This window comes from Trichosurus vulpecula, chromosome 1, assembly GCF_011100635.1.
Source record: "Trichosurus vulpecula isolate mTriVul1 chromosome 1, mTriVul1.pri, whole genome shotgun sequence".
In the NCBI taxonomy this organism is placed as follows: Eukaryota; Metazoa; Chordata; class Mammalia; order Diprotodontia; family Phalangeridae; genus Trichosurus; species Trichosurus vulpecula.
The window spans coordinates 282,424,386-282,568,564 of record NC_050573.1 but is presented as its reverse complement, the minus strand read 5'-3'; the positions used below and the strand labels follow the sequence as shown (position 1 = coordinate 282,568,564).

At 39.5% G+C, this 144,179-nt stretch overlaps 3 protein-coding genes across 3 annotated transcripts; all 3 read right to left on the bottom strand.

Annotated features, from left to right (window-relative positions):
* Positions 1 to 27,398: 27,398 nt before the first annotated feature.
* VXN (vexin) lies at positions 27,399 to 61,773 on the bottom strand. The gene is made up of 6 exons (XM_036750943.1): positions 61,556 to 61,773; positions 53,939 to 53,994; positions 41,698 to 41,860; positions 39,003 to 39,064; positions 35,196 to 35,296; positions 27,399 to 31,954 (listed from the first exon to the last, which is right to left on the bottom strand). The coding sequence occupies exons 1-6, from the start codon at positions 61,620 to 61,622 to the stop codon at positions 31,768 to 31,770; spliced, it is 636 nt and encodes a 211-aa protein (XP_036606838.1). The 5' UTR covers positions 61,623 to 61,773; the 3' UTR covers positions 27,399 to 31,767.
* Positions 61,774 to 94,346: 32,573 nt separating this feature from the next.
* On the bottom strand, positions 94,347 to 132,073 carry ADHFE1 (alcohol dehydrogenase iron containing 1). The gene is made up of 14 exons (XM_036763431.1): positions 131,943 to 132,073; positions 127,301 to 127,338; positions 123,412 to 123,458; positions 121,093 to 121,146; positions 120,752 to 120,906; positions 119,980 to 120,176; positions 118,603 to 118,680; positions 117,705 to 117,810; positions 116,638 to 116,790; positions 112,532 to 112,630; positions 110,697 to 110,775; positions 110,431 to 110,527; positions 102,403 to 102,560; positions 94,347 to 97,806 (listed from the first exon to the last, which is right to left on the bottom strand). The coding sequence occupies exons 1-14, from the start codon at positions 131,999 to 132,001 to the stop codon at positions 97,723 to 97,725; spliced, it is 1,404 nt and encodes a 467-aa protein (XP_036619326.1). The 5' UTR covers positions 132,002 to 132,073; the 3' UTR covers positions 94,347 to 97,722.
* A 4,673-nt stretch (positions 132,074 to 136,746) lies between these two features.
* RRS1 (ribosome biogenesis regulator 1 homolog) lies at positions 136,747 to 138,287 on the bottom strand. Its single transcript, XM_036750836.1, has one exon. The coding sequence runs from the start codon at positions 138,221 to 138,223 to the stop codon at positions 137,165 to 137,167; it is 1,059 nt and encodes a 352-aa protein (XP_036606731.1). The 5' UTR covers positions 138,224 to 138,287; the 3' UTR covers positions 136,747 to 137,164.
* Between the last annotated feature and the right edge of the window lie 5,892 nt (positions 138,288 to 144,179).

The following is a 144,179-nucleotide window of genomic DNA, read 5'->3' as shown; positions in this document are numbered from 1 at the left end:
GTCCCTGAACCAGTTCCTTTTTAACAGGCAGGTGTGGGGGAAGGGGAAAAATGTATAACTCTCTCCAGCTGTACTACAGTCTCACCAATGTGCACTCATCAATTCTTCGTCAAGAGGGGAAAGAACAAGTTTTGCTCCTCAATACGTAATTCCAATTATCTGCTCATTGGGTCTTGAAAGACAGAGCAGAAAATCTGACACCTGAGTTGGGTGCTCAGCTTGACCCTAAGTGCCCTAAACCCCGCAAGGTGGTTAGAAGCAAGAAAGACTACTTGTTCTGGTTTCTGGCTTGTCTTTCGGAATTCCTCCAAAAACACAAGCTCAGAAATCTAAGTTCAAAAATATTACCAGTGATGCCTGCTTGGGTCTCTTGTTTCTATAGCAGTACTTACAACTGGTGCCATATCAACAAAAACAAAAATTAAATAATGAAAATAATATATAGTATATAGAATCACAAACTCTGTACTTTTTAACCTACTGAAATGAAAATTTATACATGTATTAACTTGAAGAAAATAATAATAATATTTGTTTTGTGATCCTTTATTATCTCATTTCCATCTCTATATTTATGAGATCTCTGTTATTATTTTATTTAATTTTAGTCATTGTCTATGTTCTGATTCTACTTCCTTTGCTCTGCATAATATAATAGAATAATTAATTTAGAACTAGAATTCACCTAATTCAATTCCTTCATTTTAAAGATGAGGAAACTGGAGTTCAGAAAAGCTAAGCAATTTTGGCATTTTCTGGGAGCTATGACTTGGAGGTTTAGTGGAGATTCAGACTAAAAGAATCTCCAACTACAAATCCAGTGCTATCTGAGCATAATCCCTCTTGCCAGTGCAGGATTCATGTGCATCTTTCCCTAATTCTTTGTGTTCTTCATAGAGCCTAATACTGTCCTTTTAGAAATTAGAGCAACATTCAGAGGAAGAAGACTGGTTACTATTGAGAATATTAAAAACAATACATACTGCAGGCTGCGAAGGCAATTCCAAAGGAGGTATTCTGAAAAGATTTTGAGCATAACTACTCTGAAAACAACAGTCTTTTGGATGTAAACATTTTGGGATGGATGTTAAATGAGAAGAGGCTTGTTTTCATTAGTCTAGCCATTAGATGATGAATCCTTTGGCTATGGCAACCAATGAAACAATGGAAAATACAAAATGACCCTCAGTCCTATGAGGCACCCATCTGATTCTTCAGTGACAGTGGTAAAGTGCTGGAAAAAGAAGCTGAGGATATTAAGAGCCACAATTTTTAGACCATCTATAAACATTAAGTGTTGGTACTCTGAATGAGACACCATTGTCCAATGATCAATTAGTCAACTTACTACTAGAAAAACAGAATCACATCAATATTGACATATTTGCTATAAAGGAAACCAGATCAAAGGATATAAACAGGCAGTTTTCAGATGAAGAAATTAAAGCTATCTGTAGTCAGATGAAAAAATGCTCTAAATCACTATTGATTAGAGAAAATCAAATTAAAACATCTCTGAGGTACCACATCACACCAATCAAACTGGCTAACATGACAAAAATGGAAAATGATAAATGTTGGAGAAGATGTAGGAAAACTGGAACACTCTACTGTTGGTAGAGTTGTGAACTGATCCAACCAATTTGGAACTATGCCCAAAGGTCTATAAAACTGTGCATATCCTTTGATCCAGCAATAGCACTACTAGGTCTATATCCCAAAGAGACCATAAAAAAGGGAAAAAGTCCCACATGTACAAAAATGTTTTTAGTACTCTTTCTGTGGTGGCAAAGAATTGGAATTTGAAAGGATGCCCGTCAATTGTGGAATGTCTGAACAAGTTGTGGTGTATGAAAGTAATGGAATACTGTTGTTCCATAAGAAATGATGAGCAGGTGAACTTCAGAAATACCTGGAAAAGGATCTTTACTTTTTTTTCTTTTGTATTTTGATAAACACTGAAGAAGCTGGAGCTGTTAAACTTTATCTCGGGAAAAACTCAGAACTGGTTTGTTTGGTGTTGTGGAAACTTACTACTTTCAATACACAAATTAGTAATCGACTGTTTTGCATACTTGTTTTCAGTTTTCATTTTGACAAACAAGCACTGTAATTAAAGTTATTAGAATAAAATCTCTGAACTATGAAAAAAAAAAGAAATACCTGGAAAGACTTATACAAACTGATGCTGAGTGGAGTGAACAGAGCCAGGAGAACATTGTACATAGTAACAACAAAATTGTGGGATGACCAACTTTAATAGACTTAGCTCTTCTCAGCAATGCAATGATCTAAGACAATTCTAAAAGACTCATGATAGAAAATACTATCTATATCCAGAGAAAGAACCATGGAGTCCGAATACAAATCGAAGCATACTCTTTTCTCTCTCTCTTTTTTTCTCTTTCTCATTGGTTTTATCTTTTGTTCTGATTCATCTTTCACAACATGACTAATGTGGAAATATGTTTAATATGATTGTACATGTACAGCCTATATCAGATTGCATGCCATCTTGGGGAGGGGTGAAGGGAGGAAGGGGGAAAATTTTAGAACTCAAAATCTTAAAAAAGTGAATGTTGAAAACTAAAAATAAATAAATAAAAATTTTAAAAATAAAGGAAACAAGAAAAGAAAAGGAAGTTGCAGCTAATTGGAAAGATGGTTCTTAAGCTTCCCTTAGAGAGGTAAATAAAGTAGCTGGTGGAGTTGATTTCTGTCAAGCACCCAAAACCAACCAGAAATTACATTTCGTGGATTCCTGGTTTTCTTATCTTTCAGTTCTCAGGATAAACTTGTAAAAAGAGCACAGAGAAGATAGTTACAATTTATAGAGGTTCTACAAGGAACTCAGTAAAACCCTCCAAATTAAATCAGCATATACTTTAATACTTTGTGAAAAGTACACAACGGCTGCAACGATGTAAGTGGAAAGACCAAAAACAGCAAAGCGACTTAAATGGAGTGCTACAAAAGTATAATGACCAAGTTTGGCCCCAAAGAAGAGATAGGAGAAAACACTTCCCTACTACCTCTTTGCAGAGGCAGGGGAATGTGGGTGGTGGATGCTACATATAATGTCACATTATTTTGATATGCTGGTTAGTTTTGTTGACTTTTTTCTTTCCCTTTTAAAATTCTTTATTACAAGGGATGACTCTTTGGGAAGGGGTAAGAGAAGGATACAGCAGAAAATGTAGGTGATATAAAAACAAAATATATTAAAACAATTTATTTTTTGTAAAAGAAAAGAAAAATATTATTTCAACGCATAGGTTAGTGCATGGGTATCTTTTCGTCTTGGTCATGATGAAAAATGTCATCTGCCTCCAGAGAAAGAACTGATGGCATACTTTTCCTTCCTTCCTTCCTTCCTTCCTTCCTTCCTTCCTTCCTTCCTTCCTTCCTTCCTTCCTTCCTTCCTTCCTTCCTTTCTTCTTTCCTTCCTTTCTTCTTTCCTTCCTTCCTTTTCTTTCTCTTTCTTTCTTTCTTTCTTTCTTTCTTTCTTTCTTTCTTTCTTTCTTTCTTTATTTCTTTCTTCCTTCCTTCCTTCCTTCTTTTCTTCCTTCCTTTCTTCCTTCCTTCCTTCCTTTCTTCCTTCCACAAAATGACTAATATGGAGAGGTATTACATGATTGCACATGTATAACCTATATCAGATTGCTTTACCATTTCAAGGGAGGGGAAAGAAGAGGAAGAGAGGGTTAGAATTTGGAACTCAAAACTTAAAAAAAAAGTTAAAAACCATTTTTACAAGTAATTGGGAAAAAATAAAATGCTATTTTAAAAAAGTTGTTTTGGAAAACATGGCTCAGGATTGAGAAATGAAAGAGGCCTAAGGCAAATAGACTTCACAGAAGCTTTACATCAATTCATCATACATCTTTTCTTCAAGAAAAAAGTTGGAAGGTACTAGACATGGCAAGTACTGAAAATCACAAAAAGTAAAACTATTTTCATAGACAGAAATGACTGAATCATTGTTTTGCACTCAATGTTAACTAGCTAGAGCAAAGATTAAAAATTAATATCAAATTAGAAGAATGAGACTGAGAAGATATGCAATCAAAATAGCTCTGATTTGTTCCATTTAAGCAAATAATAGATGTAGAAAATTGGATATAGGAACAAACATGGTTACAGACTATCACTATTTCCTAAGTTCAACCGATATAAATTAACCATCACAACAGGCAAGTCAAAAAGCCTAGAAACCATTTCAGGCAGCAAAAAATTTGATTTCCTTGTCAAATAGAGTGATAATGGCAACAAAGGGCAACACTGGGCTAGAATACAAACTCATCTGTAAAATCTTAAAGTGGAGCATGGTGGTAAGTAGAGTTGTATCACCTCAGAAAACAACAAGAAATAATGGAAGGAAAATAACATAGAATCATATTATTAATTCCTGGACTCCAGGGTCACATCTGGAACACAATTCATTTATTCAACAAACATTTATTAAATACTTATTATGCATCAAACACTAGGGACGTAATTTTTAAAAATTGTCCTTTTCCTCAATGACTTTACATTCTAACTGAAACAAGAGATTTCAGCCATTTTCCAATCTACACTAGGAGAGTCCTGAAAGACACACTTCAAGAAGTAAGCAGTGGTAGGTGTTTACTGTTGGGACTATGAGTTCTGATGTGATTATGCCCTTCTGTTAGATGAAAGAATTAGAAGGACTTAAGTATCATTATATTATAATTCCCCTTGGGTGTCAGAAATTATATTTCTTTCCTTATTATTTATGATGTTTCATGTCTTAATAAAATACTTCTAATAGAATTTATTCAACTGTAGTGTGGTCTACTAACAAAATAACAAATCAGATAGGGTCTTGGGCCATGAGTTATTACTCCAAATATCCATGCTGAAACTGAGAATAGGTTAAGGGATACTATAAAAGTGTATTTATTTTTTTAGTTATACTCAAGACCTCATAGTCATAAAATCATCAGTGGTGGATTAATCACAATGATGCCTTTCTTTAGAGTTTTTTTTTTAACTCATAACAACTATTTTAACAAGCAGTGGAATCCTTAAGATGAACTAGATGCTATCTCTCAGCTACTCTGCTACTCTCTGGCTTTTAGGTGTTGTTCCTTCATGTTCCTTCCATTCCTGAATTGGCAGTGGACAATTTTTAGGTGCCTCATTTTACTAGTACCAATATATTGCATCTCTGTGCTTTAGAAACCCATTTGTCTTTTCTATTGTGTTTAGCACTATATATAAATTTGCACCACGTTGACTTCTGAAGATGGTATGCAAGGGTATGCTAGTAAATGTTTAACAATCACTCTCTAAAAAAGTATGTATGACACACTTTTAAGTTTAATCTGCATTCATATTAACATTTTCTATATCACTTTTAAAAGTCTAGATAATCAAAACACAATAACTAAATCCCTGATTTATAACTTGGACTCTGCACTGGATCTCCTCCATCAGAGGGGTGAAAGAAAACCTTTAGCAAGCATCCACCTCTGTTTCTCATGACTCGTGTGATGTTTATTGTCTGCACTGAGTAGCTTCTGTTTTTGCGTCTCTGTTCTCATGGCAAGAAAGAGCATCAATAAAATGTTGAAAAATACACTGGAAAAAGAAGAAATCTGGAAGATTGAACAAACAGGGAAATTTTGTTACTACCTTATTAACTTTAAGAGATACTTCCTAATTTCTTAAACAATATTTTTTCTTGTTAATACTTTGAAATGTTTGTTTGTTGATAATTAAATAACAATAAAAAAGAAAAACAAGTAAGCTAATGCAATCTTTTAGTTTAATTCAGGGAAAGGTTTTAAAAAATAAAAACATTACATGTTTTTAAAAATCTTACTGTTAATTCATTTAAAGTACAGAGAGGCAAAGAGCTAAAATACTGAAGACAAATTTCATCTGCTTCACAAATTTGCTTTTGACTGATCTGGCTACTAGGAACTCTGAAAGATTCAGGTTCCCAGAGATGGTAAATATTTACCATTTTGTTTCCTTACCAGCAATTTGTTCTACATTTTCTATCTCCTCTCAGGATCTGTTCCTGTAATACTCTAGATTGATGCCATATTTTTCTCATAACCTCTCTGTGCACTAGGTAGTGAAAGTATCCTTCTTTACAGATGAGGAAACTGAAGCTCAGAGTGGTGAGGTAATGATTGAGATCACATGACTAGCAATTGGCACACCTGAAACTTAAGTTCCTAGCTCAGAGCTCTTTCTACTTTGTTATATTGTTTCTTCTGGAAGACAGGAAACCAATGGTGATGCGTGTGAGGTATTTTAGGAATTTTTGTGCCAAGAACTGCATCTGGTAAATAATAATAGTAACGACAACAGAATCTGGAAAACAACATAGAAGGGTAAAAAGGAAGTTCAGGAAGGGAGATAGAAATAAAAAGGATAATTTTATTACTACCTTGTTACAATTAATAGATTTTTTAATTTTTTTACAGAAAACCAAATAATTGAAGATTATACATTTGGGTACAATCTGTTTAAATTTTTTTTGTATATTTGGATGTTTGTGTTTAATGATGGTTATTAAGTTTATAATGATTAAATTTATTTTAAAATGTTTTAAAGGCAAACAAGAACAAGATGATAGAAAACAAGAAAAAATCATTTTAATGAAATGCAAAATAAAGCCACGCAATCACAAAAGGAAAAAGAAGAGAAAGAAGACCTTTATGGTTTGTGTAGCTTGAATCCTTCCTTGTTTCTCTTTGTCACTCTCATGAACACACCAGATTGACACACTGCCAACCATCATGAATCATTTTTCACTTTGGCAGATTGGCCTTTGTAAATCTCTTCAGCCTTTCCAGTTACCAACTTGAATTTGCAGCAGCAACATCTCAATCTTCCCCCCTAAGAATACGTGTATTTTTGTTCTTGGATCATTTGAGGGCTTATGGCATTACATGAGAGAGTTACAGTCAATCTTGCTTGGGGGTAGGACTGAAGGGAAGTGCTAGTTCACTATATGAAATTCAATTCCAAGCCTCAAGACTTTGACTTGGATGCTCCCTTCTTATCTGTAGTTGGAAATAAGCTCTGACTTGTATTTAGATCTCCTCTTAGATATTTACAAGTGAAGATGATTCAAGCACCCTGGGAAAAGAGTATGAGCTCCTGGAATTTGAAACAGTGTTCTGTGTTCAGCAGTAGATGTTAGGTAAACGTTGATGGTTGAGTAGTCACTCAGATGGTAAAGGATGGTATCTTTCCTGCATAGCAATATACTAAGGTGGGGGTGGGGAACCTGAGGCCACATGTGGCCTTGACATAGTTTCAATTCAGTCAAAGGGCCACGGGTTCCCCACCCCTGTAAAGGGCCGAATAAAACCAATAAAGAGGGAAGGGAGAGATGTCTGATAAAGTAGCTAAGGGCTTGGATGATAGCGTTAGCTGAATCTAATAAGATGAAGCCTCGTAGGGATAAATAAGAAGTCTTAGACTTAAATTTAAATATCAGGTACACCAGTACAAGTTGAGAAGCCCTGAGAGATAGGGCTAGGCAATAGTTCTTTTGAAAAACACTTGGAGTTTTGGTAAATTGAAGCTTAATATGTCAACGTTGTGATATGGTTAGCCTTAGGCTGTGGTAGGAGAGGTGTTGAAAAGAAGCAAGAAATTGGGGGGAGAATCTTTGCAGTGAGTTTCTCTGATAAAAGCCTCACTTCTAAGAATAAGAGCCATTTCCAAATTGATGAATGCTCAAGAGATATATGAATAGACAGTTTTCAGAGGAAGAAATCCAAGCTATCAATAGTCATATAAAAATGCTCTAAATAATGAATAATTAGATAACTACAAATCAAAACCATTCTGAGATACTACTTTATATTTATTGCATTGGCAAAATTGACCAAAAAAAAAAAGGAAAATGACAAATGCTAGAGGAGCTGTGGCAAAACAGGTATATTAATGCATTGTTGATAGAGTTGTGAACTGGTTCAGCCATTCTGGAAAGCAATCTGGAACTGCCTCCATACCTAACAAACTGTACGTCCCCTTTAACTCAGCAATGCCACTACTGGATCTATACCCCAAAGATATCAAAGAAAGAGGAAAAGGACCCATATGTATAGAAATATTTATAGCAGCTCTTTTCATGGTGGCAAAGAATTGGAAACTGTGGAAGTGCCCATCAATTGGAGAATTCCCGAACGAGTTATGGTATATGAATGAGATGGCATACTATTGTGCTGTAAGAAATGAAGATGATGGTTTCAGAAAAATCAGGGAAGATTTGTATGAACTGATGCAAAGTGAAGTGAGCAGAACCAGGAAAACAATTCGTACCACAACAACGATATTATAAAGACAAACAAAGACTTAGGAGCTCTCGTTGACACAAGGAGCAACAAAAGTACCAGAGGACTCATAAATGAAACATGCTACCCATCTCCTAATGGAACACCTTTGGACTCAGAGTGCAGATTGATGCATATTGTTTTTGGACATGGACAATGTAGGAATTTGCTTTGCTTGACTGTAGTTGTTTATAACACATTTTCTTTTTCTTGTTTTTTCAATGGGTGGGGAGAGAGAGAATTTGGAGCTGAAAAATAAAATAAAATTGAGAATGAGAGAGAGACAGAGAGAGAAACACACACACACACACACACACACACACACACACACACACACACAGATTGTCCAGAAAGAGGAAGGTTCTTCTGTACCTGATTATACTACATCTGGAGTACAGTGTTCAGACCACATTTTAGGATGTATGTTGATAAGCTGGAGCATGCGTAGAGAAAAGCTACTTAGGATGGTGAAGGATCTTGAGATCGCTGCCTATGAAGATCTGTTGAAGGCAGTCATTATGTTTAACCTGGAGAAGAAGAGACTTTTGGGGACCGTGATCACTGTCTTCAAGTATAAGAAGGCCTATGGAGTATAAAATGAGCTGGAAAAGGTAATGGCAAACCACTCCAGATTCTTTGCCAAGAAAACCCTGAATGGGGTCACAGAGTCAGATATGACTGAAACAACTCAACAACAGCAACAAAATGGAGTGGAAGAGAAATTAAACTCATTCTGCTTGGCCTGAGGGCCAAACTAGAGATAATGGTGGAAATTGCAGGCAGATTTAGATGGTATATAAATCTAGCATAGATGCTAGTGGCAACTGCTGCTGGGACTCACAAGGACGTAGGCCTCCCACCCCTCCCTGCTCTGTACCTAGTCATGAAATTTTGCACCAGATTCTTATTAGGGACATAGCCTCCCCATTTCTCACATTAATTGGCCCTTCTTACTCCAAAGATAACTCTACTTTTGTCTCTAGTCAAGGGATTCCCCAAAAGAGGGGAAAGGTAAAAGAAGGCTCCCAAATACAAACAAGAATCAGTTGTGGGATGAATCCTTTATTCCCATACAGAAAAGGGAAAACCAAGCACAAAAGAAGCATAGCATGCAATACAGAATGATTAGAACAAAATTTGTTAGCTTATTTCTACTGATACAATCCATTGGGAGTCTAATATTCAAATCTCATTCTGACATGAAATAGTTTTTGCAAGATTGTTAATCAGTCTTTTCATATTTTACCTCTACTGAGAACAGTTGGATCAAACACCAATTTCATTCTTCTCTTTCATGGTCTCCGCTCCAGTTCTAACTCTTCTTTGGGTACCATCTCATTCCTGAGCTACATAGGCATTCCTTTCTGAGTTGATCAAGATCCCCTTAACATCTTCAGATCCTTTTTTCTTTGTTTTCACATTATTCTCCAAATTTTTGTTTCTATATTTTTTAAGGGAAAACTTTATCCTCTCTGATCACTCTTCTATTAACTAGTTCTGTAATATGGTCATCGAATGCATTGATGTCTGAGCAATGATCATCGTAGAGCTTGAAGGCATTTTTAGTGGCCATCTAGTATAAATTCTATAGGATTAAATTTTGATTATTTTGAGCAGAAATCAAAATATTCTACTTTAGAGACCTTCAGAGAAGAAACTTTATGGCTCTGCCCCACTCTCCGTTTATTTGTAATTACTTTGCATATACTTATGATGTACAAATATAAGTATATATTTTTAGCCTGATAGAATATAAGCTCCTTGAGGACAGGATTGTTTTAAATTTTGTTATTGTGGTCCCAGTGCTCAGCATGGGGCAGGAACATTACAGATGGTTAATAAATGCTTGTTGATTAATTATACAACCAACTTAGATAAACTATTATCATCAAGTTCTTTCTTATGTCTAACCTAAGACTCTTTTAAAAGAATTATATTAAAATTTTATTTTAGTTTTAGATCTGTATTCTCTCCCTCTTCCCTCTTCCCTCACCTCCCCTCTCCACTGAGAAAGCAAAAAAAAGATCACCTATCACAAATATGTATAATTAAGCAAAATGGATTCCCAAATTGGCCACATCCAAAAAATATGTCTCAATCTGCACCATGACTTCAGAACCTTACTATAAGAAAGTGGATAGTATGTTTCATCAAGAGTTTTCTGGAACTGTGATTCTGATGTAAATTTCTTAATACTATGAAGTCTCTCATGGTACAGTTTGAAGAAGTTTCTTCTTTCGAAAGCTTAGCAAAAGGATAGTTACCACTTGGAGATTTGATGGAGATAATGAAATTTACTTCCCTAAACCATGCAATTTAACAGATTGATGACTATAGGAAACAGTTTCTGAGCAAGCAACCCAAGTAAAAGTTATTCTAGAACTTATCTTCACAGGGAGACTTTTCCAGCAAAGTCAGTTTAATAAGGAGAAGGTCACCACATTGCTGCATAGTCCCTGTGGTGGATTTATGAGAAGACATGGATACGAGTCACATGAGATGGGCTGGCATGGACAGATTGTGATCTACCTCACTGAAGGAAGTAGCCACATGGATGAGATCACAAACCATTGGAGTATGACAAGAATGGGAAAAGTTTATGGAAATTCCCCCTTTAGATTTCTGTTTAAATGGGACCTGTCATTTACTTAGCTCAAAGGATATCAGTAGTCCTAATGGACTATAATAAAATAGTTTACATTTATGTGGTGATTTTATGGTTTACAAAGTGCTTTCCTCAGCACAACCCTGTGAGGTAGGTAAAATAAACATTGTTGTCATTCAGTCATTTTTCAGTCCTATCTGACTCTTCATGACCCCATTTGGGGTTTTCTTGGCAAAGATCCTGGCGTGGTTTGCCATTTCCTTCTCCAGCTCGTTTTACAGATGAGGAAACTGAGGCAAACAGATTTTAGTGACTTGCCCAGGGTCGCACAGCTAGTAAGTGTCTGAGGTCAGATTTGAACTCAGAAAGATGAGTCATCCTGATTCCAAGACCAGTGCTCTTATCCACTGTGCCACCTGGATGCCCTTATCATTTTACACATGAGAAAAATAAGACTTTACCTAAGATTACACAGTAATCTGGTAATTATAAGCACCAGGACTAGATCTTTGGTCTTCTCACTTGAAGTCTAGGGCACTATTTATTACATCATGAAAAAGTGCTATGTACCTAAGATAAGTATTACCAAATCTCCCAAGGAACACCAGAGCAACCTAGTTGGTGCATCTTTGGTGAACGGTGGAAGAGAGGGTGCAATAGTCTATACACATATAGGGGATTCTAGGCAATTCATTCATATTTTAAGAATACCTTTATCAGTCTTGGGAAAGCTTAAATTTTTCCTGTATTTTGTCAAGTAAAAAAGAAAATATAACTACTCAATGTGGAAATTTTGTCAACTTTAAAATAAGTCAAAATATTTTGTTCCATTTATCATAGAAGTTCTTTGTTCCCCTCTCTTTGCCTTTAAAAAAATTTAAATAACAAACTGTCTCACCTATTAAGTCCTGGTGTTAAAAAAAATCTAAAAATCTTCCCTTCAATTTTTTTTGCTTCTACTAAACACCTTGGTTGCACATGTTGCTGATGCTTGACAAGATGTTTCTTTGCCATCTCCTGACTTTTGGCAAAAATATCTTTACTTCTCTTGCCCTCTGTTTCTTCATCTATAAAAAGAGGGCAGATTAGAGGATTGCCAAGGTCCCTTCCAGCTCTCCCATTCTAGTACTGTGGAGCTAAGCTAAAAGTCTCCGGGGCCGTAGAGTAAATCTCTGAGCTCTGCTGCTAGTAGTTGTTGTGGGAAGATGAGGGGAGGAATTGTTATTGCCTGCCCATACAGGCACCAAGTGTGTGAATTATGTCATTTGGTTTTTCCCGTCATGGATTGACCTTGAGGCAGACATGCACCTGGCCCTCTTGTTGACAGGTTTTTCAGGATATTTGTTTCTTCCATAATCAAAGGGCAAAGAACCAAACAAAAAAAAATTACCAACAACCTATCGCAGAAGAAAGGAAGCCCTGGCAGTCCTGTCCCTTCTCACGCCTGATAAAAGACAATAGATAGGATAGGATCCTTTGTATTGGAGGGAAAATAGTACTTGAATATAACACCCTGGTTTCTCTTTCTGACACTTTATCCAATTTTGCATTTTTCAGTCATGTCCAACTCTTTGTGATCTCCTTTTTGGGAGGGTTTTCTTGGCAAAGATGCTGGAGTGGTTTGCTATTTTCTTCTCCAGCTTATTTTACAGATAAAGAAACTGAGATAAACAGGGATAAGTAACCTGCCCAGGATCACTCAATAGTAAGTGTCCGAGACTGGATTTCAACTCAGGAAAGTGAGCATTCCTGACTTGAGGCCTGGCACTTTATCCACTGTACCACCTAGCTGCCCATTATCAGATTGGATTACATTTAATCTGGTATATGTTGTCTTCAGAATCATTATCATCATCACAAAAATCTAAGTGCTTATTGATGATGCTGTTTTCAGAATGAACAAGTTTTCTGTTTGACAGCTGCTATACCCTGTGATAGTCACATCTTTTCCTTAACCCTGTGACTCCAACAAAATGGGGATGTCTGAAGAAAGCACTGATCTTAACTAAGTCTCCCTTAAAGTTAGCTCCTTTTCCTAAAGGGGAGTATGCTCAGAAGAGACTTGACCCTATGGGTCACCTCTTGGACTCTGTTTCCCAGAATCTCAGAATTTGAGAGTTGAAAAGGACCTCAGTGTCCATCTGCAATTCATCTCAGTGTCCATCTGGTGTCCATCTCAGTGTCTACATGGGAAAGGAAACCCACTATGACCTACCCAGGAAGTAGTTATCCTGCATGTGCTTGAAGACCTCCAAGAAAAGAAAACCTATCATCTCTTCAGACAAACTGTTTTACTTCTAGACAGCTCAATTATTAGAAAAAATTTTTTTCTGACATCCCAGCTTAAACTGACCTCTTTGCAACTTCCAGCTAATCTGTCAGCTCTGCCCTCTGGTACCAAACAGAACAAGTTCAGTCCTTCCTCCAAATGATAGCCCTTCAAATACTTGAAGACAGTTATCATGTCCTCAGTTAGTCTTCTCTTTGCCTGGCTAAAACTAATCCATTTCCTCCAAGTGATCCTCAGATGATATGGACTCAGGGGTCTTCCCCATCCTGGACATTCTGTAGCCTATCAATGTCCTGCTTAAACTGTGGCTCTGAGAACTGAGCACAATGCTTCAAGTGAGTCTGCTCATTTCCAGTGTAAAAGTCATTCTCCTTTTCAGAGAAAACAAACAAAATAAGAATTGTCTTCCCTCTTTTGTTGGTTTTTGTCATCACTATTCCATCCTCCCAAACAAAAAAGGGTCCTATCCCTTTTCTAATTGCCCCCTTTTTCTAAGTATTAGTAAAAACAGCAAAAACAGCAATCCCCAAACTCTTTTGATTGTCTTTAATTTCCCCCACCAGTCTCAGCTCATTCATTCTGAGTTTTAGTATTTTTCCAGGTCCTAGTCATACATAGTCATATTGTTACCTGTCCTTGTTTCCATCTTCTGTATATTTCTTTTAAAAATCTAAATGAACTGTTGTGTACTTAATGCAAATACTTTGGTCTTTTTGGACAAATCCCATATTTTCTCCTCATTGGAGCTGTTTCCCTTAGTCCCTTCAGAATTCCTTTCTTAAGCATTTCCCTTCCTTCCAGGGCTGGCCATCCCTGAATCATGATAGGATTTGGGACGCTACCAATCTTTTCTCTGAACTCTTTGAAATTTGTGCATGTCAGATATGTGCCCAGATTTTCTTTCTTTCTTAATTGCAAATTCTAGGAAGGAGGGAGCATTTTCCACCAAGATTCCCATCATTGCCTTTTCAGCAACCAGTTCTTCTCTGTGAGTGAAAAGCAGATCAAGAATAAAATTTCCTTTTGTTGGTGCTTCCAGCTTCCATCTTTAAAAAAACTCCACTTGACCTTGCTATTCCTCCAGGCTATCTATCACCTTCAGGGGTAGGGAACCTGAAGCTTTGAGGCCACATATGACTTTCTGGGTCCTTGGGTGCAGCCTTTTGACTAAGTCCAAGTTTTACAGAACAAATCCTTTTATTAAGGGGATTTGTTCTGTGAAGTTTGGATTCAGTCAAAGGACTGCACTTGAGGAATTAGAGGGCCACATGTGGCCTCAGAGCCACAGGTTCCCCACTCCTGCTATATCCTTCCTTTATATCTATCTATCTATCTATCTATTGCTAAGCTTCTAGAAAGAATCCTCTATCAACTGTCTCTACTTTTTTTCAATACCCACTAATTTCTCAATGTCTTCCAACCTAGCTACCATTATTTTACAGAAATGCCTTCTAAATAATGATCATTGAACTTTTAATTGCTAAATACAATTACCTTTTCTCAGCCTTCATGTTCCTGTACCTCTCTGCAGTTTTGACACGATTGAACACCTTCTTCTAAATGCTTCTATCGCTTTCTTGGCTTCGTTGTTGTCTTCTGGATCCTCGACGTTTCTCAGATTTGTTCACTTCTCTCTTTTACATGGCCCACTTAGTTCATGTTCTTATCACCTCTCACCTATACTACTGCAGTGGTTTCTAAATGAGTCTCCGTGACTCAAGTTTCTCTGGATGTAGATAGCATTTTCCATCATGAGTCTTTTGGAATTGACTTAGATCATTGCATTGCTGAGAAGAGCTAAGTCTACCAAGGTTGGTCATTGCGCAATGCTGCTGTTCCTGTGTATGATGTTCTCCTGGTTCTGCTCAGTTCACTCAGCATCAGTTAATGCAAGTCTTTCCAGATTTTTCTGAAATCTGCCAGCTCCTCATTTCTTATGAAACAATAGTATTCCATTACATTCGTATACTATAACTTGTTCAGCCATTCCCCAATTTCCAATTCTTTGCCACCACAAAAAGAGGCACCTGACTTCTTAAATGATCTCCCATTCACTGAAATCTCCTAAATAGCTTGTTTCTTCCTGGGCACTCCTCTCTGCCAGGCAGCTCTTTTTAGAAGTATTTCTTTGAAATCTTTTCTAACTGACCTGAGTCCGGTTAGATGTTAGACATTTTTCGGCAGGGAGAGCTAAGTCTGTGTCCCCTTCCATCCACCAACCAAAGGCTCCTCTTCTTAATACTAATACTTTACCAGTATTGTTATATGGTTGTCAGTCATGGAACAATACTTCAGTCTTCAAAGAATTGAAAATGAATTATCAGAGGGTACTCCAATGACTATCTATTTCTTCCAGGCTCAAAGAGAAAACCCTCTGTTTTACATTCAAAGTCATTTCCATCCTGGCCCCCTCTTACCTTTCCAGTCTTCTTATATCTTCTTTTCCCCTCTCACCTCCTCCACTCCACTCTGTGATTCAGTGACATTGGTCTCCTTGCTGTTCCTTACACAAGACACTCCATCTGCAGACTCTGGGCATTTTCACTGGCTGTTCCCCATGCTGTTTCCCATTCCCATGTTCCTGGGCTCCTTCAAGTCTCAGCTAATATCCTATTTTCTCTATTTTTTTAAAAAGACTTTCCTGATGCCCCTTAATGCTAGTGCCTTCCCTCTACTGATTATCTCTGATTTATCCTGTGTATGTATTTATCTTCTGTCCATCCTTTGCATATATCTTGTTTGTACACAGCTGTTTCCACATTGTCTCCCTCATTACACTGTGAGTTCCATGAAAGCAGGGATTCTCTTTTGTCTTTCTTTGTATCCCTATGCTTAGCACAGTGCCTGGCAAATAGTAGGTGCTTAATAAATGCCTACTGACTGACTAGAGAGGCACATGGTGTGTGTGAATAATCTGCAACATATTACAGATGAAGAAGTATGAGGAATCAGAATAAAGGATGTCATGAAGAAATATGTGAGCAAAAAAGACGGGCTGGTCGTATGGTGACAGCAGTAAGATAACCAGGGGATTCCCTCATATACTCCACTGGTAACCAAAATGGTTGTTTTTTCTTAACTTTTTTAAATTTAAATTTTTTTTAAAATTTTTGACTCAAACAATACAAAAACATATCATAAACTTAAATATTGGAACTTAAATACAAAAGCATGCCATGTGTATAGCAGAACATAAGAGAGGATTTGAAATTTGGAACAATGAATTTTCATTTCAAGAAAGCCTGTATGATAAATACTACACATTGTGTTGAGAACTGTCCATCTTTTCTTTGCTTCCTTGTAAGTTTTCTTTTGTTCTCTGCTGTGTACTTTTTTACTTTGTTCTCTTTTTTCCCTCCCTGCCCCCCCAAGGCTACAATTAAGTGTGGATATATTTCTCTATAGCTATAGATACACACACACACACACACACACACACACACACACACACGCATGCACACACACAGACATATACTTTCCCAAACAAATTCTACTCCTGTTCTCTGTTTTTATGTTTGTGCATATCTCTTGTTTCCTATCCCTCCTGTCTCTTCTACTTTACTTCTACCTGCTACCTTGCCTTTCTATTACTTGCCTACCGCACTCCAAGGATCTCTCCCTTATCCTCAAATTCCCATAAATCAAAATACCCTACTATAGCCCCCTATAATCTATTCCTTCATCCTCCTCTCTAGAGGTCCCTCCCCTATCCTCCCATTCCCATAAATCTAAAGGCCTTTCTATATCCCCCTTTTACCTATTCCTTCACCCTCCCCTCTAAAGATCCCTCCTTTGTCCTTCCCCCCCTCTCTATTTCCCTCCCGTTTTATTTCTTCTCAGTTTAGAAGACTTTTATACTCTTCTAAATATGTATATATATGTGCATATATATACATATATATCTATATCTATCTATCTATCTATCTAGTTCCCTCTTAAACCCATTCTTGATGAAAGTAGGTTATGAGAACTACCAGTCCTCCCCACCACCCCCCCATCTAATTCCTCTGTATCCTTTCTTCCTCTTGCATCTCATTTGTATAAAATGATTATTCTTTTTATCTGTTCCTAAATGGCTTTTAAATTCGTGTCATACTTATGTTTACCTCAATCTTTCTTATGAGCTTGCCAAGTATTAATAAGAATCTTAGACATATGTTTTTGCATTTTATATATATAAAAAGCAAAAGGTCTGTCCTTACTGAATCCCTTGTAATCAGTATTTGATATGTACCTTGTTTCTCTTGGCTCTTGTATGTCAAATCTTCTATTAAGTTCAGGTTTGTTTGCTTTTTTTTTTTAAACAAAGTCTTGAAAGTCTGACAGTTGATCAAATGTCCATTCATTGAGGATTACGCTTAACTTTGCAGGGTATGATATTTTCAGCCGGAGCCCCAGTTCTTTTGCTCTTTGATATATAGTGTTCCAAGACCTGCAGTCCTTTAATGCCTCCACTGCTGAGTCTTGTGTGATTCTAATTGTGGCACCATCATATTTAAATTATTTTATTCTTGTTGCTTTTAATATCTTATCCTTGAGCTGGGGGTTTCAGAATTTGACCGTAATATTCCTATGAGTTTTCCTCATAGGATCTCTTTTAAGTGGTGATCAATGGACTTTTTGGAATTTCTCCTTTTCCCCCTTGATCTAATGCTTCAGGACAATTTAATTATTTCTTGTATTATTGTATCAAGATTCTTTTTTGGATCATAGTTTTCAGTTAGTGTCCTATTATTTTTATGTTTTCTCTTCTTGATCTATTCTCCAGATCTATTGTTCTTCTTATGTTTCACTTTCTCTTCTACTTTTTCATTATTCTTATTTTGTTTAATTATTTCTTGATCTCTTATAATTTTGCTGGCTTTGCCTTGCCCAATTCTAATTTTTCAATGTGTCATTTTCCTCCTTGAGATTCTGGATCTCCTTTGCTAATTGGTTGACTTTCCTTTCATGACCTTCTTGTTTTTCTTGGATTGTTTTTTTTTTAGTTTTTCCTCCATCTCTGTGGTTTGATTTTTAAAGTGTTTTTTAAGATCTTCTATGAATTCTTTTTGTGCAGGTGACCATTTGACATTCCTCTTTGGGGCAGAAAGGGGTTTCTTTACTACAATATCCTCCTTTGAAGAGGTGACCCCAATGTTAAGAGAAATTGAAAAAGGCCCCCAATATGTTGTGAGTAAATCCACTGCGGTGAACTTATGGAAACCTGTTTGCCTCAGTTTCTTCATCTGTAAGATGGGGATAATAATAGCACCTACCTTGCAGGGTCATTGTGAGGAGAAAATAAGATAGTAATTGTAAGGTGCCTAGCACAGTGCTGGTACATAGTAAGCACTATATAAATGTTACTATTATTGCTGGTGTCATTGAACATTACACAGGTTAGTCAGGCATGAATGAACTGTGACAGGTGCTGTTGAAAGAGAACACATGCACCAATGAACTCACAGATCCACTTCATGCTTTGGTTCCTTAGGCCCAGAGTCACAGGGATTTCTAAGTTCAGAGACAGATGTAGGATTTATCACAGCTCTCTCATATTCAGGCTCCAAAATGGCTCTGTTATACAAGTCTGTATAAAGGGAGAACAGAGCACTGACCTACACTTTTCCCTGCCCCCGACTGTTCCTGGACTTACCCTGGGCATCAAAAGATCTGACAATGGCTATGTTTATGAAGGGTCCTAATTACTTCTGCAGCAAGTTCTAAACAGATGGCCTCAAAATTGGCCTAGGAATAAAAGGTCTTGGAATCAGCTTCAACCTCTACTTTACCCTTCATTCCTCAGTATCATGGTCCAAGTCCCAAGTTACATTGTAACTCCCTCTGTTTTCTCAGAGAAAGATAGCCATCAATCTGGCCAGAGGAGCTAAGGGAGTTTGCCAAACCTTCTGCAAGATAGGTAAGAAAAAGAAAGATTAATTTGTGTTGTTTATTGGAATGGAAAACTATCCCAGAAAAGCAGAAGACTTTGGAAAAGGGAGGGAAAAAAGCTTTTCACCCACAATGTACTGTGACCAGAGAATTAAGAATCACTCCAAGAGTAAAAGTATCCAGAGCCTCCCAAACCTTTTTCTAAAGGAGGCATCCCAAGCTGCATAGACTTCTGAAGGAAACAGATAATTTGGCTTTGTACTTATTGCCACAAGATACTTTCTTGTGATGTGATGACCAATTCGCTGTCTAGAAACCAGCTACCCTGCCCCTGGTGCTCCAAACCAAGCCGCATTCCACACAAGTTATGTATTGTAACATCTTCTGTAAAAAGCAAATAATGACCAAACCACTCTGGCATTGCAGGATTGGGATCAAAAGGAGGAGAAAGAGAAAGAGAGAAGAGAGAGCCGACACGGGAGGGGGGGGTGGGAGAGGAGAGGAGAGGAGAGGTGAGAGAGGAGATGAGAGGAGAGGAAAGGAGAGGAGAGGAGAGGAGAGGAGAGGAGAGGAAAAGAGAGGAGAGGAGAGGAGAGGAGAGGAGAGGAGAGGAGAGGAGAGGAGAGGAGAGGAGAGGAGAGGAGAGGAGAGGAGAGGAGAGGTGAGGTGAGGAGAGGAGAGGAGAGGAGAGGAGAGGAGAGGAGAGGAGAGGTGAGGGGAGGAGAGGAGAGGAGAGGAGAGGAGAGGAGAGGAGAGGAGAGGAGAGGTGAGGAGAGGAGAGGTGAGAGAGGAGAGGAGAGGAGAGGAGAGGTGAGGTGAGGTGAGGAAAGGAGAGGAGAGGAGAGGAGAGGAGAGGAGAGGAGAGGAGAGGAGAGGAGAGGAGAGGAGAGGTGAGGTGAGGTGAGGTGAGGTGAGGAGAGGAGAGGAGAGGTGAGGTGAGAGAGGAGAGGAGAGGGGAGGGGAGGAGAGGAGAGGAGAGGAGAGGAGAGGAGAGGAGAGGTGAGACAGGAGAGGAGAGGAGAGGAGAGGTGAGGTGAGAGAGGAGAGGAGAGGAGAGGAGAGGAGAGGAGAGGAGAGGTGAGGTGAGGTGAGGTGAGGTGAGGTGAGGTGAGGTGAGGTGAGGTGAGGAGAGGTGAGGTGAGAGAGGAGATGAGATGAGAGGAGAGGAGAGGAGAGGAGAGGAGAGGAGAGGAGAGGAGAGGAGAGGAGAGGAGAGGTGAGGTGAGGTGAGGTGAGGTGAGGTGAGGAGAGGAGAGGTGAGGTGAGAGAGGAGAGGAGAGGTGAGGTGAGGTGAGGTGAGGTGAGGTGAGGTGAGGTGAGGAGAGGTGAGGTGAGAGAGGAGATGAGAGGAGAGGAGAGGAGAGGAGAGGAGAGGAGAGGAGAGGTGAGGTGAGGTGAGGTGAGGTGAGGTGAGGTGAGGAGAGGAGAGGTGAGGTGAGAGAGGAGAGGAGAGGAGAGGAGAGGTGAGGTGAGGTGAGGTGAGGTGAGGTGAGGTGAGGTGAGGTGAGGAGAGGTGAGGTGAGAGAGGAGATGAGAGGAGAGGAGAGGAGAGGAGAGGAGAGGAAAAAAGAGGAGAGGAGAGGAGAGGAGAGGAGAGGAGAGGAGATGAGGAGAAGGAGAGAGAGAAACCCCTTCCTTCCTAGCGCTGTTTAATTTTGCCTCAAATAAAGAGAACTTTTCTAAAATTTTTGCTTAGAGGTGCCTGAATGATACTTTATCCTGGATCTCTTCTTCATTAGATCTCAAAAAAGGAAATAGGGAGAGAAGAAAATAGAAAATAGGCAAGAATATTGGGATCCTGGGGAGAGAAAACATCTATTAAAAATGTAGCTCAGGGTGGGATATGAACCCAAGGTGGATGATTTCCAGACAGTATAACCTAAAGGGTTTGCCAGAGCCTGGCACTGTCTATGACTCTCTGAATCTCTCTCTCTCTCTCTCTCTCTCTCTCTCTCTCTCTCTCTCTCTCTCTCTCTCTCTCTCTATATCTCTCTCTCTTTCTCCTCCTTCTGATCCCCCCCCCCCCCTTGCTACTCTTCTCTCTTCCTACTCTCCACTCCTCCAAGCTTTTTGGAAACAGGATAAATATTTGGGAAGTGTATCTCCCCCCTCTGGGTCCCACCCTACTTATATCCCTGTCACTTTCCATTCCCTTTTCATTTTGTTTTCCTTATCCTTAGCAAGGAAGTAAAGAAAAGAAAGAAAGAAAGAAAGAAAGAAAGAAAGAAAGAAGAAAGAAAGGAAGGAAAGAAGAGAGAGAGAGAGAGAGAGAGGAGGAGAGAGAGAGAGAGAGAGAGAGGAGAGAGAGGAGAGAGAGAGAGAAGGAAAGGAGGAAAGAAAGAGAAAGAGAGAGAAAGAAAAAAAAACAAAAAAGAAAGAAAGAAAGAAAACAGATGGGGAGAATGAAAAGAGATCCATTCTGGAAGCATAAACAATACCTTGGAGTTTTCCAGCTGCAGCTAGGCAAAGACACTGAAGGGAAGGGGCTGGCCTGAGCCTTTAGAGTCAAGAAGACAAATGACTTTTGTTTTGTTTTGGTTTGATTTTCTTTGTGCAGTGACTTGTGGGACAGAATCCTGAGGTCTGAAAATGCTTCCTTGGGGTAGCCGATCTGTTTTATAATGATTTGTAAATATAGGAAGAGTAACAAGAATGGAGGCAGGGTTGATCTTCTCCTCCCCCTACTTCAGTCACCAGCTTCCTGGGCAGCTTTGCAACCTGTTTTTTGCCCCCAGTCAACTACATTTCCCTGAGGCTTTAAAAGTTGAAATACACATCCCCAGTCATTTGGGGGGTGGGGAGGGGTGTGAATGTGTTTCTAGGACAGCTGCTCTTGTGGTGAGGTCAGTGTTCCCTGAGTTATTACCTTGCTTTCCTTGGCCTGCATGAGAGGCAAGGATGCCTTGCAGGAGTGTGTTTGTGAAATGTCAGATGTCTGCTTAGTTACACCCAGAAAGGCAAGTTTTCTCCAAGATTCAGTTCATTTAGGAGCGCTTCCACTCTGTAGTGAGCTTGTTTGCCCTCAAAACCTTTTTTTCCCCCTTCTACCTGCCTTGTTTAACCAGGAAAGAGTGTGTTTTCCCATTCTCTGCATCCCCTGCCTGGCACATGGTAAGTGTTTACTAAATGCTATTGAGCCACGGATTGTCAAGGCCAGGGAAGGGGGGAGGCTACAGCTGACATGAGAAGGGTTCTGTTCCCTTCTCTCTCACAGCTTTCAGGGCAGGAGAGTGGCTGGGGCTGAGGGGAGGAGGGACAGAAGGGAAATGTCACTGTGGGGTTGAGTTGCCCACCTCTGCCTGTCACACAGCTGAGCAGTGAGGGCCTGGGCCTCTGGGAAGAAATGGCTCAAGGAGGCCAAGAGAAAGTGTGCAGCCTGGGGTTGTGTGAGGCCAGTGTGGTCCTGCATGCCAACAAGCTCAGTAGGTTTCATCTGACAGCTAATTCTGCTGGTAGGGAGCTGCCCGGCTGGCAGCCAACCACAGCAACTGGCCCAGAGCAGGCGGGCTTCAGGAGAGGTTAGCGACTTTTGAATTCCCCACTCAATGGAAGGGAGGGGCCGCCTCCCTGCCACTCACTTCCTGGGCTGGCCTGGGGCAGCAAGGCAGCGTGCAGGGCGTCCAGCCAACTGAGTCTGTAACTTCTCTTGGACAGGGGTCCTACATTCCCACAGAGGGCGGGGAAGTTAGTCAGTAGTGTTGGAAACCTGAGTAGCTCTGGTCTCCTGGCTTCTCATTCCTTCCTCCCTGTCTCTCTTGTCTCCTCTTCCTCTTATCACCTTCTCCTCCAAACCAGGGGAGCTATTTTCAGCCTCTGCCCAGGTCTCCAGCCCATGCTCCCTTTCCTGCCTTCATCCTTTCCTGGGTTATTCCTCTCCCAAGACCCTTACCCAGAAGGAGGGTTTCTTTCAAATCCTGTGATTACTCTAATCACCTGTAGAGGATTTGGCATCAGGACTAGGATTTTTGTAGCTTTTTTTTCATTTCTCTTCTTACACACTCAGGTCCAGCCAGTCTGGCCTAGTAGCTGTTCTGGGAACCCAAGCATTCCATCTCCTATCCCAGTACTCTCACACATGGGAGCTGCTCCCCCAAGTCTGGAACCTACTCCCTCCTCAATCAATCAACAAGTATTTTTTAAAGTACAAAAATGAAACAGTCCCTACCTTCAAAGAGCTTATGGTCTGTTGGGAGAGATATGTACATACTATTAGAATACTTTGTTTCCTTCAAGGCTTGGCTCAGGTGTTACTTCCTTTTTAAAATTTTCCTGACTCCCTTAGTTATTAATTCTCTCTCTCCCTCATTAAATTATCCAATGTTTACTTATTCTTGTGTATACTGAATGGTTTCAGTAGAATGTAAACTTCTTGCAGGCAGAGGCTGCTTATTTCTTAGTCGGTACTCCTCTGGTAAAATGCTTTTCTCATTGCAGGTATTTAATAAACATTTGTTTAATTTAATTAAATTGACTTGAGTCTCCTGTCTTCTCTGTTTTGAGCAGGTCTGGCACTATATAGGTGGTGTAGTTTTCTGCCTGCATGATATGATTAGAAGGGTCTAGAAAGCTCCTCTGGTCTTTTCCATTAGTCTGACACATTCCAGAAATTCCCACCAGTAGAGTAACTTCCTTGGGTTAAGACACCCTAAGGACCATGTTAAAAACGAAAGATTGGCTTACAAGGGGTATAGATCAAATCTACTGAGACCTATTCAGTAATTATTATAACTTAGTTTATCAGATTAACTAGTCCAGATAAAATGAAAGATAGTCAACGGAGCCACAAGCATTTATTTAGTGCCAAGTAATGTACTTAAGTGCTGGGGATACAAATAAAAAGCAAAAACAGTTCCAAGGGAGACTATATATGCATGCATGCATACATACATACATACATACACATATATACATATACATATGTGTGTGTGTGTGTGTATATATATATATATATATATATATATATGCATACACACTTTAGAGGGGAAATCAGAAGTAGTTGGGAGGGCCAGATAACAACAAGGCAATCCTTACTAGCGAGAACAATTTAACTCTCAATAGAGAAATAGGATCTTAGTAGTGGGCTCAAAAGAAAACATAAGCTTTCAGCAGAGAGTCAGGGAATTGCCTTCTGTTATCTGGTGTAATACAGATAAGCTCCGGGGAGAGATGGTACCCATCTTGGAAGCCATATGGACATTTGGAGAAAAGATGAAGTCAAATTTTACCAAAAGCTTGAGTCTAATTGAGTCTTACCTATCTAATGAATTTACTTCAAACAAATTGGAGTGGAAGTCACAGGTTCGTAGAACTAGAAAGGACCTTCAGCATCTTCTAAACCAGTCCTTTCACTGAGGCCAGGAGCGGTGAGGCGATATGCCCAAGTCTGCACAATTCATTAGTGGCAGAGCTAGAGTAGGACCCCATGGTTTTGAATTCTTTTGTGTTGAAGTCCAATTGCTCTTGTAATGTGAAGCAAAAACCTCATTGCCCACATATCCTAGAGACTCCATGTATATTCAAGATTTTTGTAGCATTTTAATTAGAATGTCTCTGTAGGTGACATGTGATACTTTTCTTCTAAAAACAAAGCCATCTAATACACTTGCTTTTTTTATGGTCACCCCCGGATTTGACATTCTAACTACTTCTTCTGTGCATTTGCACTGGTACTCCCCACCTCCTCCCTTATGCCCATAATATACTTCAGGGCTGTCCAATCTCAGGTTTTTATTGAAACAATAGACAATATATTTTGATTTGCCATTTTAGTGAGAGCTCTGAGGTAGCTTGGCTTCCTTTACTAAAGCATTTGTGTAAATTTCTATGCTTGTAGGCAGACTGCATAAATCGCACTTCGGGTCACAGGCGGCCCGAGGGCTGCATTTTGAACAGCCCTGATATACTTCATTTTCAGGAGAACCCAAACTAGCAATGGGTCACTGGGCCTCTACTCCAGAGTGTTGATGTTGGGAGGGGCCATTTCCTCCTCCTGGTGGCAAGTGGCTTGGGACAGATCAAAGACCACTGTGAGGAGAAAGCCTCCCTATATAAGCCCCATGGCGGAAGGATGCATACTTTACTTGGTCCCAGACTACTAGCCTTGTTCTTGATGGGAACCTTCCCTAATGACTGTACTGTCTCTACTGCACTTGCCCAGGGTGGGTCTGTCCTGGGGATTCATGTCACATAGGATGCCTGCAATCAGCAGTCCTGTCTATATATGCTGGCTTCAGGGCATCTTGGGGTCTTGGCCTCCCCAGCCCCACTTCCCAAGTAAATTTCTACCAGATGCTGCAAAGCCCAGTTATGACTTTTGTCCTCATCTCCACCTTTCAGGATTTTTCTTTCCTTTCAAGGCTCAGTTCAGGTGCCACCTCCTCTGTGAAACTTTCATCACTCAATCTGAAAATCATCTTTCTATTCAAAATTTCTCCAAAGCACGTTGAGTGTGTTAGAAAGTGAGTGAAAGTTCTGTCTTTACTTTGCCTACCATACACACTGCCTAGAGGAAAGGAAGGAGGCAGAGCTGTAGAGGAGGAAGGAAGAAATGGAGGGAGGAGCAGGGGGGCTCATAGGACATATAGAGCCAACAGCATATGGAGGCACTGAGTCACACAGCTTGGAGTGTGAGCAAAGGTGATGATAATTATGAATCTTTTCCTCTATTGGAGGCAGCTTTTGGCTATTGGTGTTCCTGTTCATCCTTTTCTCTATCCCCTTTCCAAAGAGCACCCATTGAGGGGTTCTCTTTCCTGTGGGAGATGGGAATGTTGAGTATCATGGCCTGGTAACTCCCCTGGGAAAATTGAGGGTCACTCAACTGGGGAATAGTTGCCTTCAATAGTCCTTGGACTAAATGAGATTCTTCCTCACTGAGTAATTTGGTATGTTTGCTGAGTACCTGGTTTATCATTAAAAGCTATATAGTACATGACACAGTGCACATCAGCTTCCTTCATCTTCAGTCAACAGCATATTGTTTATTTTTCTTAGACTGCCTACTTTTGGCCTTGGTCCCTTAAGGACCATTTGTCCTCTTTGTATTAATACTTGATTCAATACCTTGTATATAATAGGTGCTTGATGAAAAGCACTGGATGCAGAAATGGAGGACCTGAGTTTGAATCCCAGCTTTGCCACTTGTTCCCTGTGTTACCTTGGAAAGTCAGTTAGCCTCCCTGGACCTGTTTCTTCATCTGTAAAATTAGGGAATTTGGACTCAACCTCAAAAGATCCTTTCCAGATCAAATCTATTATCCTGTGATGTTATATTTATAGAATGAATGAATCTGGACTTATTACAAATCCAAAGTGCCAAGAGAGACAGACAGACAGACAGAGACAGAGACAGAGAGAGATTCTCAGCACTAATGACTGGTCCTCACAATGAGTTCTTTCCTTCAACCTATTTGTAAAGCAGTGATGCATTCACTGGAAAGTCCCTGTAAGTTGAAATTGTTATAATTTTAGATTGAATTTATCTGAGTTCAATATTCAAGTAGAATATTGAACAAAATTGTAGTTCTTCAGAGAAGCCTTAGTTCTTGTCTGTGTTCATTCTTTTCCTGTCTTTCCTCCCATGCCCCAAAGTTGAAAACATAGACATCTTGTCACATTATTTATTCTAAACTTGTCCTTTCATCTGAAACAGCTTTTCCTACCCCCTGCCCATCTGCAAATTCTACAGGGGATTTGTGGGCTGGGAAAGAAATGAATATTTGCTTCAAAGAGCCCTCATGTAAGAACTGAGGTATTTTATTGGACTTGGTCCTAACAAAGGCTATTTTCTTTCCCTACAAGTCCTGGAAATTCTGATTCCTTTGGCATGAGAAAACACCAGCTTCTGTCATTCTGAATGGAGACACCACCCAGACCAACCAACCTGGAAGCTGGCCTTGTCTTCAGTGAGTGGCTGGGGCATTATTCACACAGGAAGTTTCAGATGGGACTGAGTGGGAAATGGGAATGAGAGCTGGCATCACTCATCCCCAGTTACAGAGACTAGCCAGGCAACTGAATGGTCAATGTGTTCTGAGACTTTTCCTACTCACTGAGAGGTTTAGAGATGTAGCACAAATCTGAAAAAAAAAAGAGGAAGGCTGTTGTGTTATGCCAGGACTGAAGCACTTCCTGGGCAGGGTTGGTAATATTAAAACCAGACAATGGAAAGAATGTTTTGAATCCTTTGATTCATTCTAACTTAGGGGAAGGTGCAGTGGCAGCACCAGATTCACATTTGTTTTACTTCTGGGGAATGATTGAAAAGAAACTTGTTATTCGTCCAAAAAGAATCACACACTCCCCAGCATTTCCTATTGCTTTTATTCATGTCACATACAAAGCATACCTACTACTTTTATTTGAATGAGGCAAAATATGTACCACATGAGAACAGCACTCTATTGGCATTATAGAAATAAATATTCAATAAGTTACATTTTGCATAATTCTCCATGTACAAGTACTGAAATTTGTTATAAATTAAATAAATTAAAACAAAAATAGATAACATCTCAAGCTGTTGATTGGTAGATTGGGTCCAGTTCCCTAGTCTCATTCCAACCTTTCAGCACCCAAATCCTAGATAGCTTAAATGTGCCATTATTTAGAACCCAAAGTAGACCTTCATCACAGCACTTAAGGCCCAAGCTTAAGAATTATGTTTGGGGAATATGGGCAGGTTATCAACAAGTTGAATTTGGTGGGTTAGACTGTAAGATATGGAGGTATGGTTCTGTTTACTCCTCATGCCTTGATGGGTTGGGTTGGGTCACTCTACTCTTAAACTTGTGATTCATCGGGGAATTTAGGGATAAAGTAATATTTAAGACTGGGAACAGTGAATGTCCATGTACTAGCTATTTCCTTATAGTAATGCGGGCCTTAAGAAATGAACCCAAGTCCCATGTTGTAACCAGGGCATGGAAATGAGTAGAATGTAAGCTCTTCAGGCCTTCATGCGTTCTGAACTTTCTAGTGCAGGGCACACAGTGGCAAGCCATGAACCTTAGAGTACTTGGTAAATATTGGGGGGAATAAAAGAAAATGATGATGTCCATAAGATTGTCAAGGAGAAAAGGAAAATCTAATTCTACACATATAATCAGTTGCCTCATGTGCACAAACTTTGTCCCAACTCCTGCGAGACCGATTCTTTTAAAAGTTCATAGATGTAGAGCTGGGAGGGACCTTAGAGGACATTTAGTTCCCCTGCGCCCCCACTTTATAGATGAGAAAACTGAGGCCCACAGATGTTAAGTGACTTTTTCATGGTTACACAGGTAATTTAAGAGGTTGAACTGGGGATTCAGGTCCTCTGACTCCAAGTTCAGTGCTCTTTTCATCGAACCATATTTAAAGGGTTTGTCCCTTTCTTGCCCATTCAGTTATGAAAACTCCCCTCAAAGCAGCTGCTAAAGGAAAAAGGGGGAGCATTTGCTGGAAATAATTTAATGTCCCCCCAGGTTTACATCTCTAATTTCCCTACCACCAAATTTTACAGTGTTTAATTAGTTCATTTGTACAAACATTTTCTAAGAGGTAGGTCAGAGTTGGTGGCCCTATAGGTGAAGGAAGTATGAAGGTTGAGTCACACTGAATGAGCAGTGTTCTTGGGGTACAGGGCTAACTAGGCCATGCTATTTCCTATGTGAGTACAGCATGATTCTCCAAAGATCCTTCCAGCTGTAAATCAGAAGAATTTCATGACAGGGAGGGCCTAAATGGTAATGGCTATCTTATCAGAATAAGCTGCCTGGGTAGTTTTTTTTTTCCCTTTGGTAGTCATGCTTTAAGGACATTAGACTGGGATTTTTTTAAAATAGCTTGGTATTATGGGATGTGGGAATGGTCAAAGCCATTTGTTTTTTTATATAATAAGACACATTCCGATTAATGGCCCAAACAAGACTATGAGGCTTCAGGTGTAAACCAAAGCAGCGGCAGTAGAGAAAGTTGTGTAAAAGAAAGAAAATACTAATAGTCATACTCTAAATCTGATCAAAAAGGGGATGACAAGAAAAGCAGAGGTCATCTTAATCTCAAAGCATAATGCTTTTTTTTAAAGATCGTTCTTTCAAATTTCACTGACAAAGATCTTCTAGTGAGTTATTGTTACTCTCTCTTGCCACATATAAAAAGCTGGTTTTCTTCATCATATGGCAGAAGTTCATTCAAGTGATTTATTTTCTTTGGTTAAAGGTTAGTTTTGAAGACTGAAGAAATATATGAGCATGTAAATACATATGTAAGCGTGTTTTAAACAAACCCAGGCCAGAAAGCATTTTTTAAAAAACTATTTCAGGATTTTTTTTGCAGGTGGGGGTGGTGTGTGGTTGAAACAAGTCTTCCTGGCATCTGGGAATGGGGTATTATATTTGTAATTACATTCATCTGTAGTTAAGCAGGTTCTCACCTAGTCATATCAATGCAAACTAAGAGGTATTGCCCCAAAGGAGAAAGAAGAGAGACTGGGGCCTAAGACAAAAACGGTTGGGCATTCTCCTAAAAATTTGGGCGAGACAGTTTAGAGCTGGTGTTCTTAAGTTTTTTTGTGCCATGGACCCTTTTGGCAGTCTGGTGAAGCTTATGGATTCCTTCTCAGTAGTGTTTTGAATACATACCATAAAATACATAGGATTATGAAGGAAATGGTGATATTGAAAGATAGTTATGGAAGTACTAAAAAAGAAAAACAAATTCAGGGACTTCAGCTTAAGAATCCCTATTTAGGGTGATCATTATAGACATACCAGTTTTAGTTGTTTAGACTAGAAATCTTTGATGGATTCTTCTTGATCCTTGTCTTCCTCCAAGTTCTTACTTGTTTGCAAAAGGGAAATCGTGATAGAGTAATTTAAGCCGAAGAAGTTTTAAGTATTTGCAAAAATGATCTCATTTGGGGCAGCTAGGTGGCTCAGTGACTAGAGCACCCACCTGCCCTGGAGTCTGGAGGACTTGAGTTCAAATCCAGGCTCAGACACTTGACACACTTACTAGCTGTGTGACCTTGGACAAGTCACTTAACCCCAATTGCCCTGCCTTCCCCCCTCCAAAAAAAAAAGATCTCATTTACTCTTACAGCTTACTCTGAAATATTGAGGGAGCAGGCATTATTTCCTAAAATTTCTGGGAGGGGAAAAGAGGCACACACACAAAGTCAACGATAGGACCAAGGTCATATATACAATTAGGTTATAGAGCATGTGCAAAGACAAGTTCTTCATTCCTTAGCACATTGTCGTGGAAAGAAGATTGGGGATTGGGTCTGAGTTCTGCTAGACAACTAAATTGCTGTTTGATCATAGGCAAGTGTCTTAGTTTTCCCATCTGTAAAAGACGGATAATAAGACTTACCCTAACTGCCTAACAGGAATTAGGAGAGGATGAAATGGAATAATGGCTGTGAAAACAGTTTGAAAAGTTAAAAGCACTATACGAATATAAGGTATTTTTTCCACTAAACTATGATGCTTTTGAATATATTGACTCTTAGCACTTAATTCCTAGTCATTTCTCCAGAATGTTTTGCACATAAAAGAACTAAGAATTCACACGTGCCTGGTGGCCAAAGTCCTGACAGAAACATCTTGATGACAGACTGAAGCTGATTTGGAGTTAGTAAAAGAATGTCTTTCGGTGCTTTATCATACCAGATATGAATACTCATTAAAAAGAAATGAATAAGCAAGTGAATGTGGCACAAGGCACAGAAAGGACCATTGTGCTTCCTGGTGACTCAACATCCATTCCTTACAATGACATCAGAGTCAGGAGCAGTGTAGCAGATTACTGTGGGAAGTTGAAGACTCTCACAGGCTTTAGAGATCTAATCCTGGAGTTCTTTACCTATTTTATCATTATTTGTCTTGTGTCAAGGACCCCTTTGGCAGCTGGTGAAACCTATGGATACCTTCCCACAATATTGTTTTTAAATATATGAAGTAAGTTTTTATTGTTGTTGAGTTGTTTTTCAGTTGTCTGACTCTTTGTGACCCCATTTGGGGTTTTCTTGGCAAAGATAATAGAGTGGTTTGCTATTTCCTTCTCCAGCTTATTTTACAGATAAGGAAACTGAGGCAAACTGAAGGTTGAGACTTGCCCACAGCTGGCACTCTATCCACTGTGCCATCTAGCAGCCCATAAAGTAAAATACATAGAATGATAAAGGAAACCAATTATATTGAAATATAGGTATCAAAATATATGTATTTGTTTTAAAAAGGTCAAAGACCCTAGGCTAAGAACTCTTGATGTAATCCAGCCCCCTTATCATATAGATGAAAAACCACAGAAGAGGAGACCTCCTATGAAGGTCTTTAAAAATAGGAAAGAGAAGTTTGTGTCAGACAAAGTCGTGCTGGAAAACAGGTGTATGGGATGCACATCAACTCAAGATCCCTTTCAGGCCTGTGACTGACTGCTAAGAGATGGTTATATCTTGTCTTGGGGGGACATCCTTTTCCTCCATCTCAAGGGAGGCAGATTTGTGAAAAGGGAGGAGTAATGCTATGTTCTGGATTACCCACTAGGAGAGGAGGGTGTGATCAACACCTTGTATTATTGTGTTATTAAAGGACCTTACTTAGCTATTTGGAGCTGGAAAGAGCCATTGCCACTGCAAAAGCAGTCTGAAATTTGGAGAACTCAGCAGCTCCAGGAGGAAAGGTCACCTTTCAGTCAGCCTCAAAGGCGCAATTTGTGGCTCCCAAATATTCCGATTTCTTCTTGTGCTTCATCCACATTTTGCGGAGGATGTTGGGGGTGCCGCAGCTAGTTCTGCCTGTCAGCGGTACAGAGGCTTCTGCTCCCTGGGGAAAGGCTGGATCATCTTCAGGCATCTTCCTAGCCAGTCTTCTAGGTCTAAAGAGAGGGGTGGAAGAAGAAACACAAATAATTTCTACTCTCCCTCGCTGCAATGATATTGAATCTCTTTCCTTTTGCATCTGGGGTGTCCCTTTCCTGGGGAGGAGGAAAAGAAACTCTTCTGCCCCTGCCCTCATATTCCGTTTTCCTCAGGCTGATGCCAGAAGAAAGTGAGGTGGCTAGATTATTCCCATGGAGCAGGCTCTTTTCTACGTCAAAAACCTTCAGTCCTTCCTATTGTCAGTCTTAGCCTGGCATTTAGAACCCTCTACAATCTGACTGCAACCTGTGTTTCCAGCCTTTATTATAAGCTGGAGGTGAGGGGTGGGCGGGGGGGGGGAGGGGAAGGTCTAATTTTTTTTTCTTTTCAGTGTCTAGTGTCATGGCACTAATTGAAATGTATGTGTATTAGAACCAGGGGTCTAGACTGTTTTCAAATGCAGTGATTTTCATTTGTCTGCTTGTCTCCTAGTAGGAACCAACTATGACTATTGGCATGCAAAGTAATATGCAGCTCAGCGTGCGTTGGGGGAAAGTCTTTTAATATAAGACTGGGAACCCAGCAGCTGTGATTCTTTTGGCTTCACCCCTAGGTGTTGGCTAGAGTCTGTTTTTAAGTCTTTCTGACAAATTTTTCCAGTAGGCCAAATAGTCTTGGTTCACACTGATCTTGCCAGTTTTTTTTTTTTTAACTCTTATATAGCATTTATTTTCTGACTCAGTCATTTTGGCATTTAATTGTATCAGTCTTAGATTCATGGTTGCAGCTGTGTTTCCCTTGTTTCTTTGACTAGATTGAAAATGCCCTGCAGGTAGGCCCTCTTTCATAGATGTAATTCAGTTTGACAGACATTGACTGCCTGATAGTGTGAGGCACTGTACTAGGCACTGGGAATAGAGAGTTAACAATGGATCAGTCCCAGCTTCCAAGTTTAATTTCTACTGCTAGATACTATATGTATATTATATTATACACTATATCATATATAATATAATATTACATACTATTTTAAATTTATTTATATATGTATTTATACAATTTCTATATTAATACTATATTATAATATATATTATATTATATGCTATATTACAGATATGCTTATTTGTAGAGGGAGCAAATGCTAACAACTACTGTGAAAGGGAAGGACTAATTAAGGAGGTGGCCCTGGTGTAGAGTCTTGATGGAAGATGAGGCTTATGGGAGGTGGAGATGAGAAGGGAGTACATGGGAGATGGCCCATATGCATGCACGGACAATGGAGACGGAATGTTGCTCAAAGGTGAGAGATGGTGGTTCAATTTGGCTAGAATGTAGAGTGTATAAAAGGGAGTGATGTGGACTTTCTACCCCTCTGGATATTTATCATAATACTACTGAACTTGACCTAAACGAACTTGATTGGAATTGAAGACTTTTGTTTAGCATCTTCTACCCTTGGTAAGATAGTGAAAGGGAGAGGGAACACAATTCATCCACCCTGGTAGCCCATACCTGGTGGCCTTCAGCTTTCTGGTTGTTCTCCCTGACTTGTCTCTTCCCCAATTAGTTCTATCCTCCACTTATCTAGGGTAGTTAGATAATGCAGTGGATAGAGTGCCAGGCCTGGAGTCAGGAAGACCTGAGTTCCAATCCAGTCTCTGATACTTATTAGCCATGTGACCCTGGGCAAGTCACTTACCCCTTTTTGCCTCAGTTCCCCATCTGAAAAATGAACTGGAGAAGGATTGGCAGACCATTCCAGTATCTTTGTCATGAAGACCTCAAATCGGGTCACAGAGAGTCTGACATGACTGAAAAACAGCTTAACAAGAACAACTGCTCATCTATCAAAGTGATCTTCCTAAAGTGCAGGGCTGACCAGGTTACCCTCCCCACCCCCCGCCCCCCGCTACTGAATAAACTTCTGTGTCTCTCTATCACTCTTTATTTTTCATATATATATATGTATATATATATGTATATATATGTATATGGATATATATAAATTATATATAAATACACATCATATATAAATAAATAGATAATACCTAATATAATATATAATAAAAATAAAATCTCCTGTCTGACTTTTACAGCCTTCTGTGCCCTCTATTACTTTTCCAGTCTTCTTACATCTTATTGCCCTCCATCTACTCTGTGGTCCAGGGACGCTGGCCTCCTTGCTGTTCCTCGTACCAGGCATCGGTCTCCCGACTCTGAAATGCTCTTCTTCCTGATCTCTGCCTCTTGGCTTCCCTGGCTTCCTGCAAGTCTCAGCTAAAATCTCATCTTCAAAAAGCCTTTCCCAGCCTCCCTTAATACTAGTGCCTTCCCTCTTTTGAGTATCTCCCATTTATCCTGTCTATATCTTGTTTGTACATAGTTGTTTGTGTGTTATCTCTCCTGTTAGATTGTAAGCTCCTTGAGGGCAAGGGTTGTTTGGGACTTTGTATTTAGCACAGGGCTTGACGCATAGTAGGCACCTAATAAATGCTTGTCAGCTTGATGAGTCATATCTCTAGTTGTTTTTAGAATTGTTGCCTACTACCTATCTCTCTGCATACCCCTGAAAGGTGAATCATTGTAGTTCACTGGCACTTGATTGGGGAGGAACAAACATTACAAACACAAGAGCAAGAACAACAGTGAAAGAGTTCTCCCCTGCCTTTGTTCTAGGTTATTGTTCCCTTACAGAACCTGGAGATAGGGTAGGGCAAGGAAAAAAAATTTGTATTTTATGGATGAATATTTACACATTGTGTTTTCTTTACCTATTACAAGGAATCCTTGGCTTAATTCAGGACATAGCTTGTATTTATTTACATAGTTATTTGTATGTTGTCTCCCTTTTTAGAATGTGAGTTCCTTGAAGGCAGAGACTGTTTTTGATTTTTTTTTTATCCCCAGCCCTTAGTTCAGGGCCTGCCACATGCTTAATACATGCTTGTTGACTGACTTAAAAAAATCAATAAAAAATAAAACCATATTCATATATATCCATCAGCATAAAGTCTGAACTCTAAAATAAGCCCAAGTTAATGGAGTTTTTCCATCAAAAAGTACATCAGACCAATCCTGGAGAAATAACTAATGAGGCAGCTCTAGGGAGTGGAAGTTTACTACCCTCATTTGGTGGTGATTCATGATGGGCAAGGTTTTTGAGTAGCCGGATGACCTCTGACCTAGACCACCTGCTAGTCCTCCATCTCCTTCCAGAGAGGCATTTGCCAGGAAGCTTCAAAAACTCAAAGAACTTACTCCTTTGTCAGAGGACGATCACTTTCTTCTGTTGCTGCTACTTCATTGGCAGGAGGCTGTTTCACCGTGATCCTGGGCACTGATAGTGAGGTCTGGGATATCTGTGCCATGCAGAAAGATGAAAGAAAAGTGTCAGGATATGGCTACATACCCGTGTTTCTAGTGGCTTTGGTTGAACTTACTTAAAAGGAGATTTTGTAAATTGAATAAAAAAAGTGTAGAGGAAAAGCCACAAAGGGACAAGTGATCATTCAATGAAATTGTTAGCATATAACAAAAGAGGAGTTTTGGCACTTGGAGTCATCTGTGACTGTTCCTTCTCCTTCATCCCTATTATTTGAATTTATCATCAGATCCTATTGATTCTTCATTTGAAAAGACTGTGAAGTTAGAACCTTTATCACCATCCTACACCAATTACTAGGTCAACGCCTTTGCTACCTCTTGTCTGGACTGGCCTAACAGCTTCTCTGACTCCCGTTTTTGGAGTAATGGCGACTCATATTTATATGTATCTAAGGATTTGCAAAGCTCTTGCTTCTGAAAACCCTGTGATAGAAGGAGTACAAGTACTATGATCTCCATTTTTGTTGCTACTGTTGGCAGAGATACTGAAGTGCTTTGCCATTTCCTTCTCCAGCTCATTTTACAAGTGAGGAAACTGAGGCAAATGGGGTGAAGTGACTTGCCCAGGGTCACACAGCTAGTAAGCTTCTAAGACCAGATTTGATCTCAGAAAGATGAGCCTTCCTGACTCCACTCCCTGCACTCTATCCACTGTGCCCCCTTAGCTATCGTCTCCATTTTACTGGTGACAAAACAAAGGCAGAAGGAGATTAACTGACTTGTCTGGGGCCACATAGCAAGGTATCAAGCAGAAATTCAAATTCAGACCTTCTGATTCCAGAACCAGTGCTTTTCCCACTAACGACAACAGCAGCAAGCATTTATATAGCATTTACTATGCGCCAGGCACTGTGGTTAGAGCTGTAAAAATGTTTTCTCATTTGATTCTCACAACAGCCTTGGGAGGTAGATCCTTATATTATTCTCATTTTATAGTTGAGAAAACTGAGAGGCAAATAGAGATAGTCACTTGCCCAAGGACACAGCACTGGTGGAGGGGAGGGATGGGGAGAAAATTTGGAACTGAAAATGTTATGGAAATGAATGGTGAAAACTAAAAACAAATGAATAAACAAATAAAAACAAACAAACAATATTAGAAGCTGGATTTGAACTAATGCCTTCTGATTCTAGGCCCAATACTCTATTCACTGTATCATCATGCTGCCATGGTGGTCACATAGTTTACAGGGATAGAGCATATGTTGGGGTTTGCAGTCATCCCACATCTCCCTTTCTGAGGCCACCATCTTTGACTTCTGTTCTCTGTCTTCTACAACTTTGCAGTTATTGCTATCACCACTAGCTGACCCTCCTTCCATCCAACCCCCATTATGCCTCTGCTGCTGCTATTACCCTTCTGAGGACAATGTCTCGGCCAGAGGTTGAGTGCTACAATCCTTAAGCCTCCCTAATTATTGTGTTTACTGTCCTACTTTCCCTTCACTTTCAAAGTGAGAGCCCAGGACCAACTCTGCGCAAAGGAAGCAGGAAGAAGGTTGAGAAAAGTCCCTCTACTGAGAATCCGCTACTGATACATTGTATGACTGGCTCAGTCACTTCCTTTCTCTGGGCCTCAGCTTCCTTATTTATCAAATGTGAAAATTAGATGAGATAACCTCCATGTTCACTTCTAGCTCTAACATTTCTGAGAGTCTTTGTAGCTTATGTCGAGGTTTTTCAAGATGTCTTCACACTTCTGAACTCCTGCCATCTTAAATTGCAAGCCTGACTCTGATCAATCAGTCAATATTTATTAAGTGCCTACTATGTTTCAGGCACTATGCAAAGTGTTGGGATTACAAAAAAGGCAAAAAACAAAAAAAAAATTTAAAAAAAAGACAAAAGAGGCAAAAGATAGGCCCTGCCCTCAAGGAGCTTACAATTTAATGGGGGAGACAATATGCAAACAAATACATACAAAGCAAGCTATATATAGGATAAATAGGAAATAATTAAAAGAAGACATTAAGAGCTGTTAGGAAATGTTACCTATAGAAGGTCAGATTTTAGTTGGGACCTAAAGGAAGTCAGGGAAATCAGTAGTCAAGCAGAGAAGAGAGTGTTCTAGGCGGAAGAGAGCCAGAGAAAATGCTGGACACCTAGAGAAAGAATGTCTTATTCATGGAACATACAGGAGGCCACTGTCACTGGATCAAAGAATATGTGTTGGGGAGTAAGGTGTAAGAAGATTGGAAAGGTAGAAGAGAGCTAGGTTATGGAGGGCTTTGAATGGCGAGTGGAGAATCCAAGGCAGTCTGGCTGCATAAGAGATACTAATGTCTAAAAGATGAAAGAAGGGATGTGGTATTCATTAAGATGTACAAAAATATCTATAGCAGCTCTTTTTATGGTTGGCAAGATCTGGAAATTGAGGGGATGCCCATCAATTGGGGAAAGGCTAAACAAGTTGTGGTATATGAATGTAATGGAATACTTTTGTGCTATAAGAAATGATGAATGGGCAGACTTCAGAAAAACCTGGCAGCAGCTAAGTGGAGCAATGAGTAGAGAACGGGCCTTAGAGTCAGGAGGACCTGAGTTCAAATCTAGCCTCAGACACTTGATACACTTACTAGCTGCGTGACCTTGGGCAAATCACTTAACCCAAATTCCCTGCCTTCCCCCCTCCAAAAAGCAAAAAAAAAAAGGAAAACCTGGAAAGGCTTATATGAAGTGATGCTGAGTAAAGTGAGCAGAACCAGGAGAACATTGTTCACAGTGACAACCACTTTATATGATGACTGACTTTGATAGACTTAGCCCTTCTCAGCAATACAAAAACCTAAAACAATCCCAAAGGACTCATGATGGAAAATGCCATCCACATTCAGAGAAAGAACTATGGAGTCTGAATACAAATCGAAGCATACTATTTTCTTTTTTTTCTTTTCTGTTTTTTTTTTCTCATAATTCCTCCCATTTGTTCTAACTCTTCTATACAACATGACTAATGTGAAAATATGTTTAATAGGAATATATATGTAGAGTCTATATCAGATTGCATGCCTTCTTGGGAAGGGGAGAGGGGAAAGAGGGGGAGAAAATTTAAAACTTATGGAAATGAATGTTGAAAACTAAAAATAAATAAACTAACTTAAAAAAAAGAATTCATTAAGATGCCAAGATGTCCTTGGCAGAAAATAAAAAAAGGAATACTTATTCTAAATGGTTAGGCTGAGTGGTATTTTGTTTTCTGATGAAAATCTTATTACTCCTTCAAATGTAACTGGTAATGAACCAGCTATTCTTGAAATGATTTAGTGAATGACTTATAGTAGGCATTGGATAATGCTTGTTGACTGAGTGATTGATTTGGCAAACTGAAGGACTGCCCCTCTTCCTCACTCCAGGCCACCTAGCGTAAGCTAGAGACAAAAACATCCTCTGTGGCTATTCGTGACCAACTTGGCACCGTTCCCTACTGCATTAGACCGGTTGCGTTAGAACTGAATTGTCTCAAAAGAGCTGTTAGTGGTATGTAACTATCCCTTGCCAAAAGAGACTACATAATAAGGTAAAAACCAACATGACTTTAAAAGCAGAGGAGTTTTCAATAGTGAGATGTCTTTCTGTCATTCTCAAATCTAAAACAAAGGATACCCAGTGTCCCCTGCTCATGGCACATACTGGGACAGGCGTAGCACAGCAGACATAGGTAGCTTAATTTATCTTACTTACCAGAGATTTTCCATATGCTCGATTCCCGCACAAAATTAATGGTTTGGGTTCAGAAATTCCCACTGCAGAGCAGAACAGAAATAGCATTATCATTTAGTGGTACCATGTGTCCTGCCTCCCTCTACTTCTTGTATGATTCTCACAGCCAATACTCAAGTACTGGCTGCAAAGATAGCTCGAGGATTTTGTAAAGTGTAAAGACTTTGTAAATTGTAGACAGTTGAGGACTTTGTGCCAGGTGCCGAAATCAGAAGGCAGGGTGAGGATCTCCAGAAAGGCAAGTGGAAACTTTTTTTGGATGTCAGGTAAGATAATAACCTTCTCTCTTAGCACTTTTTAATGGAGAAAGGAAAAAAAAGAATCACCCCCAAACCCCTGTAATTTAAACCTAGGGGTCTAGCATCATGGGAATTTTCCTGATTTGCTCTAGAGAAGTGGAAATTGCCTAACTCTGTCAGAGAGATCAGTCTTCCTAACTAACCTTGGAAGTGTATCACAGTGTCAGAGAAATAAAAGGACCTCAGAGACTGCCAATAATAATAATAATAGCCACGTACTTTCATATACCACTTTTAAGTTTTGCAAAGTGCTTTCCTCATAATTACCCCATGAAGAAGGTAGACTAATTGAATCCATGATCAAAGCATGTCAATAACATCCTGACAAGTAATCATGCAGCCGATTCCTGATGATATCTATCAATGAGGCACTTCGCTACAAGAGACCGATGGATCAGTGATCACAGGGTCTCTGTGTATTCTTTCTTTGAATAAGAAGGATGCTTTCTTGTGTCAGAGTTATTCCTTTGGAGAAGGAATAGAAGAATCTTGTATGCATATTAGGTGAATCCTCATCTTATAGGTGTCTCCTACTTCCTGACTTATCAAGCCTGTCAAGATCAAAGAGCATCCTATAAAAAAAAAAAGGATCCAGGCTCTTTCAAAAACAGGTGTATCTACTGAGAGAATCTTGGTAATTTTGAGGCATGATTACATCCTAGAACAGTGATTCTCAAAGTGTGGCCCAGAGATTGAGAACCTTTTAGGGGATCCATAAAGTCAAAATTATTTTTTATAATAATAAGACATTTTAATTTCTAACATACTAAAAATTTATAGATATAACCTACATAAACAAAAGCTATTTTGGGAGGGGTCCTCAATAATCTTTAAGAATGTAGAGGGATCCTGAGACCAAAAAGTTTGAGAACCACTGTATTAGCATAATCCAGTGTGATTTCCAATTCTCAATACCACCTCTGCCAACTATTGTCTCTTGGAATATGGTGGTAGAACCAGTCAATGAAAAGAGAGATATGACAATTTAAGAGAGTGGTAGTGATAGTTATGGATATCTCCTGATTCTTTTTTACTCAGCTTGAAACATAGATCAGACCAGAGTGGGGATAGAATTTTAAAATGCATTTTAATTGAATGGTTTGATAAAGTTAATATTTGATGATGAGTGCTTATTAAGCTCCTTGAGGTAAGGACTGCTTTCCTTTTTTAAAATCTTCATATTTTCATAGCCTGGAGCAGCTAGGCGGTGAAGTGGATTGTGCCAGACATGAAGTCAGGAAGATTCATCTTCCTGCGTTCCAATATGGCCTCAAACATTTAGTAGCTGTGTGACCCTGGGCAAGTCACATAACCCAGTTTGATTTGGTTTCCTCATCTGGAAAACGAGTTGGAGAAGGAAATGGTAAACCACTCTAGTATCTTTGCCAAAAAAGCCCCAAATGGAGTCACAAAGAGTTGGATATGATTGAAAAATGCCTTAACAACAACTAACTCCCGGAGTCTGATAGTGTCTTGCCCGTTCGTTATAGGGACCTAATAAAAATCTGTTGAATGTGGTATCCCTTTTGCATAAAACTCCTAGTGCTTCCCACATATTATCCTGCTTATTCTCATAATATCTTAGTAAAGTAGGTCACAGGATTACAGGGTTTAGAGGGCCCCTAAAGGTTAATTCATACCTCTTCTTCTAGATTAGGAAACTGAGGCCCAAAGACAAAATGTTACGTAGTCTATAAATAGCAGAGCCAGGATTCAAATCTAGGTGTCTGTCTAGAAATCTAGTGCTCTTTCCATTACACTCCATACCAGATGGCTTAGCTGGGCAGATGAAATGTTACTGAATGAAGTCAGTTGCCATTTTTAGGAATGCAAAAAAGTCTTTACTGATTCAAGAAGGACAGTAGACCCCTTTCCTTTAATGCTGGATAAAACGGAAAATTCAGGAGCCTTCTCCTTTGGTTCAGCAAAAAAGTATGCTTAGATCTGAGTGCCTGTAAAACTCCATCTAATTTATATCTGGATCAACCTGGACCTTCTTCATGATGGGAGAACTGAATACTTGGACTCGTTTTTAGATGAGTCATCTTTTGGAAGGAAACAGGAAAGAATATGTTGGCTTGGAAAATCCTCTTCATGCAAGCGTATCCTCTTTCTCTCTTCTCCCGTCTCCACATATGGCTAGGCTGGCATCTTCTGTCAGACCGAGGATCTTGGGGAGTTAGATACCTCCATCGCTCAAAATCAGACAGAGAAGTGGACTTCCCTACACTGTGCCAGTACTTGAACTGTATATGATGGGCAGATGCTCAGAACTTAACACCTAGATAGGCTTCATCGAGTTTGAAGATAGTTCCACCCAGTTACAGATTCCCAGAAGGATAACAGGGCTTACTTACCATGTCTGGCTGTGGTTTTGGCCAGGGGCTGTGCTTGTTGCCCATTCTGGAGGCGGCCAAACCTCCTTTCTTCGCTATCTCTGCAAAAGACCTGAAGTCGATCATTCCTGTGGGGCAGAAGCTCCAGAGGCCCATGGATGTGATAATCAGTCACTGCTACCACCTACAGGGGAGAAAAAGAACTGACTTCTTCATACTTTACACTCTAAGGAATTATGGTCATCTCTTTGTGTACCTCCAGCACCCTAGGGAAGCCTTTATGCCCAAGGTCAAAGTTTTTTTTTTTAATTGCTAAGAAGTTTTGTCTTTTTCCTGAATCTGGTTAAAGCTTTTTGTTATTGTTCAGTTGTATACAACTCTTTGTGACTCTGTGGACCATACTGTCCATGTCAATGGGGTTTTCTTGGCAAGATATTGGAGCAGTTTGCCATTTCCTCCTCCAGTGGATTAAGGCAAACAGGTTAAGTGACTTGCCCAAGATCACATAGCCAGTAAGTGTCTGAAGCTAGATTTGAACTCAAGTATTCCTGACTCCAGGCCCAGTTTTCTATCTACTGAACCATCTACTGCCTCCTCTGGTTAAAGCTAGAGAGTTAAAAATGCCTAGAAGTTCAATACTGTTTTTAACAATTGGGGGAAACTTTCCTTTGCCTTAATGTTGACTAAAAATATGCAAAGGATCTCAGAGTAGGAGGAAACCTCAATGATCTTCTAGTCAAATTTCACAAATGTGAAGTCTGGATTCAGTCAAAGGGCTGCACTTGAGGACCCAGAGGGCCACATGTGGCCTTGAGGCTACAGGTTCCCCACCCTAACCCTTATATACAGATACCTTTAAATACATCCCCGACAAATGGTCATCCAGACCCTGCCCGAGGATGTCTAGTGACAGGGAACTCACCATCTCCTTTTTATTCCCCTCTTGGACAATTTTTTTTTTTCATTTATTACATTAGGGCCTGCCTTTCTGAAAATTCTGCTCATTAGTCTCAGTTTTGAACTCTGAGGATAAGAAACCCTTCTTATACACTGCAACCTTTTAAATATTAAACTATTTTAATGCAACTCTCAGTCCCTTCTGAAATCTCTTCTCTACCTTAAATATCCCCAGATACTTTGAATAATCCTCATACAGCATGAATTTGAGTCTATAAGGGTTCTTCTTAATGTTTTCTTATTTCATTTCTGGGGTTTTTTTTTTTCTGAAAAGAAGAAAAACTTCTACTCTGGAAATCACAGGAAAAAAAATTCAGTAACAGGGAAGTGATACCCAAGATAAGTAAGGAGATGATAAGAGAATATCTGGGTGACCTTAATGGATTTAAGTCACATGGTCCAGATGACTTACACCTTCCATTCTTGAGATGACTGGCAGATGTAATTGCTGAATAACTGCTAGTAGCATATGAAAGATCTTGGAAAACAAGAGAGATACCACAGAATTTGTTGTTGTTGTTCAGCCATGGCCAACTCTTCATGATCCCACTTGGGATTTTCTTGGCAAAGATACTGGAGTGATTTGCCATTTCCTTCTCCAGCTCATTTTACAGATGAGGAACTGAGGCAAACAGGGTTAAGTGACTTGACCAGCTAGTAAGTGTCTGAGGTCAGATTTGAACACAGGAAGATGAGACTTCTTGATTCCAAACCCAGCATTCTGTCTACTGGGCCACTGAAAAATTGGAGAAGGGCAATCGTCATCCTGATTTTCAAGGGGTAAAAGAAAAGAGTTTGCAAACTATAGGCCAGTAAGCTTGATTTCAGTTCCTAGGAAAATTCTTGAAAGGATCATTAAAGAGGTGGTTGGAGTACAACTAGAAAAGAAAACCCGGGCAATTACAAAGAGGCTACATGGAATCATTAAGAGGTCATGCCAGACTAACCTCCTTGCATTTTTGGGGGAGGATTACTAAACTAGTAGATGAGGGGAATGCTGTGGGTATAGTTTACCTAGATTTTAACAAAACTTTGATAAAATATCTTGTACTAGTCTTGCAAAGAAGACGAAGAGATAGGGATTAGGCAAATGATACCATCAGATGGATTCAAAACTGGTTGAATGTTTGGAGTCAAAGAGTAGTTATTAATGCTTCAGTGTCTGTGTGGCAGGAGGTTTTGAGTGGAGTACCTCAAGGAGCCATGCCCTGTTCCATTTAACATTTTCTCTCACACGGAGAGTATGCTCATCAAATCTGCAAGTGCACAAAGCTGAAGGGATCGCTAATTGTGGGTGACAGAGACAGAATTCAAAAGGGTCTTGAAAGGCTAGGGTATTGGGCTGAATCTAGTACAATGGAATTCAATAGGGATAAATGGAAATTCTTATACTTTGGTATAAAAAAATATCAACTCCACAATTAGAACATAAGGGAGGTATGAATAGGCAGAAGTTGTTCTGAAAAAGATCTGGGGATTTTAGTGGATTGCAAGCTCAATAGGAGTTGTCAGTGTAATGTGGGAGCTAGAAAAGCTAGCTCAGCCCAAAGGGTATAGCTTCCAATAATAGTTCAGAGAGGTACATTTTAAGCAGGACATTGATAGAATGCTGGATAGTGTCCAGAGGAAGGTGAAGGGCCTTGATAAACTATGATATATGAAGATCAGTTGGAGAAACTGGGCATGTTTAGCGTGGTGAAAGAGGAGACTCAGGGGGGACCTGATATCTGTGTTCACATATTTGAAGGGCTGTCTTGTGGAGGAAGGGGGAAACTTGTTCTCTTTGGCGCAACGAGTCAGAAGTTGTTGCTGTTGTTTGTCCTTCATTCTCAAAGAGAACCATGATATCAGGGAGGTGATGCCATGACACGCAAGTGAATTGGATTTAAGTCAGGGCAGGCTGGGCAAAGGCACCAGCCTTACTTTCTCTTCCAGAGCTATCTGGGTCCAGTGGCAAGATATAGATCAGGATGACTGGAGATGGCCCTGGATGCAATGGGAGAGACCTTGGTCTTTTTTAAGCTAAAGTCTTTAACAAGTTTCAGTTTGACTGAGGTAACGCCTATTCAATGATTAAGGCTAGGTAAGAAATGAAGCAGAGAATGGCCTCTTTACCAAGTCAAAAAAGAAAAAAAAAATCAATCTGGGAGGGGAAGACCCTCAGAGTCTTTTGTTATTTACTAGCTCTTGTGACGATAACAAATTATCTGAGCTCTGACAAGAATGCATACACTCCTGGAGAATGCAAAAGCTCTGTCTTAGCCCTATCGGCCTCCTAGCCTTAGAAGTCTGAGTTGTGAGACAAAAGCATCTACCACAGTAGTTATGTCTTCTGGAAGACAAACTATCTTCAAGTAAAACCTAAAATTAGTCTTGTTAAGATGTGAGTCTCCTAAACACTGATTGTTCTGTCTTGGCTATGTGTAATGATTCTCAAGGGGTGTTTGGTACCTGCAAGCCTGTTTCCATTGCTGGAATTCCAGAGCCACTGTTAGAGCCTCCCAGCCCAGGATGCCATAGTCATGCTCTGTCAATGGGGATTACCTAGTAGGAACAATGGTTGGGAGTTTCAGGGAGGCCAAATTAGGCTTGATTTTTGGGAAAACTTACTAACAATTAGAGATGTCCAAAAGCGGAATGGTTTGCTTTAAGAGGTGATGGAGCTCTCTTCCTTGGAGGTCTTCAAGCAAACGTTGGACAACAGCTTATTGGGGATGTTATGGTGGAGCTTCATTTCAAGTATGGGTTAGACTAAATGGTCATTGAGGTCCCTTTCAAAAACTCTCTAGTTCTGTGATTCTTCTAGTAGATGTGTTCCAGAAAGTTAATACCCCTCCTAATATGTGGTGCCCAGAATGGAGCATCATACTCTAAATGGAATTTGATCAGAACAAATCAGTGTAGGACCATCGCCCCATCATGAATCATTTGTTCATTTGGAAATAATATTTATATATTTGTTTCTCCTTTCCATATTCTGGATTGAAATGTTTACTTCACAGTATTTAAAGCTATGGAAAGGAGGTTCTAATAAGTCATTTTGACTATTATAAATTTCCAAATTAACTACAGGAAGGTGCTATCTGCATCCAGAGAAAGAACTGATAAATAGAAGTATGTATAGACTGATTTTACCTATATATGTATGTATATACATGCACACACACACACATACATTTTTGTGCCTGATAGTAGCCATCATTAGGGTGGGGAGAGGGGAGAAAAAAGGAAAAAAAGAAAAAAAAAAAAAGAAATTTACATGCTAACTTTATTATATATTTAAAAGGAATAGCAAATTGTACATAATAGACTCACAGTTTCATGTGCAATCAATTTTATTAAACTATATTAGTGAAATGCTTGTTTTATTTCATAAATTAAAAATAAACAAAATTTTTAAAAAAGAAAAAAAAGGAAGAAGGCTCCAAAGTCCCCTTGTGGCCACAACTGCCTTCCTTACTCCTATGAATTATTTTAGGAAATTATTCAAACATGAATCTGCTTACTACGGAAGTGAGTAAGACAAAGTTTAACTGGGTCTCATGGCGGGAAACTGAGCCTCAGTCCAGGCCTTAGCATGTTAGAGCATGGTTTATGGCTAGCCTCTCCTGGAGACAGTCGCACAGCAGGTACTTTTTATTTTCCATATCTCATCTGTGTTTGTTGCATCTGAAAGCAGTTCCAAATCTTCTAAGAGCCAGATTCTTGCCCCACCCTTAGAGTAAAAGGGAACAGAATCTATTTCTGCGTTTGTGATCTCTTTGGTGAATTTTACCATCAATATGTCATTGTTTAGGGTGTTGATTTATAGCTAGTTTGGTTTTATCTAGGTCAGGAAATGAACCATGTCGTGGCTCAGTTTAGGTTTCTGACTCGATTCCAGCCATTTAGAGCCTTTGGGTCTCACTATTTGCATTAGAAGAAAGTCGTTTTTCTTTCCTGGATGTAATAGAAAGTCCAATGTTCACAGAATTCTGCAGTGAACCAGGGAAATGTCAGACCTTAATCCAGGTTGAGTGGCACCACTAATCCACTCTCTGAGATAAATTGCTCATTTTGTGGCTGCAAGCCTCTACAGTGGGTGGTCCTGCACACAGCACTCCCAGCTCAGAGCCCTGCATAGCTCCTTTCTCTCAACTCTTTCCCATTAGTCAAGTTTAAGGGACTTGCCTCAGGTCACACAGCCAGTAAGGGCCTGAGGCAGGACTCAGACTTAAGTTTTTCTGACTTCCCAGTCCTGGGATCTGGGTGCTACGTCACCAGCCGCTTGAAGACTGTGCCCATGTTTGTGAAGTAATGGAGTTAGGGCTGGCACGCGGAATTTCTGGATTTTTGATCTTTTCAAATATCCTTTGGCCTCCCCAGCATCCCTTTTGATGCATTTCTCAAGTGATACTGGAGCCAAATCTAATCCTTTCACATCAGAAAAAAATAAAAGATTTTTTTTTTCAGCTATATTGGGTTAGGTCAAGTAGGAAGAGACTGGTCGCTATCTTCCTTAGGTCATTTCCATGAACGTGAAGTACTCAGCCCTGCCGTGGCATGCTTGAGGTTGGCCAGGCCAGGGAGTAAGCCTGGTTGCTCTCCAGGTTATCTGCTATTTTGCCTCCCTGTGAAATAAAACCTGTGTATCTAGGGATGCTAAAAGAAAGGCAGATATTTAGAAAGAATAAAGGTTTCCTGTCTGTATTTCAGGAAGAGAAGGGAGGAAAAACATCACTCTATCCCTCCCTTTCCTTTTTTTCCCCTGACCCAAACACCTTAACCTAGCCATGGTGCTGTGGTTCTCAAAGCGGTACAATATCTTGGGGCTATTCCATGGGGCCCCCACAGTAGAGTACATTAAACCCACACCAGGAAATGGACTGCTGAAAGGTTTGATTGTGTGGCTCTTTGCTCCTGAAAGGCTGGTTTATTTTCTAGTTTCAACAGTACAGCTTGTTCCTGCTGCTTGTTCCTTCAGGCTTCAAACCTGACAACGGCCACCCTGATCTTTCTTAGCAATAGGGGTAGGAAGGAGGCAAGGAGCTAGGGACCCTAACTAAAAGAAGTCTAGGAGATGGTGGCTCACTTCTTTAATATGAATATTTCTTGAGTTAACAAATGGTCTCCTTCCAGAACAAGAGAATAGAAGCTAAAGACTTTGACAAATACCTAAACACTAGTGTATAATGCAATCAGACAGATTGTATTTTTATGGGATGGGTCCTTTGGTTCCTTGGTTTCCATTTGGTTGTCAGTCCAGGAGGTCGGTGAAAAAACAACAGGCAGACTTGGAAATCGAGTGTGCGAAGTATAAAACGTGGGGTTCTTGTGAAGTAAGATCAGAACAAAGTGTGGCTGGCAATTGCAGGCCTCAGAATGAGTCCTGAGTGGGAGAGTTATGAAAGAAGGGATGGAAAAAATGCGGAAAGAGAATTCTGAGCAAGGAAAAAAATCTGGCAGGAAAGCCCATCATATAAAAGAGAAGCATCTGGCTACGATGCAGCCTGAAGGTTTTACAGTAGATGTAAGAGTGGGTTTCTCAATAGAAGGGTTGGTCAATATGGAAGATTAGTGACAGTGGTTTTGGAATATTTCAGGGAGTCTTTAAAGTAGGGATAGAGTGTCCTGAAGGCTGGAGAGTGGATTAAATTAGTGTTTGCCATTCTAGGGACTTCAAGATCCAGCCTTACAACAACTCAATTGAATTCAACAAGCATTCTTTAAGCTCCTACTATGTATAAGTCACTGCGTTGAGGATACAGATAAAATGAAAAGTCCCCACCCAAAAGGAATTTACATTTTCCCCAAGTGATGTGTATGTCTGTGAATTCTTGTGCACACAAGGTATCATTAAATTACTTCTTACTTTGAGACTTAATTAGGGATTAATTAGAGATGAGAGAAATGATTATTTCTCACTCATATTAATCATCAATTATTAAAATTGGGGACACCCCAGTATTTTCCCCCAATACCTTCCCCACCCCATCTCCTTGCTCAATCTCTCTAGGACAGGGCTGATAGAAGATAGGATTAATACTCTCCCCATTCTGGGTATTGCTACTCTACCCAACTAGCTCAGACTTAGGTGGGGGATATAGATTTTTTTGTCTAGATTGCCCAAGGCTGGGGTGATCTAAGCACAGGGATAGTCTCTGGCCAAGACTGACATGACGTCACTCTCAGCCCCTCATTGGAGTGAGCTCATGTATCTTTGTAAAGTCCACCTCTCAATAATTGTTAACCAATCAGAGCTGATAGACACCCTCAGGATACTCTTCTTCTAAGTTAATAAAATGATTACCTATTATTATTATTATATTACCCATAATTAATTAAATTACCCAGAAATTATGTCTCTTGAACTTTTTAAATGCCACAGATGGATTGGTGATTTCACTGAAAGGGGTATTCCCTGTATGGTGCAGACCACAGCCTAACTACACTTTCTTAGACTGAGGCTATTCCATGTCCTATAAATCTACCATGGGGGTCCACCCAATGATCACAGGGCCTTTATATCTTGGCATTGCAGAGATATCAATGGAAGTCATGACCAGCCATATCTTCTTCCAGTCATAAATTTCTCTGGGGCTATCATTTACATTGGTTTTCCTATGCAACTATTCCTTGGTAAAAATCATAGCCTTCTCACACCCACCAGGCACCTCTGCAATGTCCTCTGAGTGAACCATGGCTTTATTGCTAAAGGCATTCAGGCTATCCCATGCTTTGCAACCTTACAGGATCATCAGAAGAATATTGACGTTTAAAAATGAAGAGTCTTGGGGCAGTTAGGAGGTGCAGTGAGTAGAGCACTGGTCCTGGAGTCAGGAGGACCTGAGTTCAAATCTGGCCTCAGACAAGTTGACACACTAACTAGTTATATGACCCTGGGCAAGTCACTTAACCCCAATTGCCCTGCCATCCCCCTCCAAAAAAAAAAATGAAGAGTCTTTGTTTCAGAGAGTAGATTGGGGTTTTTAAAAGCACTGTATAATTTCCCCACAGTGATCTAATGAACTATCCTCCTATTTAATTACAAGCCCAGTCTATAGTCTATAAATAGTATTTGACCAAGACAGGTATACTCATGGGTTCTATGGGTTGTCCACACAACTTGTATCACCAAGGCATTCTGCAACCATTTGTTTAGATCATAGATCTCATTTAGGAAGCTCTGAAGTGTTCTGGAACTTGAAACAATCAGCTTAATGTCATCTTCAAGTGAGAACAACTAAAGGATTTCACCAGTTATGGGGAATTTCTCTTCCATTTGGATTCAATGCTGCATGTCCTCCATGACCATGGCAAGCACTTTTGGCAAGCCTACATGTTTTATGCCTCATTTGATGTCAATAGTCCTAAGGTCACAAGACAATTTTGGCTCTATTGTTATACCATTCAAGGAATCTTATATTGTGTTAATATGTTCATGAGAGACATCTTTTTAGAGGAGAGCCTTTAAGGTATCATTTTGCCCTTTTGAATGAGGGAATGTGTGTTTGTACAGTCAACAAACAATTGTATCTTATAGCCTCTGCACTTTTCAGCCAGTCCTTCAATTGTAAAGGTGTGGTTTGCTACAGAATATTATTGGAGAAAGCCTGCCTATTCCCTTTTCATTCAGTCAAGAGGCATTTATTAAGTCTTGCTATGTTCCAGGCACTATTCTAAGCACTGGGGATACAAAGAAAGGCAAAAATATGGTCCCCACATTAATGTATCTAGAAATTGTATTACTTCTGTTTTTACACTATCTGAAATTCCATTATCTAATCACAATTTATTGTCATTATATTTTAAACCAGTATTTCACTTGGCTATCGTAACTTTCCTTCTGGCAAGAAGATCAAGTTTTTGCTGGTGAGATAGCATTTAGGGGCTTTCAGTCTCCCTGTTGTGGTGATTGATTTATATGAGTTGAATTTCCTTAGGAAATGGTGATAATCAGTGTTGACACCTACTCTCTTACTTACTTCCTGTTTTCCATCATCAACAGCTAAAATAATAACTTGTTGGGATGGAGTTGTCTTAGTCATAAGCCATATCTTCCCATTTTTACTCTTTATTTTAATTTGGTATTAGTTTTGATCTTTCATCCAATGAAATGATAATCTGACTATACTTAGTCGGCTGACTTAGGATGGACTCCCACACCAGTGAGCAGTTATTTCCCATTCATTAGAATATAATTAATTTCATTTTTTGTATCTTATTCAGTGCTAACTACTTCCAGATTTCTCAGTTTTCTTTTTGAAGAATGTATTCATGATAGCAATCGATCAATAAACATTTATTAAATTCTTACTACTTTGGACACTGTAATTAGAACTTGGTATACAAATAAGAAGCAAAAACAGTCTTTGTTCTCAAGAAACCTTAATCTACTCAAAATTTTTTAGTTCTGAACTATGTATTTTAAGTAATTTTCTATCTTTGCTGTTGCATTGAAGTTCCTAAGTATTAAAATATATATTGATTTAATTTGCAGGATCTTATCAGGCCATTCCTAAAACTTTTATCTCTTCATCCTTCATGGTATATATCCAGCTGCCATTATCTTCATGATAGTCTTTTTACAAATCTTTTTCTTGAAAACTGCAATATTAGATAACCAAATATCCCATGGCATGACATTTCTTGTTGTCTTTCATGTACAACAAACCCAACCCTATTAACTCCTTTATTTGCTTCTCCAAGGAGAATAAGCCGTCCTTCCATTTAGATGCAATTTCCATTTTTCTACTAGTTTCATTTCTAGGATGTCAAGATTGGTATGATTTAGTTTCTCCACTAGTATGGCCACTCTTTAGTTACTGGGCAAGATCAATGGCTAAGTTAGTATTTGCATGTGTTTTAAAACTTATGTGATTATTAGTATTCTCTGTCCCGTTTTCCACCACAGAGCCATTCTCACTGTGCAAATGATCCCAGAGTGAGGGCCATGTTGTATTTCTTATTTTCTTTTTTTTAATTAATAATTTATTTATTTAATATTTTAAGTTTTCAACATTGAGTTCCACAAGATTTTGAGTTACAAATTTTCTCCCTGTTTCTACCCTCCCCCACTCCAAGATGGCATATATTTGGATTGCCCCGTTCCCCAGTCAGCCCTCTCTTCTGTCACCCCACCTCCCCCCCATGTTGTATTTCTATTTGTTGCCTGTCTTGCCATACTAGCTCATTGATGACAAGACTCTCTGTATTTAGCTAGACTTGTTCTCATTAATTAGACGTAGTCTGTAGTTTGCCATACTTGGTATGGTAAGACCTGTCAGAGCTTGTACTTTACTGGTGTAGCTTCAAGAACCAAGGGTCACTTCCATGTCACACTGAGTCATTGAAGTAGGATGTGTGGTAGCATGAGGTAGCTAAATATAATAAACAAACATCTATTCTATAGACTGAGCAAGTAATATGCCTTGCACATGCGTTCTTATTTTTTAAACATATGTAGATATAGTTGCGATGAATAAAATATAACTAACTTAATTTGACAGCATTTCTAATTTAATGAGTTGCTTGTGCTTAATTAGGGGAAGCTAATAATATCCATTGCTACTGTTATGTAGGATGCTGAAAAATGTTTTTGTGTTAAAAAGGGGTCCTCATACTCAAAAATATTGAGTGTTACTGGGCCAAAGGACTTCTCAGGTTCTTTTCAACCACCTGATTTAGAGATCAAAACTAAAATGCAAGGACTATGGAAAACCTTGTATCTGAGCAAGGCCAACAACATGTTTTCTAAATGTAGAAATGACCTCTAACTTATGTGATCTCTAACAGTTCTGATGATAACAGCTTTTAATTATGAAGCACTTTCTGTCAATGACATTATACGATAGGTACCCAAAGTATTAATATCCCCCATCTCATAAGTGAAGAAACTGAAGGCCAGAGAAGAAAGTGACTTGCCCAGGTATATATATATATATACACACACATATATACATACACATACATACATATATACATACATATATATGTATATACATACATACATATATATATATACATATATATATATATATATATATATATATATATATATATATATATATATATATATATATATATATATATATAGCTAGTAAGTATTAGCGGTCAGGCTGAACTCAGATCTTCTGACTCTATTTCCAGGGTACTGTCCAGTTTGCTTTCTATAAGTATCTGAATTTAGAAAATGAAGTTAGAGATAGAGAATACCACCCACAGAGGCCAAAAGTCCATGTCTAAGGGAAAACTGAAGGAAGATAGGATATCAGAATATAAATGCTTTTCTTTGTCAATAGTCAGTTAATAAGCATTTGTTAAGTACCTACCATGTGCCAGGCACTGCACTAAAAACTAGGGATAAAAATAAGACACAAGACAGCTCTTGCTTTCAAGGAGCTCACAGTCTAATAGGGTAGGCAACATGAAACCAGCTGTGTACAAACAATACATACAGGAAATAGTGAGTTTTAATTATACAGTTGTCCCAAAAGTCTTAGTGCAGTTTAAAAATTATTAAAGCTTAAAACTGCACTAAGACTTTTGGGACACCCTGTAAATTCTTGTTTGAAAAGCAAATATTTTAAGGAAGGAAAAATTGTAAATCTTAGTCACATTAAAAGTATTTTCATATTCTAAACCTTTTTTAGTTATTTAGACGGTGTTATGATTTAGTGCTTTACATTTTATAAAAAGCGATTTATTATTAACTTAATACTAAATATCAACACACTTAAATTTGCTTTATAACAACTTAAATTTAATTAAGTTACTATTGATACATAAAATATCATAACTTTTCAGTCATTCCCTCTTAGTCTCTCTAGTATTTTACATTTTAAAATCTCTTTACAATCATCCTTCTAGTCTTTGTAAGGCAAATTGGCATAATTTTGTAGACAGAGGCATAGAAACAGAGAAGGGAATAGTTTGCTTAAGGTAACAATAATATTGGTGATTCCTAATTCCCAACTTTCTTTCTGAAGTCATGAATTACCTTTGGATAGTTCAAATCCAGAGTAATGGAAGACTTTTAAAGGTCTTCTGTGACATTTCCTCAGACAGTAAATCCTCAGAAAATTCAACCTTTTCCCTCACCATTAGTGATTTTTATCACTTCCCTTGTGACTTCCTGAATGCCAGGAATATAATTTTTTTAAAGTATGGCCTTTAGTTTTTCAAGAAACTTCAGGAAAATTTGATTCTTTGCTGTGCAACCAAGAACTCTTTGGTAAATTAAAACCCAATCTCATCCCCAAGATGCACTTTTTAAAAATATGGAGAGAAATCAAGTATGAGAGAATAAAAGATGAAGTTTTCTTACGCTTTTGGTCAAAAGATGTTGTGATATTTTGACTTTTCTTCTGGCTGGACTGGACACTGAAAAGTGAATGAAAGAAAACTCATTAGAGAATATAGAATTATACATCTTGAATAGCTTTTTCTTTGGAATCTCTATTGAATTCCTGGTGTTGGAACTGTGGAGAGGGAAAGAAAGATCTGGGAAATGAAGGCAGGGAAAGGCAGTGTGATATGTTAGTTCATTGTTGGCAGTGGTGTAGACCATGACTACAGAACAAGTTGTAGTGGTAGGCAAAAATGCATTTAATTGATGTCATGACTAGGTAACATGGTGTAGTTAGGCCAGGACAGAGTACAGGACTGGTTTTTAGAAGATGAAAATGGAGAGAAATTGCAACAGGATAAAAATCAGCAACAACCACCACCACAGTCTTGACCTGGGCACTTTGGAGTAACACCAACTAAAATGGTCTGAGGAGAAAATTCAATGTTGCTGATTCTGGGAATTTCTTGAACTCTTTCTGTCAAAATATTTAGTCATGGTGAACAGAGCTGTGCCCCTTCTATGTCTAGGTTTCCTTGTACCTGCAAGGCCATTCAGGCATAGTTTTGACAAAAAAACGCAAATATGTTAGGAAAACTAACATAGTTGTTCACTTTGGGATGATAGGATCACAGATTGGTGCAATGGGGGTATTGATCATACGGATCAGCTTAGTTCTCCGTATCCCACTTGATGAAAGTCCCTTTCTGTGAGATGTCCCTTAACACTTTCCTGCCTATGTTATCTGCACTTTATATCCTGTCATTCACTAAATGGTCTGGGGGAGGAGGGAGGGAGTTCATAAATTAGGGGTCCCCTTATGAAGACCTTCATTATATTTAGAACTGGATGTTATATTTAGAACATATTTAGAACTTAGAAGTCATCGAATCCAAGCACCTCATTTGATAGAATGGGAAACCCAGAGAGTTTAAGCAACTTAACTAATCTACCTAGAGCAGAACTGAAATATAAACCTAGATCATCTGAGTCAGATCCAGAAATCGTTCCCAGTGCCCCGTTCCGCTCACCGTTAGGCTAATGAGGATACTGGGATCTGCTAAAATTATGCCAGTGTCTCTTAATAATAGTTAGCATTTGGATAGCACTTTAAGCTTTACAAATCAAAAACTCATTTCATCCTCACAACCCCAGTGAGGTGAGTGACATATCTCTCCATTTTATAGATGAGGAACTTGAGACTCAGAGAGGTTAGATCTAGTGTCTGAGGGAAGATTGAAACTCAGATCTTAAAAAAAATAAATTAAAAAAAAGAAACTCAGATCTTTCTGATTCCAAGTCATGTATTCTATCCACTTAGTTACCTAGGGGCCTCTTTTTTCTTTTCCAGAGGAAGAAGCAAAGAACAGGGAGAAGTGATAATGGTCAAGGAGATGTAACAATGCCCTAGTTTCCTTTGGAAGCTCAGATTCAACCCATCCCTATTAATTTTTTTTTATTTTAAGTTTTTAGTTTTGAAATTCCCTAAGGGAATTACTTCAAATGTTGTCCAGCTTGCCTTGAAATAAATCTGATCATGTCTCATCTCAGGAAATAAACATTTTGACTTTTGTTTCTTGGAAGAACCACAGCTTTCTTTTTTTTGTTTGCTTTGAGTTTGAGGCTACAGGCTTCCCCTCCTTAAGATCCTGTAGGGGAGCATATTGTACAGACTAACCCTTTCCTGACCGAGGCAGGAATTCAAAGCACTTAAAAGCAACATGTTTTTTTCAGCCACCTTTTCTGGGAGTGAAGAAGGGGTTTAAGATTGGTTTTTGAAGAAGAGGAGGTTAAGTGACTTGCTGGGGGTGTCAGAGCCACTAGACCTCTGGAGCCCTCTGGGTCCCTAATGAGCATCCATAGGTAGGTCAGAATTTAGAGGTGTAACATTGAATTTGGCTGCCTTGTTCTGCTCCTGGAGAGGGGAGGGTTGGGTGGGCTGGTTGCTGGGCCTAATCATCCAGCTGATAATCAGCTTCAGGTTTGCAAAGGGAATGGTAACTATATTTTCTGAACTCCAAATTGGGACACGTAGTCACCTTTGCCTTATTGCCAAAGTCAATTTTGTATAAGTGCACACAGAACATGTTGGGCTCCAGGTCTTTACAACTGAAGACAATGAGGTCCCTCATCATCACCAGGGCCATCCAGCCTGGGCTGAAAAGCTGTGCCATTTACACAGGAGACTTTAGAGAGCAGCTAATCCCAAACCCTTCCTCATCTACACTTTACAATAGAGGGGAAGGAACTGAGGCTCAGAGAGATCATAGTGAATCAGATATTTGACTTGAGAATTAGGAAGTTTTGTCGTTGTTCAGTCACTTCAGTTAGGTCTGACTCTTTGTGACCCCATTTGGGGTTTTCTTGGCAAAGATGCTGGAGTGGTTTGCCATTTACTTCTCCAGCTCATTTTACAGATGAGGAAACTGAGGCAAACAGAGATAAGTGACTTGTCCAGGGTCATACAGTTAGTGTCCAAGGCCAGATTTGAACTCAGGGAGATGAGTCTTTGTGACTCTAGTCATTGTATCTACTGTGCCACCTAGCTGCTCAGTGAGAATTAAGAAGACCTGAATTCAAATACTCCCTCAGTCACTCAACTAGCTGGATGAGCCTGGAGAAGTCACTTACCTTTCCTGGTCTTAGTTTTGTCACCTGGAAAATGAGGGAGGTTGGATTCAGCACTCTGAGGCCTCTCTAATGCTAAATCTATGACCTTATACTACTATGAAGTGAATTACCCAAAGTCATACAGGCAGAAAAGAATCCAGATTTGAATTCAGGTCTTCAGACTGAAATCTAATACCCTTTTTACTACATTTTACTGTAGACATGCATAATAAGGACTGATATGAAAGTGTTTTTGTGGAGGAATTGAGATGTTTCTTCAGTCTGTGATTCTCCACCTTTTGTGATTTTTTAAAAAATTATGCTGAAATAACTAATTCAGTTACTATTTATTTTATTTTAACAATATTTTATTTTCCCCCAATTATATGTAAAACAATTTTTTTTGAAGTTTTGACTTCTAGATTCTATCCCTCCTTCCCTCCCCTCTCCCCTTCCTGAGACCATAAGCAATATGATATAGGTCATATCTGTGCAATCATGCAAAATATTCCCATATTAGTCATTTTGTGCAAGAAGATTTGAACAATAAAAAAAGAAAGGAAGGGAGAAAGAAAGAAAGACAGAAAGAAAGAAAGAAAGATAGAAAGAGAAAAAATATATAGAGAAAAATAGTGTGCTTCAGTCTGTATTCAGACATCAATTTTTTCTCTGGAGGCTGATAGCATTTTTCATGATGAGTCCTTTGGGATTTTCTTGGATCATTGTATTGCTGAGAATAGCTATTAGTTACTATTCACTGAAACATGAGAACTTCTGGGATATGGGAAAATAGAATAGAATATTTGTGGTTTTTTAAATAGAATATTTAAAATGGAGACTGTCCAGGAGAATCTAGGGCACATAGCTTCTGTAACCCTAAGGCAAGAGAAATGTGTTACCCTTTATACAAACAGAGCCATGTAGCCTCCACCTGCCATCAGTAAAGCAAACAGCATATTCAACTCTATTCCTGACGCAGAACAGCGGTGTTACCTGAGTTGGGGACTCCAGGGGTAGCATTTCTTCCCTGTAATGGGTGTAATCCATCTCTGTAGTTCCCCATTGGTAAATAGGCTTCCTTCCCTCAGGCCCATTGGGATTCAAATGGAAGTACTAGACAATGCCTTTAAACTCAAATCACTGACTTTCACTGATTGGCCGACAGTAGGCCCCAGCCCAGGCCTCACTTACTCATTGTTTGGGTTTTGATGCTACAGTGAGTGTAAATAGTAATTGTTTCTGTTCCAGCCTGATTCTCTGTGTGTCTTCCCCTCTTTGATTCTTTATGAAAGCAAACCAGGTCAAATTTTGTTTCAATTCTTACCTAGCCTTTCCTTACTGAATGGGTGTTGCCTCAGCCAAACTGAGATTTGGAAAAGACCTTAGCTTAAAAAGGCCAAAGTTGGGACGGCTAGGTGGTGCAGTGAGTAGAGCACTGGCCCTGGAGTCAGGAGGACCTGAGTTCAAATCTGGCCTCAGACAATTGACACTTACTAGCTGTGTGACCTTGGGCAAGTCACTTAACCCCAATTGTCTTCCCCTCTCCAAAAAAGAAAAAAATAGAGCCATTAAAAAGGCTAAGGTCCTCCCCTGTATCCAGGCCATTGCCAGTCCTCTTGATGTTTGTCTGGACTCTGGTGACTCTGGAGTAGAGACTGAGGCTGACAACTTTGCACAGCCCGGCCTCACTTAAGTCCAATTTACTTGCAAGTCAAGACATCATCCCATGATGTCATGGGATGAATGAAGGATGAACGACAATCCTTCCCCCCTTCTCATAGTTTCAGAAACAGGACATTCTCACTCCTGCTTCTGGGACTTCTCTCCTATTAGAATGACATTTCCTTGGGTTGTGGGATCATAGACTTGGAGCTGTAAGGGACATTAGAGGTCTTTTAGTCCATCTGCAGCTCAGAACTCTCCAGAACACAAGTCTAACCTCTTCACTTTATAGATTAGGAAATCTACTTTGTAGATTTATACTGTAATCTAGCCTGTAATTATTGGTGTGATGGATAGAGTGCTGGATTTGGAAACAGGAAGACCTGAGTTCAAGTCCTGCTTTAAACACTTGTTGGGTCTGTGTCTTTGGGCAAGACATTTAACCTCTCTAGACCTCCAACTCCTCATCTGTAAAATGAGGATAATTATGACACCTATTTTACAGGGTTGTTGTGAGGATGATGTGAAATAACATGTGTGAAGTGCTTAGAAGACCTGAAAGCATTATTTATGTTCGGTCCTTTCAGTCGGGTCTGATTCTTCATGACCCCATTTGCCATTTTCTTGAAAAATATCCTGGAGTGGTTTGCCATTTCCTTCTCCAGTGCATTTCACAGATGAGGAAACTGAGACAAATGGGTTTAAGTGACTCGCCCAGGGTCACAAAGGTAGTAAGTGTCTGAGGTCAGATTTGAACTCAGAAAGTTGAGTTTTCTTGATTCCAGGCCTAGAGCTCTCTCTACTGTGCCACCTACCTGCCCCTAAAACACTATATAAATGCCAGCTATTATTATTGTATAGTATGTATTTCATAGGTATTAGCTGTGTTGGTCCAGCTAGATAGTTAACTCCTTAAGGGCAGGGACAATTAATTATTTATGTATCTGTATGTCCCACAGTGCTGAGCACATAGTAGGTCCACAATACAATAAATACTTGTTGAATGATTGCTAAGCCAATTTCAAATGGAATACTTGAGAAGGGGCTTTACCAAGGAGGCAAAAACTGCTTTGCTAAAAACTGCTGAAATTCCTTCCTAGGAACTGTTGTAATTAAATTTACAGTTATAAGTCCCCTTCTGCAGGGATAATACAGAAAATCTGCCTCTTGCTGAAAGCTTAAGATACCTTTAATTCAGATGAAGGCAAGATAAGGTAGGCCTAACAGAGTAAGTCAGAGAAGTGTGCATAGGACCATTTTAAATACAACTTGATGTTGGATTTAAGTGTCCAATTTTTTTCTTTTCTAGAGAATGTCCTTGCCCTGCAGTGAATTGCCTTAGAATAAAAATGACTGACATTTACGTAGATGTTTACCAAGTGCAAAGCACTTTCTCCACAGAAACCTGCGAGGCTGACCTCCAAGTTGTGTGTTAAGGGTGTCAAAGCACCTTTATATGCTTTATTTCATAGTCTCATGGGGCATATTTTTAAGATCATAGATTTAAGCTGGAAGGAACTCCAGAGGTCATATAGTCTGACTTCCTCATTTTACAGATGAGGAAGGTTGTGACCTTCCCAAGGTCACTCAGCTAAGAAGGAATATAGCTGAATTCAGACCCACAAGCTCTGCCCCCAGACCCAGAGCTCTTTCCACTGTATGGCTGTGGATCATTCCACATATTACACTCTTGTAGATGAATATATTGGGACTCAGACAAAATAAATGACAGTCTCACAGTTAGTAAGTTTCAGAACCATGACTCAGGACCAGTTTGAACAGGATGAACTCTGGAGTTCTTTGCATTATATCACCTTCAATAGAGGTTCTTAACCTGGGTTAAGGTGAATTAAAAACTATTTTTACAACTGTATTTCAATATAAGTGGTTGCCTTTGTAATCTTATGCATTTTATGCATTTAAAAACATGATTCTGAGGCTTAAGCGGCCTATAGATTTCACCATACTGACAAAGAGGTCCTTGACTCAAAAAAATGGTTAAGAACTCCTGATCTAGAGTCATATATTCAAGAAATAGAAAGAGAATGATGTGTAATATCTATCAGGATCACTCATTCTCAGTTTTAAAATATTCATTTCCTTTAAATGTGAAAGGATCTTTTTAGATGAAGAGACTAGAATTCACTCAAGTGAGATTCAACCCCACTCAAGAATTGCAAAACAAGTCTTCAAGTCGAAAATGCAAATGGCATTTGACTCTGGATGTCAGGGCTAGTCATCCTCCTTCTGGGTGATCTCACCCTCCCAAGAATGGAATCCTAGCTCTGTTTTTCCCCTTTTCCTGGATTTAGCAATATGCGCGTGTCCCAAATACTTAGTGTGATTTTTAAGCCATTAAAACTTAATTGTTGCGTAAAGTTACATTCCCTGGCACTACCTACATTTTCAGGCTTTTCCCTCACAAGCAATGGTAATGTCACCTGTTTACAAGAGAGGAAGAAAGAATTGTCTGGGTGGGAAGTCACACCAGCAAACAGAGAGCTCGCTCCATTTAAGCCACAGTGCCTTAGAACTAACAATGAAACCCGGAGCTACGCATGAGTGACTGGCTTGCACTCCAATACGGGTAGGGTTAGGGAGAGAACGGAGGATGGAGGGAGAAGAAAAGGGGCTATTCCTTAAAGGAGGTAAAGGAATTGTCCAGTAATGAGACGATTTCTCTAAGTCAGCTGAGCAGCCGCACAAATCCTTCCTCCAGACGTCGAACACAAGCAGAGTGCCCTGACTTAGCCCGTAAAGATCCAGCCACTTTACAATCTGGCCACTGCCGTCCTCCCTCCCTGGCTGTTTGGGGGTGGGCGACTCTCATACTGGCTCTCAGTATGAGCAGTACACAGGTCAGCAGATTACTTGACCTCTTCTTTTGAAATATAGCCCATTGACTGGGGCATTTCCCCCTATGTTTCCCCTGGATATTGTTGTGAAATTGTATTTCTGAACCAGCTGCTTCTTGTTTCATTAACTCCTTAGCTAATTGGGGAAAAAAAATAGAAGATTCAATAGCTCTGTCCTGGGGATTTCATTTTATCTCTGTCTCCTAAAACAATGAATACCTTGGGGTTGCAGCGACTGAAAGAACGCTGAACAGTCCTTAGTGGTATTCTAAGGATTTAGAAAGGAATCTGTAACCTAAATGTATCCTCCAGGAAAAAAAAAAGAACACCCCAAAACTCAACAATCACACATCACTGACCTGAGAATGAAGCAATAATCTAGCATCTTATTTTCCTCATCATTCCACTGTATTTAAGAGAAGACAGGAATGTAGAAGGCTCTCTCGACAAGCTTAGCTTTTTTACTCACCTTTGGATGAAATCACAGTGGTGAAAACTTCTAAATTTTCATCGCTGCAGCTGTAAATCTGATGCATTTTCTTCCAGCCGTCTCTCCCTGTCCTTTATCTGGCGACTGCTCTGAACTTCCTTCCAGTCAAGAGGTTTCCCTAATCCAATCTGCCTCTGTGATCATTGTCCAGGTCCACAAAAGACAGGCTGATGCTGTGATCTCATCTCATTCCAGATTCTTCATCGCAACATTTTCTACTCCCATCTGTCTTTTTATGAATTCTATTATTGCAAACATTTGCCTGAGCAGGGGAGGCTTCAGCCTCCTCCCAGGCTCAGATGGAACATTTTTATTGTACGATATGTCTGCCGCAGTGAATTTGTGAGACTTTCATAAAGTGAGTGGGGATAAAGTGAAATAGCCTAGCCTGTTGTATGTGTGTGGCAGGAGGGTGGGGGGTGGGGTAGAAGGTGAGGGATGCTTAGCTATGGAATTCCACCACATAGGTACCATAAATGTCCAGTACCAGCAATTGTCCCTTATTTTCTCAAGCTTAAGATTTTGCAAAGGTTTACCACGAAGGTTCCTTTGTTAGCAGGACTGAAAATTCAATAATTTTTCATGTTAACTCGACTTTTGTTAAAGTTTCTCTGTTAAACACAAGAATCATTTCTGTAAAATATCTTTTCATGCCTGTGCATTATAACACTTCCATTTTCAGCAAGCTGGGCTTTTTTGGCATCCACATGAAACCTCAAAGACTATACTAGGGATACAATCCATTCTAGGGGGAAGTTATAGGATAACTTGTTATATAATTAAACATAGCACCTAGCACAGTGCTACAGTACACAGTAAGCACTTAATAAATGCTTTTTGACTAACCGATTTATTGACTGCATTTACATACTTCACCTGTACATATGCTTTACGTCAGGACTAGGGAATCTGAGGTAGCATGGTAAGTTACATAATAATAATGATAACAACCACTGGCATTTGTATATTGCTTTAAGGTTTGCAAAGCCTTTCACAAATGTATCTCATTCGATGGTTACAACAATCCTGTGAAATTGATGCTGTTAATCCCCATTTTACAGCAGAGGAAACTGAAAGAATCGTGTGACTTGCCAACAGGATTACAACTCAGGTCTTTCTGATTCCAAATCCAGTATCCTATAGACAGTGTGTGTGTTAGAGATCACACTCCCAGGGCACTTTTCCCCACAAGCCACTATAATGTGAGATAGTCTAGTTAAGCTCATTATTAGCAGACGCCCCTTTCCAGGACACTACCTGGGGAATGGCCTCTAACTCAGCATGTGAGTCAACAGTCGGTTGGGAGTAGGTGATGGTTGTTCAGGAAGAACCCTCCCCACTGATCCTTTCTATAATCCTTTCCGTGGGCCTTCTAGTTAGGGATCCTTCCTTTCTCCAATACTTCACTTTCATAGCTTTGTTCCTGGAAGAATTACAGAACATAGATAGAATTGCACGACTTGGAAGTAGGGTTGGGTTGGAATCTGATCTGGTGGAGGGTGGATTTCCAACACTGTATGAATCATAGGTCCATCTAAGTGCTTGTCTGTGCCTGGGAAAGATTATATCTTAAGCCACAATCAGCTAATACTTTAATTATCAATTAATTCCTTTTTGAGGGGCATTAGTTGACTGTTATCTGAGAGCACAAAGAGAGTACCTAGAACCTGGGGACAAAAAGGTGTTACCTGGGATCGTTGTTGAGTTGTCTTCCTGACTCCAGGCTTGGCATTCTATCCACTGTGCTACCTAGCTTCCTGTGGGTAGCTGAGCCTTTGGGGCAGTTTAAAAGAGGGATTAAAGGATTGGGAGGTGGGGAAGACAGGAGAGATGAGAAGGCACTGACCTGCATGGAAGGCCCTGGCAATATGAATTAAATCTTATGATCCTGGAATGAGTTCCATAGGTTGCTTACCCACAGCCTATACAATGAATGAATGTTGTGGTTCTTGTTTGTCCTTCGTTCTCAAAGAGGACCATGACATCAAGGAGATGATGACATGACTTGCAAGTGAATTTGATTTGAATGGGAAAGCTATGTAAAGTCACCAGTCTCACTTTCTCCTCCAGAGCCATCTGGGTCCAGTGGCCAGATATAGATTAGGATGACTGGAGATGGCCCAGGATACACTGGGAAACCCTGGCTTTTTTAAGCTCTAAGGTCTTTCAGAGTCCTTACTTTGAACTAGGCAACACCCATTCAGTGAATAGGCCTCTCTAAGAAGTGAGTCAAGGGATGGCCTCTTTAATTGAAAAAATGAATTAATGAATGAATAAAGCATTTATTAAACGCTTGCTATGTGCAAGGCATTGTGGATAACAATAGAAAAACAAGACAGTCCGTGTTCTCAAGGAGCTCCATTCTAATGGGGGGAGACAAAACGTATGAAAGTTTCAGCTGTAATTCACACAAAAATGTTCCAGGTTTCTTTGGGTACAAGGGCAAAGCAGCTGGTAATGGTTCTTTATTAACCTCACTTCCACATACAATCATGCTTCATTTTCAAAGATGCCATTGCTGCAGCCTTGAATTAATCATTCCACTGTTTTTAAGATTGAGCCCAATAATCACACCTTACATTGATATATGATGCTTTCATTTTCATAGACACAGTGGGTAGTTGAAAGAAATTTTAACTATGTTGGGGGTAAGAGGAAATCAAAGAAGGAATGGTTGGTGCTTGGAGTGGAGGGAAGTTGGTAATAGAAGAAGGTGAGGAGAAGAACTCATTGCTTCATTTGCTTCTGCTTTGTCTACCAGGGAGAATGGTCTTTGGACTTTCTAGGATAGAAGGAAAGAAAGAGAGCTGAAATTGAATATAAATGAGAAGATAGATAATAAGATAGAAACTAGCTGCCCTTGTAAGAGGAATGGCCTTTGTTTTCTTTGAGTGACTCAGCTTACCTCATTGAACCTCTGGATGCTGTGGCTTGCTCTTCCGGGGCAGGAAGCCCAGAGAGCATGTCAGGAAGCAGAAAACTTCCTGTGATGAGTCATGGGGCTGGCTGAGGGGAGGTGTTAACGTCTACCCTAGGGGGAGGGGCCAAGTCAAAGAACCAATCGGCCCTGGTCATTCAGGCGGTGCTTGATGATGTCAAAAACCCTATAAGAGGGGAGAGGACCCCTTGAAGCTCTCTCTTTCCTTTTCCGGTTGGTATGGGAAGCAGCGGCAAGTAAGTGTGACTCTGGGCCAGCCCTTGCTCTCGGGCCGAGCCCAGATGTTGGTGACTATGAATTGTATTGGGTCTGTCTGTTGATATTTGTAATTTGTTTGTATTTTGGTTTTGAGGTTCGAGATGCTGGTTTGTTTTTCCCCCGAACTAAATGAATGTTTTGAACCTCAGGGTGCTGGTTTTTTCCCCTGAAGTAAGTCAATGAATCTGTATTTGGTATATCTCTTGATGCTTGTCTGTATGCTCCCCTGAACTAACTGAATGCTAACTGAATGCTGGCATTTTCCCCTGAACTAAATGATTGTTGTCTGTATGCGAAGTGAATGCTGGATTAAAGTAAGCTGATCAACCCCTTCACCGTGCTTTCCTTGTTTAAGCAGATAAAAAGAACCTGTGCTTTTCCAGCATCCCGGCAGCGTCCTGGGTGCATCTTACGCCCCCACAGAAGCTGCTAGCTGGGTTGTTAAAACAGCCCTCAATGTATTTAAGTTATTAAGATTAGATGAATTGTAGATATGTTACAGTACTGAAAAATGGCAGATGTCATTGCTTGAACTGCTTTTGGTGATCTTTGAAAAATCTTAGAATAGGAAGGTTCTGCAGGAATAGAGAAAAGCCAATCGTGTCTTAATTTTCTATACGAGGACCAGAATGGTGATATCTATTCTTGGGCAAATCTTGTTCTTTGCTACTATAAAAATGCTGCTATAAATATTATATCTAGGGCCTGCCCTTTCTTTCATTTAAAAAAAATCATTGATCTCCTTGGAGTATAAACCTAATAATGGAATCTCTGGGTCAAATCAAAGAGACATTTCTTAGCAGAATTCCAAATTGCTGTCCAGAACTGATAGACCAATTCATAGCTCTGTTGGCAGTGTGTGACCCCTTCAACACTAACTATTCCCATCTTCTGTCATATTTTTCAAATTGTTGCTTGTGAGGTGCAACTTTATCACTATTTTGATGGACATTTCTTTTATTATTAGTGATTTGGAGCATTCTTTCTTATACTTATCAATTGTTTGAAATTCTTCTGAGAACTGTCTGTTCATATTCTGTGACCACTTCCTTATTGTCCTTGTATAAAAGCTACAAACAGTATTTACTGAAAGTCTGAACAGATCAGGTCAGGCTAACTCTTTTTTTTTCTTCTTTTCACTTACAGCATTGAACTATGATGGTGACCCTGTAATTGAAGAGAATAGGTATAAGAGGTATTGTGGAGGCAGAATTGCCAAGTGATTACATCTTGGAAATAACTATGTGGAATTATTGCGATCTTGAAAATAAGATTGCAGATCAGGGCTAGATTTATTGTTCTGTTGATTTCTAGACTTAAGAAATTGATGGAAAGTTAATGCAAATTAAGCTTTGAAGTATGTCCTGTATACATCCCTCCCCACCAAGAACTGGTTGTTAAACCTTTATCAGCACACCCTTGAACATAGCAGACTGGAACAAACCCTGTTTCCTGTCCTCCACTGACCACTCCCTAGTTTCCACCCTCCTCAATCTGACACTCCTCCCCCCACAACATCCCACTCAAGATCCACCTACCCTTTCCACTGTGTTCCCTGGAATGAATGGTCCATAGGTAACAAACTTGCTTTCATCTTAAAAATCTTTCCCTGCTTACTCCTTTCACCTTATTACTCCTTCCAAGTGATGATATGGCAGCTGGGGCCACCCTTTCCAGCATTGGTTGCACTTTCATTCATACCTATTCTCCCTCTTATCTGCCTTGTGTGGGGTGGGGGTGGGGAGGTGGGGGGGGAGAGTTGGAATACTCCTTGCTCCCCACTGCCACTTCCAGACTCTCACCTTACCACCATCACCTCTCCTTGTTTGAAGTTCATTAAATCTATATCTGTCACTCAATCAAGATTTTGTTGGCTGTTATCCCTCCTTCCTCAATGCCTGGCTCACAGTCTTTTTCTCTTCCTCAACTGCTGCCCTCCTGCCAGGTGACTACAACATACGTATTGATGCTCCCTCAAACCTACTAACTTCCCAGGTTCTCAGTTTCCTCATTTCTCATAACCTACTCCTCCATTCCACCACAGCTACACACAGAGGTGGTCATGCCCTTGATCTTGCCCTGACCCACAAGTGTTTTACTTCCATGTTCATGGAAATTTCTTTATCTGCTCATAATCTTATATCATTCCATCTTTCCCTCTACCTTATGACCCCTAACTCTTCTTCAGCCTTGCCATTACCTCCAATCCTCCTACCCCTCAGTTCTTTACTGGGCCAAAAACCTTTCACTGCCTACACTTCTCTCCCATCCTTAATCTGATCCCTCAGTGAGCCAGTTCGACTCTAGACTATCCTCTTCTCTTGAGTTCCTTGTCCTTTTAGCTTATCACTGATCTCTCCCTGCCAAGTCCCAACCTTGTATTACTCCCACTATCTGTTGCTTTAACTCCTATTCACCTACTGCTGAAGGAAGCTAGAGAAAATTAAAATGCCTCACTGACTGGGTAGAAATATGTTACTTAATCTCAATGTGGCTCCCAAGTGGCAAGGCCATCCTTTCACAAAATCCTTTTAATCGATTCCCTAGCCCACTGACCATAGTGGCTTTTCTAAGCCTTTACATCCTCCCTCAAACTTCCTATGGTTCTTTCTCCTTCAACCCTGTCTCATACTTCACTGAAAAAAATCAAAGCCTTATACAGGTTTCTTTTCCCACCCTTTTCTTCTCACACAATTCAGATGCCTTCTGCAGTTATCGGGAGATACTGTCTTTCCTATAGAGGTGACACTTCTGTTTTTTAATGCAAACCCTTTTACACGCACAAATTATTCCATTTTCTTCCCACTTTCTCCAGGAAATCGCCCCCTCTGTCATCCCTACTCTCTCAGGAATTTTCAGTCTCTCCTAGTACACTGGCTTCTTCCCTACTGTCTACAGTCATCCCTATCCTCAGAACCTCCAACTTGATTCTACCTTTCCTGCTAGCTGTACTCCTATATCTCTTTCCCTTCATGGTTGACTGTAACAACAATGCTGCTTGCCGCTACTGTGGCTGTGTAAGGCCAATAGCACTGGCACACAGGAGGGCTCCTAGCACAGGTTCTTTGATCTGCTTTTCTAAGGAAAGCAACTTTAAGGGGTTTAAAATCTTACTTTAATTAAACATACATACATCATTCACTTAGTTCAGGGGAAAAAGTCCCACCCTGCTTGGCATTACATTGACCTCCTGGAAAAAGTGTTTTACAATCAGCGCCTCTGCTTCCTTTCCTCTCACTCTCTGGATTCTGGTTTCCCTCCTACCCTTCCAGTCTTCTGATCACTGACTCCCCTCTACTTATTCTGTGATCTAGTACCGCCAGCCTCTTTGCTGGTCTTCACACATGCCACTCCATCTCTTGACTCTTGACATTTTCATTGTCTCCCATGTCTGGAATGTTTTCCCTCCTCATTTCTACTTTCTGGCATCCCTCAAGTCTCAGCTGCAAGAAGCCTTTCCTGGTCCCCCTTAATGCTTTTTCTGTCAGAGAAGGGACTGTTTTTTGCCTTTCTTTGTATCCCCAGTGCTTATCACAGTGTTGGGCACATAGTAGGTGCTTAACAAATACTTATCGATTTGACTTAAAAGATAGTAATGCCTTTAACAGAAATAGAGAAGTTTGGAATAGGGGTGTAGAGGAAAAGATGGTGACTCCTGTTTTGGATGTGTTGAGTTTGAGATGCCAATAGGACATCCAAATAGAGATATCCATCCAAACCCCTTGAGGAAAGGGCCGGTTTCATTTTTGTGTTTGTATCTCCACCTCCTGACAAGTGCCTGGCTCATAGCAGGTGCTTAATAAATGATTGTTGAATGAATGAATTGAAGTTTTAGAGAGTCAGATTTTTTACTTAAAAAAAAGACTTATTAGCAATTAAAGGTGTACAAAAGTGGAATGGGATGAGAGGAGAGGCAGTAAGTTATTATTCTCTCAATGTAGATTTTCAAGCAAAGACTGGAAGACTGTTCATTGCTATCTGATTTTTCCTGAACCCGTTTGTGGTTTTCTTGGTAGCGATATTGGAATAGTTTGCCATTTCCTTCCCCAGCTCATTTTACAGATGAGGAAACTGAGGCAAACAGGGTTAACTTGACTTGCCCAGGGCCGCACAGCTAGTAAATGTCTGAGGCTAGGTTTGAACTCATTAGTATGAGACTTCCAGATTCCAAGCCCAGTGTTCTATCAATTGTGCCACCTAGATGCCCTGACTGTTCATTAGGAACATCATAAATGAGATTCTTGGTCTGGCACAGAAGTGGATGAGATTGTCTAACTCTGCAGTCGCTTCCAACTCTGAGATTCTGTAATCTCATTTCATGCTCCCAATAACCCTGTGAAATAAGTAGGGAAGTGATGTGCTGATAAATGTTTAATAACCAGCTCTTCTTAAAAAGCTAGAGTCGGGGGGAGTGCACAGCTAGGTGGCACAGTGGATAGAGCATTGGTCCTGGAGTCAGGAGTACATGAGTTCATATCCAACCTCAGGCACTTACTAGCTGTGTGACCTTGGAGAGACAAATTAAGGGGCTGACAAGATTTGCTTTGTTGACCCAAAGCATCAAGGAACTTCACTTCATAGGATACTAACAATAATAATAAAAACTGGTATTTATATAGTGCCTATGTGCCAGGCACCGTGTTAAATGTTTTACAAATATTATCTCATTTGATTCTCACAACAACCCAGGGAGGTAGGCACTATTATTGTCCCCTTTTTACAGTCAAGGAAACTGAGGCAAACAGTTTAAATGAATTGTCCCAGATCACATAGCTAATAAATATCAGAGCTTGAATTTGAACTCAGGTCTTTCTGACTGTAGGCTGACATACACATTTATACATATATAGATATCATGTAATATCCACTGTGCAAACTATGTGCTGGGATACTGTCATCTCGCCTGGCAATACTCATGACAAGCATGAGCAAAGAGATATGCATGAAGATAACTTCAGCTTATGTGCTGAGTCATAGAGGATTAAGAGGTAAAGAAATCCTATGAAGACCTGCCAAGATCCTTTAAACCAAGTCAATCACTGATATTTGGTGCCTTGAGTCAGAGGTGGGCATAGGAGAGGAGAGTGAAAATATACTGCAAAATATAGTTAACTTAAAAAATAAAAGTAATCAAAGGCTTATACTTTGAAGCCTCCAAATTATGTATTATGTTAAATATGAAATATATAGGGTCGTAGAATTGAAAAGGCCACTTAGTCTAATCTATATTTTGAGGGGCAAAAAATCTCTTCTATGCATGCTCAATAAAGTGCTATCCACCTTCTCCTTAGAAGCCTTTAAAGAAAGGAAAACTACTATTTCCTGAGGTAGATCAGTCTGTTTTTGGACGGCACTAATTGTCAGGAAGTTGTTCTTTGCACCAAGCTACCTCCTTGCAGCTTTTGCTTGTTCTTCTTAGTTCTTCTTTCCCTTTTGTTCCAAACAGAGTAAGTCCAGTCTCTCTAGTACATGATAGCACTTTAAACACCTGAAGGCTTCTCTTCTTACCATTTTGTCCATAAGGATAGTAGAATGGGAACTGAGCAATGAGTCCTGAGAGCATGTGGACATTTGGTGAGCTTGCTTCTGGACACATTCCAAAGTGGAGAACAGCGTCCCCTATTAATCATAGCTCCAATTATGCATGGTGGGGAGCAGGCTCATGAAACAAACATCCATGTGTTCCCAGAATTGGACCCTTATATGCCAGTCCACTGTCTCTCTAGTACAACTTTGTCAAATCACAAATACTTTTTTCAGGAAAAGGGTTGGAAAGCCCTGAATATATGAAGCATGTAATATCATACACATGACTAGTTATTGACAAGACAGTCATTTTAGAATTATCTATGAGCAGTCACCACCATTGACTAATTAGAGCAAAGGTCCAAATCAATATCAGATTTTAGAAGAAATGATGAAAACTTGGAAGAAAACAGTTTATAATTAAACACTTCCAATTTGACTTATGTAAAAAGGTATTGGTTCTGGAAAATGGAAAATGTATGAAGAAAAATATATTGCAGATTTTTACCATTTTCTACAAAGTTTTACTAGATGTAAAGTAAACAACACATTAAAGAGAACGAAGGAGTCCAGAAAATGCATTAGCCTAGCAACATTCGATCGCCTTGTCAAGAAGAGAGACATGGGAGCCAAGAAGAGCACAGGTTTAAAATATTCACATTAGCAAAACATTACAGAGGAAGATGATGGAAGATTCTGGCCTCATAAAACAGTGAAAAGCTGTGTTGGATAAAAAACAAATTGCAGAAATCTTTGCATAAAACCTAAAGAAGACAGATCAGCTTAAGAGCATTTATAGAGGAATCTAGAACAACAAATAAATGCAAAAAGTGGAATAGATCTGTTACCATTTTTTTTGCAAACTGTTTTCATGATTTATGACAACAGCACTACTACATTTAGATTTCTTAAATACCTTGGTCTCTGATGTGCTATGTGTGGAAGTAGAAATAGCACTTAAGAAGTAGCTGATAAGTTGAATTTCATTTTACTTTTTAATGTCTTTTTGTTATTATGAACTTGACATACATCAACAAATGTAAACATTTCCTTGTACAAAGAAGAACTGAAAAAGATTATACAGAATGCCATAGATCTCTAATACATACAGTTCACTTAAAAATGTATATATTACATTTAAAATGGTGACTCCAGCACTGTCCTCCCTCTCTCTGTCCTCTTCTGAATTTCTTTCTGCTCCCTCTGTATATTTTTTGAATGCTTGATTAATACTTCCTTCTCCTTCTACTGCTCTTTCTTCTCCTTCTCCTTTGCCTGCTCCTCCTCCTCCTCCTTTCATGATCACTTATTCCCTCAACATTCAGTATCTTCTGGTTCTTGTTTATCTGACTGTCTTTTCTATTAAAAAAAAAAACCACAACAGTGCCAAATACTTTTGATGATTACTGCTTTGTAGAATAGTTTGAGATTTAGTACTGGTAGGTCCCTTCCTTCCCATTCTTTTTCATTATTTCCCTGGAAGTTCTTGACCTTTTGTTTCTCCACATAAATTATGTTATTTTTCTAACATTGTAAAGTAGTCCTTTGGCATTTTGATATGTATAGGGTTGAATTTAGGAACTAATTTAAGTAGCATTATCATTTTAATTATATTGGCATGGACAGCCATGAGCAATTAACATTTGTTCAATTACGTACCTCTATATTTCTAGAAAGACTTTTAAAATTAAAGTCATATAAATCCTGTGTGCTTTGGTAGGTGGACTCCAAAATATTAAACATATTTTGTAGTTATTTGGAAAGGAATTTCTTTTCCTACTTCTTTCTGCTAGGTTTTGTTGCACATATCGTTTGTAAAAGGCTGATAATTTTGGGGCATTTATTTCATACTACTACTTTACTAAAATGATTTTTGGTTGAAGCTTTAGAGTTCTTTAAACAAACCATCATGCCCTCTGTAAAACATATTAGTACATTTATTCCTATGCCTTTTAATATTTTAAATAGAAATGGGTATTGTATCAATAGCTTTTTTGCACCTAATAATATAATTGCAATTATTGTCATTGTTATTCATGTGGAATATTATGTTTATGATTTCTCTAATATTGAACCAATCCTGATGTAAATTGCACCTGATTATAGTGTACATTTTAATATGTTTTTATTCTCTCTGGTAATAGTTTATTTAAATATTTTTGTGTTTATATTCATTTGAGTTATTGGTCTGTAGTTTTCTTTCTCTACTTTATCTGTCCCAGGACTCCTAGGACCGTATTTGTCTCATAGAAGGGGTTTGTAGTAGCTTTTCTTTCCCTTCTTTTGCAAATAATTTCTGTAAAATTGGACTTAATTATTCTTTGGATACTTTATAGAATTCACTTGTATATTCATCTAGTTCTATCTTCTCCCCCTTTGGGAATTCCTCTGAGGCTTGAGTTCAGGAGTTTTGAGCTGCAATACGGCTAAAGCTGATTGGGTGCCTACAGCAAATCTGGCAACAGTATGGTGAACTCTTCGGAGTGAAAGGCCACCAGGCTGCCTAGAGATGGGTGAATCAGCCAAGGTCAAGGTTGACTAGGGTAATTAGGATGGTGAGAGGTTTGTAAAACCACAGGATATGAAAACTGAATGAGAATATCTAGTTGGTAAAAGGGAAGACTAAGAGCAGGCATGATCACTGTTTTCAACTATTTGAAGGTCTGTGTTGTATAAAAAGATCAAACTTTCTTTGTTGCTTCAGAGGACAAAATAGTCTAATTGATGGAAGTTACAGGGAAGCATATTTTGACTCAGCCTAAGAAGGACCTTTTTAACAACTAAAAGTTTAACCATGAAACTGGCTGCTTCATTAGGTAGTGAGCTTCCTGTTCCTGAATATGTCCAACCAGAGACTGAATGGTTATGTTTTTGGGAAATTCTTGAGAAGATTCTTACATAGGGTGGGAAGTTAGAATAGAAGACTTCTTAAGAAGAGGTTCAATACTTCAAATATAAAATTCTAAAGTACTAAGATTCTCTGGATTTTGTGCCTAGTGGGACCAGAAAATTCCTCCTCTCTAATCCCTCCACCCATTTAAGCATCAGCCACCAAGTTCTGTATGTTTAGCAATTAGAGAGGCAGTAAATACATAGTACTGAGGAGTGTGCTGGAATAATCATCATACAGATATACCTCCTAACTCACTTTATACTTCCTCAGCCCTGGATTACAAACATTTTGTCAGTACCTAGTTTAAACAACCTCACGGATCCAACATGTCTTTTCAAGAGGAGAAAAATTATCCCTCTCTCCCTTCCCAAATCCACATATAAGTGGAACCTTGTTATTCTTGAGCAGATTTACATAGTCTGATATAACCTACACAACAGGTTAAACTTAGCCCAGTAATTTCAAGAAATAATCTCTAGTTATTCTGAAAACTTTCTCAATTTATTTTAGAAAGTTGGGAGGTAAATTGCTTCAATCACTTTTGGTAAGTAAACTATTCTATTCTTCTTCCTTTTTTTTTTTTTTAGGAAAAAATATGATTCGTTGTTGAACCTAATAAATGTGCTGTCCTTTGTGCATGAAGATTAATTCTCCTGAGCCATCATTCATAGGACATATACTACTTGGAGCTGTTTTTCTAGTAGTGTTAATAAATTTGTGCTGATTCACCATTCTTGTCCCTTCCCCTTTGTGGACAATGACAACACTTGGGAGGCAGCTGTCTGGGAAGAGAGGTATGGTATATGGTCAATGAACAAAGCAAAGCAAACAGGTCCTTATAGGAACTGACCCCGTGACCTTGGCTTCAGTATACTTGGTTCTGGCTAATTGAACTAACTGGTCATTGACTCATGCTAAACAATGGGGAGACAAAAGGTAAAATTCTTCTCTGAAAGAGTTTAAATGAGGAAGAGAAGTAGATGCACTAGCCTCAAAGGAATTCCCAAAGAGAGAAAAAACAGAACTAGATGGATATACAAGTGAATTTTATAAAATGTCCAAAGAATAATTAATTCCAATTTTACAGAAATTGTTTGCAAAAGAAAAGCTACTACAAATCTCTTCTATAAGACAAATATGGTCCTAGGAGTCCTGGGAGAGATAAAGTAGAGAAAGAAAACTACAGACCAATAACTCCAATGAATATAAACAAAAAAAATTAAATAAACTATTATCAGAGAGAATAAAAACATTAAAATGTACACTATAATCAGGTGCAATTTATATTGGGAATGCAGGATTGGTACAAATACAACATATCCAAATGGATATGTTGGAAAGTATTAAATGGAATGCTTTCATGAAAACATTGCATTCAATTTAAGAAACATTTATTAAATGACTTCTGTTGGAAATACTATGCTAAATGCTGAGGGAGTGCAAAGTTTAGATAACACACAATACTTGCTCTCATAGAGCAATCTAGAGTCTAGTAGAGAGCATAACTCTTTCCTTCAAATTCCTCTTTAGGATTCTAGCTTCAGAATCTCCCATGTACAGTAGAAGCAGGTAGAATAACTGTGCCTCCTGTGATACCTGGAGTCAAAGAAACTGTCATCTGTGTTCAGTCATGTCTGACTCTTCACGACCCCATTATGGGGTTTTCTTGGCGAAGATACTGGAATATCTTGTGATTTCCTTCTCCAGTGAATTAAGGCAAACAGAGGTTAAGTGACTTGCCCAAGGTCACATAGCTAGTAAGCATCTGATGTCACATTTGAACTCAGGTCTTCCTGACTCCAGGCCCAGAGCTCTATCCACGGAGCCACACAGCTGCCTCATCTGTGCAACCATGGGCAAATCACTTAACTTTTCTGAGCCTGAGTCTTTCATCTGTGAAATGAGCACTAAAACTAGATGATGGCTAAGGTCTCTTCTGGTTCCAAAAGACAACTTAATAGAAATAAGAGTATTCTGCTTTCTACAGGGATCCTGTGCTCAGACTGCATCTCTACAGTTCTCCTGTTGTATAGTTGAAGTATGCAGACCCATGTTAATTCATGCCTGTACCACTGCAATAGGCTGCTGGTGGGTCTGCCTGCCTCAAGTCTTTCTCCACTTCAATCTATCCTCCTTAGCCACCAAAGTGATTTTCATAAAGTTCTGATCCAATGATGTCACACACACACACATGCTCAAGAAATTCCAGTGACTCCCTATTACTTCCAGGATCAAATATAAAAATCCTCTGTTTGGCATTCAAAGCCCCCTCCTACCTTTCCAGTCTTCTTACACTGTACTCCCTGTCCCATATTCTTTAATCCAGTGACACTGGTATTCTTACCATTCCAAGAAAAAGATAACTTATCTCTTGGCTGCAGACCTGGAACTCTCTTCTCTTCAACTCTGCCTACTGACTTTTCTGGTTTCCCTCAAGTCCCAACTAAAATCCCATCTTTTGCTACCCCTCTTAATTCTAGTGCCTACCCTCTGTTAATTATTTCTTATTTTCCCTATTGCTTGTTTGTATGTATTTGTTTGCATGTTTTCTTCCCCATTAGACTGTAAGCTCCTTGAGAGCAGGGGCTGTCTTTTCCCTCTTTTTGTATCCCCAGCACTTAACACAGTGCCTGGCACATAGTAAGTGCTTAATAAATGTTTATTGATTAATTGCCTGAAGTTCTATGGCTGGTGACCGAAACTACCTTTCCTCTTCTGGACGGTGTTGCTGGATGACTGCTGGAGAATAGAGTTGTTCTGCCTACACAGGAAAAGGGTCTGTGATTTTCTCTCCTCTGACTCCTAGTACCATAAGGATTGGGTGAGGATATCTAGGGTATTTCTTCTGGAGAATTGTGCCAAATGGGAAATAAAATGCCTTAGGGGCCATGAGGAGACTTGGGATTTACTTAACCCAAGTGATAGCACTGGACAAGGCTTTGTGGGTTTCCTTCCCTTTGTTCCCTCACTTTCCATTTTCTTTAAAACCTCCCAGCAATGCTAAGGCGTGAGTCTGAATGAAAAACAAGGTAATACAAAAGTCAACATGAGAACAATAGCCAGCTCACGCCTATGGAATATCAAAAGGTTTGGGATTGTAGTTAGACTGCTAAAGCTGACTGATATCTAAGCTGTGGGTAAATGAGAAATTTCTGAATTTAGCATTGTTTTATTATCTTAGGAAATGCTTGCTTAAACCTTATGGGATGATTGTTTACGTCTTTAAATTTTAGCTGTTGTCACATAGGTAAGAATTTTTTTGATAGGGTCATAAGATCTTGGGGATGACTCCCTCATTTTATAGATGAAGAGAGATGAGACCCAGAGAGGCTGTGACATTCACAAATTCACATAACTAGAAAATAGAAGAACCAGGCCCTAAGTCTAAAATAAGTTATTGTGCATGACTATATATATTTGTAATGGGTTTTGTTGTCTTCTCAATGGATGGAGGTGAGAAATGGGAGAGGAAGAGAACTGAAACCTGAAAAGAAAAGAAAATTGAATTAAAAACAAAAAGGAGCCTTTTGAAAAAGCAGAATTGTTATGAGCACTTAATCAGAATTGGAGCTGTCCAGCCCTTTCATTTTATAGATGATGAAACTGAACCCTAGAGAAATTAAGTGACCTGGCCAAGGTCATACATACTTAGTAAGTAATCCACGGTCTCCCAATGCATCGTGGGCCGTCTCCTGTCATCCTGATGAATATCAGGCCACTGGACCCAAATGGCTCTGGAGGAGAAAGTGAGGATGGTGACCTTGCACAGCCCTCCATCACTCAAATCAAAGTCAACTGCAAGTCATGTCATCATTTCCCTGATGTGACGGTCCTCTTCAAGAACAAAGGACAAACACAACACAGTAAGTAATATTTGAACCCATGCCCTCTAAGTGTTGCTCTCTTCCTTCCACCTTAATCACTGCCTTTTGAACAAAGGAAGTTTTCATTTGTAAGTTCTTTTTGTACAAGGTCTATTAGTTCAGAAGACCTCTATTATATTGGACCACTATCTTAGTTATATTATTTTTATTATTATATTATATTATTTAACAGTTATATTATTATTAGACCACTATATTAGTTTCTAAGGTAGGATAAGCTTGGCCCTCTTTGCTCCCTCCCAGGCCAGTTTTCTGTCATTCCAGGCCTGCAGATGTGGTCTGGAAGCTCAGGGTTATGGCATAGTTTCAATTGTTTAAAATCATGAGAGGGGAAGGCAACACAATAAACCATCACTGCCATTAGCTTTTGATTTATCAGGCCACATGTCCCACTTGTGTGACGGATGTCATTAACATCAGGCTTGACCGGCTCGGTCGTCTGTCTCTGCCCGACCATCTTCGGACGTGAACGCGATCAACAGATGGGGAATTTCATGGCCACAAATGGAATTGTTTATCCTCTCATTGTTCTTATGTCAGCAATCACGCCAAATCCATTACCCACCAATAAAAAGATCACCGTACCCCCCATTCAGCTGTCAATCGAGCATAGGCTCCGTTGGGAGGATTTAGAGTTTTAGGAGGTATTACAAAAATAATAATGAGCCACATAAAAATTATGTAAGGACAGTTTGAGATGCCCATTCTTAGCTGAGGGATTTAGAAGATTTGAAAAAGGAAGGAAGGCCTAGTGATTTACTATTTTCTTTAATGTGAAATCATGCTCCGGAGAACACTGACTTTAATACTGCAGAGTTTTTAGGTTGATGGCTTTATTATCTGGCTATAAAAAAAATCACAATTATTCCCTCAAATCTCCTGAATTTTGAGAGAAAAGAACATGTCAAATTCATGATGGAAAATCTCCTAATATATTCCCAATCTAACTAAAACCTTGTGGGAAGATTACATGTAAGTAAATATCAGTATCTATGGAATGATTTACAGAAGTTTTCTTATAGGATAGATACATACGGAGTATATTTATTGTTCTGTAAAAGAAAACTTGTATTTTGGATAGATTCTCACCTGGTGTTAGGTCATTATCACTACAAGATTTAAAACAATGGACCTTTGGGTTCCATCTTTACCCTTTGACAGGCACTTAATACAACATTTCCAGTTTAAGGCTCAGCTTTCAGAAAATATTCAGAGCAGCAGTTGGAGGACTGGAGACACTGGGGCTGTATCTGTATAGAAACATGGAATCTCAGTGGCCATTTAATTCAACCCACCCTGAACAACCCTCCCTCCCCTCCCCCCTGCACTAAAATATACCTGATAAGTGGTCATCTGGACATTGCTTTAAAGACCTCTTGTGAAGAGGAGTCCACTACTTCCCAAGGTCAATTTGCTTTTGGAAGGTTCTAATTATTATGAAACTCTTCCTTAAACAAGCCTAAATCTGTCCCTTTGCAATATCCATTGATCACTCCTAGTTCTACTCTTTAGGTCCAAACTGAATAAGCCTAAAGTCTTTTCCACTCCCCTGATTCTTCTCCTCTCCCGTCTAAACAGCCCTAGTTCAGTCACCCTATTTCATGCAGCATGATCACCTTCCTGAATGCAAAGTACTTATGGAACACTTAAACTCTGCTCAAAGCTGGGATAAATATACGTTAAAACTAAGATGGGACCTATTCTCCAAGTGCTTAAATTCTAATGAGGGAAACAATACATATAGAGGAATTGTGACCCAGGAAAGGGTGTTTTGCTCTAGGAAGTCAAAGGGATAATGAGTGTAACAAGAGGGCAGTCAACAGATATGTCCTTTCCTGTGGCAATGGCAGTGTTGATTTGATTATAGTTCTCAGAGCAAGATATACAAAGGACAATTGGAGGTGGGGGTGGGATGGGGTGGAGAGGTTGCTTGGGGCAGTAAGGTGAAAAATGGCTGGCATAAAGCTGAGCAACCCTTTCTATAAAATAGCACTTTCTATAACAGTACTCAGAGCTATATGCTTGAACCTAATATAATACTTGAGATATGGTCTGACCAGAATTGAGTAGAGTAGGGCTCTCACCTCCTTGGGTCCTATATCTCTTTTATATTCAATTGTAGGTATTCAATAAATGTTTGTTTGTTAAATTGAATTATTCTTTCATAGGGTTTAACATACTATGAAGATGGCAACCCCTGCACATTTTAGTAGATAATCTTTGTGCATTGCCCTAGTGAAAAAAAATTTAATTACATAGCAATTAACTTTCTGGTGTCAAACCTCTTCAGACTAAGCTAGGCTGGTTCTTGGAAAACAGATAGAGGACTGGACCTTTAATCAAAGAGTTTCCAGTTTAGTAGGGGCTGTCAGCTTTGCTAGCCTTTGAAATCTCAGGGTCATTTCCATGCCATGAAGAGGCATTGGAGTAGGGCTGCAGTGGAGGGAGATTTGATGCATTTTCTTAAAATGACCTCTTTTTTGGGTCCAATGAAATTCTGATCAGCTAGGTAATTTGCTACGTCTGAGTTCCAGTTACATGCATTGAAAAGGGAAACTCTGTATCTATAGTCCATATCAAAGAAAGTACTAGGATCTTCCATGTTTAGGCTTCCCACAAGGTCAGGGGTTGGCAAACTCTTTAGCCCTGAATACTACTGTGGTGCTTCTGCCAGGGAAGTAGGAGAAAAGAAAAAGCAAAGAAAAGCAGAGGAGTAGGAGAAAGGCAAGAGATGTAGCAGAAGGAAAGGAAGAGGGGAGAACACAAAGAAAGAGCTATGCTTTGATGGGGAGTATCCACACTCAGAGTATAAGTGCCACTCAGTGGTATCCATGCTCCATGGCACCTATTCACTTCTGAAGATGATGCCTTAAGACTCTCTATGATTAAAGACATTAATTCAGTTAAGTTCAAATAGCATTTATTAAGTACCTACTATGTGCCAGGTTCTGGGGACATAAGGAGAAAAACTAAAAGAGTTCTTGCCTTCCAAAAGCTTTTGTTCTACTGGGAAGAAACATAAATGATAAGTTAATTCAGTATACACACACACACACACACACACACACACACACACACACACCTTCCGGATCAGAAGGCGTCACAACCATATGACTCAAACTCATTTAGGCTTTCTTGTGACTTAAGCAGGTCACCAAAGACTGCTGATTCAATCAAAGATTCTTGATTGAAACAAAGGCAAGACTCAATCAAAGGTCCTCAATCTCCTTAGTACTGAGAAGCACTCAGACAAAAAACAGCAAAAAGTCCCACCCTGCTTGGCATTACAGTGGGGCAAGTCCTGGCAGTAAATTTCTCTGATACAGTTCTCATTTCCAAGATATACATATACAAAGTAATTCCAGGAGTGAGTTGGCAAAGTTCTAACAATTGATGGTGACTAGAAAAGGTTTCCTGTTGAAAGGGGCCCTTGAGCTGAGTCTTGAAAGCAGCTGGAGAGCCCAAATGCAAAGGAAAGAAGGGAGAACATTCCAGACATGGGGACCAGCCTGAGCTAAGGCACAGAAACAGGAAATGGAACATTGTTAAAGCCATGGAGAGCCAACTTGCTGTTTGAGGGGTAGAGAGAGGGCTACCTGAAAGTCCCAAATACTTTCAGACAAATGTGTTAGCTTTGAGACAAGAGATAATCAGATTATAACTGCTGTATTTGACCTCTCCCTGCCTGAAGCAAATTTATTGGTAACTTGATTTCATTGCCTATCACTGGGCAATCTGCTTTCACTTAATATGGTGATTCTGCATCCGAACAACATGTAGAAAACTGGATGTTCTTTTCTCTCTGTATGACTACACTTGTCATCTTTTTGGAGTTCTCGATGTTTCCTGATATGTTGCTTATTTTGTGTTCCATACTTTTCACTCACTTTTCCACAGTAGATGCAGGGAACTGATAAAGCTGATTCAGTTAGATGTCAGAGGTAGACTCTATTTAAGGCATCTTTCAGAACCTTTCTTTAGATGATGTGAACAGTGTTATCCTAAACAGGAACATTTAGAAGCCTAAGGTTTCAACTGTTGTTTCTTCTTATGGGACCAAGTGGCTAATATCCTGGGCTGTCTACTTACACAGGACTTTTGGCGCGAGAATAACTAAGTTCTGTTCTATTTCTACCACTTTCTTGTGGTATGACTACGAGGCCTCAGAGAATTTTCTTATCAGTTTCCCTATCAGCAATTTCCTTATCAGTCACTTGATGATAATACCTTTCTGGTTGACCTCACTGACTTGTGCTGAGGATTAAATGAAATCCATCTTCTCAAGAAGTGCTTTGACAAATACAAAGTACCATGAAATGCAAGGCATTATTATTATTACTTTTCTTGAAATGATATTGAGATATTATATGTTACAAGTGAAGCATAAAATAGGGAGATATACGGTCACCAAAAGTGGTCCCTAGAGTGGAATCCCTAGAAATAATAAGATTCTCCAGATAAATTAATTTTCGGTGGATATTGTATTGATCAAATAAAATCTTAAAGCATTACAGGGCCTCCTCAATTAGATCCTTGATCATTCAAAATGTATTGGCCTAACAAGAAAAAACAAACAAAAGCAAGTGGAAGAACAATGCCTGTTTTCCAGAATATGACATTTAGTTCGATGGTTAGTCGATTGAGTGAGTGACTCCATCACTTCATGTATCTTGGTCAGGTACTGACAATGCTCAGAAATGAATAGGAGGTAGAGAGAGCTGGATTGTATACAGGAAATGGTAAAGTGCTATCAGCGATTCCAACCTGGTCACTATCTCAAATACCTATCTTCTTAACATCAAGATTCTCCTGGTGTTGCTGTGTGTTGGTGAATCATGGAAGACCCTGAATTCTGAGTAATCAGAATTGCGGGGGACCCAAAGAAAGATGGAAAGATGCACGGTGAGTGCTCATTCCTATCCAAACTCTGACCATAGGTTACTCTACCTTCTGTGTTCTTTGCCCTTGAATTGACTATGGAAGAAGTCATAGAACTGTGCTGAATGAGTCCACCACAAATTTATGTCGGCTGATCTTAGCTGGGCCCCTAGTGCTGCAGTCAATCAAGCCTTTTATTGTTTCCTTACTGATTCTCTATTTCACCTCCTATAGTGACTGTTCAAAACTTTCTCTTCTCTTCTCAAGTTACCCACATCACCCTCTCTATCTGCCATCTCTCTTAGCAGAGGACGTCATTTTATACTTGACTGAGAAAACTGAGGCCATCTCTTTTGATCTCTCCTCCCAGATTCCAAACTTCAGATCAGCTCAGCATCATTTTCCATCCTCTCATCTTTTCCTTCATCTTGGATGATGAGATGGCCCTTCTCCTTGCCATTTTCAGTAACTACTTGTGCCTCTAGGCATATACCTTTTCAATCATCCTCTCTTTCCCCCTAGTCAAGATTCATTATCTCATGCTTCCTTCAATTAAGGTTGAAAAAAGTTAAAACCAATTTGTAAAAAGACTAAATTACAGATTTAAACATTGAGTTAGCAAAATCCTACACTTAGAAAACTCAGGGCTACATTTTAAAGAAGTCACTATGGGTTAATTGAGGAGGAAAGACTTACATGTCACAAAGAAAACAAAAAGGTTCAGCATCAGTGAAATTCTTCCACAAATAAAATCTTTTGGGAGGTTTTAAAGATGCAGAATTCCCTTATTCTTTCTTCTTCTTTTTTTTTTTTTTTGGTTTTTTATCTCAGGAATGTCAAAAATCTTCCCTTAATGTTATGATTTCATGAGTCAGATTTTAGGTAGGTGAGGTTAATTATATCTAAAAATTAACACTAGAGTCCTCCTGATGAATATCAGGCCACTGGAACCAGATGGCTCTGGAGGAGAAAGTGAGGCTGGTGACCTTGCACAGCCCTCCCTCACTCAAATCAAAGTCAACTGAAAGTCATGTCATCATTTTCCTGATGTCATGGTCCTCTTTGAAAACTGAGGATGAAAACAACCTGGAAGTAGCCCAAGCTGCCTGAATGAAGACCCAGCTAGTTGGGATCTCTGTCCTGGGAATAGGAGAGAAAGGAGAGAGAGGAAACTAAGAGGAAGCATGTCTAAGGGCCAGGAATGGCCAAAAAAAAAAAAAAGTGTTTAATTGCAGCAAGTAAAGACAAAAGCCCTACTACTGTATATACATTCATATTACATACATATACACAAATATATATATACACAAATACATATACATATATATATGTGTGTATATATATATATGTGTGTGTATGTATATATATATATATATATGTGTGTGTGTGTATAAATTTGGGAGCCTACCTGCCAAGACAACAAGAACTATATAAACACAATTACAAAACATTTTTCACACAAATAAAGTCAGATCTAAATAATTGGAAAAATATCAGTTGCTTATGGGTAGGTTGAGATAATATAATAAAAATGACAATTCTATGTAAATTAATTTACTTATTCAGTGCCATACCAAACTGCCAAAAATATCGTATAGAGCTAGAAAATATAATAGTAAAATTCATGTGGAAGAACAAAGGCTCCAGAATATCAAGGGAATTAATGAAAAGAAAGGCAGGGGAAGGTGGCCTAGCTGTACCAGATCTTAAATTGCGTTATAAAGCGGCAGTCATCAAAACTACTTGGTACTAAGAAACAGAGTGGTGGATCAGTGGAATAGTTTAGGTAAGCAAGACGTAATAGTCAATGACTATAGTAATCTACTGTTTGACAAACCCTAAAACTCTAGCTTCTGGGATAAGAACTCATTATTTAACAAAATCTGCTGGGAAAACTGGAAAACAGTAAAGCAGAAACAAGGCATAGATCAACATCTTACACCCTCTACCAAGATAAAGTCAAAATGGGTACCCAATTTAAATATAAAGGCTGATACTATATGCCAACTAGGAAAGCAAGGAATGGTCTGTCAGATTTATGGAGAATGGAAGAATTTATGACAAAACAGGAGATAGAGAACATTATGAAATACAACATGGATGATTTTGATTACTTCAAAATGAAAAGTTTTTCCATATACAAAACCAATGCAACCGACATTAGAAAGGAAGCAGAAAGCTGGGAAACAATTTTCAAACCAGTGTCTCTGATAAAGGTTTCATTTCTAAAATATATAGAGAACTGTATCAAATTTATAAGAATACAGGTCATTCCCCAATTGATAGACGGTTAAAGGATTTGAACAGGCAGTTTTCAGATGAAGAAATTAAAGCTATCTCTAGTCATAGGAAAAAATGCTCTAAATCTCTATGGATTAGAGAAATGCAAATTAAAACAATACTGAGGCATCACCAATCAGACTGGCTCAAATGACAAAACAGGAAAATGATAAATGTTGGAGAAGATGTGGGAAAATTGGAACACTATTACATTGTTGGTAGAGTTGTGAACTAATGCAACCATTCTGGAGAGCAATTTGGAATGCTGCCCAAAGGGCTATAAAACTGTGCATACCCTTTGACCCAGCAATACCACTTCTAGGTCTGTGTCCCAAAGAGATCACACAAAAATGGGGAAAGGACCCATATATACAAAAATATTTATAGCAGCTCTTTTTGTGGTGGCCAAGAACTGGACACCGAGGGGATATCCATCAATTGGGGAATGGCTGAATAAGTTGTGGTATACGAATGTAATGAAATACTACTGTTCAGTAAAAAATGATGAGTAGGCAGAATTCAGAAAAACCTGGAAAGACTTACATGATCTGATGCTAAGTGAAGTGAGCAGAACCAGGAGAACATTGTACACAGTAAAAGCAACATTGTGTAATGACTAACTTTGATAGACTTAGCTCTTCTTAGCAATGCAAAGGTCTAAGACAACTCTGAAAGACTCATGATGGAAAATGCTATCCACATCCAGTTTCTTCTTTCTCATGGTTCCTTCCATTGGCTCTGACTCTTCTTCACAATATGACTAATGTGAAAATATATTTAATATGAATGTATATGTAGAGCCTATATCAGATTGCATGCTGTCTTGGGGTTGGGGGAAGGGAGGGAGGGTGAGAAAATTTGAAACTCAAAATCTTATGGAAATGAATGTTGAAAACCAAAAATAAACAAATTAATATTTTAAAGAAGAAAAAAACCTAACACTAACTAGTACTATTAGCTACTACATATATTAAAACAAGAAAGAATAAGACTTCAAGAAATACAAATGCAACATGATGTGATCCTGCTGTTTCCTGGTTCTCCTCCAGCCTATCTGGCCACTGCTTCTCAGGGATCTTTGCTTGTTCTTCATCCACGTCATGCTGACTAACCATGGATGGCTCTGAACCTTCTTTTCTTCTCCCTCTTGGAGAATCTTGGTTGGTGATCTCATCAGCTCCAGTGAGTTCCATTACTATCACTATGCAGATGCCTTCCAGATCTACAAAACAGCCCTGGTCTCAATCTTCATCTCTACTTCATCACCAATTCTATTTTGGACGTATTGAATTGAATGTCCTGTAGACCTCTCAAGCTCAGCCTGTCCAAAGCAAAACTCATTATCTTTCCCCCTAAACCCTGCCTGCTCCCCAACTTTCTTATTACTGTTCAAAGCAACAACAGTTCTCTCTCAACAGTCCCAGTCACCCAGGCTCACGATTTGGGCATTATCCTCAGCTTCTCCCTTGCAGTCATACCACATATTTAATCTTTTTGCCAAGTTTTCTTTTTTCTCCCTTCACAACATGTCTTCTATATTTCCCTTTATTTCTTCTCACACAGCTACCACCCAGATGCAGGCTCTTATCACCTCATGGCTGGATTATTGCAACAGCCTTCTGATTGGTCTCCCCACCTCAAGGCTCTTCCTACTCAATCCATCCTCCACATAACTGTTGAAGTGATATTCTTAAGCCACAAATTTGACTATATTACACCTTTACTGAAAAAGCTTCGATGTTAAGTATGATTTCATCTGATTGGTGAGTCCAGGTTTCTCCTGTCATGCCACATACTGTTTTATATAAAGTCTCTTCTCTTTTCTATCTGGTTTATGAAGTTTAGCTTCTACTGTCTATAATTTGTCTGTATGAAGCAACGAGATGCTCCATCTTGTGACTCTGGCTGTACCGTATGCCTGGAATACTCACCCTTCTCACCTCCACCTCCTGGCTTCCCTGGCATCTTCTATAAGAAGCCTGCTTTCCCTCGGAGATTATGTCCAATTTATGCTATAAGTAGTTTGTTTCTACATAGTTGTTTGTATGTTGTTTCCTCTGTTAGACTCAGCTCAAGGTCCATCTCCTTTAAGAGGCCTTTCCTGGTTCACCTAGCTGTAAGTTAACCTCCTGCCCACAACTTTGTATTTAATTTAGATAATGTTTTGTATTTCCTCGTCTATGTACACGTATTTTTTCTATAGTAGAACATAAGCTTCTTAAAGGCAGAGCCGGTTTTGTTTTGATCTTTGTATCCCTAATGCATAGCAGAGTACCTGGCATATAAAAGGCATGTAATAAATACTTGTTAAGTGGAATTAATAGCTACTATTTATATAGCTCTTTAAGATGCTTTACTAATATTATCTCACTTGATCCTTCCAACCTCCCTAAGTGTTATTGTTCTATTTTACAGATGCAGAAATTGAGGCAAACAGTAATCAAATTACTTACCCAGGGTTACTTAGGTAGTTGGAATCTGAGCCTAGATTTGAATTCAGGTCTTCCTGACTCCAAGAATGTACCACCTAACTGCTTAATTGAGTCTAATTAAATTGAATTTCTGGCTCCAACTCCAGCATTCTAACCACTGCTCAACACATTGCCTCAGAGGCCTTTTCAGTCTTCAGGATGATGACTTGATGTTCATTAAAATATTCACTAAATCTTCTAGTCTTAAAAGCTAGTGGAAATGACAGGAGCAGAACTGCATTAATTAAATAGAAAAAAGGAAGGCACTTTCTAATGTTAGGGTATATGACCTTATAGCAGCAACAAAAGAGAAACTTGTACTCTCCAGCTAGGTCAAGTTATGATTAGCATTGGCTTGAAATCAATATTTTTAGAATTTCTGGCTTATTTTTCTGGCTCTTGTACTGCTATGAAATATGTAAAGTTTAGTCCAAACCACTTTTTCTTCCCTTCCCTGACACCTGGTGATTATCAGGCCACTGGACCTAGATGGCTCTGGAGGAGAAAGTGAAGCTGGTAACCTTGCACAGCTCTCCCTCACTCAAATCCAAGTCAACTGCAAGTCATCATTTCCCTGCTGTCATGGCTGTCTTTGAGAACAAAGGACAAACCACAACCTGGGAGTAGCCTCTGGCTCTGCCTCCTCTCCCTGCTCCATTTCGATGGCTAAAGGCTGCCTCCTTAACTTCAGGTTTATTGGCTAGATTTCTTTCTTAAAAACCAAGCCTTAAACCCAATTCACTGTAGAGCTCATAGATTGGGCAATAGGTCCCTGCCCTCCTAGCACAGAGTGAATGTAAATACTTAATAGTAACTGTTTCTCTTCTGGCCAGGAACCCTGAGGGTCTTCCCCTCCCAGTTTGATTTTTTATTTTGAGTTTTGGTTAAAGGGGCCATCCCTTGATTAACTTCTTAAAGAAGCCTATTCATTGAATGGGCATTACTTCACTCAAAGTGAGAACCTGAAAAGACCTTAGCCTAAAAGGGCCAGGGTCTCCCATTTCATCCTGGGCCATCTCCAGTCATCCTGGTGGATATCAGGCCATTGGATTCAGATGGCTTTGGAGGAGAAAGTGAGGCTGGTGGCCTTGCACAGCACTCCCTCAAATCCAAGTCAATTACAAGTCATGTTACCATTTCCCTGATGTCTTGGTCCTCTTCAAGAATAAAGGACAAACACACAACCCTGTCACCTCCCTTGTCTACCTGTGACAGCTCAATTGGATTATAGGCTGATCCTCTCTTCTTCAGAGTGTTCTCAATCAGCAGTGATGGATCTAATCAACGTGGATCACTGGGGTCATCTTCCAAAATGAGAGGATTTACTGTTCAGATTGAGTGCGTACACAGTCTGTCTTAAAAGGCCCCTTACCTGGCTCACAGTTGATCTGTAAAAGATTTATCAACCTATGATCTGCCACAAGCTTCTCCTTTATTTTATTTTATTTTATTTTATTCTTAAGAAATAGTATTAGATAAAAGTGACCAGATAAAATGAAGTAGTAGAGTTGTTAACAGATGTGAAAGAGACCACAGAAGGCTCTACTAAATGTTGGTCACTTTCTTTTATAAAATTTTCATATGTTTTTAATTTTTCATGGTTATCCTCCATTTCTCTTTCCTCTCTGTTGATCCATGCTTTTTTCCTCTTTTCAGAAGACACATTTACCATTTAAAACCCCCATTCCCAGTCCCATCATTTTAGTTCTGGGTCTGCTCAGTGCTTTGTATTCCACCGATGGGTGTACACTTGTACCCTGTTTTGTAAATGTCACTCCCTCTAGCCTGTCTTCTCCCTGCCAGAGTGACTAGTATAGTGTTTGATGCATACTGGGCCCTTGGAAAATGTCACCTAACATGCTAACTCTTAAACCATGAATGCTTATCCCTATTTGTCACCTGGGATAATCCATTTTGCTGCTAAATGTGCAAAGCAGCAAGAGATTAGGATGTTTTAGGATTAGCAGAGCTGTTTGTGGTCTTGTAATGCTTCCATGGATGTCCTCATGTAGCATGGCATTTGCATATTGTTGCCATGGATCTCTTTTCCAAACCAGATGAAACTGTAGACAGATTGTAATCAACCAAGCAAATTGTGTTGATGAATTTTGAAGTCTGAGATATATTTTAGAAATGCCACTAATATAGTCTCACCTCAGAACTATTCATTCTTTCTCTCTTACTTCCACTATTTTTGTCTCTCTACTTCTTTTTCTCTTTCTCTGTTTCTTTCTTTCTTTCCCTTCTTCTCCAGTTCTCTGGTTTTGTTTCTTTCCCTCTTCACCCTGCTTTGATCCCTAACTCATCTGAACTCCTTATTCTCCTTTCTTTTTCTTCCTCAAACACCTCTATTTTTCCCCCCTCCTTTAACTGGCTATAATGGATATGTTTTGCTATTTGTTGTACTTATTAAATAAAGCTTTATAATCCTTGCTCTTTTCGTTTTAAAAGTAGTTGAGTTAAGTGAGGTATCTCTTCACACATATCAGATTAACAAAGTTGACCAAAAAAGAAAATGTCAAAAGCTGGAAGGACTGTGGGAAAACAAGTACATTAACGTGATGCTGGTAGAGTTGTGAACTGGTCCAGCTATCCTGGAATGTAATTTGGAACTGTGCCCAAAAAGCCATTAAACTTTTGACTCAGTAATATCATTACTAGATCAAAGAGATTAAAGAAAGAGGAAAAGAACTGAAATGTACAAAAACATTTATAACAGGTCTTTACATGGCCAAGAAATGGGGGGAAGGATGCCCATTAATTGGAGAATGGCTGAACATGTTATGGTATGTTATGTAATAGAATGATATTATGTTATGAGAAATGATGAAGAGGATGGTTTTATAAACACATGAGAAGATTTGTATGAATTGATGCAAAGTGAAGTGAGCAGAAGCAGGACAACAATATATATAATAATAACAATACTATAAAGACAAACAACTTTGGAAGACTTAGGAACTCTGATCAACGAAATGGAACTAACCACAGTTCCAGAGGATGTACACATGCATATGTTAGATATACATATACTATATATGTTTTAATGCGCACTCTGCAGACATAAGTATATGTGTGCATATTTACATATGTGTATATGTGATATATATGTGAATAACATGACTAATGTGAGAATTTGTTTTGCTTGACTATACATATTTGTAATTTTTTTAACTTTATTTTTCTTTTTTATTACTTTCTTTTTCTTACTTTCTCAGTAGTTGGGGGAAGGGGAGACAGGAAGGAAGGAATTCAGAACTGAAAATAAAATAAAATTGAAATTTTTTATAAAAGCAGATGTGTTGAAAGTTTTATATTCCTCTAAGGGGAAAATACCCAAATTAAGTTGCCTTGTGTATATGGCCCTCAAGTCATTTTCCTCCCCTCTCCCTAGGGGATCAATAGCCCCTCAAGTGCTATTATTTATTACCTCCAGGTTTTTGAAAAGTTTATTTCATAGTCTAAGGTCTGCTCTAATCCTTAATGTTTGGAGGACTATTCTGAGCATGATAAACAGAACAACACACCAGGATGGAACTTATTCCATGGGCCACCGCAACAGTGGCTAACCAGTGCCATCTCATACTGACGGTTAGATGAAATTAAGTAAAACACTGGATATGGCCCCTGCAGCAGAGTTTCACCATGCCTACCTTAAATATCCAGGAAAAGATCTACAGCTATAGCTATCCTTAAGGTTTCTGTGTAGTCATTATATAGCAAACACAGAGCATACAATCAAAATAATCATTGAAATACACAAAAGCTAGGTTTAAAGATAGTTGACAATTAAGGAACTTTAAAAATGATAAATAATTCATGTTAATGATAGAGTGGAAAACTTTGGAGGATTTCTTCATAAAGTAGCTCCCCAAAAGCTGGAAAGTGAATATAAGCTAATTTAAAGGAAATACTAAAAGCAAACCATTCTTTTTTTTTACTTTTGAGTAGTGGGAAGACTTTTGGGAAAGGACAATGTTTTGTGGACTAAAGTATTATGAAGCACACCACTAACCCTTTATACCAGTACTATATAAACAAATCATAAAGGGAGTGAGGTTAGAACTGTAATTTTCTAGTCCCACAGTTTATGCTTCATTAAAAAAATAACATATCCCATTTCCCACCATTTCTATTACATTTCTATCTTATCCTTAGAATTCTCTAATCACAGTATTTTGTTCAATTCTGGACACCACATTTTAGGAAAAACATTGGCTGACTGGAGTGTGTCCAAAAAGTGAATAGCATAGAGAGAGAACTGAGACTTTGCCATAGGAGAACTGGTTGAAGGATCTGGGAATATTTAGTTTACAGAAGAAAAGGATTGGAAAGGATGGACTCTCTTTAAGTATTTGAAAGACTGTCAAGTAGAACAGGCATGAGACTTATTATACTTGGCTCAGGAGGTTAGAACTAGGAGGCTAGAGTGGAAGCTGCCAACAGCTTTCCATTAAGTAATTAATCAGTCAACAAATATTTATTAAGCGTCTATTATCTGTGAGGCACTGTATTAAGTGACAGATAGACAAATAAAAGCAAAAATCGTGTCTCTGCTTTCAAGGAGATTCTATTCCAATTGTCTAGACAACATGCAAATAACTATGTATGTATAAAAGACATACAGTGTAAGTGAAAGGTGATTACAGAAGGTAAGCCCTAATAGTGGAAAGGACTGGGAGAGGCCTCTTATAGAAGGTGGGATTTGAGCTGAGTCTTAAAGCAATCTGGACAAGCTGGGAGGCAGAGCCGAGGAGGAGCATTCCCTGTATGGGTGACAGCCAGCGTAAATAGACTGTAGAATAAATGGAAGCTCATTCCACTTTTGGACAACTTTGTTAGGAAGTCTTATGGTTCCTGCCTTCACAACATCCCTTCCATACAGTTCTCTTCTCTTTACTCATGTGGTCACCACTCTGGTGAAGGATTTCATCACCTCACACCCACAATATTACAATGGCCTGCTGGTTGGCTTCTCTGCCTCAAATCCCCACTCCAATTCCAGCTACCACTCTGTTGCTGAAGATATTTTGTTTTTGTATCCCAGGATCTAGCAGAATGCCTTCTGGGCTATAGGGGCATAATAAGAAAAGCTTGTTGAATTGGTTTGTGACTCACAAACTTTTTGTCACAGTTGATCCATTCACTTGAAACACAAGTTTCGTGGAACTCCTTCAGTAAAATATGTTCGATGGTATCACATACATAAGACCAATTTAAAATTTTCAATTCATTTTGCTCTCTGCAAATGTTTTATAAATGAGAATCATACTATGAAAGTTCACCTTGTTAAGATGCTTCCTAGCCATTTTTATTTTCCTGTTTAGTGACATCATTAAGCATTTTAGGGAGTTGTTTTAGGGATATCATAGGCCATTAAACATAACTTGCACAAAAATAGGAAGTGTTTCTGCAACAATACACATAACTTAATGTTGAATTTGACTGAATTAAGAGAAGCAGAAGGTCCAGAACAAGAGGTTCATCATCTTGCCTGATAAGAAGACACCTGTGATAGTGTGTTGAGTTTGCAGCACTGTATTTCAAACAGGACTCTCACAATCTGAAGCATGTTCAGAAGAGGGCAACCGGGATTTTGAGAGGACTATATTGTCTCATTGCATTTTTTTATTAAAATGAGTTTTGTTTTAAAATTGACTGTTTTATCTGCAAGTGCTTCAGTAATTTTGTTGTAATCTAGATTCTTTTTTAAAAATTTGGAAGCGCAGTATTCACTGCATCAGAAGCAAACCCACATCGAGCATGGTTATTGTCACCATTGTGTTACTTTTGAGAATATGTTGCTTAAACTAGGTTCATGTATGTTTGTTTCACTGTTGGGAGCTTGGTCATTAACACTTGGCATTCTTTTCTCTTCAGACTGTGAGTTTCAATACAAAAAACCACTTTTATTGGCCCTTCACCACCCCCCCCCCCCAAACTATACTGCAATTATTTTAAATACACACTATGGAGACAGAGCAACAATTAACTGATAGTGCATCATACATAATTAGGTGAGGTCAATAATGTTTCTAGACTAATAGGAAGTCAACTTTTCAGTCATAAGGTCAATTTCAATCAGTCTTCAATGGTTTTCCATAGAATGAAAATACTCTGAATCCAGAAAACAAAATATATGACAACCGTGTAAACAGAAAGCATAATAACTACAACAAAGAAATGAGATGCTGCGTAACTGTAAAGACCGAAGCTTGGCCCGGGAGAAGAAATCTAAGAATAACCCTCTTTTTCATTTCAGAGGTGGGGAACTATGGGGAATGCTGAATATGTTGTTAGATGTTGGGTTGGTTTTGCTGAACTGTTTTTTCTCTTTCTTTCCTAATCTTTGTTACAATGAAACCATTCTTGGGTAGATTGAGGAGAAGGATATATTCAAAAATGTGTATGATATAGAAACAAAAGGTATCAATTTCAAAAGCTACCTAAAACCACGGGACAGTAATTGACATTCCTGTCTTGCATGTAGCTTCATGATGAAGTTCCATGGAGGATGCTATCATCTTGTTCTTAGATGGCATATTTGTGAATAATGAATTTAGTTCTGGGAAAGGCACAAGGCCAGATAGCCTGAGAGAGCAGACACTCTTAGATCAGTGACGGCGGGGAGGAGTTAGCGGCAACTCTCCCCACATAGCTCAACTTGAGAACCACCTTTTGGGGAAAGAGAAATTTGGTCTATCCATTCATTCAAGATGTTAGTGAGTCTGTGGAGACTGCCAGCCTGGGGGCCAATTGTGATGTAGATGATTGTCCCCTGGGAGCTATACCAGAGACCACAGAGCCAATTTACATGGGTAACTGAGCAGCTGTCTGATGCTTATGACTTTCTGATTCATTCATCAGAGATGCAGGCAACATTTGAAATGCTGACCTAAAGGTGAAAAACTTCTTTTCTTACGGCCAATCCCCAGATCGAGTCAGTGCCTCATTGGAGTACAGTTTCTATTCTAAACAACCATTAATCTTTCTGAAGGTGAAAAGGTCAGAAAAGCAATTTTCACTCTAAGTATTTTTTTAATAGCAGAAGGAGTATCTCTGCACTGCTCTTAATGTTCGTGTTTCTTTGTATTGTACCTTCTTCAAAGTTTTATTTGAAGATGACACACTAATTTCGTGCCACTGACCATTCCCCTTCTGCCCAGCTGCGTCCAGAACTCCCATGACAATTCTGAATGCAAGGCTGCCCATAAATGGTATGTTAGTGAGGGATGACAGAGCAGAATGAATTAGCTGTTTATTAGAAGATTTAATAATTAAGCTAAATATTGTGGCATTTTGTGAAACACAATAGTGTTTAATGCTTTAAAGGTAGAAATAGACAAACTATTAAAATCCTTGGGTGGATCCCTGGTTTCAAAGGTGTGGGTACTTACTGCCTTCTAATGCATTTCACAAACACTTCATGTCATCTTATATTGTGTGACTCTTACCTGTTTTTTCCTATGAATTCTCCATGGAAGTTCTACTCATTAAGGCTTTCTATACATTTAGTTTTATTTTCCTTAGCATAATTAGCACTGAATCTAACACAAATTGCATTCTGTTAGTTAAAATGAGGGGGAAAAGTTCCTATTCTTCATCAGGAATGAATTCAAACCAAAAACAGACCCAAAGCAGGTAAGGACTCAATTTTAATATAAAACAGCTTTTTTTTTTTATTTTAAGGAGAGGCTTGGAAGAAATTACTCTGTTCTTAATTATATTACATGATAAAACCAGACATGAATAAAATCTTTCATTGAATATTTTTAGCATGCTAGATCTTCATTTAAAAAATGAAAACAGAAGGAAAGAAAAATGATTAACTGGTTACAACTTTGGTTAGAGAATAAAAATGTATGTAAATCAAGAGAAGAAACTATAATTCTTACTTCTGTGAACTGGTGACCTTAAATATACCTTGTCCCAAGTGAACTTGATAGATAACATTTCAAATTTATGGAATTGAAAAATTTGCAATTCATATTTTACAAAATCTGAAACTTCAAACTTGGGGAATTTTCAAACTAGAGTCCTATCTGTTATGCATTAGGTAACATTGCCATGATATACATATCATAAATACCCAAAAGAAGGGGTCAAAATTCTAGGAACTCCAAAGATAGTCAAGGATCTTCCAGATACAGAATAGATCCTTAATTTGACTTATTCAATTCAAATTCAATAAACATTCATTAAGCATGAATATGTGGTAGGCAAAGAAAGCTGAGGGAGGAAATAGGACTAATGGCAGAGAGGAGATCCATGACTAAAAAAATTGTTAAAATATGACAAAAATGGTGCAAGAGGAAGGAAAACTTCAAGTAGGGGATATAATTCCCAGTTGGCACTGTATTGTCAATGCATTTTCACCACTGTAGCATGCATAGAGCTGACTACTGTTTGAACTACAAATTTTCAACTCAGTCTTTCAGGGTCATTTTTCCCCAAGAAAATGCAGCTTTCATTTTACAATGGGAGTCAATGGAAAAAATGGACATGATTTCACAGAAATTCACTTTGAAAACAATTTTCACTGAAATTCAACTCTTCTACAAAAAGAGAGATACCTTATAGAATTTGAGTTGATCCTACATCTCACTCTTCTTGGCTACAAAAAGAATCGACATTTTCATATTCTTAAATGAAAAGAATTAAAATAAGAAATTGTGATTTCCTAAATCTGTTTCTTTAATCCTAACCTTTAAATTCTCCTCCATTGATGTGACTGCCAAGCACAGTTACTTGTGATTCACATTTAGACATCTGGCTACTCTTAGTAAAGGCAGTGAATGTTCAAAAAAGAAAATTTAGTATTTTTAGTTCTCAGATATTTTTCATATGATTTTTCTGAATTCAAAACTTCACTTTGGTGACCAGAACATACCTGTCTATTAGAAGCAGTGAATCATACTATATTTTTAGACAAGATGGAACCTCAAAGATCATTTAGTTCACCATCTTTGATTTATATTGTGGAAATTCAGGTGAGTAGGTGCCAAATGATTTGTCCAAGGTGGCTGAGCTGACGTTAGACTCTAGGTTTCCTGAATTCTAGTCTATTGTCATTTCTTTTATATTATTTGACTTCTTAAATACACTAGTATATCTCAATTAGCTACTTGAACTTTGTTTTTAATCACTGTGGAGGATTTCAAATATGTCAGTCATTTGTAGTTTTTGCCATGGCAGCTGTATTTTGAGACATTCTGGTCAAGCTTTACAGAGGTTTTCTGACCTCCTTTCAGATTGGTGGAGAAGACATAAATTTCTCTCCTGTGCTCATTCTGATCTGGCAGCATTAGAACTTGAGAAGTTAGTTAAGAGGATATTTTAACCATAAAGTGGCCTAGCTTGGGATATTGAGGCCTTCTTGTTCCTTTCTAAAGCCTAAGTGAAATTTGGCTTGACTGTCCTGTAATTAAAACCTTATTAAAGAATAGTGGGCCTGATTCTACATTAGATAGACAATAGCCATTCAATTACCTTAAGGCTACAGACTCTAGAAGAAATTAGAGTAGTGTAGCCATTGAGAGGAACAGTGATATCGCCTTCCCTTATTTTTCTTAGCATGTAATATTCATGTGTACATTATTTAGTCACATATGCACATTTCGAGATGTTAATAAAATAAAAAAAAATATGATTCATAGTACCAAGATCACTGATGCCATTACATGAATCACTGCTAAGACCCTAGCCAAGGAGAAAAAAGGTTGAAGAAGTTTTTCTAGGCTAGTTGTGACTAAGGGGAATAATTGCTAGATATTCTGAATTCTTATCTGCAAATCTGTATATGGTACAGGGCTCTGCTTCAACTGCTCCTCTTTCAATTAACTTATTCTTGACCAAAGAGGCATTTTATGACCTTTTGCTTCCATGGGTGAATTAAATGTTCCTCTCAAAGAACATTCTGTTCACTAGCTTAGGGCTTCTTAACCTGTGATCTCTGAATTTGTTTTTAATAAATGTATTGTTAGCTATATTTCTATAATTGCTTTTCTTTATAATCCTATGTATTTATTTTATGAATTCAAAAAGGTTAGCCTGAGAAGGGGTCTATGGGGTTCACCAGAAAACCAAAAGGGTCCATGGTAGAAAAAAGGTTAAGAACACCTACACTGGAGCATCAGTAGCCTTCATATTGCTTTCTTTTGATTTCATTTGATCTTGTTCAATTTTAGCATTCCTGGAATTTTGCATGAACCAAGATGTGCCAGACATAAAAGAATAACTTCATGGGGCCCTCCCCTCTTTTCCATATTCTAGTGCTCCTCAACTTATTAGGTGGCTCTAAAAAATAATGAATATCTTGATTTTTTTTTAAAAATTGGGAGATAAAATCTGATGGATTTCATCATATGAGCCATTCGGCTTGTATTTTTTAATGTGACAAACACAAGAGTTTGTACCTGGCTCAGACTGCAGGTAACAAAAGTCATGGGAGGGAAGGAAAACAAAAGACTAGCAGGATTATGGGAGGCAAGAAAGAGGGAAAAGAGAAGGTGAAAGGGAAGAAGGAAGGGGAAGGGGGGGAGAAAGGAGACTCTCCTTTTTATCCTTTGCCTCTTCTTGCTTAGATGGCTCCTGTTTTATGTAACTGTTTCCTCAAAAAAGAAAACTCCTATGCCATACTTCAAAAACAACAACAAAAATGAATAACTAAAAACTCAAAAAAAAAATCCCAAATTTCTCCCCATGTCATCTGGCACATACTTTTTGGTGTCAGTGGAGGAGACAGGAGGGGGCCACTCCGGAGGGCCAGCGCCGATGAGGAAGCAAAGGCTTTGGGGGAGTTTTCCTAGACTGCTTTGTGGAGGGAACCTGACCCGGGGGGTGGAGGCGAATCCAAGGAAGCCTCCTCAGACAAGATCTATCCATTGAAGACGTTATTGCCAGGTGTGCTAGCACCAGGGAGATGATCCGTAAGTGAGACAAGTTCAAGATCTTGGCAAGGCAGCTTCTGTCTTCTGAACTGGTTCAGCTGATGGTAATTCTTGGGGTTCGCGTGTAAATTAGTACAGTTTCATTGAAGCCTCAAACAGAGCTGACAAATCTTCTTCTGACTGCGGGCGTGGCGAAAGTTTAGTTACTCTTTCCTGAAATAGTAAATGAAAGGGGTTATGTGGAATCTGGAAAAGCCTTAAACGTGGCAAAATTATTCTGAATTGACCTGGTCTTTAGAAAAGAGTGATATTTGGTAACAAAAGAACATGGCTTCTTTTTTTCAAAATCTTTTGCTGGATATACTATTTATACTAAGTAGCTATTAGGGCAGCTGGGTGGTGCAGTGGATAGAGCACCTGGCTTGGAGTGAGGAAGGTCAGAGTTCAGCTGTGGCCTCAGACACTGTGACCCTGGAAAAGTCACTTAACCCCTTTTTGCCTCAGTTGCTCAGCTATAAAACAGGGACATGCTGAAGAAGGAAATGGCAAACCACTCTGGTATCTTTGTTAAGAAAACCCTATGGACTTCTCCATGGGGTTGTGTATAGTTGGACATGACTGAACAACAACTTAATAGTTGACATTCATAGAATACGTGGGCTCCTTACATCCATTATCCTGTTCCTCATAATGACCCTGGGCAGGTATTATGGACTCCATTTTCCAGATGAGGAAGCAAGCTCACGGAGATTAAATGATTCTCCCAGTGCCATGCAGCAAATAAATGAAAGAACTGGGACTGCCATCATACACTTTTTACTGTCCCCCAGTTGCCTCCTCTTATGCTGTCCATTCCCACAAATAGGAGACAAATGCAGGAATTTTTCTGTTTTGTATGAGTTTTTGAAAGTTGTATCTTCTTTCCTTACCCCACTCTGTGTCTTTGTCCCGACCCCCAAAAGACCAACAAAATAAATAACCAAGATTCCAGTCAGTGACTTATGCCACACTACCTACCCCCAGAGGGATGACCCTCAAGTGGGAAAGGCTATGAATTTTTATTAAGATCATAGATATGGAGCCGGAAGGGATGCTATCTAGTTTTGGCCTCTCATTTTACAGCTGAGGAAACTGAGGCCCAGAGAGTTAAGTGACTTGACCAACGTTGCACATGTGAGAGGTGGGATTTGAACTCAGGTCCCTGTGTCTCCAGCGCCAGTGTTCTCTCTACTGCACATTACTAATATAAAGCTATTTCCTAGCTCACCCTTCTTACAGGGAGTGAGTGGGAGTGCTTTTTTGCGTAGACATCTCTTCTCAAAAATGACATGTTTTCATTTTGAATTTAAATGATTATTTCCAGAGGTTTCAGGAACCTTAAAGATTAATTTCTGCTCCTTTGGTTCCCTTTCAGTGTGTGCTTTATAGCAGTTGGGTCTTCTGCATACTGCAGCATTGTGTGTTGTAGCCAGCCTGTGATGTGCAGTTTAGCTGCAGATATTGGCCAAGTTGTTTCTTCCAATGGGAACTGATTGCTCCCTGTTGGACATAAAAGACCCTTTCTCAAATTCTAGATGACAGGAAATATCCTCTCTGGTGATATATGCTGCAGAAATCAGCATGTCATTCTCTCTACGTTAAATTTTACCTACACTAATTAGGGAAAATGAAGACTGAATTAGTCTTTCATAATTACAAAATTCAGAAGTTACCACAGCAGCCTTGGAAGTTTTCACTTAGAACCTCATGTATGCTGTAAAAAATGAAGGAAAACAATGCTATGTGATCTCTAAGGCCTCTTCTGGCTCTGCAAATGTATGAATTTATACATATGTGTGCTAGGGAAGGAAGGAAGGAGGGAAGGAGGGAGGAAGAGAGGAAAGAAAGAAAGGGAAACAAGGAAGGAAGGAAGAAAGAAAGAAAGGGGAAAGAAAGAAAAACAGAAGGAAAAAAGGAAGGAAAGAAAGACCTACATCAATCCCAAAGCAAAACTAGTTAGAATTCTTTTGAACTGCCAAATATTCACTATGTAACTATAAAACAATGACACAAGTTTTTTAGTGGTTCTTGTAAACAATCTTATTTTGCAGCAAACAATCTTAATTGTAGTCATGGCTAGTAGTCAGAATATACAATTTAGCCACACTATTTTAATCCAGTTAGCAAACTCATTTTGTCTGATGCTGGCAAGAATAGAGAGCTGGCTTTGGGGTTGGAAGAACCTGGCTATGTGACATTGGATAAGTCACTTAACCTCAATGTGGAAGGCAAATTTCTAAGACTAAAGATTGCAGAGAAGATGCTAATTGGCATTGGTAGAAGTTCCTCACTAGCAGTTCCCTACCATGATTTTTTAAAAAAGTAGTTTTGCTCAACCTATTTTTCACAATGTGACATGACATGTTAAGCAATCAGAATAACTACCAATTAACTTGCTATTTTAGTGGATGTTCTTGAATTTTCAACCCTGTCTGAAATTACATTTTAGAATGGAAACTTGAGAGCTCTAATTCATATGGAAGAAAATTGTTGATTTGGTGCTGGCAGCTGAAAAAATCACAGCTAGTGACTAAAGCCAGATTATCAGGAATATTTACTGATGTTGCAAATGGCCTTCTTTTGGGTTGCTTTGTCACTTTTGCTTAATAGTACTGTTTGTTGTTGTTGGGGTTGGGGTGGGGTAGGGTGTTCTGGTATTTTGGTCAATAACTGGTATAAAACAGAAATGCTCATTAATGAATTTTTAAAAACCCAGCAGGTCATATAATATACTGATTTAGTGGAAAGACTGGATTTGGAGACAAGGGAGGTGGTAACAAATCTCACTTCTGCTTATTACCTATAAGACATGGTTACATCATTTTACCTCTCTTGGCCTCTCTTTCTTCAAGGTAAATTGAAGAGGTTGGACTAGATGACCTGACCTCTAAGTTCCTTCTTTCATCTTTCATTTTTATGATCCTAAGATCACAGATAACTGTGAGAAAATCACAGCTTTTTGTTTATTTACTTTTGGTGATAAAACAGCAAATATTCCTGGCACTGGACCAACAAAAAGTAAAAGGCAATCCCTTTTCACAGGTTCCCTTGTGGAATAAGGAGTATCTCTTTAAATGTCCTATTTCAAGTCAGAGGCTACATTCTAAATCAAATCATGGCTACCTCATTCCCAAGGGCAGTCCTTGATTTTAGCCACCCAGCCCTGGTTGAACACTGTCCAGTTTGAAGGGCTCTCTTTAAAATTATCCTGCTTGCTCTTTTTGTGGTGGCTAAGAATTGGAAATCGAAGGGATGTCCATCAATTGGGGAATGGCTAAACAAGCTGTGGTATATGATTGTAATAGGCTATTATCATGCTATAAGAAATGACAAGTGAGAAAAACGTGGAAAGACTTACATGAACTGATGCAAACTGAAGTGAACAGAACCAGAACACTGTTTGATGAAGAACTGTGAATGACTTAGCAATATAGTGATCCAAAATCCCAAAGGACTAATGATGAAACATACTATTCAACTCCAGAGAAAGAACTGATATTGTTTGAATATGAAACTGTTTGAAGCATACTATTTTTCACTTTCTTTCATTCTTTTTTTGAGTCTTCTTGTACAAAATGACTAATATTACATGATTGCTCATGTACATAACCGATATCTGATTGCTTACCATCTCAGGGAGGGGGAAGGAGAAGGGAGGAAGAAAATTTGGAACTCAAAACTTAAAAAAAAAAGTTAAAAAAATTGTTTTAACATAATTTGGGAAAAATAAAATATATTTTAAAAAATTATCCTGCTCAATACAAGCTGAAATAGTGGCTCGAGAGAGGCAAAGAAAAGAGACTAGAGATTGAGTCCTCCCAACCTATCTGAATATATATACCTTGGATAGAGAAATATTAAGTGGTTCTAAATTACGGTATTTAAAATATAGGTTTACTATGTACATATATACATTAATGTATATTTGGATTCAGGTGCTTTTAGACATGACATAATTTGGTATAACATATTTATATTAGCTATAAATATGCTGAGGGAAGAAAAATTATTAGGCATTATCCCCTTCCCCACCCACATTTGACACATTTTGTTTTGACTTGACACTTCCTAGTATACACTGCCTTCCTCTCCCCCCTTCCCTCCCACTCCCTGGAAAAAAAAAATCAGACTCTCAAAGTATATTCCTGGAAAACTGTTAAGCAAAACTGTAACAGGGTTTAATTTTAAAAGTACTGCTGTCCTTAAAATAATAGAAACACTAATTTTCCTTAAGGAAAAGTTATAGTGAAACTTTAAAGTAACAAAACTTTCAAAATATTTTCACCCCCTTTCATGGGAGTGACTGTCAAGAGTACTTCATGTATGGGGGAAGGTGGGAGACAAATTAAAGAGATTTTTGTTAATTGAGAAAAAAAATACTACATTCAGGAAACCCTACAGAGAGGAAGGAAAGTTTCATTGAAAGCCAAAGCATCTTGGGTGTCTTGCCTCCACTCTTAATGGACAGCCCTTTGGTTGCATCATAGAAGTATCACGTAACAACACCTGGCTCTGTGTTTGTGCAGCTTTTCATGGAAAAACATAGAGGCAATGAGACATTTGGCATCTCCTCCCTACTCCCTCCCCCCTGTCCCTCTTAAGAACGATCTGAACTGCAGGGTGGGCTTGGGAAAGAGAAGCAAAGTGTCTTGGGTTTCATTTCTTTTAACACGAACCAAAATGAATCTTTTTTTTTTTCCTCCTAAAAAGAAATAAAACTCTCAAACACTTGCATCTCGTGGGGAGGACTCTGAGGACCGCCTGTCTTACCTGAGGCAGCGTGCCTTTGACGAGCGCGGGGATATCAGCTTTGGAATAACCAATGGCGGCTAAGCCATCATCGACATTCAGATCAAATAAAAATTTCCGGAGCGTGTCGGCCAAAATAAGCCCAGCGTCTTTGATTTTGGCATTACGGATGTCGGCTCCTGAAATAAGACATAAAGGCTGGACTGTGAGATAGAAAGAGGGGAGGAAGCGTGTTCTGAGCTGAATTTAATCATGTATCAGCTGAAGACTTAATTTGCACAGAACTGTCATCTCTCTAACCCCAAGGAGAAGGGCCAGCAATGTCGTCTTCTGCCGAAGTTAGAATAACTTGTAAAATATGGCACGAAACCAAGCAGGCGTGGCGACGCCGCCGAGGAAACATGTCATACCTCTGGCTAAGGGCAGACAAGTTGGCAGATGAAGCCAACTCCTTTTCCCGCCTCTCCGGAACGATCCTTTTTGAAAAATGACCTTGACCAAAAACAAACACAAAAAACAACCACTCAAATCCTTCCTCTGAAATCCCCCCAAACTTGTCCGTGGCTTGGTAGGAGGGAAAGGAAAAGAGACCAAGAAAGTAAGCCTGAGGGGGTGGGACAAGGCTTGCCTCTGGAAGTGGAGGCTAAGACACTTTTGTAGGAGAAAACTTGACTATCGTAAATTTCAAGGACTGGAATTTGCTGACATCTAGAGGTGTATTCTTTCAATTTCTCATGGCTCTTCTCCCCAGAAACATTCTGATGCCGGAAAGTAGGGGCTTTGAAAACACCTTTCTCTTCAGCAGAGATACAGAAAAAAATATAAGAAAGGCCATTGAAGATAAGAACACTCACAACAACAAAACAGGAAAATAAAACATCCATACATATGTGTGTGTGTATATATGTATATATAGATATACATATATATACATATACAGAGAGACATATGTTAAATTGGAGGAAATACCTTCTGGTTCTTATATTCAATTGATCAATCAGTTGATTTCATTACATCACAGGCTCCCAAAGGGCAGAGACAACCACCAAATAATAAGGAGCTGTGGGCCATGTACTTAAGAATTCTCTGAAATGACATTTCTAATGCGGACATTTATAATGATGAGGAGAGGACAGAATCAGATTGCAAACAAATCCAAGGTTTGAAAGGAGAGATTCTGATATCTTTATGAATTTATTGTTATTAATTCCTAGGAAAACAGGTCTGCAATAGATTAAAGTATACCATACCCTTGGACAGGGACACTTCTAAAGGACAGAAGAGCAAAGGCAATTTTATTCTGTTTTTCAAGACCTTCAGGTAGTAAGATTCCATAATCACCTCCTTAAATTTATCCCATGGTCTAACCACCATTACTGTCAAGAAATTAAGACCTATATAAACATAAGGTAATATTATCATTAAACTTAATTATAATTGATTATGCTTCAGTTTAAGCTAAAATTTTCTCTTCCTTTGTCAGTAAAAAAAGGAAAAATTAACCATACTCTATACAATAATTCTTCCATTTTTATGACTGTTTTTCTAATCCAGCTATGCCTTCTGCTATATTTTGAAAGTTGGCAGACTTGGGAGATGAAGTATAAAGGATAACACAGGGTATTTGAAGAAAAAAAAAGGAAAGTTTTACAAGGTACAGAAAAATCTGTGTATTACTCATTTTAGAGATTAGTCACTTTTTGGAAATGGAGGTGACTGCATCAAAAAGACAGTAATGTATGTTTCCTTTTGTTAGACATCAGGTCATAGCTTAAAAACAATAATTCAGATTTATAGAAAATATGAAAATAAACCCAATAAAATGATACAGATACTAACTAGATATAGAGCAGTAGGATGGGAAGGCAGCTTGGCTATTGAGTTATTCAGTCAACCTAGGTCTGGAGGAGCTGAAATGTGGCTTAGGCAGGAGGTTGAAATATGAGAAGAGTATTTTTATAGCTCCCTTGATTCTGGGAGGGCAGCCATGAAGTACACCATCAAAAACTCTAGATTTCCTTGTGAGGTGTATTACAATGTAAAAATATTGGTGCTGGATGGAAACAAAATCTCAGATCACTTAAAGAACATTTTTCAAAGTGGAATAGAAAGGGGAAAATTATAAATCTGGGGCAGCTAAGTGGCACTAAAGATAGAGCACTGGGTCTGGAGTCAGGAAAACCTGAGTTCAAATTCGGTCTCAGACACTGACTAGTTGTGTGACCCTGGGCAAGTCACTTAACCCTGGTTGCCTCAGTTCCCTCACCTGTAAAGTGAGCTAGAGAAAGAAATGGCAAACTACTCTAGTATATTTGCCAAGAAAACCCCATACGAGGTCATGAAGAGTCGGACGTGACTGAACAACAACAAAAGAAAAGTTTAAAGTTTCAAAAAAGGGCCTTAAAGCATTTTAATGACTCAGTAGAACATGGCATAAAACAAACTTGAATAAAAAAAAGGTTATATTTTTGTAACTGAAGCTTTACATTGCTGAAAGAACAAATGATCAGTTCTTAATACACAAGTCTTATCCAAAAGGGGAGCTAATTTCTCAATATTTTCATTGGATTTCTTGGATATTTATTAATTTTAGCCTCTAAATTATCTTTGCTAACCATAATTTAAAGTTAACAATGGGGCTCCTCCTCCCTATGAAGTCTGGGTACATTACAAAGCTACGCCAGTACCAGTTTGGGGCTGGTACATCCCAGAGAAACGGAAAAGTGAAATAGAATACCTTTCCCCCCTAAAGATTAACAAAAATGATCACAGGAAAGTCAGTCTTCTTGCAGCGAGTATTGGCAAGATCAGATGACTTTGTGACAATGCTCATTTACCCTAGGCTTCTTTGAGTAACATAATATGAATAATAGAATGAGAATAAGGGAGGCTGAGCTCTCGGTATACTCAAAGCACATCCGGTGTGTCACCTGGAACCCAGGAAGGATCACAAAGGCAGAAATATACAAGAGCACAGACAAGAGGTACAGGGAGATAAACAGCATGGAGTTTAAGGAAGTTTGGCACTTACTGTTAACTTTTAAAAGAACTAAAAAATGAAGCCAGAATAACACGATGACATGGTATGGCTAAATGAATATCCTGGCTAACAGAGAGTTAGCATCTATAGTACAAGTATTTCAACAATTTTCAATTCTTTAAAAATTGTTAATATACTTGTGCTGTATATAAAGTTCCCCAATTAGATAATAAAGAATTTGGGGGGGCGGAATTGAGAAGGAAGGAGCAAAGCCCCAAATGTAAATGTCACTGATGTCCAAAATAATTCTGAGGATCTTTCAGGGTCTGAAAGTACATCAGAATTATCATTAAGGGCATCAATAATACAATGTATCAATATTGTATCAATATAATACCACTCCTCAGAATCTTATTATTTGAATTTACTAGGCATTGGATTCTGGATAAGTGGGGTTTTTTGGTATGGCTTGGATTTAATTTATTAACATTATTTTTGGGTGGGCGGAGCCAAGATGGCAGCTGGTAAGTAGGGACTAGCATGAGCTCTGTACCGAGTCCCTCCAAAAACCTATAAAAAATGGCTCTGAACCAATTCTAGAATGGCAGAACCCACAAAACAGCAGAGGGAAGCAGGGCTCCAGCCCAGGACAGCCTGGATGGTCTCTGGATGAGGTCTATCCCACATGGAGCTGGGAGCTGGGAGCTGGGAGCTGGGAATGGAGTGGAGCAGAGCCCAGCCTGAGAGGCGTGGACCATCCAGACCAGAAGCCGGGCGGAGGGGGCCCTAGCGCCCTGAATCAGTGAGCTGCGGCAGTTACGAGACTTCTCAACCCACAAACACCAAAGACTGCTGAGAAGGTTAGTGGGAAAAGCTGCGGGAGTGGAAGGAGTTCGAGGTTTGGCTTCTAGCCCCAGGGGCAGTGGAGGTGGGGCAGCTACGGCTGTTGCTGCTTCCGGCTCCAGGCCCACCTGGTGGGAGGAATTAAGTGGCGGATCAGAGCAGGGGTGCACAGCCTGCTGAAGATCTAAGCTCAGTTCGGGTTGGGGATTCTTGGGGAAGGAGGAGTGCTGGTATAGCAGAGCTGGCACCTCCCCGCCAAACGTGGAACATAGAACTCTGTAGTCTACAAGCAGTCATACCCCACTGAAAAACTCAAAGGTCAAGTTAGTTGGCTGGAAATATGGCCAGGCAGCGAAAACGCACCGAGATTCAGTCTCAGACTTTGGATTCTTTCTTTGGTGACAAAGAACACCAAAACATACTGCCTAAAGAAGTCAATAAAGTGCAAGAGCCTACACCAAAAGCCTCCAAGAAAAACAGGAACTGGTCCCAGGCCATGGAAGAGCTCAAAAAGGATTTGGAAAAGCAAGTTAGAGAAGTAGAGTAAAAATTGGGAAGAGAAATGAGAAGGATGAGAGAAAACCATGAAAAACAAGTCAATGACTTGCTAAAGGAGACCCAAAAAAAATACTGAAAAATACACTGAAGAAAACAACACCTTAAAAAATAGACTAACTCAAATGGCAAAAGAGCTCCAAAAAGCCAATGAGGAGAAGAATGCCTTGAAAGGCAGAATTAGCCAAATGGAAAAGGAGGTCCAAAAGACCACTGAAGAAAATACTACTTTAAAAATTAGATTGGAGCAAGTGGAAGCTAGTGACTTTATGAGAAATCAGGATATTATAAAACAGAACCAAAGGAATGAAAAAATGGAAGACAATGTGAAATATCTCATTGGAAAAACCACTGGCCTGGAAAATAGATCCAGGAGACATAATTTAAAAATTATTGGACTACCTGAAAGCCATGATCAAAAAAAAGAGCCTAAATATCACCTTTCAAGAAATTATCAGGGAGAACTGCCCTGATATTCTAGAGCCACAGGGCAAAATAGAAATTGAAAGAATCCATCGATCTCCTCCTCAAATAGATCCCCAAAAGAAATCTCCCAGGAATATTGTCGCCAAATTCCAGAGCTCCCAGATCAAGGAGAAAATACTGCAAGCAGCCAGAAAGAAACAATTTGAGTATTGTGGAAACCTAATCAGAATAACCTAAGATCTGGCAGCCTCTACATTAAGAGATCGAAGGGCTTGGAATACAATATTCCGGAGGTCAATGGAACTAGGATTAAAACCAAGAATCACCTACCCAGCAAAACTGAGTATCATGCTCCAAGGCAAAATATGGACTTTCAATAAAATAGAGGACTTTCAAGCTTTCTCAGTGAAAAGACCAGAACTGAATAGAAAATTTGACTTTCAAACACAAGAATCAAGAGATGCATGAAAAGGTAATCAAGAAAAAGAACAAGAAAAAGAAATTGCAAGGGACTTACTAAAGGCCAAATGTTTTGTTGACATTCCTACATGGAAAGATGACAAGTATGATTCATGAGACCTCAGTATTAGGGTAGCTGAAGGGAATATGCATACATATATGTTTATGTATATATATGGGTGAATGTGTATGTATGTATATATCTATGTGTGTGTATATATATATGTATATGTATATATATATGTATGTATATATATATATATATATATATATATATATATATATATATAGAGAGAGAGAGAGAGAGAGAGAGAGAGAGAGAGAGAGAGAGAGGGAGAGAGCGGATACAGGGTGAGTTGAAGACGAAGGGAAGATATCTAAAAGAAATAAAATCAAATTAAGGGATGAGAGAGGAACATACTGAGAGAGGGAGATAAGGAGAGATAGAATGGGATGGATTATTTCCCATAAAGGTGGCAAGAGGAAGCAGCTCTGTGGGAGGAGGGGAGAGGGAGGATGAGGGGGGAATGAGTGAACATTGCTCTCATCAGATTTGGCCTCAGGAGGGAATACCATACATACCCAATTGGGAATCTTACCCCACAGGAAAGAAGAGGGAAGAAGATAAAAAAATGGGGGTGATGATGGAGGGGAGGGCAGATGGGGGTGGAGGTAGTCAAAAACAAACACTTTCGAAAGGGGACAGGGTCAAGGGAGAAAATTCAATAAAGAGGGATGGGTTGGGAAGGAGCAAAATATAGTTAGTCTTTCACAACATGAATATTGTGGAAGGGTTATACATAATGATACACATGTGGCCTATGTTGAATTGCTTGACTTCTTAGGGAGGGTGGGTGGGAAGGGAAGAGGGGAGAGAATTTGGAACTCAAAGTTTTAAAAACAGATGTTCAAAAACAAACAAAAATGTTTTGCATGCATCTAGAAAATAAGATACACAGGCAATGGGGCGTAGAAATTTATCTTGCCCTACAAGAAAGGAAGGGAAAAGGGGATGGGAGGGGAGTGGGGTGACAGAGGGGAGTGCTGACTGGGGAACAGGGCAACCAGAATATACGCCATCTTGGAGAGGGGGGGAGGGTAGAAATGGGGAGAAAATTTGTAATTCAAACTCTTGTGAAAATCAATGCTGAAAACTAAATATGTTAAATAAATTAAAAAAAATATAAAAAAATAAAATAAAATAAGTAGAAAAAAACATTATTTTTTTTTATCATTTTTCAGAAACGGATATAACAGCCACTTGAGACATCAATGGAATATTAGGAGTTGCACTTTTGGGAGGGAAATTGATGAATACTATTAATTTCTGTGAAATTAATGGAAATAGTATTTCCATTTAATTGCTCATGTTTATAGGATCTAGAGCTGGGAGAGAACTTAAATCATATAATCTAACAGATGAGGAAGTTAAGGCCCAGAAATATTAAGCAACTTGTAAATCACATTAAAGAATCATAGAGTCGGAAAGAAACTTAGTGGTCATAGTATCTCAGTATCCCCAGGTCTAGAGCTGGAAGGGACCTTAGATATCAGAGTCTTAACTCTCTTGTTTTCTAAATAAGGATCAAAAACCTAAAGAATCAGTGACTCGTCTGGGATCCCGCCAGCTCTAAGTGGCAAAGTCATTTGAACTCAGATCCTTGGACACTAAAGTCAAAGCTATTTTTGTTGTTTTTCACTCCTTTCAGTCATGTCTGACTCTTGGTGATCCCACGTGGGGTTTTCTTGGCAGAGATACTGGAGTGATTTGCCATTTCCTTCTCTAGCTCATTTTATAGATAAGGTAACTGAGGGAAACAGGGTTAAATGACTTGCCCGGGGTCACGAAGGTAGTGTCTGAGGCTGGATTTGAACTCAGGAAGATGAATCTTCTTGACTCCAGGCCCAGCACTCTATCCACTGTGTCACCTAGCTGCCCTAAGCCAAAGCTATATAGTTCATCAATCTATCCAAATCACAAAGTCCCTCTCTAGGATCTCTAACTGACGGCCATCTGGCCTCTTTGAATACTTCACAAGAAAGCTTTCCATGCTTAGAAACTTCTTTCTTATGTTTGGCTGAAACATGCCTGTTGAATAACTAGTATTCCCATAATGTTTATTGATACATAGTTTGGGAGCATTTAATAGAGCAATCACTATGGTTCCATTGTAGTCTTCTTTACCCCATTTGGGATTTTCTTGGTGGTTTGCCATTTCCTTCTCCAGCTCATTTCACATATGAGGAAACTGAGGCAAACAGGGTGAAGTGATTTTCCTGGAGTCATACAGCTAATAAGTGTCTGAGGCTGGATTTGAACTCGGATCTTCCTGACTCCAGGCTCTGTGCTCTATCCACTGCACCATCTAGCTGCACAGAACAATCCATACAAGATACTAATAAACTCTTGTAAGGAATGGGACCAGTAGGCAGAAGGCTAGTCTTCACTGTACCACTTTCTAGCTATTTATACTTGGGTAAGTCACTTGATCTATATAAGCCTCAATCGCCCCATCTATCAAATAGGGATGATACCTTACTTACCTGAAGGCAAGGGGAAGAACCAGATGACCATTTATAGTCCTTCCCAGCTCTAAAATTTATAATTTCATGAAATACTGTTATAATCTAAGGTGAATTTCTGACTCATTTTGTGGTATCATACTCTTCCCTCTCGGCAATAGTTTTAGATGATTATATGCAGTTTGGCCGATGGAAAGCAACACTGAGAAGCTTATGGCATTTATACTTATAAAGTAACAGATTTGTGAATAGCAGGATCATACCCAGAATTTCTGCAGTCTCTAAGTGCCGCTCAGGAAACATTTGTGCCGTGAAAGTAAACACTGCCGGGGAGGTGAGTACCACAGAAAGGCCATGTGGCTGCATGGAAAAAACAAAACAAAACATCAAAAAATGAATATTCAGCGATGTGAGAATTTGTTCTTCAATCAGCAGATTCTAAACACTGACCTGTTTATCATGTGATTCAAATAACTGAACAATAGCCCAAAGCTACCAAAAATAGACAATGGATTTAAAAAAAAATTACCACCAAAGAATGGTCCACATTATAATCCTTTGCTTTATATGTCTTCACCAAACCAGAAATTGGGTAAGACATTCCGTGGCTGGAAACAAAAGAAATTTCTCATTCAGATACATGGATGTGATCATTTCAAGTCTCTAAATCAACAATAAAAAATTCTAACATAAAAAATTCTCCTCTAGTCATGGTACTTTATCAAAGATATTAATGAAATGGACTGCATGAATACCACACACAATTCTCAGTTTCATGTAAACCTTCCCACTTCTCCTCTCCCCTGCCTAGTTGACCTGGGAAGCTAGAGATACTAGAACTAGAGATGGGCCTTGTTCATGAAAAAAACCTAGGAAGTATTTTAATGCCAAGGCTTATGGTATTTTGTGAGAAATGAATGTTGATACAAGAGAAAAAAAAGTACCCGTCTGTCCCCCAGCTTCATTGGCCTTTCTGCCTCCAAAGACGAGACGGTTTCACTCAGAAATCTTCTTTAACCAAATATAATGGAGTTTTTAATGAACAACCTCATGATGCTTCCTCGGCACACACCCCCTACAGGATGTTGTCTTCATTGGAAATGCTACAGACCAAAGGGAACACTGGAAGTGCAATGTGTTCCTTAGTGACACATAGTCATCACTGATATTTTACCAAATGTTTCATTTAGTGAGGTTGGATAAATAGTTCTGCACAATAATGAAAGACTCCAGAATACTTGTAGTACTAGTAAATGTATCGACTAACCTACAAGGTTATGTATTTCATGATTTCACCTATGTGTTTGTTTTCTGTTTTGTATTATATTACGTGTAAATGGAATCCCTGAGTTTCCTTCAAAACTAAGCTGAAGCATACCTTCTACATGAAACCTTTCCTGTTCTCTCCCACACAGTTTCTAGTGCCCTTCCTCCCCCAAATACCTTGTATTCATTTTGTATAATATTCTGTATGTATAGCTATACACAAATACATGTGTGCATATATAAATATATGTGTATGTCTACATCTATGTATGTATATAATATGTCTCCATTAGAATATAATCTCCCTGAGGTCAGGAACTGTTTAATTTTTGTCTTTCTAGCCCCAGTTCCTGGCATATAAGTAGGTGCTTAATAAATGCTTGTTGATTGATTGTTTATAAGTTCTTTGAGTAACTAGGTGGTGAAGTCGATAGAACTTGTTGCAAGGAAGACCTGAGTTCAAATCAGGTCTCAAACATTTCCTAGCTGTGTGACTCTGGGCAAGTCACTTGACCCTGTTTTCTTCAGTTTCTTCTTCTGGAAAATGAGCTGGAGAAGGAAACGGCAAACCACTCTAGCCCCTTTGCCAAGGAAACCCTAAAAAGGGGTCATGAAGAGTTAGGCACAACTGAAAACAACTAAAAATGTTCTTTGAGTATAGGGTTAAAGCTTTATTCATTTTAAAAAATCTCTCTGAATATTTATAGTAGTATAGACACATGTAGAAATTGAATTAAATGGAGCACTATTGGAGAAGGTTAATTCTACTAACAGTTTTTTTTCTTTTTTCCTTTTGGAGATGGTGGTGGAGGATATAAAAGAGTAGTTGCTTGAAGTCAACAATTAATGACATTAATTTATTCAATAAATATTTAATGAATACCTACCATGTGTGAAGTTATATATTAGATGTAGACAATAAGATTCATTTCCTGAACTCATGAGTTTTATAGTCTAATAGATGAACTTAAACTATCCATTAACTGAGAAAACATTTACGGGAGGTTGTCAAAGTCCTCATAATAGCATGTCTAAATTTGCTCACTTGTCTTAAATCTAAACATTGAGATGAAGAAATCAGATCTGGGCTTAACTCACCAGAGATGAACTCCAGCATTTCCAAAGCCAATACCAGCAAAAGCACTGGCCAAGTGCATGCTGGACCTTGCCTCAAGGTCATCAGGATTTCTGACAGCTCTGTGAATGACAGAAATAAATAAATACCCAACATTAAAATATCAGCTTGTATTACCACTTGGAAAAAGAGCTGCCTGAGAGAAAGATAAGAAAAGAATGTGATATCCTATAGGAAAAAAAGTTTTTGAATAATTCAAACTAGTTTCCTAAATCAAACCAAAGGAAGAAATATTGTCCAATAAATGGTTTCAGTACAGATATAATAAACATATTGTCACATTGGCCATATGAGACAAAAGCCCTGTGGGAAGAAAAGCACTGACCCATAAATTTTAAGACATTGCTTTAGAAAGTTACCCAGAGGCTCATTTTTCTTCTTCAGCTGTAAATGATCCTGACTAAAACCACAGGCTATATGTGTGTATATATATATATACATACATACACATATATATACATACACACATATGATACACATATACATATATGCAAATGTACACATATATTATATACGCACACACATATATATGTACACACTATACACACATACATACACACACACACACACACACACACACACACGGAGGATTATAATGGAACTCTCTCTGAAATCAACAGTTGCTTGCTCATACCAGAGAGCTTGTACGGACTAGAACATCATTCTTTAATTTATGGTTGCTTCAAGATCCATTAGGATCCATTAAGAACCCCTTTTGGTATCTTTAGAAACAACACACACCTTTTAAAATTTATGATGATTGAACTGAGATATTATAGTAAAAGCTTTTCTTTTCTCAGTGTCATTAGAGAAGCCATGAATTTTTTGAGCCTCATTTTCAAAGCAGCGAAATCCTCATATGGTACTGAAAATGTTATTTAGAGCAGCAAGGTGAAACCCTATCAACTGAGCTTATTTCTCATTTTGTTAGTCATGATTTTCTCTCATGGAAGGTTTTATGCTATAAAATAATGACATGGCTTCCCACCCCACCCCAATCCCATCCCCACTCCCCACCTCTGCTCCTTTTGGAATGGTTAGGTATTTAATGTTGTTCTTCCACCAAAACCCAATAAAAGCTCCCCCATTTTCTTTTATAGAAGGCTAAAAATAGCTGACTTGGGAGGATTATATGTCTCCCAACTCATCTGTCACCCTTATCTCCTGCTAATGCTCTGACCACCCCCCCCCCCCCCGCCCCGGCTCAACACCTGGGTCACCACCCCTTGCTGGCAAATGAAAGAAAGACTTGCAGTCAGAAGAACTGAGTTTTAGTTCTAGCTCTGTGACTTTGGGCAAGTCATTTTTAGCTTTGAAGAGCTTCAGCTATAAAGTGAGGATAATAAAATCTGACATGTCTACTGCACAGAATTGTGGGAACGAGATAATGAATGTGAAAGCAATTTTCAAACTCTAATGTGTTACAAACATGTATGCTGTTGTAGTTTTTTTTCCTTCCTATCTTACCTGAAAGTTTGTTCTCCTTCCCACCTTTTGATATTAGAGATGGCATCCTTTCTTTTCTCCAAAACGCATAGCTCAAAGCCTACCTCTGTCCGTGAAACCTTCTCTGTCTAGACTAACATGAGGAAAGTACTCACATCCACACACAACCCTCCAGTGCAACTTTCCCCATGTGACATAGAAATACTGACTTCCATACTTCTAAGGAGCTGTGATTTTATTGGTAGGGGTGAAGCCACTGATGTGGATAATAACCTTTCTACAACTTAGATGATAGTTTTTGAGAGTTGCCATGGCCAAAAAACTCATCATGGCCAAACTGGTATTGAATATGTAAATAGAAGTACACACGTGCACGCACACACGCACACGCACACACACACACGCACACGCACACACACACACACACAGAGTTGTTTTGATTGTATTGTTTCTGCATTTTTTGATGGACAGGAAATAAGCTTTTAAGAGTAGGGACCATAACTTCTCAACATCTTCGTACCTGTATAATGCTACTGTATTTTGTGAATATTAAAAAAAAGTTAACTGATAATGATCTGTATCTTTCTTTGATCACTTTGGTTCCCCCAAACCCTAACCTGCTATATTATGTAGTTTTCTAATGTATTTATCATGCAATAGTGTGTCTTGAAGTTCTCTGTGTTAGTATCTTAAACATGAAGATAGATGAAGTAAATGTTTAGGGTGAAAACACTGCTATAAGAAACCTTGTATAAATTCATATGCTAAGTTAAATAATATATTAGTCCATGCTTACATATGTAGGGGGTACTAATAATTGGACCCCTCTAGGAAAGGGATTGCTTTGGTAATCATAATTATACTTAGCCCAGACAATTTTACATTCTCTTCAAGTTTGTTAAGACCAGAGGTGGGGAACCTGTGGTCTTGAGGCCACATGTGGCCTCTAGGTCCTTGGGCGCAGGCTTTTGACTGAATCCAAACTTCACAACACAAATCCCCTTAATAAAAGGATTTGTTCTGTAAAACTTGGATTCAGTCAAAAGGCTGTACCCAAGGACCTAGAGGGCCACATGTGACCTCGAGGCAGCAGGTTCTCCACCCCTGGTTTAGACTTTCATGTTATATGCTAGACTAACATAACTCACTGCAGCATGCTTGGTGGGTGGCATTTGTGAATACCCCTATTGGCTTTTCATTCTTGGTCAATCATTGCAACTGTTGCCTTTTGAGCTTGGGGGGATGGCAGCAGCCTATTTTTCTCTCTATAAAAGACTTTCCTGCTCTTGATATTCAGCTCAAAAGGTTTTCCATGCTGTTTTTGTAGTTGGTTCCTTTGAGTATGGCAAGGCTGTAGTCTATCTTAAAATGTCATTTTTCCATTGGGAAGACTGCTTCTGGGAGGTTTGACTTTGCTTGTCTCATTCCTCCTGAAGGAGTCTCTTGCTGTCTAATCCATAACTCATCTTAAAGATGTAAGAACAAGAGCTAGTTGTGCCGTAGACATGTGTTGATGTGTCTCCTTTCTGTAATATTTATGCTAGTTTTCAAAATGTTAATAAAAATTAAAATGAGAAAAAAATAAGGACCTGGAATTGGAGTCAGAAAGACTTGGATTCAAATTCTGCCTTTGACACATACTACCTTAGTGATCCTGGGCAAATCATTTAACCTTTCAATGCCTTAGGCATTCTAAGTTATAGAATATGTGGCTATCTGCCTCAAAAGAGGAAATTTCTGGGAGCTCCTTACATCAATGAAATCACAGTTCTGGTCCAAAAGAAAGTTGGTATCTTACTGCTATAATGTTGAGTTTGGTGCGTGTACAGACACCTCAGTTTCCTAAGAAGCCTCATTCTCATGGAAGACACCAGAGAAGTACTTCTGGGAAGAGGAAGGGTCCCAGGACTCCAGCCTAGCAGAAGCCAGTGATGCTGAGTCTGAACATGAACTTGCTAGGACTGATGCTACAGAGGAAATGAGCCAAATCGCCATCCTTCCCCCCACATATGGGGAGATTATATCCCCTAGGTGCTGAGGAAAATGTTTGTCTGTTTGTTCTTGATACGTCTTTAAGAAAATATCTCTTTGTAAAAATTTACCCAAGGTTAAGCCATTAAATGAAACTGGAGTGCTAGTCATTGGGCCCCTCAAAATTCAGCGGGAAGTCAGAAAGAACTGAGTTCAAATCTGACCTCAGGTACTAATCAGCTGATTGACCTTACTCATGCCACTTAATGTTTGTTTGCCTCAGTCTCTTAACTGCAAAAAGGCAATAATTATAGCACCTACCTAGCAGGGTTGTTGTAAAGCGCGTGGCAAAGTACCTGGCACATAGTAAGCACGACACAAATGCTTATCATTCCCATCTCCTAAATTCTGCATACTTCTCCTCCACCCCTTCCTTCCCCATACCTAGCACTGTTCTTTGCATACAGTCGACAAGAATGCATCAATCCTACCATACTTTATACCACTTCAGTGGACACTCTCTAATTCCATTATGCCCTTCTCAGGAAGTCAAACGATCAGAATGATGTACAGTATTCCAGAAGCAGATACCTCATGCTTTCATATAAGGGTAGGATAATATTTTCAAGTCTATATGATAGGCAGAGCATACCTCTTCAGATACTTGGCGACAATTTGAAGTGCATGTATGGCCCAGACATCACTTACAGGGTTGCTGCCCTGGTAAGCTGGTCGATTGATTGGATTTAAAGGGCAAGGGCTTCGCATGTGGTAAGGAAGGGCTGTGTATGATTCCAACGCATGGCTAGAAAAGAAGAGTAAAGCAACTGAATGAAATGAAAGAGCTGTTTTCTGACTCCATACAAAATATAAATTACTGCTTTGAAAGTTTTTAATGTTTGTTCTACTGTGGATATGCTATTAGACCTTTTATTTATGAGCTTTTAGCTACTGATGGTTTTATGACTCTTAAGCTCTGTGTCTTTAAGTACACACATCAGGCTTCTTTAGCCAAAAGAAACAAGCGAAGTCATACTTACGTATTAACTCATTTCATTAACAAGCAGATATTATGAACTATGAACAGCATTGTTAGCTTTGGTGGCAAGCAGGGCTCAGACCTAAAGTTCTCACTACCAATCCCCAACCTCAGCTTTTTCAAAGCATGAAGCCCTCTTTGGGAGTACCCAGTTTCTCTTGCTCCCCTTTGATGCCCAACTTTTCCTCTTCCTACCTTCACTTTCTCTTCTGTGCCTTATCCTATCTATTTAAACCCCACTCCTTCCCACTTCCAAGTTGACATTTAGCTAACCTAATAATCTTGTTTTTATTGTTGTTCAGTCATTTTCAGTTTGTGTCCAACTCTTCATGACCCCTTTCGGGGATGTCCTTGGCAAAGGTGCTGGAGTGCTAGATCATTTTACAGATGAGGAAATTGAGGCCAATTGGGTTAAGTGACTTGTTCAGGATCACATGGCTAATAAGCATTTGAAGCCAGATTAGAACTCAGGAAGATGAGTCTTCTTGACTCCAGGCCTATCCACTATCTATCCACTGTGCCATCTAGCTGTCCCAATCTTATTTTACTTATGTACTAATGGCAAAAGACGCCTGGTCCTTGGACAGCAGGCTCAATCTGTCACCCTGATTATACTGTAAATAGCAGAACATATATAGTTTAAAAAAAGAGCAACTTCACAGTTTATATATGGTCCTTACCAAAGTACATCAAAACCACTGTTAGCTACCACCCGTGGGGGCATGTGAAGAGTGTGCAAAGGATCAATTATTCCTAGGGTAGGTTTGATAGCTCTAGAGGCAATACCTAAAACATAGGAATTATAAGAATGAATTAAATGAATGAATATAATTTTTTAAAATGGAACATTTTTGTAATAATTATGAAAAAAAATCAGAGATGAGATTCCTTACCTTTATGTCAAAGGGCAATGTCACATAGTGAAATTATACTGGCAAATAAAAGAGAGGTCACCTAGCCCTTTAGCTTTAATTTTAATTACTTAAGGATAAAATGTTTCACTGGGGATCCAAGTATTATACAGTAGGGGCTATGCTCCACTTTAACTATGACACAGGTCATAGTGGCTGCTGCAACAAACAACTGCTTAAGTTCTCATTTTGCTATGCTAGAAAATTCAAACGTGACACTCTGGGCCAGAGTTGAGGAAAGGGACATTTGGGCAAAATTAAAGTAGTAATGAAATGTAATTGTAGGGTTGGTTTTGGGGTTTTTTTGGGGGGGGAAGGGGAAAATGTGGAAAGGAGCAAAGCATGCATCACAAATACATAATGGATTTCTTAGCTAGGAAGATGGCTCAGTGGGGGAAGAGACTGGCATCTCTCTACAGCTATTATGAGATAAATCTCTACTAAAGTTATATGGTTACAACTAAACCAGAGTGACCTTGAATGGCCACTTATTTGTATGTTTACATGGAGAAAGGAAGAAAATATATACATATAGATATATAGAAATAAGATATTCAATCCTACTCTATTTTTCTTATATCAGGTTTCTTTTTTAAAAGAAAGTTTGGAAAGCAAGAGAGACGATGAAGCCGACTTATTGATAATTTACTGACATTAATGTTCTTACCAGTTTTTACTTTTAAGTGCTCATAGTCAAAAATGGCAACCCCTGTAGTCTCACTCCCAGTTCCAGCTGTAGTTGGGACTAGAATAAGAGAATATAAATATCAGACTGCATCTCAACAAGGGCTTATGGAAATATTTAATCCAGCCTCAGAAAACAAGGGACAAAATGACATGGCAGCAGCTCAGCTCTCCTGACCTCATTCATTCATTCATGTTAACAAAGTCTGTATTAGTTAGTGGAGGTGCATCATGGGAAGCTCTGGAGTCTTTCACACCAGTGCGCCAACAGCCACAGCTGTGCGTTCACTCGCAAGCTGCTCGCCATCTCTTGTAAGAAAACTCAAATTCGGGCTCTCTGAAAGGCATCTCCTCTGGCAACAAGCATGGCAATGTTCTGCTTTTGCTATGCTTCATGGTTCTGGACATCCTGTCAAGGTTTTAAACTTTGCTAATCACCCCTCTGTGTGATGCTGACACAGTTTTCACCAGGGGGTGCCATTTGCCAGACATCAATTATCCTCCTTCCTGCTGATACCTAATTCATGTCAAAACACTTCATTTGTCATCAACTGAATCCCACCACACATCACATCACAATGATCCCTCACAATAGGCAATGGGCTGGGGGTGGAGGTAGGAAGGACTGTTTTTAAGTGTAGATGGAAACACTTTAGTTAAAAAAAAATGCCACAATATTGCTAAGCTGCCCATAAAAATAGGAAGGGGAGAATGGTATAAAGTTGCTAAAGTATGATGTGACTGGCGAGAAACCATTGTCATTTGCATTTGCATGTCCATGAAGAAATGGTAGGGAAAGGAGCAGATGTAATTCACAGCCGCTCCCATAATGTAGCCGATGCTACCCACATGTCACTGGGGAGGGACAAAGCATGAGGACAGCTGAATAGTAGATCATATGGGAGAATGGGTTAGGCCGGCACCAGAAAAAACAATGAATGGTACCCTGCAACACCTCAGTAGCCAGTAAGATGAATAAAGACAGAGGGAGATTTACAGCCAATAGGAATACAATATTCTGTGTCCAAAAACATAAAATTATTTGGTAGAGTGGCATGGTATTGGGTAAAGAATTATTTTTCCCACATGGTTACTACTTTATGATTTAAGTTTAGGTATTTTTCCATCCACAAGTTTTCCTTATTTGTGGAATAATAAAGATCGTAGAAATCAGACTCTAATATTTAATAATACCCACTTTTTTTCATCACTAAGCTGTCAAAATCCTGAAGTGAAGTCAAAACGAGGTATTATCCTCATGAACTGTCTTTTATGATTGGATTAAATACACAGGTAAGATTCCCTTCTCCCTCCCCCCAATGCATCGAAAGTGAAGAGGTTAAGCAAAAGTGCGTTTTACCTGCAATCAGTGGCTTAAGAGTCACAGTGACAGGTTTTCCTTTTCCAATGGGAGCATTGACATAATCCAAGAAATCACCATCAGGGCTGGATGCATACAGGTTGGCAGCTTTACAAGTGTCTATGGTAGAGCCACCACCCACAGCAACATAGGCATCAAATGCTCCTCTTTTGGCAAAGTCAATAGCGTCCATGAAGCTTGGAGGAGAAAAAAGAATCTTGTCATCTTTCATCAGAATTTGGTGTTCACATTATTAAATACCTCTGTTTAACGACAAGCATTTATTAAATGTCTGCTATATTTTGGGCACTGTGCTAGGTGATGAGGATATAATGACCAGGATGAAAGAGTTCCTGACCTTGAAGAGTTTACACTCTACTTCAGGAAAATAACATGGAGAGGCAGCATGGTGTACTGGAAAGAACACTGGACTTAGAATCAGAAAGACCTGAGTTCAAATCCCACCTTGGACACTTATTAGCTGTGGGTCCCCGGGCAAGTCACTTAACTTTCCTCTGTTTTCTCATCTATAAAATGAAAGGATTGAGTTAAGTAGTCTCAGAAGTCCCTTTCAGCTCTAAACCTGAAATCCTACAGACATGCACACAGAAAATATACTGTAAAGAGTTTACAGAAAATAAAAACATAGTAATAAAAGGATGGGGAACACTAACATAAGGCCTCATGCAAATATTAAGTAATAAGAGTGTGTATTTGCCATCTTTTGAAGGAGTCAAAGTCCTCCCCATATTTCACCTCCCCCCCAGAATACCTTTTATCAGTTGGTTCTACCCTCACTTTATCATAAACTTTGAAGTTTATGCCATTCTTTGTTAAGGAATTCATGACTGCTTCCACTGGGGGCAGCTGGGAAAGGTTCTTATCTGTCATCAAACAAACATTTTTAGCACCCATATTCTGAAGGTCCTATAACACAAAAAAATAATAATTCTGAAGTGATAGCTGGATTTGTTAGAACCACAGCTCTCTTGACAAATAAATTTGAACAATTCAATTCCTAGAATACCATTTTTCCTCGTACTCAATTATCACTTATTATTTTCATTTTCAATGGATACCTACAAAATAAAATGTAGACTCTTAAATACTTACCATGCCCACTTCTTTTGTCACACCTGCCCCGTATCTAATATTTGAAACTGCCATCTGCAAGGAAGAAGTAAGTTTGTAACAATATACATATGTAAATGTTTCTGATGATGGTGATGATAAAGACTTAACATAAAAGCTTTCACATAAAGTTCCCATCCACCATCCTCTCTTCCCTCACAATATTACTACTATAATAGGGTATGAAAAGAATAGTCTCAATATGGAAATTTTTATATGATTGCACACATATAACCTATAATTGCACACATAATTCCCACTCCCCACTCCTCTAAAAGCCCAATGCTTAAGTTGCACTTTCAGATGCCTGTGTTAGGACGTGTGGGGGGTGGGGAGAAGGGCAGAAAGGGAAGTGATGGGAATTGCTTACCATCTCAGGGAGCGGGGAGAGGAGGGAGGAATAGAATTTGGAACTTAAAACTTAAAAATAAAACCCAAATGTGAAAAAATTATTTTAACATGTGCTTGGGAGAAAAACAAATATCATATGTATATACACATACATATGTATACACAGATAAAATAAGGAAAAAAAAAGAATAGTCTCACCCTGCTTCGAGCTTTTTCCAGTCCATCCTTCACATAGTTCCAAAATAAAGTTCCTAAAGCACAGTTCTGATTATATTACACACTGCTCTGCTCAAAAAATCTTTATGGGCTCCCTACTGACTATAGCATAAAATGCAAACTTCTTGGTGTGGAATTTCAGATCTTTGACAACCTAGTTCCAAACGATTTTTCCACCATATTTCCCATCGCCCCCTGCCATGTACTTACTCTACGTTCTAGCCAATGAACTAGACATTTTGTCTTGTTTCCGTCCCCTATTTCCTAGAATGCATTTCACCTCTGCCTTTTTATTATTTATTTATCTCAACTCTTTATTCCTTTAAAGTTTTTAAGTTCAAGTGTGAGTCCTTTAAGGAGCCTCTGATCTGCTTCTCTCCTCGGAGTAAACATGTCCTCCCCCATCAAATTTTCCTAGAATCCTTTTAGTGGGTCATTCTTCACTTCCGTCATACTCTTTTTACTTATCTGTGCACATGTTACTTCTCACAGTAGAACATGAGCTCTTGCAAGGGTAGAAACAACATTTTTTTTTGGTGAGGTAATTGGGGTTAAGTGACTTGCCCAGGGTCACACAGCTAGTAAGTATCAAGTGTCTGAGGTCAGATTTGATCTCCTGGGCCATCTAGGAACCCCAGCAACATCACTTTTAATGCTTGTATTTCCTATGCTTAGCACTGAGGCTTTGCACATAGTATGCCCTTAGTACATGCTTGTTGAACTGGACTGAATCTATTTAGTCTTACAGTATTAGCTGAATATCTATGGAACTGGAATTTTTATCATGGCTGTAAGACAGAACAGAAGGCTTCTAGGCATTTGCTATCTGTTACACAGACAGCTTCAAGATTTGCAAAGTGCTTTACATACGTTATTTCATTTGGTTTTCATAATAATGCTGTGAGGTAGGTCCTATTATTATTTTCAGAAGAAGAAACTGAGGCAGAGAGAAGTTTAGGTGACTTTCCTAAGGTCATACAGCTAGTATCTGAGGCAAAATTTGAACACAGGCCTTCCTGACTATAGGTCCGACACTCTATTCTTGCACCACCTTGCTGCCTCACAAGAGATAACCATGCTAGCATTATACTCTGAATATACTTTGTACTAGAAAGGGTCCCTACAATTATGTTGAGTTTATATCAGTTTAATTATTAGCTTTAAAAATAGAAATATTTGATGATTATAGTAATTATAGTGCCTAGCTAGGATGGAGTGACTGAAGTTGGGGAGACTGAGTTCACATTTGACCTCAGACACTTACTAGCTGTGTGATTCTGGGCAAGTCACTTAACCTCTGTGTGCCTCAGTTTCCTGATCCATAAAATGGGGGTAATCATAGCATCTACCTCCCAAATTTGTTGTGAAAATCAAATGAGATAATAATTGTACAGTATTTAGCACAGTGTAGGTGCTATATATCATCATGTTATTTTTTAAATCAGAAATGATCTTGGTCTCAGTGGTGGCCTCGTATATCAAATGTGTGAAGACAAGCTTAGCTGAGTTTGAAGAGGCTTATTTACCAGGTTGGGAGCAGGGTGAGCATGACTTTTTTTTTTTTGCTACAGCCATTATAAATACAATCTACCAAATTGTAGAGAGGTTGCTATTTCTGTCACAATGATGACTTTACAAATTCCTCAACTATTGAAGCAAACTTTAAAAAGACACCAGATAAACTAAGTATTGTTTTCTCTGATCATTCATACGGAAGATGAAGTTGTTTTTTACCTCAAATGCATACTCTGTTGTTTTCTCAGAGGCAGGAAGTCCAGGAGCTGGAAAAGAAGTTGAATGATGAAATCAGTATCAAAGTGAGCCTCAAAATACAAAATATCATTACTCGAAATTGACTCAAATTTCCAAACATTGAACATTTAAGTTTGCACTTGTATGAAACCCTCTTTTTTTTAAAAAAGGAAAATGTGTCAAGTTTCACTGTTGCAATTCTAATTAAATTTAAATTATGATTGTTTAAGTTTAGCCTATAGCCCTAGATTGATGTTGTTGGAGGCATGGCTCTAATACCAACATTCTCTTAGTTCAAGTTCATTCTGGGGATGAAAGGAAGCAAATTTCAAATTTAACATTTGAAAAAGGAGGTTTACTTTGCCCTAACACTGCAAGGCACAGAACAAGTTTACAGTGACACTTTCCTTCCTTCTTTGGATATGGCCCAACCCCCTCTCCATATGGAAATACCCTGGTCGGTAGGTCATCAGGGTATGGTGACTCAGGTGCTCTTAGGCACCCACCAAGTCCCACATGGCTGGGACTTTTGAAGCCCTTAGATGATCAGGAAGCTGGAGTAGTCAGATAGCAAAGACAGTGGTGTCTTCTTTTAGATAAAATCTCCTCATGGTGTGGGTGGGAGGAAAGAAGCTGTGTCTAAGGAGATGCCTGTTGCAGATGCTTATTTTGAAAATGAATAGGAGGATTTTAAATCTTCTTCACTGAATACATTATTAACAGCGTAACTTAAAAATATGTCAAATGTCTATAGCTTAGGTAAAATGAATCAATATGTCCAGCCTAAATAGCGAATAAACAAATAACATACAAATGTTACATAGCTCAAGCCCCATCTCAGATTAAGGTAGCGTTAACATTCTTAGTTACTGGCATGAGGACTCACCATTAAACTTCTGGGAAAACTGGAGAAATGATAGAAATTAGGTTTTGGCTAACACCTCAAACTGTATGTCAAGATAAACTCCAAGTCGTTACATGACTTAGACGTAAAATGTAATATCATAAACAAATTAGAGGAGCAAGGGAACAAATATCTTTCAGCTCCATTGATAGGGTTCAAGAGTCTGTAACCAGATAGAGACAGAAGATTCCCCAAATTAAAATGGATAATACTGATTATAAAAAATTTGAACGTTTTTGCACAAACAAAACCAATACAGCTAATACTAGAAGGGAAGCAGGTAAAAGGGGAAAAACATCTTTGTAGCAAGTTTCTCTGACAAGGATACAATTTATTATTCTTAATGACTTTAATAATAGCTATTTAATATAGTACTTTAAGGTTTGCAAAGCACTTTATGAATCTCATCTCATTTTATCCTCTAACAACTCTGGAATATAGGTACTATTATTATCCCAATTTTACAAATGAAGAAATTGTGGCAGAGGTTAAGTGACTTATTCAAAGTCACATAGATTGTACGTGTCAGATGTAGGCTTTGAACTCTGGTCTCCTTGACTCTAGGTACAGAACTCTATCCATTGTACTTTCCACTTGAATGTATAAGTTTAAGACTCATTGCCCAGTTCACAAATGGTCAAAGCATACGAACAGGTAGTTTTCAAAGGAAGAAATTCAAGCTATAGTTGTGACTCTCTAAGCTATCGATTGCCCAGCAGGTGCCAATCTGCATTGATTGAGGATGTTTCCTCATTAGAAGTTTCCTGTCTCAATGAAATTCAGGTCTGGTCCTCCAATGAACGATGATGGTGATGGTGATGATGATGGTGGTGGTGATGACTGGACCTACGATTTCATTGGGAGCTCTGGGTAAGGAACTTCTATCAATGCAGATCGGCACCTTCTTGGCAACTCCTAGTCTTAAGATAATTGTCTAGGGCACTAAATTCTAGTAGCTTTTAATATAATACCTCTTCCACTAAAGTCTTACTCTGATGCCTTATCTTGGGGGTCGGGGAAAGGTGACCCTGGGTTCTCAAAGGCCATGCCAGTAAAGTGTGAGCTCTGGCTAGACCTGTCAAGTTAGAAAGACTTTGAGTAGGGGCCTGGGTGACAGATTGTAGGCCTGTAGTCTCAGAACTAGTCTATCTAAATTGGAAGAGCTTCATCACCAAGTTGTCAGCAGGATGAAGAATTTTTTTTTTAGCCATAGCAGCTCTGGAAGCCCACCTACTAAATTGTGGAAGTGTTGCACTCTGTATCAGTGAAGGATATGCCCATCGTGAGGAAATCACAGCGCTACTCTAAATATACAATTAGCCAAACTAGTCTGTAGTTTTAAAGGACACAGATTTGTAGAACAACATAGGTTACACTTTTATAGCTTCTTGTTGTTGTTCCTTGTTCTCAAAGAAGACCATGACATCTGGAAGATGATGCCATGACTTGAAAGTGAACTAGATTTAAGTGAGGAGGGCTGTGCAAGGTCACCAGCCTCATTTTCTCCTCCAGAGCCTTCTGGATCCAGTGGCAAGATATATGTCAGGACAACTGGAGATGGCTCCAGCTTTATAGCTTTTTTAAACTGTTTTTCCCCCTTTTTGTGGAAGAGATTCTAGACCTGTAATTTCTTCAGGAGGAAGACTCAATTGATGCACAATTTGTCTATAACTTACAGCCTTAAAAAATGGTCTGTGAAAGGTTACGACTTGCTTATGGTTATACACAGTGGTACTTGTATGTGTCAGAGGCAGAATTTAAACCCAGGTCCCAGGTTTTCCTGATGCTAATACTGGCCTTCTAGCCACAACACCATGCTTCCTCTATTAGATTTTCCCCTTACAAAAAATCAGGGCACAACAGAAGCTGAATCCTTGACGCCACTCTAAGAGTTGATTCAATATTCTGAAGCGGGAATCAAGTGATCCTTTGTTAATTCTTACCATAGCTAGGAGAAAATAATTGTGAAAAAGGAAAGACCTCTATGCTTTCCAGAAGGCCCTAACGATTGAGTCACTCCTCAGCCTGACAGAGGAGCTAAAATCTGGATTCTGAATCAATGAATTAAGCTATGATAATAAGCTCCAAATTCTTTGGAGTTAAGCTTGAAACGCTGAGCCACTAGACCAATATGGAAATGCACTATTATGTCTTCCTTTTTGTTCCTCTCCTTTACAAACTTCTCTGTTGTTTTCAGTGTGGGTTTCATGCTGTTAGGCGCCTTCCTTACCACCCCTTGTCAGGTTGCTTGGGTTTGACCTTTCTTTCTGGGGTCTAAATCAGTTTTTGTACTACTAATTAATATGACATTCGATGGACATGCTGATGTTACAATGGGTATCCTGCTGGTCTGTTGGACAATGGACATTGTAAGGACAATGGACTTTGTAAAGGTTTAAGACTTTGTGGGAACAGGAGATTGTTAGTTTATTTCAGAATTTTGGAGAAATTCAGTGCTATTTTAAACACACATACACACACATACTCCAAAATATCATTTGATAAAAAATTAGTGTCTTTTCTTTAGAAAAGCCACTCTTGACTTTAACTTCCTTTTCTGACTTCTATCAGCAGAAAATTTCATCTTGAATAAAACCCCTTTTTAATGAATTCAGATAGAAATTCAAATTCTATCTGAGCCATCATTTTCAGACCTGACAAATCATTAATGTACAGTTCTGTGTATGTCACTTCTATCAAGGGTAAAACATTGTAAAAGTATATACTTAATATCTCTCCTTAACCAGCATTATACATCAAGCTACAACTACATGCTAATGTAATTCAGGAGTGTACAAATATTACCAATTTTAAAGGTATAGGTCATTTAACCTTTTATATTCACAGAGCTTCTGTCTCCCTCTTAAAGTTATGCTTATTCTCTTGCTTTGCTCTTTGTCCTAATTTATAGCAAACTTGGCTTGCAGAGATTAAAATTGTAGCTATTTTAAAAATAAAATACATTACCTTGGGAGTAAGTATGAGAATGAATTGGACACTGGCACCTAAGGAAAAAGAAAAGAAGAAAGATTTATTTAAGGAAAACCTGTTAGGTCAGAAGTTAAGATACCTGGCAGTAACTGTCCTATTATATTCCATTGCCCAAATTCTATAAAAAGCAAGATGGGTAACAAGTGGCTACTAGCCAATAAAGCATAAATATATCTAGGGATCACTGTGGATAGCAAGTAGATAATCTCTGTAGTTACAGATGGACAGGGGCTAGACCATTTATTCATTCTTTCATCATTCACATTTATTTAACAAGTATTTACTGAACACCTACTATTCTGGAGATAGAATACCTAATAATAGGTATTCAGTAAATATTTGTATAATCTATAGTTCTGACCCAACTGATAAGTATCTACCCCTTCTACAGTGGGAGGCTGGGGCCTTGAGTTCAGATCCTATCTCTAATGATGGCTTTAGTTTCCTCATCTGTAAAACGGTGGCGTTGGACTGGATGACTTCTGAGGTCCCTTCCAGTCCTAAGTCAATGATATTACTATCCTTTTCAAGGCTAACCCCTCCATCTATGCTCACCATCTTATTCCCTCCTGCATCCCCCAGGAATTTGTTTCCTAAATTCTTCCCACTCTCTTGAATCTTTAATCTCTGTTTCTTATGAACTCTTTTCCCTTATGCCTTTAAATCAGAACAGAACTTCCTTACTGAAAACAAAAACCTTACTTTGACTCTATTTCCCTCAAGTCACTGTCCTTTTTATTTCCTTCCTTTGACTTGCAAATTTTTTCAAAAAGTGGTCTACCTCTTCTTCATTTATTTTTTTCCCACTCAATAGTATTTTATTTTTTCCAATTATATGTAAAGATAGTTTTCAACATACACTTTTGTAAGATTTTGACTTCCAAATTTTTTTCTCCCTCCTTCCCTCACCTCCACCCTCCCCAAGCCAGCAAGCAATCTGATATAGGCTATATGTGTACGATCATATTAAACATATTTCCACAAGTGGTCTATCTCTTCTTCCATTTCCTCACCACCCCTTTATCTCCTGAAAGCCGTGCAGCCTGACTTCTACCCCCATCACCCTGGTGGCATCTCATCATCCTAGTGAAACTACCCTCTTGATAGTGACTAAGTTAACATATCCCGTGACCTTTTATTCAGTCACCATTCTCTGTTCTTCTACAGAGTTAACACATTTGTATTCCTCCCCTTTGGACACTTTATTCTCTCTTAGCTTCCAGAACTCTATACTATTCTGGCTTTTCTTCTACTTCTCTGACTACTTTTTGAATCTTCTTCCTGTCATTTAAATAGCAAGAGTTCACCTTATATAGCATTTTAAGGTTTACATATGATCTCAGAGGCCCAGGCAATCACTACAGTATCTACCACAGGGACTTGTACTCGGTATGTTGCTGAGTGGTTCAAATAATCAGAATTGTAGAGTGGGCATGAATCATGAATGTTCACTGAATGACAATATATTTTTATAATAAATCAAGACCGCCACCTAGTGTTTTGAATGGTGAAACATCGATTGATTTTATTTCGTGAAGTGACCATACTGGAACTCTTAGGACACAGAACTAAAAGATCCTGATGACTCTCAGCTATTCACAGTCAATGATTTTCCTCCTTTCTTGGTTTTCATGACGTTGCCCACTGGAGTGCTCACTTGAATCTCCACCAGAAGAAAGACAAAGACAAAATCCAAACTCATCACTTTCAAGCCTGAGTGTTTTCCCCATTAGTTACATAATTAGGATCCATCCTAGTCCTAGCGTGGTAAGGTACCTCACAGGCCATCTAGTCTTATCCTGTCATTTTATAGATGAAGAACCAAGTGCCAGGGACATTAAGTGATTTGCTCAAGGCCACATGAGAGGTGGGATCTGAAATGAGGTCTTCTGATCAGAGCCAGTACTCTTTCCACTGAGCCAGGCAGCTATGTTTAGATTTTCTTTCCATCTTATTTTCCCTTATGCCTTTCTGTCACAGGGTTTGCCTCAACTGAACACTTTTTTACCTTCCTGACTATTTCTACTTGTATCCCTCCTCTGCTTCCCCCCCTCCCCCCGCATTTTCCATGTTTCAAGTTGTTGCTCATCCTTCATTTTCTAAGAGGAACAATGTTTCAGATAAGAAAAGGATGAACAGGTGGTAAGAATGTCCTCCTTTATAGGATGGCCTGAAATGATATCCGTATTTTTTTAGTAGATTCATGTTGTTGTACAGTCGTTCAACAGTCAGACTCTTTGTGACCCCCATGGACTGTAGAACGCCAGGCCCCTACTACCATCTCTCAAAGTCTGTCCAAGCTCATGTTCATTGCTTCCATGACACTACCTATCCATCTCGTCCTCGGCTGTCTCCTTTTCCTTCTACTTTCGATCTTCCCAACACCAGGGGCTTTTCCAGAGTCCTGCCTTTTCGTTAAGTGGCCAAAGTACTTAAGCTTCAGCTTCAGTATTTGACCTTCCAGGGAACAGTCTGAGCTAATTTCTTTAAATATTGACTGATTTGATCTCCTTGCTATCCAAGGGACTCTCAAAAGTCTTCCCCAGCAATATAATTTGAAAACGTTAATTCTGTGCTACTTAGCTTTCCTTAAAGTCCAGCTCTCACAACCATACACTGATAGTGGAAAAATCATAACTTTGACTATATATTACACTCCAGGTTCTTTGTAGATTGTATCTATAGTTAAAACACTCCATTTGTTTCTCAAATTCTAAGCATTAGCAGTAAGTATAGAGACTGGATCTGAGATTTCATTGGCATAGGGAACTTCCAGAGGAGGAAACTCCCTCTAACAATGAGGACAGGCATCTTCTCTATAATTATGGTCTTAGAAAGTTGCCTACAACATTGAGAAGTTTAGTGACTTGCCCAGCCTGCAGATCAGGACAAGACTTGAACCCTGGTCTTTCTGACTCTGAGGTCAGTTCTCTACCATGTGATGATGCCTGTCAATAAGTATAGAGGTGCTGAAATATTCAAATGACATATTATTAACTGAAGGAGAAATGTGGGCATAAAGCATAGATGTCACATCTCTAATTGGAAACACATACTTATCAGGAGTAAGAAATGGAATTTTACATTTTATAATGACATGCTGATATATCTCTCCCCTCTCCCCATTACTTGACAACTTCAGAACTATTGAACATTAGCCAGAAAGTCATCTAGTCTAAGGCATTCATTTGGGAGATGATAAAACTGAAACCAACAAAGTGATTTTGGCTAGTATTCACACTAGCCAAATTGTTTGAGTCAGGCTGTTGACATTTGCTTTTGTGTTTATTATTATTATTATTATTATTTAGGGGTTGAGAGATATAGTCCTTGAGGCTGTATACGTTGTATAACATTCAGGGAATTCCTTCTTTCATTTATTAAGCACTTAGTATGTGCCTGTCAAAAAGTGGGGCAGTGGGGCTAAACAAAGACTAAATAAACACTTCTCCCCACCCCTGCCCCCCAGCCCCTGCCCTCAGGAACCTCACATTCTAGTGAAAAAGGGCACACAGATAAGTTTAAAAAAAACCCAACAAAGTAATTTCAGGTAGGAAAACAGGCATTAGCAATGGGAAGGGAAATCGCTGGGGAAGTCCTTTAACCTCTCATTACCACAGTTTCTTCATATGCAAAACAGAGATAACTGTCCTTGCACTATGTACCTCACAGGAGTCCTTTTTTTTTTTCCATTCATTTTTTGGAGAAGGCTCAGATTATGCTGAACCAAGTATTATTAACAGAAGAATCTGTCTCAGGAAACCTTTTCCCCCTAAATTTTGAAGTGCTATAAAAATCTGAGTTATTACTAATTTGAGTTATTACTATTCAAATACACAAATGGATCTGTTAGCTATCCCTCCAAAGATGCAGACTGAAAGTCATCCACATCTCTTTATGCCGTTCAACTTTTCTCCCTGTCCTCCCACAAGTTCGACATTCAACCTGCCAGAAGCTCTCCTCCCTTTCTCCTGAAATCTGGCCGTCCATCTCTGTTAATCCATTTTTGTTCTTACAAAAGGGGACACAGGCCTAGAGAGGTTAAGTGACTAAGAACTGTGGAATATTAAAGCTGGAAGGGAAAGGGCCTTAGAGATCATCTGGCCCAACCTTAATTTACCGAGGCCCAGAAGGGTTAAGTTCTTTCACGTCACGGAATATTTGAGCTTTAACATTGCAGCCTTAGAGAAAGGTGGTCTACACTCGAGTCCAATCCCCATGAGGATACGGAGGGGAGGGAATCTAGTTTTATTCCTTCTTTCCTCACACCACTCCCTCCCCCACCCCAAAGAAAACATGATAGTCCTGCCTTTTGAACAATGAACTCTAAATCAGAGTTCAGCCTTATGCCTGCCCAGCTGGGGCGTTAAGTGGAGGCAGGCTGAACCCAGGACCCTAGTGCGGTGGAAACGGGAAGAGGAAGAGGCTTCGCAAGGAGCGGTAGAGTCTGGCACCACCCCAGCTCCGGCTCCTAGGACTGCTTGGGGGCTGCCGGGTGGAGGGGTCTCTTAGCTGGCTAGCTGGTGGCGCGTCCCCCGCCAGCGCTCCGCCCACGCTCGGTCGGGGTCCCCGGGGCCTGCCCCAAAGCTGGGCCAGAGAAGGGGGCTAATGCACTCACGCCGCGCGCTGCAGCTGCCTCAGCAAGTGAGCGACCCTGTCCCTGCCCGCTGCGGCCATGGCTGCCCGGGAGAGCTCTCAGCTGGCACGCAGGGCACAAACAGGGACAGAGAGATGCTGCCTCACTGTGGCCCAGGGAAGCCGCCAGCTCCGGGGCGGAGCCAGCCGGGGCCGCGCCCACTGACCAGCCCCTCTATCCTCTTCTCTGGGCCGGGCTAGTGTTCAGACCCGCTCCCCTCCCCTCTGTCCCACCCCTACATTTTTGCCCTTTGCCTCGGATCCCGAGGCAAGCGAGCTGGCCATGCCCCTGCCCCTTACAGGAGGTGAAACTTCCTCCCTATTCCCTACCCCTCTCCCCAGCTGCAAGTCACCAGTGGGGCCACTTTTTTGTGATCCCGCTTCAAGTTCAGGGGGAAGGTCCCTGCCTCCAGCTATTTATTGACACAACTAACAACCTCAACTCCTCCGCCCCCTGCTCATTTCATCTTCTGGCAGATCAGGAGTAAATCCAGGGAGCCTTGACCTTTGCGGTTCACTGTCATTTCTTTGGATTAAGTATTAAAAAGGCCACTTTAGACTGCATTTAGGCACCTAACATATTTGTGCAAACTAAACCTCCTTTCCTCTAAACCTTCTGAGTTAAAAAAGCGGAGGGAAAGGGGGAAATCTTAGTAGTTAAGGTTCCTAGGGGGAAGGGAGGAAAGAGGGCTAGGTTCCCAGCCTTTTTTCTAGTCTCTGGATTTCAGTTTTTCCCTCTGTAAAATGAGAGAGTTGGCTTAGATGATCTATCTCTGAGACCCCTTCCATTACTGCTATACTGTTCAATGACTGTAGGCCACTGAACCTTTCTGGGACACAGTTTCCTCTGCTGTAAAAAAAAAAAAAAAAAAAAAAAAAAAAGGAAGGGAGAAATGAGGAGTGGGGAAAAAGTTCTTTCCTTTCTTTCTACATTCCAGCTCCAGAACCTGTGTTAGACCCTGAGGATGCAAAAAGCAAAAGCCTCTGCCCTCACAGTGATTATATTCTACTGGAGGGAAACAACATGCACAGAGATAAGTGTATAACTAATACACACCAAAAAATACAAAGTAAAGTCCCACTTCTACAAGGAACTTTTCCTTAATTTAGTGTCTTCCCTCAGATTATATCCATCTTTACCCTATATACTTCTTGTTTGTACATTGCTGCTTGCATATTGTCACCCCTCAGATTGTGAGCTCCTTGAGAGCAGAGAGACTGGGTTGTTTTTTGTATCCCTAGTTCTTAGTATAGTGCCTTGCACATACAATAGAATCTTTGTCTTTCATTCTCAAAGAGGCCCAAAATGACATCACTATGTTGGGGTCAAGGTACAGCGTGCTTTGCAAAGCTCAAAGTGCTACAAAAAATTTGAGTCATTGTCATATTAAAAGCAAATTAACCTGTGAAGTCAAGTAGGATGCACACAGAAACCCATCCACATCTATGCATCCTATGCCACCCTGGCTTCTTCAGGCTACATGCCATGAAGGTGGACTCCAGCAGGTACTACAGGACCAGAAAAACTTTGTACAGCCCAATCAAGGATGTTGCTTCTGTTTACTAGGCGATCTAAGGGTGGAGAAACTTATCATTAGAATTAGTCACCAAACAGCAAAGTTTTTGGGTCATAACAACTCATTTTGTGTTGGAGGAAGTAGAAATGAAATCCAATCTCTTCCCCCAATGTAACAGAAACCCAAGTGTTTTCCGCTAATAGCTGACATTTCTATAGTGCTTAATATTGCATCCTCATAGCAACCTTATAAGAGATGTAGGGATTACTCCTATTTTGCAGATTGAAAAAAACAAACACGCTTAGAGAAATCTGGCAACTTGTCCATGGTCATATACAGCATGGTCAGTAGCTACAACCAGGTGTTTGTGGATTCCAGATCCTATGCTCTTGTCACTGCACATTGCTAATAGGTAAATATATGACACTTGACTTTAGTTTCTCTAACTTAGCCCCTTTGAGAGATGCCTGCAAGCTTTTTAGGTTGTTTTAATTACGCTTTCTCAATTGCCTAGTTATAGTTGGTCCTTTACACGTTAATGGAAATCTCTTAAAACCCCTGGAAAGCTAACTACAAAGAGCCAGATGTCAAATGCTTGGCAAGCAGGCTGACTTGTCATTCTGGGGAATTTCCTAATTAAATAGTTACAATAAGGGTTGAAGGCTTCTTAAGTTAAAATAAACCCTTCCAAGGCCTAGTACACTGTCCTTCCCATAGCAGGCACTCATGTTTATTGATGACTTTAGCTAGTGTAGTCTACTGGAGAGTATTAGATTTGGAGCCACTTTTAAGTTCAAATCCCATCTCTACCATTTATTACCTATTTCAGTAGTTAGTTTGGTTAGTCACCTCTCCTTTCTAGCCCCATTTCTACGTTTATATGGTGGTGGTGGTTTACACAAAATGATCTCTAGGGTCTGTTCCAATTGGGCAAATTTTACTTGACCAGAATGCAGATGGAGATATGAACATTCACTTTAACATTTGAATTTGTAGCCCTGGATTCAGTTAGAGGACCTGGGCACTAATACTTGTGACTTTGGATAAACCTTTTAACCGCTGAGTCCATTCCTTCATCCATAAACTGAGAAGGGGCCCTAATGATACCTAAGTTATATTTTAAGTACTATTGAATTTGGAATCTCAAAAACTTTTCTACTATGCAGTCACGTAATTATTTGCTATTTTTTGGGGGGTGGGTTATCTACGATTTTACCAGATTCCAGAGCTCCTGCTGAAGAAATTCTTTTTTCTGCTGCCCAGTGGCCTTTGGGCACTGAAAGGTTAAATGACTTATGTATGGCACATAGCACATAAGCGGAAGCTGAACTTGGGTCTTCCTGGTTACCAAGCCAGTTCTTAATCCACGGGGGCAACGTTACCTCTACTATCTTGTATTCATACTATTCTATGGTACTTACAAGGGAAACATTATTACAAAAAAACTGAACCTGAGAGGGAAGGGATCTTAGAGCTGTTACCATTCTAGTGCAGGCCTTTATGTCTGGACTACTGCAATAGCCTGCTTGTGGGTCTGCCTGCCCCAAGTGTTTCCCCACTTTAGCCACGAAAATGATTTTTCTAAAATGAAGGTCCAGTCATGTCAATTCCCTACTCCTCTCAATTTAATGAACTCCAGTGGCTTCTTATTGCCCCCAGGAGCAAATACAAAATGCTGTTTGGCATTTAAAGTCCTTCATAACTTACCGCCTCCTACCTTTTCAGTCTTCTTTTACCTGCTTCCCAACACTGGCCTCCTAGGTGTTCTGTGAACAAGATACTCCATCTCTGTTCACTTTTTTCTGGCTGTTCCCTTTCCCTGGAAGGAATTCCCTCTTCTGATGTGACTACTTAACTCCCTGGTTTCCTTGAAAGTCCCAACTAAAAACCCACCTTCTACAGGAAGCTTTCCCCAACTCCTCTTAATTTTAATGCTTTCCCTCTTTTATTTCCTGTATGTACATGTTATATCCCCCATTAGATTATAAGCTCCTTGAGGGCAGGGGCTGTCTTTTGCCTCTTTTGTCATCTCCAGTGCTTACTTAGCACAGTGCCTGTCACATAGCAGACACTTAATGTTTGTTGAATTGCATCTAGTTCCAACCCCTTGACCTTCTAGCTGAGGAAACTGAGCCCCAGAGAGTTGAAGTAACTTGCCTAAAGGATCTGGTCAAACTTTTCTGAATTTAAATCCAGCTCTTTCCATTGTACTATGCTGTGTTCAATTTGGTAATTGCAAGAAATAATGCAAATTTGTTTTCAGCAACCTGGGACATTTAAAATATTCATACACCTTCTCTGTGGATCAATTCGAATTCTCATTTTTAAGTTAATAGAGGTTGACCTTAATTGACTGGAAAATGTGAGTCTGTCGGCTTTTTAGAGTAACAGACAGCTCCACTGGAACACTAGTGCTTCTGACGGTAAAACTAGAAAGGCCTTCAACATGTTAAGCAGATCTTCTGTAGAGGTCTTAAGGGAAAATAGGGAGAATTATTGGTGAAAAAGCATGAAGGTTATGATCTATATTGGTAGGAACACACACACTAGCGAGATGTCAGATCCAAAGTATTTATGGGACCAACACAGAATTACCTCCTAATCCCCTCTGAAATTTTCTTCATCTTTTTAATGCAGTTACCATGTTCGATTTTGTATTTGCATGAAGGCCCGCTACATGCTCCTGACAAATTCACTTTATTTCTGCAATGCCCAGAAACTAACATGTTTAATATACGTTCAACTGAAAATTCACCATTTTCTATATTTTGAACCAGTCATTTCAGCAAAAGGATATGGACTACCTAAATACCCATTATTTAGGGATGCCATGCTAAATTATTAAACAGGAGATTCTAGTGATTTCTACTGTAGCTAAAACAAGCCAAAATGGTGGAGGCAATAAAGCAGGAGAGTTTGGGGGATGAGATGAAACCCAAGTCAGCTATGTTTACTCAAACTTATTTGGATTCAGATCCCACCAATTAGGTCGAGCATTCTAATGAATGATTTTAAACAAATTCCTTCTCCTAGGAGCCTGCAAGTTTAACATTTATGTGGTTTGAATGTAAAATAAATCACTGTAAACTCGAAATATACCTCATAATTTTCCAGTTTTAAGTATTTCCTCCAGACAACCAAAAGTTTTGTTATATTTACTTTCTGTACCTGGCGGTCAGGTGACTTCAGGCAGTTGTTCTGGGGAGGCAAACCCAGGATGCTATACCCATATCTTTAAAGATATAAGCTCCCAAATAAACACATTTTGGATAGGAACTTAAAACATTTATTAATCTTTACAACTGGTTTTTAAAACTTAATTCTAAACTCACAATATTAAACTTTTACTAAAAAATATGAAGTATATTCATACCTTCCTCAACAATCCCCCTCCTCCAAAAGTTACAAGCAGTTTAAGTTTCAAAGTCCAGAAAACCATTTCAAGCCAAGCTTGAGTCCCAACTCCTCCACAAAATATTCTTTGATTACCTTGTCCCCCATTCATCTTTTTGAATGTCCAAAGCAATTAAATTTTGGGCCACAGAGCTAGGTGCTTAACTATATAACACCAAACTTTATGAGAGTAGGGAATTATGTCTTTATTTCTGTATCCCACTGAAGTCTCGAACACAAGAAGGCACTGCCGATACTGTTCAGTGATTGAACACATATCAGGGAGGAATATTCATCACTTCCTTCTCTTCCCTCCTTGACGCAGTCCTTTTTTGCCCCCCAGTCCAGGGGGTCCTCCTTTTCGCTTCCTTCCTGGGCCTGGTGGTCCCCCTTTCCGCTTGCCCCCATGGCCCTTTCTGTTGCCCACCTTGGCCACCTTCCTCTTCTTGGCAGCCTCCTCCCTGTCCTCCTCCCTCATCTGCTTGTTGGTGGCCCGGGTCACGTCCATTTTGGGTTTTTTGCTGTTCATGACCCTGATCAGCTCCAGCTGACTCTTCTTTTCGGCGGCGAAGTCTCCGATGTTGGGCTGGAAGTGGCGCTTCTTGCCGGTGCCCCGGGGCGGCTTCTCCTTGGGCAGCCGCTCCTGGAAGCGCCCCACGGAGGCGGTGGAGACCTTGGCCACCTGCATGGCTTTGCCCAGCTCGTCTCGGCTCTGGTAGCCGGTGGGGTGCATCCCTCCCTGGCTGGGGAGCTGTACCTTGTGCGCCCGTGCGATGTTGCGCAGCCGGTTCAGCTCGTTCTTGGCCACGCGCTCCTTCTTGGCCTGCAGCCTCTTGGCGAACTGGTCCTCGTTGGGGTCGGCGCCGCCGGGCACCTCGATCAGCCACTCCTTGGTGTCGTCGCGCGCCCGCTGGTAGCCCCAGCGCCGCCGCCACTGCTTGCTCGCCTCGTCCCACACCAGGCTGGTCTTCTTTCGCGGACGGATGCCCTTCAGCTGCGCGAACTGCTGCCAGCGGGTGAGCGGCCGCGGCTTGGGCAGCGGCTTCTCGCGGGGCAGCCGCAGGCTGGGCTCGGGCAGCTTAGCCACCACCGCCTCCTCCACGCGTTCCGACGGCAGCTGCCACAGCTGGTTGATGAGCAGCTGCACGTTGTCCCGGGCCAGCCCCCGCAGCTGCGTCTCCAGCCCCGGCCCGCTCCGCTGCCGCAGGCCCGTCGGGGGGTTCCGGTCAGTGGCCAGCAGGTTGCCCAGGTCGAATTCGAGCTCTAGGTCCTTGTGCACCGTGATGAGCCGCAGCTTCTCCGCCTCGGCCCGCTCGGCCTTGGCCAGCACCTCTTCCACGCTGCGGGTCTCCATGGCTAACCTAAGGGACCCGGAGCTGAGGAAATCACTACCGCGCCGCTGCCCGGAACACGTGGGGCTCCTCGTATGCTCTTCCGGAAAACGAAAGCTTCCTCTTCCGGTGCCACAGGAGAAATTCCGGGCCGAAGAGCCGGGACACGACCGGCAGGGGGCAGCGTTGCTGTACTGATGGGACAAGACACCCGGAGACTTGGGGCAGGGCGGCGGGTGTGTGGTTGTGGGACTACAAGTCCCAGCGGCCCGGCTAGAACTACGGATCCCAGAATGCCAAGCAGCCCGGCTCTCCACGTGTTAAGAACTAGTAAGTAGCAGAGTTTGAATTACAAACGGAGGTCCTGAAATCTCAATTCCAGGATTTTCGTCACCTCACCCCGCCACTTATAAATTAGAGGGATGAAAAAGTTGCAATGATTAAAAAAAATGTAAATTTAAAAATTTTAACTTTTTTTTTTTTTACATGGAAAGGAACCTACAATGAACAAAAATTATTTGGGAGATGGAAGCAAACAATTATTAAGCTCCTACTATGTGCTCGTCACTGTGCAACGCGCTTTACAATACTGTCTCATTTGGCCTTACAACAACCCTGGGAAGAAGGTGCTATTATTTTCGATATTTTAAGGAAACAGAGGCTGAGAGAAGTTAAGTGACTTGCCCAGAGTCACACAGCTAGTAAGTGTCTGAGGTCGAATTTGAACTCGTCTTCCTGATTCGAGGCGGGCTCTGTCCACGGTGCCTCCTAGCTGCCTGTGAAGTTACAGAACTCCGATGTATACCGCTTTAAGGGAGATGGTGAAGTGGGTAATACAGGTATTCGTCTCTTTTTACAGATGAGAAAATTGAAGCTCAGCTTGACTTGGCAAGGTCGGGTAGCTAAGGAGTGTTGGATGGGAACCCTAAGATTGCAACACGGGTCTCCCTGTCTCTTCTGTGAGGCTTCCACTTTTGGTTAGAATACTGTACTTTTTTTTTTTGCCTCTGGCTCTTGATCCCACTTTGAAACCAAAAATTCTTATCAGAATTTGCTTCTTCTTCTTGTCCTTCATGGACATCAGGAAGGTGATGTCATGACTGGCAAGTGAATTGGATTTAAATGAGGGAGGGCTGTGCAAAGTCACCAGCCTCATTCTCTCCTCTGGAGCCATCTGGGTTCAGTGGCAAGATACATGTCAGGACAATTGGACATGGCCTAGGATGCAATGGAGACCTTGGCCTTTTTAAGATAAAGTCTTTCTCAGGTCTCAGTCTGACTGAGGCAATACCCATTCAGTGATTAAGGCTAGGTAAGCAATGAAGTAAAGAAGAACCTCTTTTACCTAGTTTAAAAAAAAAAATCTGGGAGGGCAAGACCCTCAGGTTTCTGGCCAAAGCAGAAATAGTTGCTATTTACATTTGGCCAAATAGCAACGTAAATAGCAACCGTTTCTGTTTTGGCTAGAATTTGCTTAGGGAGTTAATAAAGATGGATAATTCAGGCAACAAAGTCTAAGCACTAGCTGCGTGAAGACATTGCTGGGTACTAGAAGAAAGATTTTTACGTTAAAAAAATCAAGAGAATGGCTCTGCTCTGGTGGGACATTTAGTCTAGCAGGAGAGATATAACAAATGAATAACTATAAAACAAAATAATATGTCATTATTGTGTTAAATAAAAGTATTAACAAAATACTTTGTGAGGTCTGAGAGGATTTGGGCCAATTGGAGAGATGAGGGAAAGCTTCAAAATGGTGGTGATGGAGTTCCCATTTCAATTGGGCTTTTGAAGGTGGCGAGGGGAGAGAGGAATTCTAGGCATAAAAAATGAAGCAAGATAAAGGAATATGGGAAAGTGCAGGACTTGTAAGAAACAGATGCAAGAATCCTTAGGGATAGTGAAAAATACAGTTTATCTGGAGCATAGAGTATATGGGGGTTTCTTTATTAAGGATAATCATATAAGTGGTAAGGGATTTGCATGCAGGATAAGGAGATGGATATTTATTCAGTTGGAAATAGGGAGCTATTCAAGGGTTTTGGGCAGAGGAATGGCATGGCCAGTTAAATAAATTTGGCAGTAGCATGAAGGATTTATTCAGGAGGGAGGGAGTGAAGGCAGGAGGAGGAGTCTATTGCAGTAGTATAGGCAGTTGCTAGTGAGAGCCTGAGGATGGTAGCAGTGGGAATGGGGAGAATAGATGGATGGGAGAAATGTTGCAGGTAACTGACTGGATATGGGAAGTGGATGGGAGGGTAGAGTCAAAGAGAACACCAAAGCTGTGAACATTGGAAGTCAGGTTGTGTTCAATTCTGGGTACCACAGTTCAGGAAGGGTGTTGATAAGCTGGTGATGGTTCAGAAGAGGTCAGCCAGGATGGTGAAAGGTTAGGAGATAGCCTGGGAAAGAGAAGACTTCTGTTTCATGCACTCTTCATTCCAGGCAAATTGGCCTGCTACTTATTCCTCCTATATGATATTCCATCTCCTATCGCCACGCGTTTATACTTACATTTAGGATATACTTCCTTACTCTTCTCTACACCTTAGATTTTTTGCCATTCTTCAAAGTACGGGTTTGGGGCTATCTCTTACACAAGGTGTTTCCTTAAAACTATTATATTTACTTATCTTTGTACATATTCTTCTCCCTTCCTGCTCCCCCATAGAAAGTAAGCTCCCCAAGGTTGTTTTGTTTTTATCTTCCTATCTTTGGTGCCTAACACTCTTTAGCTACCTGACTTCACCAAGTCAAGCCGAGCTTCAATTTCCTCATCTGTAAAAAGTTCAAATCTGACCTCAGACACTTACTAGCTATGTGACCCTGGGCAAGTCACCTAACCCTGTTTGCATCAGTTCCCTCACCTGGAAAATGAGCCGGAGAAGGAAAAGTCAAACCACTCCAGTATCTTTGCCAAGAAAACCCCAAGTGGGGTCGTGAAGAGTAGGAAATGACTGAAAATGACTGAATAGCAATAGTCTAGATATAAGGTGATGGCATAGAACTTGCACCACGGTGGTAGCAGTGTCAGAAGAGAAAAGACGACATATATAAGAAATGGTATGAAGGTAAAAATGGACAAGATTTGGCCACAGATTGGATATAGGAATTGTGTAGGAAAATTGGAAAAAAGAGGATGTAATCAGAGAAATATATGACAAGAAAACCAGATAATCCATTTGCATAGCAGTAGGGAAGAATAACAAATGGACAGGCTGCATGTCCGTTAGATGTCCATTCCACTGGCATCTATCTAATCAATGTGAAGAAAATACAAAGAGGATTCCTGATAAATTGGGTGGACCATCTTCCCTATGGGAAATTTATGAAAGGACATGAATGAGAGTTGCCCCAAATGGATTACAGTTTACATTTTTGGATGGAGCACCTACATTGAGGAGATTCCATATTCGCTGGAGTATTGATAAACTTGAGGGCATTCATAGAATATCAAGATGGCAAAGGACATTGAGACCATGCCATATGAGGATCAGATTGAAGGACTGTCTTCAAGTAATTGAAGAACTGGAATGGAAGAGCAAGTAGACTTGTTCTGTTTGGTCCTAAGAGGGCAGAACTAGGGGTAACGGGTGGAAATCGCAAAGAAGTTGATTTAGGTTTGATATAAGGAAAAACATCCTAACAGTTACCAATATTCAAAAGTGGAATGGACTGCCTTGGAAGGACTTCATTCGTTGGCTGATCAACTTCTTGTCAGCTATGGTGTAGGGGAAATTCTCATTTAGGTACAGGTCGGACTAGAGTGCCTTTGAGATTCCTTGTAGCTCTGATAGTCTGTTTGTTCTGTGATTGTTTAACATGTGGTCATCTTTTCTCCACAATCAGATTGCAAACTTCTCAGGGGTGGGAACAGGATCTTATATATCTTTCATTTCCTCCACAGCACTAAGTATAGATGCTTAGGAGAAAATAAATACTTATTGGTGGATTTATGTGGTTGGATGATTGGTGATTACAGATATTTATAAATAAAATGAAAAGTGTACAGTTATTCCTCCCACATCACAACTTTCCCTATCTTGGTTTCAATATATTATGGAGATCAGCATAAGACATTAAATGGGAATTTTGGGGGAGTTTTGCTGAAGCTGCAGATGACACAGAAAAAAACTCAGAAACATATAAGATCTATGTATAGCTTTGTATAATAGCAATATATTTTATCTTTTAATACCATAATAATCCAAATTATTAGGAATTAATTCAGTGCCCACATTGGTAGGAAGATAGGACTTGCTCAGCCCTTCAAGCTGCAGAAAATGCCAAATGGTGCACTCTTCTAGTACCTTAAAAAAAATGAAGTTCTTCCCTGAAGACTAAATTACCTTCAAAGGTATATCTCCCAATCCTGTTTGGAGAGATCTTCTTTGAGGGACAATTCCCTTCAAAGGATGGTCCAAAAAATGTGCCCAGGTTTTAAATATTGCCAATTATTTCCAAATCTTATAGGCTGCAACCTTTTAACACAAACTAGGACACAAAGCAAAAACAAAACAAAACACAAAATTATTCGCTTATCCTTTTTGCCTGGAGAAGATCTGATTGTTGTCAGTTAGACAACAATTTAGTCAGTCCCTAAAAGAAACTCTCCCTTTGTGGAAAATTTGTTCCTCTTGGGCTCAGTAGAATAAGGGGAGGTTCTGATAAGGATCTAGGGGGGCAGCTCTTATTTCCCCATCCCCCTGCTACCACCATCGATTGCATTTGAGATTTTAACAAAAGGGTAAACTGAGCAGATCTCTGAGAAAATTAACATTTATTAGTAGGAGCCATGCTACCTGTCAATAAATGGGTCAGTGGATTGCCTCCATTTATGCTAAAGACCTTGAGCAAAAGGATTGTTTCCCTTTTATAGGTTTTGGGGAGTACAGAACAAAGAACAGAAGAGGGTAAATGACATCATGGGATTGGTGTCAACATGATTGGTTGTAGAGGTGAGGTACAGGGAGAAACATGATTGGTTGGAAGTTTGGTAATGGGGGCTAGCAACTAGACCCACTAGACCCACTTTGTCCCCCCTTCTCTTAGAAAACTAAGAAGTGCTCATTGTTTGAATCCAGGTGTGAGATAGCAATCTAGGCTTTTGGACAACAAACCAGATATCCTTGAAGGATAACTTGGTGGAGTAAAGATATGAGGCCCAACTCTCTTTTTCACACACATTCTCCAAGGTCAGTTAAATTCCTTGGGGTAGGAGAGCTGGTTTTTAAAGCTTAACTCATTACAGGTTAGCTGAACTCTGAGCTAGATTAGAGATAAAGACCTATACCACAACCAGTGATGTGATTTTGTTCTGTTCTTTGTTCTATGCTTATAAAAATGTATTGCGCCCCCAATTTGGGGTCTTTTGGCTGTTTGAGAGGTCAAGAGATCTGCTTTATTGGTGGGTTGTGCCTCTACTATTAAAACTGGGAGAAACCTGCCCTGATTTACCCTTTTGTTAAATCTCAAATGCAGCCACATAGAACAAAGAACAGAACTGAGAAGGTGAAGAAAATAACAATTGGTCATAGAGATGGCTGCATTATGGGGGCAAGGACAACATGATTGGCTGCGTTAAGAAGAATGGACTAACACTCACATGCGTCTAGCAACCACCCATCCCTGTGTCAGAGGAATGCTTGATTGATTTATGGGCCCCATCGGCATCCTGTGGATAGTGGACCAAGGATAGTAGACTCCCTGGCTCCTAGGAGGGAGATGAAAACCTCCTTAATTGTACAAGGACAGGCAAGGATGGACATTACATTTTGTGGAAATGTACCAGGTCAGCTTATAGGACTTCAACAATAGCAAACAAGTGTAATGAAATTTTTCAGGAGCTGATGGTCCACCTGCAAGGTTAGAGATAGTTGGACCATACTTCTTGGTATCTACCTGCATTCCTCAAGGATAGCAGATTTCCTTCGGGCAAGAATAGAACAGAACTGAAGTTCTAAACTTAGCTCATAGCCA

What these genes read in the sequence shown, in the direction of transcription:
- VXN (XM_036750943.1), bottom strand. Translation starts at nt 61,622, where the DNA reads ATGCATCAGATTTACAGCTGCAGCGATGAAAATTTAGAAGTTTTCACC. An exon ending in CAAAACCACAGCCAGACATG is followed by an intron (nt 39,065 to 41,697) that starts GTAAGTAAGCCC and finishes TCTGCTCTGCAG; the next exon opens with TGGGAATTTCTGAACCCAAA. An exon ending in GAGCATATGGAAAATCTCTG is followed by an intron (nt 35,297 to 39,002) that starts GTAAGTAAGATA and finishes TGCATGGCACAG; the next exon opens with ATATCCCAGACCTCACTATC.
- RRS1 (XM_036750836.1), bottom strand. Translation starts at nt 138,223, where the DNA reads ATGGAGACCCGCAGCGTGGAAGAGGTGCTGGCCAAGGCCGAGCGGGCC.
- ADHFE1 (XM_036763431.1), bottom strand. Translation starts at nt 132,001, where the DNA reads ATGGCCGCAGCGGGCAGGGACAGGGTCGCTCACTTGCTGAGGCAGCTG. An exon ending in TCTTAAGCCACTGATTGCAG is followed by an intron (nt 118,681 to 119,979) that starts GTAAAACGCACT and finishes CTCTTATTCTAG; the next exon opens with TCCCAACTACAGCTGGAACT. An exon ending in ATGTGGACCATTCTTTGGTG is followed by an intron (nt 110,528 to 110,696) that starts GTAATTTTTTTT and finishes TTTTCCATGCAG; the next exon opens with CCACATGGCCTTTCTGTGGT.